The 120,284-nt window shown below is 52.9% G+C and overlaps 3 protein-coding genes and 1 pseudogene across 4 annotated transcripts; 3 read left to right on the plus strand and 1 right to left on the minus strand.

The window, feature by feature from the left end:
* Positions 1–4,319: 4,319 nt before the first annotated feature.
* On the plus strand, positions 4,320–9,695 carry RHO (rhodopsin). Its single transcript, XM_080675595.1, has 5 exons — positions 4,320–4,695; positions 6,573–6,741; positions 8,095–8,260; positions 8,367–8,606; positions 9,437–9,695. Exons 1-5 carry the CDS (start codon positions 4,335–4,337, stop codon positions 9,545–9,547), a joined length of 1,047 nt encoding a protein of 348 aa, XP_080531721.1. The 5' UTR covers positions 4,320–4,334; the 3' UTR covers positions 9,548–9,695.
* A 7,922-nt stretch (positions 9,696–17,617) lies between these two features.
* Positions 17,618–25,795, plus strand: H1-8 (H1.8 linker histone; the record flags this gene model as incomplete). The annotated part of the gene is made up of 5 exons (XM_080675521.1): positions 17,618–17,717; positions 22,148–22,407; positions 24,095–24,335; positions 25,151–25,215; positions 25,544–25,795. The coding sequence occupies 5 exons, from the start codon at positions 17,618–17,620 to the stop codon at positions 25,793–25,795; spliced, it is 918 nt and encodes a 305-aa protein (XP_080531647.1).
* A 13,708-nt stretch (positions 25,796–39,503) lies between these two features.
* PLXND1 (plexin D1) lies at positions 39,504–91,128 on the minus strand (the record flags this gene model as incomplete). Its single annotated transcript, XM_080675578.1, has 36 exons — positions 39,504–41,725; positions 41,939–42,013; positions 42,147–42,287; positions 43,348–43,495; positions 44,606–44,769; positions 45,279–45,383; positions 45,643–45,677; positions 46,451–46,514; positions 46,595–46,698; positions 47,204–47,360; positions 47,563–47,709; positions 49,669–49,867; positions 50,159–50,289; positions 50,815–50,919; positions 51,691–51,803; positions 51,898–52,005; positions 53,431–53,545; positions 54,322–54,471; positions 54,559–54,822; positions 55,026–55,116; positions 55,196–55,363; positions 56,106–56,245; positions 56,341–56,440; positions 57,308–57,459; positions 58,276–58,430; positions 59,613–59,706; positions 59,907–59,996; positions 62,492–62,596; positions 68,369–68,471; positions 68,899–69,007; positions 69,188–69,365; positions 70,606–70,735; positions 70,834–70,934; positions 71,214–71,345; positions 73,968–74,144; positions 89,809–91,128. The coding sequence occupies 36 exons, from the start codon at positions 91,126–91,128 to the stop codon at positions 41,609–41,611; spliced, it is 5,787 nt and encodes a 1,928-aa protein (XP_080531704.1). The 3' UTR covers positions 39,504–41,608.
* Positions 91,129–108,102: 16,974 nt separating this feature from the next.
* Positions 108,103–108,621, plus strand: LOC308251932 (translationally-controlled tumor protein-like; annotated as a pseudogene). The gene has a single exon. The product of its transcript is annotated as a translationally-controlled tumor protein-like (transcript).
* The last annotated feature ends 11,663 nt before the right edge of the window (positions 108,622–120,284 follow it).

Genomic DNA, 120,284 nt, shown 5'->3' on the forward strand with positions numbered 1-120,284 from the left:
GGAAAAAAAGCATGGATGGAGTGTTTGTATGAACTAATATAAATTCAAAGTAAAGGAGCGGAGGGGAGAGCAAGAGAACCCTCCGCTCTTTCGGCTCCGCGGGCTGGATAGAACAGCCGAACGGGCCGGATCCGGCCCGCGGGCCGTAGTTTGCCCACGGCTGGTCTAAGGCCTCGCCCAGCCTGGTGACACAGTCAGGTGGGACTAAGCCAGTGAGGGGAAGCAGGAAGGAGGAGGAAGCTGCTGCTGATAAAGCAGCACCTCCATGCAGAGGCTCAAGAGCTATTTGTGCCCCTCCAGCTAAACCCTAATCCATGCCCCAGTCAGAGCTCTGCTCCTGGGCTCCCAGAGGGGCTGAGCTGGGAAGCCCTGAGGTGGCTGTGTCTGCCTTCTGAGACAGCCAACCCCAGGCCCCCGTTTCCACCACTTACAGCTCCTCACAGCTTGTTCTCAGCCTGGCTGAGAGAGAGACCAAAGGGGCAGTGGCTCAGAAAGTCACCCACATTCAGGCTTGGCCACTGGTGTGCTCTGTGACCCTCTCTGGACTGCCTGGCACAGAGACGAAGAGCTCTGGCTGAGGGGTTAGATCAGCTGTCTCCAACCTTTCGGACCTCACAGACCACCAGTGGCCTGCGGACCACTGGTTGGCGACCGCTGGGCTAGATGGCCCAGGTTCAATTCCAGCTCTGCTGAGGAACCTCAACTCTCAGCCTATTTCCTCAGTGTTCAGAGGGCATTGAGGCCTTCCCACAGGGGCCAGGGGTAGTTGTTCATTTATTCAACAAATATTTTTATTGAGCACGTACTTTGGACTGTCATCTCAGAATGCAGCAACCCTGTGTTCTAGAGAGAGTCAGAAGAAAATAGGACTGTTGCTGATAGTGATAAGGAGTGAATAGAAAACGAATGGGGGGTGGGGTGGGGTGGGACCTGGTTTGTAGACTTGGGGTGTGGGGCTCTCCAAGGATGTGAGCTATGAGCTGAGACCTAAGTGAGATTCAGGAGAGAATCACACTTTTTCCAACACTTGCTGATTACTGACAGGCACCAGAGTAGGAAATAGGCACAGGGAAGGAAGGAGATGGGGCTGCACCCTGGCTGTGTGGCTGCAGAGCCTCAGTCTGGATGAAAAGGTAGGTATAAAGGGGCCGTGCCCAACGAGGGAGGATCATGAAGCCTAAGTTGTGAGGTCCAAGGGTCCATGAGGCAGTCGCTGGTGGGAAAGAAAGCAGCTCAGGCTTATCCTGTAGTCAGGTGTGGATCCCTGAGGTTTCCACGCCTTATGGAATACAGCAAACTGAGGGGAGGAAGTGAACTTCCCAGGCTCCCCTGATGACACAGAGCCAGTGACATCCCCTGCCCTCAGGGCTACCACTGCTGCCCCCTTTTCACTACTCAGTACAACCTTTTTTTGGTAATTTATACCATGGTGTAAAGGACTGGCAGATCTTTCCTGTGAATCTGTCTTTGTGCTGGAGGAGGCACAGCCAGGCAGGTTATAGCTGGGGTTGTCACTGCTTTGTCACATGACCTGGGCAACTCACTGCTGGGTCAGGGTAAGTGACTTCTAGTGACCTTTCAGCTCACCCCCTGAGCCCGTGGCTCTGAACGAAGAGCATTTTTTGTGTTGTTGTTGTTTTTTAATTCTTTGCCATGCCTTATGGAATACAGAGCACCATCACCTCAGCGATGGCCTTTAATTCCCCTTCACCTCGCCCTGTGAGGGTGGGATTGTTAAACTCTTCCAGAGGAGGAACTTGAGACTTAGAGAGGGCAAGTACTTCCTGAGGTAACTAGATACATTCACTCTTTCCACAAATGGTTGTTGAGCACCTACTCTGTGCCAGACCCTGGGGACACATCAGTGAACAACACAGACAGGAACCCCAGCTCTTTCTAGTTTCAGGAAAATGATTCTGCTCCTGCCACATGCTGGGCACCAGTCTGGGCTCTGAGGTCCCTGTGGTGAGGAGACAGACCCCGCCCACATGACAGCCTGGGAGATGGACCAAAAGCACATGAACAGAACATGAATTAGAAGCTTCCAGGCTGTCATAAGCATAGGAAGGTGCTGAGGTCGAGGGCTCAGCCTAGCCAGGGTGGGGCTGTATGGGGGCTGGTTTTGACTCAGGGAATCCAGGGCTCCTCCTACCAGGGGCCAGGCTGTGTCAGAATCAAACCCTCCACCTTGACCTCATTAGCACTGGGCCTAATCACTGGGCCAAGCGCCTTAAACTACAAGAGGTGACACCCCACCCACCCTGCCATGCCACCCTCTGTGTTCATTCCACCAACACACATTTCATCAGCCCTTCGTGTGCAGGCCCTGACACTGCCTGGTTAGGCAGGGGTCTGGAGCCCCAGGTGGGCTTGAGGGAAGGGGGAACTTTTTTTTAGCAGACAGGTCTAGGAAGCCCAGGTAGGAAGAGAGACTGGATGTCAGAAAGCTCAAGGGATAGAAGTCTCGAAGACAGGGACACTTCCCCACTGGCCTTGAATTTCCAGCCACAGGGCCTTTGCACTTGCTGTTTCCTCTGCCTAAACATCCCCAGCCCCCAGATCTTGGCAGGGTTGGCTCCTTCCATCACTGGGTTCTCAGCTCAAACTTCACCTTCTCCGAGACTTTCCCTGGGCTGCTCTAGATAACAGTGTCTTGGGAGTGGATCATGATCTGAACTTTTCCTATATATTTTTTGCTTCATTACTTGTTTGTAATGAAATGCTTCCTGCAGGCAGGGGCTTGGTCCTCCTTGTCCACTGTGTCTTCCAGAACCAAGCAACTTGGTCAAGCACATTTGTGGCTGGACTAGCACCCTGCATGCCAGGCACTCCCAGCTACCCCCTTTATTCCTAGGAAGTGTCATCGCATTCCTGTCACAGGTGAGGGGAGCCTGTCAGTATCAGGCCTCCATTTGGCCCCAAAACTCATCCTGCTATTTTAGGACCCACCCTTGTGGGGTTTCATGGTATCCGAAGCCCACTGTCCTAGCCCAGGCTGACCAGAATCCCCAGACATGCCCGTGTGCCACAGTATCCAACCAGTCCTGTTTCCAGGGTCTGCCTCCCCTTCACACTGGAGTCCCCAGGAGGCCAGGACTGCACCTGCCTCGCTCATGGCAATGATCTGGTGCCCAGCACAGGGCTTGGTACACGGTCTGCCTCCTGGATGCAAGGCCTTGCTTCAGCATCCCTGAGAGCCTTTGTCCCTCCCTGCTTCAACCCCTTCCCTCTCCCCTTCTCCATCTTGACTCCCTCCGGTCTTTCTATCGGGGCCTTCGTGTCATCTTTCTGTCCCTGAGATCTGCCCAAGCCACTGCCCACTGCCCTCCAGATAAAGACAGGTTCCTCAGCTTGGTATCAGAACTGGCCCCAGCCCACGTGCAGCCATAGCCCAGATGTGCCTCAGGCCTCTCTCTGCCTAGCCTTTGTCTTCAGTGTGTGCTATCTTCCCAAGTTGGCAACTTGGCAAAGTGCTCCCCTCCCTCAAAGACCCAAACATCACCTCCCTGGACGCCTCTGCCAAGCAGGCACCTCCCCTCTCTGGGCTGGGGTCTGTTCTTCCCACATCAGAGTCCTCCTCAGCCTGTAAGCTCCTTCTTTCTCAATTTTATTTCCCCAGTGACCTGCACACAAATAAACGAGTGAGTGAATTCCCATTCAACTGAGCTATGCCAGGCTGCACATCGGGCAGGATGTGACCTCTGCCCTCATGAAGCTCAAAATCTGGCGAGATGGGCTAGTGTGTGTCCAGCACCTGGATGGGCCAGGAGGTCATTGGGTGGGGAAGGAGTACAGGGGCTGAGTGAGGGGATGAGAGACCGGGAGAGTAACCAGAGCCTCTGCCCACTGGGAGCTCATGGTCCAGGCGGTGGAAGACCAAGTCAGCTCACACCAAGCCAGAGAGCAATGGGCTGGGAGTCTGAGGTCCCAATGTCAGGTCAAGGCCACCAGGCTGAGATGGGCAGAGATTCCTGGGGACAGAAGAGTGGGGACAGGCATCCTGTGCTTCCCCAGGGTCCCCAGCACCTCCCCTCTCCAACCCCAGGATTCTACCTGGAGTCACCTTGGCTCCTCTTGGGAAGCCAATTAGGCCCCCAGTTGCCCTTCCACAAATAGTTAGTGAGCACCTACTCTGGGATTAATATGATTAATAACGCCCTCAATCTCCCAGGTGCTGATTCAGCCAGGAGCTTAGGGAGGGGAGGTCACTTTATAAGGGCCTGGGGGGGTCAGGACCTGGAGTTGTCCAGCCAGAGCCCTGTGTGGCCAAGCTCAGGCCCCAGCAGCATTCTTGGGTCAGAGCTGCCCACGGGGCAGCCACAGGGACCTCAGCCATGAACGGCACAGAGGGCCCCAACTTCTATGTGCCCTTCTCCAACAAGACGGGCGTGGTGCGCAGCCCCTTCGAGTACCCGCAGTACTACCTGGCCGAGCCCTGGCAGTTCTCCATGCTGGCTGCCTACATGTTTCTGCTGATCATGCTCGGATTCCCCATCAACTTCCTCACGCTCTATGTCACCGTCCAGCACAAGAAGCTGCGCACGCCTCTCAACTACATCCTGCTCAATCTGGCTGTGGCCAACCTCTTCATGGTCTTTGGAGGCTTCACCACCACCCTCTACACCTCTATGCATGGATACTTTGTCTTCGGGGCCACAGGATGCAATATGGAGGGCTTCTTTGCCACGCTGGGCGGTATGAGTTGTGGTGTGGATGGGCAGGGGGTACAGGAGCCAGGGGCATGGAGGTGACTGGGGACAGTTCCAGGCTTAGAGATGGGGGTTAAGAGGCCTTCTGCCCTCTGCAATCATTGGCATCATCTAAAGTTCTCACTTAATCAACAAACACTTTGGTGATGATGAGCTAGGCCAGTGGTCGGCAAACTGCGGCTCGCGAGCCACATGCGGCTCTTTGGCCCCTTGAGTGTGGCTCTTCCACAAAATACCACGGCCTGGGCAAGTCTATTTTGAAGAAGTGGCGTTAGAAGAAGTTTAAGTTTAAAAAATTTGGCTCTCAAAAGAAATTTCAATCGTTGTACTGTTGATATTTGGCTCTGTTAACTAATGCGTTTGCTGACCACTGAGCTAGGCTGCTGAATGGGAAGGGCAAGCATTGAGCATTGTTTAATCTCACTTGGAGTGGTGCCATTGTCTTGCTTTACAGCGAGGAAACAGTGTGAGAAGTCAAGGGCCTTGCAGGGGTCACGTCTCGGCAGCAGTCACTTTGCAGCAGGGGCAAAGCTGTGCTCCAAGCCCACTTCTGTGGGCCCCGCAAGCACGTTCAGTTCCCCTCAGAACAGATGCCCTGGATCAGACCCATGCCAGGCATTGGGGAGAGAGATGGATAAGATAGGTTCCTGTGCTCAGGGCTCCCAGCTCAGGGTGGGACACAGATTCTCAGTCCTCCAGCCATTAGACTTTACCTGCACTGAGCCATGGGCTGAGTCCCTCCCCAACCCACCTCCAGCCTCTCTGCCACGCACGAATGCTTTTTGTGCTGAGGAGCTCATCTGCTTCCGAAAAACCCTCCCATAGGAGGCATGAGACCTGTGTGGTCTGTAGTTTTGGAAGATGCTTTTAAATGTTTCTTTGATTGGAAAACTGACAGGAGTGCTGCAGAGACAATAGATCCCATTTAGCAGATGAGAAAACTGAGGCATGGAGAGGGGAAGAGGAAGACTCATTTAAGGATGTGCAGGGCAGTGACCAGAGACCCTACGTCTCCTGGCTCAGATCCAGGAACATCCCCCGCCCTGCCCCTGCCCCTGCCCCTGGGACATAACATCAACCACAAGGACTGCTCTGCTGCCTGTCTTCTCTCGCCCCATTGTGTCCAGGTTGCTGCCTCAGCCCTATATCCCCGAATCTCTGGCTATCACTGGGTGTCAACTTCAGTGACCACAGATCATTCGGTCTCAGGCCAGAAGGCAGGGGCAAGACAGGCAGACACTTCTCTGCAGGGTCAGTCCCAATTTACAGCTATTGTCCTGGAATAATTACTAGTGTTCCCTTTCACTCTCAGAAATGGCCCAGTTTGGTTGATAAATTCTATGACACTCCTTCCTGAATTTCTGTGGTGGTGTGCAGCATGATGTCTGAACTCCATCATTATTTCCTCCTTAGTCCTCTGAGCCAAACATTATTCATCTTCCTGGCTCCTGAGAGAGGGTCACACATGCCCAGGTTATTTTGTTTTCCTAGAGGGGAGGGGCCGCTGCTCTGGAGGGAGGAAGGTTCCCCTGCCTCTGCGATGCCTCTCAACAGGGACTCGGCCTGTTGCCCCATGAAGGACACATTCTCCTGTAAAAACTCCCTGCAGGGCTTCCAGTCCACCCCTGATCCCTAATCTGATTTCTGTGTCCCTCATGAGCCCAGAGCTCTAACTGAACTAAACTAAGAGTTACTCCACTCCCCCGGCGTACCAGTCCCTCTGCCCTGCACCCCTCCCAGTTCTTGATGTCTGACCCCGCTCCACCCTGAGGCCTCACGCTAGGCCTACCCCAGGTTGCCTTCCTAACTACCTCCTTAGACAGTGGAGTCCAGCATGCTGACCAACAGCTGACTGCCTTGCAGGTGAAGTTGCCCTGTGGTCCTTGGTGGTCCTGGCCATCGAGCGGTACGTGGTAGTATGCAAGCCTATGAGCAACTTCCGCTTTGGGGAGAACCATGCCATCATGGGCCTCGCCTTCACGTGGGTCATGGCACTGGCCTGCGCTGCACCCCCACTAGCCGGCTGGTCCAGGTAATGGCACTGGGCAGGAGGGACGGGTCTCCAGGGGTCTTCTTAGGGTCCCCCAGACACACTCAACCCTGGGGCTGTCAGGTTCCAGGCACTGAGCTGGTAACTTTTCTGGGATTGGGGTTTAGGGCAGAGGAAAAAAGGATCAGACCCTAATGTTGCTATGGGGCTGGTCCCACCTCCTGAGTCCCCATCTTAAGGAGAATCCAAAAAGTCCAACCCTTCACCTTGGCTGTGCCCCTAATCCTCAACTAAGCCAGGGCCAGGTTCCAATCCTCTTTGGTCCAGTGCCCTGTGGGCAGCTTCCTTTGACCTTGGGCCTCAGCACCTGGGGAGGCTGAGCCTTCCTAGTGCAGGTGGTGACCCTGTAGCCCCTGGGACCCGGGTCCTGTGCAGTCTGCAGGTCATTGTCTCCAAATGGGGCTGAGATGAGAGATATGGAAAAGGGGAGGCAGTTTGGGAAACTTGACTGGTGACTTGGCGTGTCCAGAGGCTTCATGTTCCCCTGCTTCCAGGAAATCCCCTCTCTTCCATTTCCTCCTCAGTCTCTATAAAAGCTCCCTGCAGGGCTCCCAGTCCAATCATGACCCCTAATCTGAGGTCATTTTCTGCCCATTGCTGAATTCAAGCCCACCCCCGCTCCAGCCTCTTTCTCTGTCTGGTCCAGTTACATCCTCGTGAGCACAGCCAACAGACACACCATGTTTTCTGAGGTCGGTGCAATATCACCGTTGAAAAAAATTGAAAAAAATCAATATCACCATAGAATCATTGAAAAAAATTCTAACCACAAGCCCCAGAGGCCTCTCATTTCCCCTCTCCTCTTTTGTGCAAGTATCTCTTAGTTACCCTGTATGCCCATCTTTGGGCTAGCAAATACTCTCATCCTGTTATTCAGTAAGACCCCGGGTTGTACAAACTATCTCAGATACAGAGGTGAGGAGTATTTCCCTTTTCCCCACCAACCTCCGCCTTGCATAGCCTGAGGCCTGGCTCTGGCCACTATGGGGCGGCAGGTCCGGGGAGAAACCCTGCACAGGCCAGTGGTATGTACAAGCCAGGGGAGAGAAGGGCAGGAGACTGGGTTGTGTTCCAATACCACAGCCACCAAACAAACAGTGAAACAACACTGTTTTCACACGGTGCATTTGAGTCCCTTCTCTCAATGGATTTGATTCTCATAGTCTCACAGCCAAGCAGACATTTTATTATCTCCATTTTACAGAGAGGGAAAGTGAGGCCCAGAGCAAGGCCAGCCACGGCAGGTCACTCCGGTCAGCGGGCACCTGTTCCCAAGTTCCTCATATGTGGGTCTCCATTATGCCCCCTCCTGTCCCGTTCTCCACCGGCCATCAGGTACATCCCAGAGGGCATGCAGTGCTCGTGTGGGATTGACTACTACACGCTCAAACCGGAGGTCAACAACGAGTCCTTCGTCATCTACATGTTCGTGGTCCACTTCACCATCCCCATGATTGTCATCTTCTTCTGCTACGGACAGCTGGTCTTCACAGTGAAGGAGGTATGGTCCTGTGCTGAGTGCTGGGGACACACGCACTGAATGGGTGGAGCCCGGCTCCTGGCCCAGAGTTGCTGCAGTCTTCACACCAGGCCCTGTGTCCCTGCAGGCCGCTGCCCAGCAGCAGGAGTCAGCCACCACCCAGAAGGCCGAGAAGGAAGTCACGCGCATGGTCATCATCATGGTCGTTGCGTTCCTGATCTGTTGGCTGCCCTATGCCAGCGTGGCATTCTACATCTTTACCCACCAGGGCTCTAACTTTGGCCCTATCTTCATGACCATCCCGGCATTCTTTGCCAAGTCATCCTCCATCTACAACCCGGTCATCTATATCATGATGAACAAGCAGGTGCCAGGTGGCGGGGCAGGAGGGTCCAGGTCCCCAAGCCGCAGGCACTGCCTGTGGAAGACAAGCCACATCCTTGACTGTGTCTCAGTCTTCCCATCTGCAAAACTGGACTGGGGATGGGTCTCCCTCAGGGCATCAGAGTCATCTAGGAGAAATGCAGATTCCTGGGCCCCACCCAGACCTGCATTTCTAACAAGTCCTCTGGGTGATTCTGGGGCTGGCTCAAGTCAGATGGTTCTGAAGGCCCGCTTTAACAGTAAAGTGGTCAAAATCCCAAGCCTGAGAATGGGATGGTACCAGTCTCCATCAAGGAGAAAAAAAGAGCTAAAAAATCTATTCTGAGGGATAAAAGGATAAAGTAGTCCTTTAACATAGACCAGTGGTTTCTCTGCAGAATACATGATCCAGTGGGGAAAACGTGCTCTTGAGTCAGGCATATTGGATCCAAATCCCAGCTCTGCTATTTTCTAGCTGTGTGACCTTGGGCAATGCAGCACTTCCATTCTCTGGGCTTCAGGTTTTTTATCTATAGAAGGGGCAAAATTCCAAACTCTTGAGTTAAATGAGATAATTTACAGATAGCCCTTGGCACACAGAGGGCATCACAGAATGTCATTAGTGACAAAGCCCCCTTGCGTTTAGTCCCTGGCATCTCTGGTGGGGTCACATATGTTTAGTAAATTCCCTTCAGAGAGCCAGATCTGACCCGGGAGTGAAGGCTGTGAGGGGCAGAGCGGGAAGGGTTTATAGGCAAATCTTGCCAACCACACCAGTTTGCTACACACACTTTGAGTGGACCCTGACTCTGACTCATGCCCCTTGCCTTCCAGTTCCGGAACTGCATGCTCACCACCCTCTGCTGTGGCAAGAACCCACTGGGTGATGACGAAGCATCCACCACTGCCTCCAAGACGGAGACCAGCCAGGTGGCACCAGCCTAAGCCCTGCCAAGGACTCTGCTGCCGACTGTAGGAGTCTCCCGCCCCCCACCCACCCCCAGCAACAGCTGCCCCACCAGGATCTGTGCCTGTTAGACCAGGTCTCACAGGCTCTATGAGTTAAAAAATAAATTAACGAGGCTCTCCACTCATCACGAGGACGGCTTGATCTGGAGTCCTGAGTTCCCAGGGGCCAGTGGGATCTTACCCGTCCTCCCCGCAACTCATCTCTCAGGAACAGAAGAACTCTTGCTGTCTGGAAACGTGTCCCAGCTTAGGGATAAGTATCTAGCACAGAGTGGGGCACACAGTAGGTGCTAAATAAACACTAGATGGAGGGAGGAAGGAATGAATGGGGGAATGAATGCAGAGATGGACGGGCAGGGAGAGTATATCTATCCTCGGAAAACCACCTCAGCAGCAGCAGTTCCATGGCTGACGACCTTGAGCAGTTGTTTTCCTCCCTGGGCCTCACCCTCTTTCCCTGTAAAATGGGAATCCTGAGTCCCTGGTTCTGCCACTCATGGCTGCTGTGAAGATCAAATGAGGTGTGTGTGTGTGTGTGTGTGTGTGTGTGTGTGTGTGTGTGTATTAAAGCACTTTGTAAAGGAGCTGTACAGATTGTAGTTAACATTATGAGTGGCATCAATTAATGTAATTAATTAATTGCTATTATCATTTCCTCTTCATAGTGACCATTTTGAGATTGGACAGACCCCCAGTATCCAGCCTCAGCAGGTTTTTAAAAAATTAGCCAGGCGTCAAGGCCAGACCACATTTGGGGGTTGGGCTGGAGGTAGGGACAGTTGAGTGAATGTAGAATGCAGTCATCAGACCTGACGAAACAACATTGGACTGGAGTCTGGGACCAAGGTCCAGAGTCTAACCTCTGGCCTGGAGCACCAGCCCCAGTGCCTCCCCTCCCCAGTGCAGCCTGTGAAGAGACAGGCCTTTCTCTCAGCTCTGGAAACCACGTGCTCTCCTACCCAGCACTCGGGCCACGGCATATCTGGGCCAGGATGGAGCTTCTAGAAGCCATGCTCACCTGCCCACATTTAATAAAGAGCTGAGTCTCCAATGTCACCCTTGTCTTGAAGAGCTTAGAAACAGAGTGGGAAATTTGTTTGGGCCCACCTTCCCTGGGGACGTTGACAGGTCCCAGATTCCAACTCCCTTGCTGATGAGCCCATCTTTGGCAGCTCCAGTCCATTCTCCATTCTGGAGAGTCCTTGCTGTTGAAGCTGGGGCATCAGAATTGAGCTGCCTCAGGAACTGACCCCTCCTTCTTCACATAACCAAAGCTGGAAGCTCTATCTCTCCCCAACCCTGCCTGGAGACTAAGGCAAATTGGGGCATTAAAAGCTCAGCTCCTGTACTTGGTGTTAATGGTGGTGGTTTTTTTTTCTGCAGGATGGATTGAAACTGGGCAGCATCCCCCTGGTCCCTGACCCTGGATGCCTGGATTGGGCAATCAGAAGAGCCTCCTGGGGGTGTGGGGGCTGGGAGAGGAGGGAGGGAGCCAGCCCACGAATGGGAAAAGTCCCAACTTTGGAGTCACAGAGACCCAGGTGACCTGTGAAACTGCAAGCAAGTTTTGTCACCTCTCTGAGCCTTTTTGTCTGCAAAAGAGAATGTTAAAACAGACCTTGAGGGGATTAGATGAGATGATAGACTACAGTGGCCAGTCTGCACTGTGGGAGACTATTGTCATTATTGGGGACTCAGCTCAGAGTTCACTTTGCTGGGCACTCCATCTGCAAGGGAAACAGGATGGAGATATAGCTCCCAAGAGTTAGTTACCCTCATCCTCCAAGGTGGGAAAGGGTGGCAGGACCCTGAGATGGAGAGAGCCTTAGTGCCATGGTGGGGCTGGGGCAGGTAATAGTTGGGACCTCTATCCTTGTCCCTCTTTACTCTGTCTCCTTGGGTGATGTCAGTCGGGATTCTTTTGGCTGCAAGTGACCAGAAATTCCTGTTAGGGCTGAAAGTAAAGGGAAAAATTATTGGTTGCCATACACAAAAAGCCCAGGGCTTTAGGAACAGCTGCAGACAGTTGCTCAGATTATGTTATCGGGCTTCTGAGTCTCTTCTGGCTACGCTTTTCTCTGTGTTGGCTTCATGCGTAGGCTGACTGTTCCAAGAGGTGGGCAGAGATGGCAGCCAGTTGTTTCAGGCCCAGCAAGCCCTGCAGAAAGTGGGCTTCTCTTTCCCATCAGTTCCAGCAAATTTCCCAGGTAAGGCCCTCATTGGCCAAACCTAGGTCACCTGATTGCCCCTGCAGCCCAATAGTAATCCCACATAAACCAGATGGTCTGAGAGAGGGGCAGAAAGGTGCCCAAAGGAAACCTGGGGGTCTGGTGCCAGAAGGAAGAGGGTGGGAGGCAGGGTGGGCAGAGAGACAGAGGCCCAAAGAGGATGGACTCGAACTCACTGATATTTGGCTAGATCAGGCCCCCGGCCCACATTGGGACACAAGAAAGAAGGTTCCCATGGTTGGTCCTGCAGGTTACTCTCCATGTCAGGTGCTGTGTTGGGCCACGCATGGCAGTGGGAGGGACAGTGGCATTTCAGCTGCCCTGTCCTGTAGGCTGCCCTGTCCCCTTACTCCCCCACCCCACTTCACTTATTCTGAAGAGTGGTATGTTTGTCTCAGCCTCACATCCAGAGGAAAAAATTACTCTAAAACCAGAACATTCTGTGGTTTTTCCTGGTAGAGAGGAAAGCCTCTTTACTTCTTTAATTTACAACTGATTTGACAGCTATGTTTGGGGCACTTGCATAGGAAGGCAAAGAGCTGCTGACTTAGCTTTAGAGGAGGGTATTATCCACCTCATCTCTAGGCTCCTTGCAGCCCACAGGTTTATGGAATGCCTGTTGTATACAATCACGTCTCCATTCAACCCAATCTAAGGAGGCGGATCCTAGGCCAGGACGTGCCAGGGGCTCCAGAGATGGATTGGAGGGACCAAGTCCCTGGGCTGTGACCTGGCCAGCCTCAGGGCCACAGAGCCCTTTCATCCCTCATCCTGCCTCCGGGAGGAGAGTGTATGAACCCCACCCCAGCCCCCGAGGCAGCAGGGCCTAATGGCAGCCGGTCCCCCTGTCCCCAGTAGAGATGTGCATTCCTGACACCCCAAGGTTCTCCCAGGGAGATGGTGGGTGTCCTTTCCAGCAGTGTGACTTTGGACCAAGTCTCTGAACCTCACTAGGCCTCAGGCCCCTCAGCTTTAAAGGGGAGAATTGTCCCAGTTGGTAGATTTGTCTAAAGGGACAAATGAGATTATTGATATAAAAGATGCAGCAGTGCATACTAGACATTCGATAAATGTGAGGTCTCTTCCCAGAGATGTAAACCAGGGTCAAAGGAGCAGCCCCTGCGGTGGTTGAGATAGGCATTGAAGAGATTAAAATAATGGAGGGGTCTCAGGAAAAGGGGAAGCAAGAGCTAGCGGCTTCAATATTCATTCCCTTTCTTTCTTCTAGAAATATCACCCAAGTTCTAGCTGGCACCTTGCCACCCAGCACCAGGCTGCATCTCCCAGCTTCCCTTGCACCTGCAGTGGCATGACATCAAGGTCTGGCCAATAGAGTACAATCAGAAGTTATGTTTGCAATCTCTGGGTCTTACATTTCAGAGAATTGAAGCGTCCCCCACTTCCTTCCTTCCTTTCCTGTCTGAAGGCAGGAGTGAGGTCATGATGACCAGAGTGGCAGCAGCTCTCTCGGATCTGTTCAGCCACATGGCTTAAAACAACACACCATGTATTGCTGCTTGCAACTCTGTGGGTCAGCTGGGCAGTTCTGCTTGCCCAGACCAAGCTTAGTTGATCTCCACTAGGCAGATTCAAGTATGTGTGATTAACTGGGGGGTTGATTAGTTGGCTGGGTGATAGGTGTATGAGGTAGAATCTGTGGGCAGAGACCAACAGAGCCTCAAGACAAGGTCTCCCAGCTGCCCTACCAGCCCCGCATATTCTCCAAGAGTTTTGTGAGAAATGGTCTCATGGCTTCTTGTCTGAGCCACTGTTACTTTGGAGTCACAGCTGGTTTCTTAACGGACACAGAGCTTCCAGGTTGCAGCTCAGGGTCTGGACTCGGGGAGATCTGGCACAGGTCCTCTCTGAACTTCTGCTTCTTCATGTGTAAATAAAGTAGTGGCTATAAAATATTAACATAGATATTGAACTTGGCAGCTACTTCTCTTTCTACCCTGCCCTCTGTGCATTTATTGACCTAAAGTCACAGATATCCTGACGCTACAGAATCTAGAGTTACACAAAACAGACACCCTATCACTACTTCAGAAAGTTGAGAGCTGTAACCTTCAGAACTATCAGAAGCTCTTGTGCAGGTGGACCCTGTTCAATGCTCCAAGATGCTAAAAATATTTTCGGCAAAACTTAAACTCCGTACAAGCCTCAGTAAAAGAGTCACATCAGTACACCAAGCCCCGGTCCTCTCCGGCAGGCTGATCCTCACAGTGATCATTTCCTGTAAAAGGCAATCCTCTAGGACAGTGGTTGGCAAACTCATTAATCAACAGAGCCAAATATCAACAGTACAATGATTGAAATTTCTTTTGAGAGCCAAATTTTTTTAACTTAAACTATATAGGTAGGTACATTGTTATTAACTTAATTAGGGTACTCCTAAGCTGGCCTTTGCTAAAAACTCAAGGGGCCAAAGAGCCGCATGTGGCTCGCGAGCCGCAGTTTGCCAGCCACTGCTCTAGGAGAATTTTTAGATCACGCAGCACATTTTAGAACTTCTTCCCTCCAAATGCAAACCTCTATCCTGGCACAGCCGGGAGCAGGGTTTCAGATTAAGCTTGTGGGAATGTTTGTATTGCTGAGTCTTTTTCTATTTCTCAATTCTTGGAAATTCCCCACAATGTGATCAAAACTGCTGCCCCCGTTTTTGCCAGCTTCCACATGCTTCTTTGCCTCATACTAGTATCTTCTCCTGGTCTAGCATGCTTCCCACACCTGGTTTTCAGGCCTTCTTGCACTGAGCCAAACTGGGCTCTGACACCGGGGCTTCTACAACAATGGGTGCTGAGCACCTACTGTGTGCCAGGCGCTGTGCTGGGTACCAAGGATACCACCAGGAGCAAGAGAGACATAGCCCTGTTCCCTCCCCTTCAATACCCGCCCCCCCACCACCACCAAGCTCAAGGGCTAGTGCAGGAGACAGGTAAGGCAGAGTTGTAACTCAGGATGCTGGAGGCTCCCAGACAGCAAGTTCAGGGACTGCTAGGCAACCAGAGGAGGGGCCCATAACCTCCTAGGGAGTCGGGGAGGGCTTTTCTGAGGAAGTGGCATCTACACTGAGGCCAAAAAGATGAGTAGAAATCAGCCCAGAGAAGGTAGGTGGGGGTAAGGAAGATTCTTCTAGGCCGATTGTATCAGCTTATGCTGCATGACAAACAGCTCCTAAGCCACATGGCTTAAAACAACACACCATGTATTGCTGCTTGCAACTCTGTGGGTCAGCTAGGCAGTTCTGCTTGCCCAGACCAAGCTTAGTTGATCTCCACTAGGCAGATTCAAGTATGTGTGATTAACTGGGGGGTTGATTAGTTGGCTGGGTGATAGGTGTATGAGCTTCTCTGCATCCATCAAGCTGGCCAGGGCTTGTTCATATGCCAATGGGATTAGCATAACATCACTTCCACCACATTCTATTGGTCAAAGAAAGTCACAAAGGCTAGCACAGATTTAAGGAGTACAGGAGGACCTGCAAAGTTACATTGCAAATTATATGGGCAGGGGTGAAAAATTGGGGTCATTTCTACATCAATCTAACACATACGGAGGAAACAGAGCAAAACCCAGATCTCAGCACCTAGCCCATTTCAAGAGCAACTGTGCGGCAGGTCTGTGGGGCAAGAAGGCTCCAAAAGCCAGACTGAAGAGGTCAAACTTCAACCCGGGCAATGGGGAGCCATGAAGAGTGCTAGACAGGGGAGTGACATCTATAGGGCACGTTAGGGCACTTTGATGACCACTGCTGCGTCCTGGCAATGGAGAGTCCCCTGGGGAAATTCCAAAAATAGACTACATATAGAGAGAAAATTTTAAATCTGTTTTAAACCCATCCCCTCCAAATCCTATGCCCTCCTCAGAGGTAATCCCTGCTATTACCTTGGTATAAATTCTTTCAAACCTTTTGTGCCTTTAACACACACACACACACACACACACACACACACACACACAGTTCTGTCTTCTTAGAAGAGTATATTCCTCAGATATATTCTGGCGCCTTCATTTTCACTGCTCTGTACTGTTCCACCGTCCTCCTGATGGGCATTTAGGCTGCTTTGAAGTTTTGCTAAGATTGCAGTAAGCACCCTTGTGTATAACATAAGAATTTCTCCGATTTATACCTAGAGTGACACGGTGGATGTGGCAGGAGTCCATCTTTAGTTATGTTAAATGCTACTAAATTGTTTTCTAAAGCGGCTCCAACTTACCCTCCTAATGGTTACACCTTTCTTCGTGTGCAGGGCACTCAGCATTCATAGCCATTTAAATATTTGTTATTCTACTGGGTGAGAAATACAACCTCATCTTTGTTGTAACCCAGCTCATCACTTTAAGTGGCTGCAGAGTATTCTACAGTAAGGGAGTAATTTAGCCAGGCCCCAAGTGATTCACTTGGAAATTAGTTCCATTTTACTTTTTTTTTCCCTAACTAATGCACTTCTAGGACAGAGAAGGGGAGTTGCTGGGCTTAAGGGAAAACCTTTTCAAAGTTGGCTGCACCCCAATTTACACCCCTGGCAGGGGCAGCGAGAGCCTCTGCATCCAGCTCCCTGCCTCTTTGCCAACACTTTGTCTTCAATTTTTGTCATTTTTATGGGAAAATAATAGCTCATCATTGTTTCAATTTGAATTTTCCAGAACGCCACGGAGGTTGAAGATATTTTCCTGTGTTTATAAACTGTTTTGTGAATTGCCTATTTATATTTTTTATATTTTTGTCCACTTTCCCAATGGCCATTGTTAATTTTTATAGACTTTTGCTAAGCAATTTTATTTTTAAATTACAAGTTGATTAGAAAGCAACTTTATTTTAAAATTGCTCTTTAATTCCATAAAGATTTCCTTCTATTTTTAAAAAATGTCTTTATTGATTTTAGAGACAGGAAGGGAGAGGGGTAGAGAGATAGAAACATCGATGAGAGTGAAATATCAATCGGCTGCCTCCTGCACCACCACCCCTCCCCCATCACCGCCGGGGATAGAGCCCATAACTCAGACATGTGCCCTGACTGGGAATCAAACTGGTGACTTCTTGGTTCATGGGTGGGCTACCAACCACTGAGCAACACCAGCTGAGGAAAGATTTCTTTCTTAAAATTAAATAAATAAAGGCCCTCACCGTTTGCTCAGTGGTTAGAGCGTCGGCCCATGGACTGAAGGGTCTTGGGTTCAATTCTATACTTTGGTCCTTGCCCCGTCTGGATGTATGCAGGAGGCAACCAATTGCTGTGTCTCTTTCACATCGATATTTCTCTCTTTGTCTCCTCCTCCCTTACACTCTCTCAAAAAATAAAATAAAATAAAATTTAAAAATAAGAGTGGCCACAGGTTGACCTAGGTGTGTCTGCTTCGGGCAAACCCCATTCGTTGGCCTCCAACTGCTATTTCTTGAGAAACCGAGGCAAGCAGCAGCCAGGGAACAGGGTCGGACAGCTGGGCGGTAGGATTGGAGGGCCTCACCTACACAACCCAGCTGTGCTCAATTCCCCATCAGCATCTCCATCCCCTGGTCGGCAGAGGGTGCAGGAGGGAACAAGGGTCTCAGCCCCCATCATTTCACCAGGGGGGCTGACACTCAGAGAAGCCAATAACTCCTCCAACTTCACACAGGGGTGGATGACTAAGCTGGGGTGTCAGTGCCCTAGGAAGGGTTACAGTGCCCCATCCTAGCCCTCCTGCCCCAATCAGGATCTCAGAGCCTCCCAGCCCAATCAGGGGCTAATTGGAGTCACGGGGCCAGGCCACTGGTGTATAAGACAAGCAGGCGGGGTGGCAGCCTCATCTCTGCGTCTGTGTCAGCCTCGCAATGGCTCCCGGGAGCTTGGCCTCCAGTGACACCTTGATCTCCTCCGCCTCGCTAACCTCCATGACCTCCACCTCCGGGTGGTCTGGGACTCTAAAGCCAGGTGAGCAAAGGGAGGCAGCTCCTCCCTCTTTCCAGCAAGACCATTCCCTGGGTGTCCCGACCGTCCTCCCCCCACCCTCCTCCTCCTCCAGCCTGGCCCCAGCACCCATCATAGATGCTGCTGAGTTCAACTGCCCCTTTGTCAGATGCCAGCGGTGGCAGGGGCCAGGCAGGACCTGGGAGCTGAGGCTGCCCGGCTCAGGGGAAGCGGGCAGAGCAGGCCTCCCCAGCTGCAGCCCATTTCTTTCCAGGGGAGCGCTGGGAGCCCTCTGCAGTTAGTTAAGGGACTAGAGAAGCGAGTGTTTGATGCAGGGCTGGGCTTTGGGTTTAGGGCTGCATCTCAATTTTCAATAAACAACGCTTCGGGGTTTCTCACATACAGGGTCCGCTGAGACAGACCTAGTTCATTCCCTACAGTAGCTCCAGTCTGATGGGCAAACCTGCCTCATTAATAGATGCCATTTGATGATGTGGCATGCATATTAATTGTGGAAACCCAGGGGGCTGTGGGAGCCCAGGGAGGTCACCTAACTCACACTGGGAGGGCAGGGAAGGTTTCCTGGAGGTGACCCCGGAAGGGAGGATCAGTCTCACCCAGAGGAGAGAGGGTGAGGCAGGGGAATCCTCCTGAGTTTTTGCAAAGACTCCTTTGGAGGAGAGGGGGTTCCAGGTGCCCCGAGAGCACAGGGAAGAGCTGCTCACTCTGGCTGGGAAGCCAGGGCAGGCGTTCAAATCATTTGAGCCTTAAAGGATGAGCGAAAGCTGCCTGGGTGACTAACGAGGAAGGCCGTCCACACTGAAGGAACAGCATAGGCAAAGGCCCGGAGGTGGGAGTGCTGGTGGAGCATCTGGGGAGTTGCAAGTTTTCCCTCTGGCTAGGGGCAGAGTTGGGGAGAACACCTGTGAGGGTGGGTGGGGCCAATCAGACCCGGCTGTGGTCAGGTGCGTCAGCCCTAGACTGAAGGTAATGTGCAGGTGAGGGATGTGAGATGCAGTGAGGAGAATGGGTTGGAAGGGAAATAAGGCAGCAGGAAGGAGGCAAGGGCCCAAAGGGGGGCGGGGTGAGTGAGCGGAGAGGCCAGAATGGAGGGGGAGAAGCCTAGGGAGAGGGGTGAAGTGGGAATGGTGGTGAAGGGGAGGGGAGGTCCAGGGTGTCCCTGGGTTCTTGTTGGGAGTCTGGGAGGGATGGGGGAGGTCCCGTTCCTGGAGGGAAAAGTCGAGGGCAGGTGTGGGGGAGGTGTGATTGTGGACATTGCAGTATTGAATAGCTGCCCGATGAGGAGCTGAATCCTGCTGGGGGTCTGGGGAGGGAGGAGACTTCCACGTGGCTCCTGGGCCGGGCATGGTTTGGGAGAGGCAGGAGAGGGGACTCTAAGGCATGTGGCAGCCCAGGCCCGGCTGAGGGCCCCCTTGGAAACTCGAACACTGCAGCGGGGTGAGCTTTGGCCTCCTTAAAGGCCCCCATTCCCGCTGTCCAGATGGGAAGACTGCAGCCCAGAGAGGAGGGTGAAACTCGCAACGCCTGGGGGGACTGACCCAGGACTCCACCAATTCACAGGCTTTGGCCCCAGAATGAATATTCCCAAACACTGGGCTCTTCCTGGCCAGGAGACAGCAGTAGTCCAAATGGATTAGGTCTCTACAATTTTGCTCAGGATCTAGAGTTTTTTGGGTGGTTTTTTTTTTTTTTTCCTACTTTAAAATGTGTTTTTAAAATATACTTTAGCCAATGGATTCCTTTCTGAGGTCTTTAATTTTTGCAAGTTGATTAGAAAGTAACATTTCTAATCACCTAATATTTAAATCCGATTTTCTATTTAGACCACTTTTTAAAATTATTGTTTAAAGTATTACATGTCTCCTTGCCCCCCAATTGACCCCCCCATTTAAACCACTTTTATGTACCTTATAGTGACCGACAACTTCTCACACTTTCTCCCTGCTCAGCCCTTGATCCTACTCTTTTTGCACCTTTTCTTTATAAAAGCTTACTGAGACATGTCAACGATTCACACACCATCCAGTCCACCCATTTAAAGTGTACGGTGGCTTTTAGTGTATGCACAGCTGTGGGTCTAGTTCCACAGTCGATTTTAGGATATTTCATCACCTCGAAAGAAAACCTGCACCCACTAGCAGTCGCTCCCATCCACCCCCACCCCCCAGCCCCTGGCAATCACTAATTACTTTCTGTTCCTGTGATTTGCCCATTCAGAACAGCTCATATGCATGAAGTGCTACACGGTGGTTTTTGTGTGACTGACTTCTTTCACTCAGCATAGTGTTTTCACGGAAGCACTTCACTCCTTCTTTTGGCTGGGTGATATTCCATTTTATTGCTATCCATTTTGTTTATCCACCCATTAGTTTATGGACATATGCGTGGTTTCTACTTTTGTGTGATTATAAATACCGCTGCTATGAACATTGTGTGTAAAAATGTTTGTGTGGACATATGTTTTCATTTCTCTCGGGTATATATTTAGCAGTGGAATTCTTTTGTAACTTTTTTATTATGAAAACTTTCAAATGAACATAAAAGTAGACAGAGTGGTACAGGGACCTCCCCACCCCAATCCCACCTCCAGCACCCATCATCCAACCTCAACAGTCATTAGTGGATGGCTACTCTTGTTTCATGTATGGGGCTATTTTGAGGCAAATGCCAGAGCTACCATTTCATCTGCAAACACCAGTATCTTTAAAAAATAAGACCCTCTTACAAAATAATTCCAATACCATTAGCATACCTGAAACAATATCATCTTGAACGTCATCAAATATTCCCGGTATTCACGTTTAGCTAGTTGCCTTGCCTTTTCCCCTGTGGCTCGTCCGAATCATGTCCCGAGTCCGAGCAAGGACCCCACCTGGCATTTGGTTGAAAAGTTTCTCCAGAATCTCATCTCTGGGGACCACTCCCCTTTTTTGTCTTCGTCCTTGTGGATGTGCAGATGAAGGGGGGCTTTGTGTCCTACAGAGGTCCTCACAGCCTGGGTTCTGCTGATCTCATCCCTGTATCCCTTTCAGAGAGCCCCTGGGTGCCTTGACTGCAGTTAGATCTAGACACTTAAACCGGTTTCGGATTGTTTATCCTATCTAATAAAGAGGGAATATGCTAATTGACCATCACTCCATCACAAAGATGGCTGTACCCACAGCTGAGGCCAAGTTCCCATAAGGAGCCTTAACGAGCAGTCAGCAGGGATCTGAGGCTATGCCCTTCCCTGCCCCCCATGGGCCTTGACAGGGGACCTCAGGCTGCGCCCCCAACCCTAGTGTCAGGCTGGGGGACCTCAGGCTGCACCCCCTGCCCCAGTGCCAGGCCAGGGGACTTCAGGCCGCGCCCCCCACCATGTGGGGCTTGACAGGGGACCTCAGGCTGTGCCCCTGCCCCAGCACCAGGCCAGGGGACCTGAGGCTGGACCCCCCTGTCTGGCTGGGCTTGACAGGGGACCTCAGGCTGTGTCCCCACCTGGCGGGGCTTGATGGAGGACCTCAAGGTACACCCCCTGCCCCAGTTTGGGCTGGGGGACCTCAGGCCACACCCCCCATCCTGGTGCCGGGCCAGGGGACCTGAGGCTACGCCCCCTGCCCAGCAGGGCTTGACAAGGGTGGGACTGGCAGGGTCTGGATCTATCCCAATGGGGCAGGGCGGGGGGGGTTGGCCGGGTCTGGGTCTCACGCGATTTTGAGGTGCATGTGGGTGGGCGGGGATTTGACTCTGGGTCCCGTGGTGAGCCCCAGACTCTGACAGGAGGAAGGTTTTCATATACATTACTAATTTTCTTTCATCTCTGACACTTCTATTATAGAGAAAGGGCAAATAGCAATATTAAATTATTTCCTCTAATTAATCCTCTTTTAATGTGCACGAATTTCGTGCACCGGGTCACTAGTTTGTTTATAAAATTATCTCTGTTGTTGGAAGTATTACAGACGTCCCCTATTTTTCCCCCACTGACACCCCTCATCCCCACTCTCAGCCCCTCCCAGGCCTTCACTACACTGTTGTCTGTGTCCATGGGTTACGCATATATGCATATAAATCCTTGGGTTAATCTCTTCCCCCTTCCCCTGCCTCCCCACTTTTTTCTGAGATTCATTAGTCTATTGCATGTTTCCTGTCTCTGGACCCATTTTGTTTGTTGGGTTGTTTTTTAAAAAGAAACATTTCATGCTTTCCATGAGCCTCCATGGTGTGTGCCCAGTCCCATGACGGGCCTAGGAGACAGCACTGGCCAAGCAGTGTGTCCTGTCTGTGGGGTGCTCACAGGCAATCACTGGGGGTATATTGGACCCCCCAGGCCCTTTACCCACCCACCGTGGGGCCTGGCTGGTGCCTGGTGTGTGCTTCACCAGGCATGCTTATGGTCCATTGGGCCTGAAGGTGGTTTTGGCTCTGGGTGATGTCCTGCTGTCCATCTGCAGGCCCGCGCCAACATGCCGTCCCACCACCACGCCGCAACCCCCCCATGCTGCGCATGGTGCTAGAGGCACTGCAGGCGGGCGAGCAGCGCCAGGGCACCTCGGTGATGGCCATCAAGGTGTACATCCTGCAGAAGTACCCAACGGTGGACGCCATCCGGCTCAAGTACCTGCTGAAGCGGGCCCTGGACACTGGCATGCAGCGCGGCCTCCTCATCAGGCCCATCAACTCCAGGGCCAGGGGGGCCACTGGCAGCTTCAAAGTGAGCCTGCTGGGGGCGGGGGGGGCACAGGGTGATGGAGGCTCGGCCAGGGTTTAAGCTTCAGCTCCAGCTCTCTCTTCCTGACCTCTGTGTGCTGTTCCCCTGCCAGTTCCCCTGTCTCCCTGTCTCTCTCCTTTTTCCTGTGTGTTCTCGGAGACCACCCTCTTCTCCAGGAGGGCTGGTGTGTGAGCCCTGTCGGAGCCCCTACACAGCTCTGGTCACCCTGCTGTGTCCACCTTCATCCCTGTCAGGTGTGTTCAGTGACCAGGGACCATCTCCGCTGTGGTCCCTTCTGCCCACGACCCTTTCCTGGAACTCCCTCACCACCAACGAGGCAGCCCAACCTTGGGCCCCAGGTCGCAGGGTCAGGTTTACTGCCTCCCCCCCCCACCCCATGCTCTCTGGCTCCAAACTAAGGCTGGCACCTGCCTGAGCACCACATGCGCCTCTTTCAAAGGGCAGGGTTCCGGGGGGGTCAGATTTGTCACAAAATTGAACCCCAGCACCATGACTGCCAGCTGCCACCAGGGAAATCTCAGGGACCCAGGCATGGGTCTGCCTGGTCCTTGCTGCGCCCTAGCAGGTAGCAGTTGCTCTGACAGTTGCCATGGAACATTCTCAGCCTGCTGCGTTCCAGTCCCTGTGGTAATGGTGGGTGAGCACAGGAAGTCCCATCCCTGTAGAACACCTGGACGTGGGCCAGAGCTTGGACAAACATGGCAAGACCCGGTGCCAGTGTGGGATGAGGGAGAAGAGAGGGATGCCGGGGTACTCGTGGCTGGGTTAGGCTACAAGGCCTAGGAGCTAATCAGGAAAGTGGGCTGAGGGAGTGGGAGGCAGGGAAGGGCCTAGGGCACTCAGAGTTAGGGATGTGTCGTGTGCTGGGAGTGGGGGTTGTTACTGGTCTGGGTGGGAACTGGGGAGCCAGGAGGGCTGGGGGTTAGGGGGCAACATTGTCACAAGTAGACTCTAGAAGGCAAGGACCACATTTTTGCCAGGGGCCCTTGCATCCCCTGATGCGCACACCTTCTCCGATGGCTCCCTTGTAAAGATGGGAAGGCTGAAGTTAGTTGGGGCCGAGAAGACTCTGCCAAGATGCACAGCTGGGAGGGCTGGGGAGTTGTAAACGCTGGGCTGTGTGGCCGTGAAGTCCCTGTTCCACTGGCGGGCATAGCGGGCGAGGTGGGGAGTTTGGAGACCTGGCAGTGTGCGATGGGGCAGGCTTTGTTGGGGAGAGGGAGGGCGAGTCGGAGCCAAGGTCCATGGACCATGTGGGCAGGGAGGATGCCAAAGGAGGTTCACAGCTTAGCCTCTCAGAGGATGGAGTCGGGGCTCACAGTGTGCATCACTTGCTCCCAGTAGCCTGGCTTTGACGCTTCCAGATTGGGGGAGGGGGCGCCCGTGGCCTCAGGAAGCAGGAAGGGCAGCTTGGGTGAGAATGGGAGACTCGGGCCCCCAGCTCCTAAATGGCAGCAGCCCTGCCTTGCAGGGCAAAGAGAGGTCTGAACGCGCTCCTGGCGGCAGGCATTTGGCAGGTGCTTGTGTGTCTTCTCCCCGTGCCCTGACCACCTTCTTCGTCTTCCCTCTTTTTGAATGGGGCCTTCTTCCCTGAGCTTTACGTCGGGAGTAGGGACATGAGCCCCCAGAACCTCAGCTCTCAACCCCACCCCATTCTCTCCTCTGCCAGTTAGTTCCCAAGCAAAAAAAAAAAATCCAGCCCAGGAAGACAGCCACTGTGTCGGCCCCCCGGAGACCTAGCGAGGCCAAGGAGGAGGCCCCCAAGAAAGATGGCCAGACCAAGGGCGAAGAGGCAAGAGGGGGCAAGGCCAAGAAGGCCCCCCAACAGCCAGACAAGGTCACAAAGGTCCCTCCTGGTGCCAGCGGGTCCCATGGGAAGTTAAAGATCAAAGGCAAAAGGGACAGCTCAGGTAGGTGTGTAAGAGGCGAGAGGAGGGTGTGGGCAGCCACTGGATGTAAGGATGGAGGGGCTGGTTCTGGGGAGGCGATTTCCTATCTGGTACATGCACCCTGAGCATCAGGCTCGACCCGGACACACGGAAGTCATGGAAGCTGATTGGGGGGTGGGGGAGGAGCCTGGCTCATCCCTAAGAGGAGTCAGGGAAGGCTTCCTGGAGCAGGTGTCCTAGGCAGAGAGCTGCCTATGCAAAGGCCTGGAGAAATGAAGAAGGTAAAGCATTTGAAGAAGGAAAATGGTTCTGTGTGCAATTGGGGGAGGGGCGGGATAGATGGGCAGCAGCAGGGGGAGGCTGGGAAGGGCAGCCTGGAGTCTGGACTTTATCTGGAGAACAATGAGGAGCTCTGGAAAGACTCTGAACAGGGAGCAGCTAGGGTCTGAGGTATTTTAAATGTATCTCGGCCGCCATGTGGGAGATGGACTAAAGACTAGAGGCTGATAAGCCTGTTAGGCCCTTTGTTGTGGGTGGGCGCAGAGCATTGGGGTCAGAGCAAGGGTGCAGAGGCACGAGGGGGCAAGGCTGAGAGTGAGGGATGGTCACCCACGGTCCAGTTCATTCTCCGACGATGCCTTAGGGAGATACTGTCATTCCCAGTTTGCAGACTAGGGCAACCAGGCTCTGAGGCTAAACCACTTGCCCCAAGTCAGTCAGTGGCAGAGTGAGAAGTGGGGCCCAGGCAGGACCAGGGCTCTGGCCCCTGAGCCTTCCTGCCCACCAGCAGCTCCTCCTGAGAGGGCGCCTTTCTACATACTCTCCCCACTTTCCAGCAGATGCCAAGGCCCACAGGAAAACCAAAGCTGGGACTCGGAGTTCAAAACCCACAGTCCCCAAGGTAGGTGCCTGTGTGGCTCCCCTGGTCTGGGTCTGCTCCCCGCACAGGCCAGAGTTCGGGCCCCCTCCCCAGCCCCTGGAAGTCAGCTGGGGAAGGGGGTCACTTGTTTTCCTACAAAACACAGTGCAGTCTCTCCTCCTGCCGGGCCCTCCAGCGCCCCGCAGACCACCATCCCTATTTCACAGGAAAGAGACGGAGTCTTAGAGAGGTGAGGTCTCTTGGCCACAGCCACCCAGAGCTGGGATTTCAACCGCACGCTGGCGGCTCCGAGCTGTGTGTCCCACCCCACCAGCCTGGTTGCCTTGCCCCTTGGTTTGCTCTCTTACAGAGTGAAAATGGTGTGACTTCCCCAGCAAAAAAGAAGACGGGGAACAAGGTCCTTAAAGAGGCCACTGCCCAGGGTGCCAGGAAAGGGTCGAAAGCCAAAGCTGCTGCTGCTCCTAAGGACAGCGAGTCCAAGGTGGTACCTGGACCACTGAAGAGGAAGGCAGAAGTCCCCAGGGGCCCCAGAAGGCCTGGCATGCCTACCACAGCCTCATCATCCAAAGAGACCAGTGTGAAGGCAGAAGCCAAGAGCTAGAGGCGGGGTGGAGAGACACTAAGACTCAGAGTTTTTATTCCCCCCAAAAAACATCACTTTATTTTACTGTAACCTATTTATCAATAAAGATTTTTTTCTCCCTCACAAATTGGTGTGGAAGAAGGCTGAGGCCTAAGGATCTGGCCATTCAGGGCCAGGGCCCAGGTAGAAGCTCCCGCCCTGGGGGAGACAGACTGTACAATGGAAAGGGCTGGTGCAGGGATCTGAGAGCACAGCAGAGGTGTTGAACGCAGCCTGAGATCTGGGACTGCTGCCTGGAGGAGGCAGCTTTTGGTCTTAAAGGATGAGCAGGAGTAGCCGGACAGATGAGAGGAAGGGCATTGCAGGGAGAGGCCCCAGCGTGTGGTGTGGTGGGAAGAGGGGGATTTGTGGCTTTGAGAGCAGCATGGGGAGGGATGGGCATGCAGACTGGGGAAGGTAGACCTTCTCTCAGGGGTCGTGGGGAGCCAGGGAGGTTCTAGGCAGGGGAAACGATGGTATGTATGTTTAGAAAAAGCCCTCTGGCTGTGAAGAGGAAAGAGGCTGAGAGGAGTTAGAGACCATTCAACAACTGGTTACTGAGCACCACCACTCTAATCAACAGAAGGAAGAGAGAGTGTGAGGCCCTGAGGTGGGAACGTGCTGAGCAGGCTTAAGGAGCTTCGTTCGGGGAGGCCGGTGTGGCTGCAGCCCACGGAGGAAGAGCAGCAATGGGACGTGAGGCCTGGGGTGCTTTAAGAGTGGCTGTGGCACTCTTCCCAATGAGAGGTGGAGTCCGTGTCCTGGCCCTTGACTCTGGGCTCTCCGATTGCTTGACCGATATGGCACCGTGGACGTGACAGTAAGGGCCCAGACCTTAAGAAACTGGAAGCTTCTACTTCCTGTGTGTTTCTTAAATTCCCATTCCCTCACCCCATTCCCCTTTGGCACCCATCAGCTTGTCCTCTGTATCTATGGGTCGGTTTCTGTTTTGTTTAGTCATTTGTGTGGGTTTTTTTTTTAGATTCCACATGTAAGTGAAATCATACAGTATTTGTCTTTGTCTGACTTATTTCACTGAGCATAATACCCTCTAGGCCAGGGGTGGGCAAACTTTTTAACTCGAGGGCCACAATGGGTTCTTAAACTGGACCGGAGGGCCGGAACAAAAGCATGGATGGAGTGTTTGTGTGAACTAATATAAATTCAAAGTAAAGGAGCGGAGGGGAGAGCAAGAGAACCGGATAGAACAGCCGGATCCGGCCCGCGGGCCGTAGTTTGCCCAAGGCTGCTCTAGGCCCATCCATGTTGTCATAAATGGTAAGATTTCATTCTATTTTATGGCTAAGAATATTCCATGTGTTTATGTACCACATCTTCTTTATCCTTTCGTCTTATCAATGGACCCTAGGCTGCTTCCATATCTTGGCTACTGTATTTATGTTGGCAATGAACATAGGATAGGGGTGCATATATCTTTTTGAATTAGTGTTGTTGTTTTTCCTTTGGATAAATACCCACAAGTGGAATTGCTGGATCACATGGCACCTGTATTTTTAACTTTTTTGAGGAATCACCATACTGTTTTCTTCATAGTGGTTGCATCAATATACAATCCCATCAGCAGTGTACTAGGGTTCCCTGTTCTCCTCACCATCACTTATTTGTTGACTTATTGATGATAGCCATTCTGACAGGTGTGAGGTGATGGATATCTCATTGTGGTTTGAATGTGCATTTCCCTGATAATTAGTGATGGTGCCAAACTTTTTGTATGTCTATTGGCTATCTCTCTGTCCTCTTTGGAGAAATGTCTATTCAGGTCCTCTGCCCAGTTTTTAATTGGGTTGTTTGGGGTTTTTGGCGTTAAGTTGTATGAGTTCTTTATCTATTTTGGATACGAACCCTTTATTGGATGTACTGTATTACTTGCAAGTATCTTCTCCAGTTTAGTAGGTTGTCTTTTCGCTGTGTTGATGCTTTCCTTTTTTGTTCAAAAGCTTTTAGTTGATATAAAGCTATTTGTTTATTTTTTCTGTTGTTGTTGCCCTTGCCCAAGGGGACATCTCCACAAAGATATTGCTAAAGGAGACGCCAGAGCTTACTGCCTGTGTTTTCTTCTAGGAGTTTCATAGTTTCAGGTCTTACCTTTAAGTCTTTAACCCATTTTTAGTTTATTTTTGTACATAGTGTAAGAAAGTGGTTCACTTTCACTTTTTGCATGTATTTGCTGTTTTCCCAGCACCCCTTATCGAAGAGACTGTCTTTACTCCATTGTATATCCTTGCCTCCTTTGTCATAGATTAATTGACCACATAAACAAGGATTTATTTCTGGGCTCTCTATTCTATTTCATAATATATCTGTTTTTATGCAAGTTCCATGCTAGGTTTTTTGTTGTTGTTGTTTTAAATATATTTTTATTGATTTCTGAGAGGAAGGGAGAGGGAGAGAGAGAGAGAAACATCAATGATGAGAGTCATTGATCGGCTGCCTCCTGCACGCCCCCTACCAGGGACCTAGCCTGCAACCCAGGCATGTGCCCTTGACCGGAATCAAACCTGGGACCCCTCAGTCCACAGGCCAATGCTCTATCCACTGAGCCAAACCAGCTAGAGCCCATGCTTTTTTTTATTATTCAATTAATTGTGGTGACATTGGTTAATAAAATTATACAGGTTTTAGGTATACAAGTCTGCAATACATCATCTGTATGTTGTATTGTGTGTGTATCACCCCAAGGTACCATGCTGTTTTGGTTATTGTAGCTATGTAACATAGTTTGATATCAGGGCATGTGATACCTTTTATTTTGTTCTTTTTCAAGATTTCTTTAGCTATTTGGGGTCTTTTGTGGTTTCATATGAATTTTAGGATTAATTCTAATTCTGAGAAGAATGCCATTGATATTTTAATAGGATGGCAATGAATCTGTATATTGATTGCTTTTCAGTGGTCGGCAAACTGTGGCTCGTGAGCCGCGTTTGCTGCTCTGTTGACTAATGAGTTTGCCGACCACTGGGATAGGGGCTTAATCACAAGGAACAACAACAGCCTGTAATTATTGGAATCGAGAGTCTAGGTCAGTGGTCGGCAAACTCATTAGTCAACAGAGCGGCAAACCGCGGCTCACAAGCCGCATGTGGCTCGCGAGCCGCAGTTTGCCGACCACTGCTTTAGGTAATGAGGACATTTAAACAATAATAATCATTCTAAACCATGAACAAAATAGATCCTTCCATTTATTTGTATCTTCTTTAGTTTCTTTTTTCAATGTCTTATTGTTTTCAGAGTATAGGTCTTTCACCTCTCTGGTTAAATTTATTCCTAGGTATTTTGTGCTTTCTGATACAATTGTATTGGTAAATGGGATGGTTTTCTTAATTTCTCCTTTTGATAATTTATTATTGGTGTATAGAAATGTAACAAATACTGATCTGCATATTGATTTGGTATCCTGCAACTTTACTGAATTCATTTATTAGTTCTAACAGTTTTTTGGTGGCCTTTAGGGTTTTTATATGTGGTAATCATGTTATCTGCAAATAATTAGTGTTTTACTTCTTCCTTTCTGATTTAAATGCCTTTTATTTCTTTTTCTTGTTCGATTGCTGTGGCTGGGACTTCCAATACCATGTTGAACAGAGAGGAGATAGTAGGCACCCTTGTCTTGTTCCTGATCTTAGAGGAAGAGCTTTCAGCTTTTCACCGTTGAGTGTGATATTAGTGAGTTTGTCATATATAGCATTTATTAAGTTGAGACATATTCCTCCTATACCCACTTTGTTGAGAGTTTTTATCATAAAAGAATGTTGAGCTTTGTCCAATGCTTTTTCTGCACCTGTGATCATATGATTGTTTTATTTTGTTAACGTGATGTATCATGTTGATTGACTGATTGATTTACTGGTGTTGAACCATCCTCGCATCCCACTTGGCCATGGTGTACAATCCTTTTTACTTTATTTTAAATTATTTACTTATTTGTACTAATCCTCACCCAAGGATATTTTTTTCCCATTGATTGAAAAGGAGAGTGAAAGGGAGGGTAGGAGGGAGGAGAGGGGAGCCATTGATGAGAGAGAGAAATATCGATGTGAGAGAGGAAAATTGATGGGTTGTCTCCCACATGCACCCAAACCAGGGTTGAGGATTGATCCCAGGCATGCGCCCTTTGGTGCATGGGTGAATGCTCTAACCCAGTGGTTGGCAAACTCATTAGTCAACAGAGCCAAATATCAACAGTACAACGATTGAAATTTCTTTTGAGAGCCAAATTTTTTAAACTTAAACTTCTTCTAACGCCACTTCTTCAAAATAGACTCGCCCAGGCCGTGGTATTTTGTGGAAGAACCACACTCAAGGGGCCAAAGAGCCGCATGTGGCTCGCAAGCCGCAGTTTGCCGACCACTGCTCTAACCACTGAACTCACCAGCTAGGGCTATAATCCTTTTTTATTTTTAAATTAAATTTTTATTGTTGAATGTATTACATATGTCCCCTTCCCCCCACCACTGACCCCTTCTAGCTCACCCCCTCCCCCACCCAGGCCTTCACCACCCTATTGTCTGTGTCTATGGCAGTGGTTGGCAAACTGTGTCTATGGCAGTTTGCCGACCACAGGTCTATGGGTTATGCATACATACATACAAGTAATTTGGTTGATCTCTTCCCACCCACCCTCCTCCACCTTCCCTCTGAGATTCCGCATTCTGTCCTATCCTTCTATGTCTCTGGGTGTACTTTGTTAATCAGTTTACTTTGTTCATTAGATTCCACATATAAGTGAGATATGTGCTACTTGTCTTTCTCTGACTGGCTTATTTCACTTAGCATAATACTCTCCAGGTCCTTGCATGCTTTCTCAAGGGTAAGAGATCCTTCTTTTTTACTGCTGCATAGTATTCCATGGTGTAAATGTACCACAGCTTTTTAATCTACTCTACTGATGGGCACTTGGGCTGTTTCCAGATCTTGGCTATTGTAAATTGTGCTGCTATGAACATTAGGGGTGCATACATTCTTTCTGATTGGTGTTTAGGGTTTCATATTCCTAGAAGTGGGATCACTGGGTCAAATGGCAGTTCCATATTTAATTTTTTGAGGAAACTCCATACTCTTTTCTATAATGGCTGCACCAGTCTGCATTCCCGCCAGCAGTGTACTAGGGTTCCTTTTTCTCCACATCCTCGCCAGCACTTGTCATTTGTTGATTTGTTGACGATAGCCATTCTGACAGGTGTGAGGTGATACCTCATTGACATTTTAATTTGCATCTCTCTGATGATTAGAGACTTTGAGCATTTTTTCATATGTCTCTTGGCCATCTGTATGTCTGCTTTGGAGAACTGTCTATTTAGGTCCTTTGCCCATTTTTTAATTGAATTGTTTGTCTTCCTTTTGTTAAGTTGTATGAATTCCTTATATATTTTGGATATTAAACCTTTATCAGATGTCTCATTGCCACATACACTGAGTGGCCAGATTATTATGATCTCTGAACACATAATAATCTGGCCACTCAGTGTGTGTGTGTGTGTGTGTGTGTGTGTGTGTGTGTGTGTGTGTGTATATGTGTGTGTGTGTATATATATATATATATATATATATATATATATTAGAGGCCCAGTGCATGAATTCGTGCATGGGTGGGGTCTGGCCAGCCTGGCCAGGGGGAGGGGACATGGGCGGTTGGCCAGCCTGCCTGCTGGTCGAACTCCTGGTCAAGGGGATAATTTGCATATTAGCCTTTTATTATTATATATACACTGAGTGGCCAGATTATTATGCATTCAGAGATCATCGTAATCTGGCCACTCAGTGTATGTTCTCCCATAGAGTGGGCTCCCTTTTCATTTTCTTGATGGTTTCTTTTGCTGTGCAGAAGCTTTTTATTTTGATGTAGTCCCATTTGATTATTCTCTTAGTTTCCTTTGCCTTAGGAGATGTATCTGTAAACATATTGCTAGGAGAGATGTCTGAGATTTTTGCTGCCTATGGTTTCTTATAGGATTTTTATGGTTTCATGATTTACATTTAAGTCTTTTATCCATTTTTAGTTTATTCTTGTGTATGTTATAAGTTGGTGGTCTAGTTTCATTTTTTTGCATGTAGATGTCCAATTTCCCTAATATCATTTATTGAAGAGACTATCTTAACTCCATTGTATATTCTCGCCTCCTTTGTCAGATATTAATAGAGTATGATGGCTTGGGTCAATTTCTGAGGTCTCTGTTCTATTCCACTGATCTATAGACCTGTTCTAGTGCCAGTACCAGGCTGTTTTGATTACAGTGGCTTTGTAGTATAGTTTGATATCTGGTACTATGATTCCTCCACCTTTATTCTTCTTTCTCAAGATTGCTGCGACGATTCATGGTCTTTTTTTTTTTATTCCATATACATTTTTGGAGTATTTGTTCTAGATCCGTGAAATATGTTGTTGGTATTTTAATAGGGATTGCATTGAATTTGTAGATTGCTTTAGGTAGTATGGACATATTAATGAGTAGTATGAACACTTATGTTAATTCTACCAATCCATGAACATGGTATATTCTTCCACTTGTTTATATCTTCCCCTCCCCCCCCCTTCCCCATGTACCCTAACCAGGGTCTTGATGTAATCCTCTGATTGTTATCAGCCTTGATTGGCCTCAGGCTTCAACCATAGAGTGAGGCAAGAGTTCTTCCAACCAGGTAGCAACTGGCTTTCCCCCAGGCTCAAACCACCTGGACAGCCAAGGTGCACAGGAGAAAGAAGTCCTCTGCAGCGTGTGGGAATGACTCAGCACGGGAAAGCGGAACGTGTGGTGGCTGCCCTCCAAGCTCCAACCCCAGAGCTCCCAGCCATGAACTGTCCTCATGCAGATCCGGTCCACTCTGCCCTCCCCCTGCCGGAGCCCAAGGTGAGTGGCTGCGCACAAATTTTGTGTGTTCGTCCTTTCAGAGGGTGCCTGCATTTCCAGCCCTCTCTGGGTGGCAGGCAGCAACCCTGCTGCTTTTCTCAGCCAGATGTTATGCGGGCACCTTTCTCAGTTCTGGTGCTCTGGGCTGGGGAGACCAGCTTAGGGTTTAGACCCCAGAGTTCTCGGTAGGAACCTCACACAGCTGAGATATCCCTCCAGACCTTCAGCTGCTGTCTGTGGGGACCCGGCCACCCCTTTCGTGTCTTCGCAGTTCCTACTAGTCTCTATGTGATCTCCACTTTCCGTCCTTGATTATCAGAGTTCTCTCCAGCTAGTCTTCAGTTGATTTTTCTGGGTAGTTTTTCCTGTATTTTAGTTATATTTCCAGTTTGGTCCTGGGAAAGTGTCGGTGTAGCTTACTAGTACACTTACTCCGCCACCATTTTTAATCCCCCTGTAATCCTTTTAATGTATTGTTGAATCTGGTTTGCTAGTATTTTGTTGAGAATTTTTGCATCTATGTTCACCAAGGATATTGGCCTATAATTTTGTATGTAATATTTTTGTCTACTTTTGTTATAAGGGTAATGCTGTCTTGGAGCTTTCCTTTCTCTTTAGTTTTTTTAAATAGCTTAAGGTTTTAGAAGAATATATATTAACTAGAGGCCCACTGCACGAATTCATGCATGGGTGGAGTCCAGCCGGCCTGCCCTGATGGGGGCCCGATCGGGCCAGGCCAGTAGGGGGAGGGGCCCCAGGCGGTTGGCTGGCTGGCCCTGCCCCTGATCAGGGTGTTGGGGGCAACCAGGGGCTGGGCCGATCAGGGGCCCAGATCAGGCCGGTTGGCTGCTGCAGTGCACATCATAGCCACCGGTCGTTCCAGTTGTTCCACCGTTCCAGTCGCTGGGCTTTTATATATATAGATTGTTCTTTGAATGTTCAGTAGAGTTCACATGTGAAACCATCTGGTCCTGAACTTTCATTTATTGGGAGGTTTTTGGTGTTTTTTTTCTCTGCTTCAATTTCATTGGTAGTAATTGGTTTGTTTAGATTTTGTATTTCTTCCAGGTTCAGTCTTAGAAAGTTATATACTTTTAGAAATTTATTTATTTATTCTAGATTGTCAGATTTGTTGGCATATAATTGTAGTATTCTTTAATGATTCTTTGTACTTCTATGGTGTTGGTTGTCACTTCTCTTTTATTTATGATTTTATTTATTTGGGTTCTCTCTTTTTTTTCTTGATGAGTTTGACCAAGGATTTGTCAATTTTATTCATCTTTTTAAAGAAATAGCTCTTAGTTTTATAGATCTTCCCTATTGTTTTCTTAATTTCTCTTTCGTTTATTTCTGCTCTGATCTCCACTATTTCTTCCTTTTATTTACTTTGTTCTTGTTTTTTTCTAGTTCCTTTAGGTATAAAATTATAGTATTTATTTGGAAATTTTTCTTGTTTCTTGAGGTAGACCAGTAAAGAGTTCCCTCTTAGAACTCTTTTTGCTACGTCCCATAAATCTTGAAAAAGTTGTGCATTCATTTTTATTTCAAGATATTTTTAAAAATTTCTTTTTTGATCCATTGGTTGTTTAGTAGTATGTTGTTTAGCCTCCACACATTTGTGGGGTTTTTTCCCAGTTTGTTTATTTTTTTCTTTTCTGTAGTTGATTTCTAGTTTCATGTCATGGTAGTTGGAAAAGATGCTTGATATGATTTCAATCTTTCTTGATTTTATTGAGGCTTGTTTTGTGACCTAATATGGAGAATGTTCTATGTGCACTTGGAGAGAAATATGTATTCTGCAGTTTGGGGATGAAATGTTCTAGGGATGTTTATTAAGTGGATCTGATCTAATGTGACATTTAAGGTAATTATTTCCTTATTAATTTTCTGTTCATTGTGGATATCTGTCTATATATTCATTGATGTGACTGGGGTATTAAAATTCCTTGCTCTTACTGTGTTATTGTGGGTTTCTCCCTTTGTGTCTATTAATAATATTACTTTATATATTTAGATGCTCCTGTGTTGGGTGCATAGATATCTATGATTGTTATATCCCCTTCTTGAACTGACCCCTTAATAATTATGTGATAACCTTCTTTGTCTTTTTTAAAACATTTTTGTTTTAAAGTCTATTTTATATGATATGAGTATTACTACCTCAGCTTTCTTTTTTTTTCAGCTTTCTTTTCATTTCTATTTGCATGAAATATCTTTTTCCATCCCTTTACTTTCAGTCTGTATGTGTCTTTTGTGAGTCTCTTGTAAGCAGCGTATTTGAAGTGAGTCTCTTGTAAGCAGCGTATAGATGGGTTATGGGTTTTAATCCATTCAGCACCCTGTGTCTTTTTATTGGGTAATTTAATTCATTCACATTTAAAGTAATTATTAATAACTGTGTACTTATTGCCATTTTGTTAATTGCTTTTTGTTCTCCTCTGCTCCTTTCTTCTTTTCTCTTCCCTTGTGGTTTGCTGGTTTTCTTTAGTGTTTCATTTGGCTTTTTCTTTATTTTTTTGTATACCTTTTGTAGATTTTTGGTTTTTGATATATATATATATATATTCAGTCTATTTAAGCTGATAGGTGTTTAAATTTGACTATAGTCTATAATGACTACATTTTTACTCCCCCCTCTACGCTTTATGTTAGTGATGGCATGTTTTAGATATTTTTGTGTTGTATATCTCCTACCTACTTACTGTAGTTTGAATTGAGTTTGAAACTTTTTTCTTTCTTTTTTTTAAAGCCCACTCTTTCTTCTTTTTCTTCAAAGTATTTCTCAGTAGTGTAGTATCTTTCTTTTTTTAATATATTTTATTGATTTTTTTACAGAGAGGAAGGGAGAGGGATAGAGAGTTAGAAACATCAATGAGAGAGAAACATCGATCAGCTGCCTCCTGAACACCCCCTACTGGGGATATGCCCGCAACCAAGGTACATGCCATTGACCGGAATCGAACCTGGGACTCTTCAGTCTGCAGGCCGACGCTCTATCCACTGAGCCAAACCAGTTAGGGCGAAACTTTTTTCTTTTTACCTTGTAGTAGCTTTTAAAATGTCTGATTTGCTGTATTTATTAAATATTTGGCTTTTTCTGTGAGATTTTTATCTTTCCCCTATTATTGTATTTCTGTTTATGGCCTTTCCTCTTCTGCATAAAGAAAATTCTTTCACATTTCTTATCAAACTGGCTTAATGGTGATAAATTCTTTAGTTTTGCTTATCTGGGAAACTCTTTATGATAATCTTGGCTGGGTAAATTATTCTAGGTTGTAGGGTTGTTTCTTTTAGTATTTTAAAGATGTCCTACCACTCCCTCTGGCCTATGAAGTTGCTGCTGAGAATTCTCCTGATATCCTTGTGGGATTTCCTTTGTATGTAATTTGTTATCAAGATTATCTCTTTTGGCACTTTAATTACAATGCGTATTCAAGTGGGTCATTTTGGGTATTTGTTTGGAACTCTCTGTGCTTCCTAACCTGGTCCAGGTTAGGAAAGTTTTCAGTCATTATTGCCTTAAATAAAGTTTCTGTTCCTTTCTTCTCCTTCTGGGATCCCTATAATGCAAATATTTGAACACTTTGTTATCCCAGAGGGATCTTACTCTATCCTCATCTTTTAATTATTTTTCCTTTTGCTGTTCTGATTGGTTTCTTTCCACTAGTCTTTTTCCAGGTCACTGATTCATTCTTCTATGTTAGCTAATCTGCTATTGATTCCTTCTAATGTATTTTTTTTTCATTTCAGTTATTATATTCTTCAGGTCTGCTTGGTTCTTTTTTTAATGTAAATTTTATTGATTTTTTAACAGAGAGGAAGGGAGAGGGATAGAGAGTTAGAAACATCAATGAGAGAGAAACATCGATCAGCTGCCTCCTACACACCCCCCACTGGGGATGTGCCTGCAGCCAAGGTACATGCCCTTGATTGGAATCGAACCTGGGACCCTTCAATCGGCAGGCCGACGCTCTATCCACTGAGACAAACTGGTTAGAGCTCTGCTTGGTTCTTTACTATACTTTCTAAATCTTTGTTGAAGCTTTCCCTAAGTTCCTCTGTTCTTCTGTCAAGTTTGGTGAGCATCCTTATGATCATTTCTTTGAATTTTTTATCAGGCAAATTACTTGTCTTTATTTCCTTAAGGGATTTTCCCCTGGAATTTTTCCTGTTCCTTCATTTGTGAGCTATTCTTCAGGCTTTAAATTTTGTTTGACTTTCTATGTTTGTTTATATAAATTTAGACAGAATCTCTCTCCTAGTCTGCACAAAGTGGCCTTATGTAGAAGTGGCCTCGGTGTAGTTTGTCTGTGACAGGTGATTTTGGCAGGCTGGAAGGAGCTGAGCAGGTCACAAAGTCATCTGGGCACTGGCCTACTGAGCTGGGGCAGCTTTAGTTGGGGAGGCCAGATGTGTATAGTAATACTCTACTGACCCTGTTTGCTTTCTTTGTTTGGCACCATAATTGTCTTGGGCAATGTGTCTGGAACATGCTGTAGTGACCTTGCAGGTAGGCCAGAGCACCTGGCTAGAGCCCCGGCCAGCCTGAGGTGGAATGAGATATAAACAAGGGCACTCACTGGCACCTCCAACCCCAGAGAAACCCTGCAGCCCCCAGGGAGCTCCCACGACTCCCAGCCTTCTAGTGGTCTTGCTTAGAAGCGACCCCTGTGTGGGCTTTATGTGTCAGGTAGTTTAAGAAGCTGGGTGGAGCCAGGCAGGTGCTGGCAGTGCCTGGGGCACTGGCTGAAGCAGCTCCTGGAAAGGAGACCAGAGGTGTGTGGTAACACCTTATTGTTCCTGCTGGCTCCCTTTGTTCAGACACAAACGGCTCCAGGCATTGTAGATCCTGAAGGTAGGAGGCAGCACCAGGCAGCACCAGAGTAGAGCTCCCACCACCTTATCTGTGGAAATGGCACGAGCAGCTCCTGCCGTCCTGGCCCTGCCCGAGAGTTCCCGCAGCTCTGCAGGGCTCTTGCAGCTTCCCAGCCTTCTCTCTCTCCTCTGTCTCCTCTGTCTCCTCCCTCTCTCTCTCTCTCTCTCTCTCTCTCTCTCTCTCTCTCTCTCCATATATATATATATATATATATATATATATATATATATATATATATATATTAGCGTTTTCAGGGAAGGGGCAAATGTAGCATTCTCCTATGTTGCCGCTGTCTTGGACCTCCTCAAATTGATACTTGCTCTTAAAACTGAGCCACCATGCTGTAGGGAAGCATAAGCAGCTGATGGAGAGGAACCAAGGCACCCCAACTTTTAGCCCCTGCTGAACTCCCTGACCAGCTAGCTCCAATTTGCCAGCCACAGGAGTGTGCTGTTTTGGATTTCAATCTTCTAGCCCTAGCTGAGCTGCTCCAACCAACACCACATAGAACAGGGACAAGGCTCCCAGCTAAGCCCTCCCCAATCACACACGCATGAGCAACATACATGATTGCTGCTGTTTTAAGCCATTGAGTATTGGGGTGGTTTGTTACTTAGCTGGAGATGACCATAGCAAGGGCTGCAGGGCAAATAAGGGCTCGATCCTCAAAGGCCCTGTCAGCCAGGGTAAGAATTTGGGTTTTGTTTACACGTGGTAAGGGACCATTAGAGGACAGTGAGCGGCAGAGTGACCTCAGAGGGACATGGGCAGCAGCAGGAAGTCGTGAGGAGGCCCCTGCAGTGGTCCTTCTCATGGTGAACGGTGGCTGTGGAGGGAGGGTGAGGAGTGGTGGAATATAGGTCGTGTTGAAGCAAGATGGATGGGATTTGCTGAGGGATTGGATGTAGAATGGGGCCAATGATGAATCCACAGTTTGAATCACAGTTTGAGTTAGGTGACTGCATGGCAGCCTTCCCCTGGTGTGAGGACTCAGCTTGGCCAGGAGACTGCTGAGAGATGGTCCAGATGTGGGGTGACAGCTAAGCCAGGCTGGGGGCAGAGAAGAAAAGATGAATTTGAAGGGAGTCAGGGGTAAACTGGACGGGACTTAAGAAGGGAGCAGGTGGCACACAAAGGGAAACTGAGGCAGCCCAGCATGGGCTTGCCCTGCTCTCTATCCCACCCTCTCCTCCCCAAACCTCACACAAGACGTTGTCTAGATGTGCCAACAGCTTCCTTGGAGTGTCTGCCAGTAGGGCCCCAAGGGGCACCGTGAGCTGACGCAGGGGATTAGGCTAGCACTTCACAAGGTGGTGTGTGTTTTCATCTCTGCTCTTCATGGCTTGGCCAGGGGCTGCGGGAGGTACCCAGGCAGGGTCTTAGGGGGCATCACTGGGCATCTCGCCTCCATGAGCTGCGGGCAGGGCAGTACCCTGGCCTGGCAGAGGCCGGACATCATTTGGCACCCAGGAAATTCGGGCAAGTCTTCTCCTCTGCATGACGACACTGCGCCAAAGCCCACCGCTGGTGACCCTCGGAGCAAAGGGATGCCTGTAGCTGCAAGGCAAGTCTTCAGGGGCCCCAGACAAGGACTACGGGTGGGGGATTCAGTGACGTTGGCCACCGTCTGTGCTGAGAAATGACCCTGGAATCTAGAGATTTCCTCCATTTGCAAATACATTTCTAAATGTCAAGAAGGAATTGCATGTTAATTAGGCATTAAAACAGGCTGTGGAATATTTAATGACATAGAAAGATGTTACTGACATATTGTTGCATGGGGAAAATACAGGTTTCAAAATGGTGTGTATACCCTGGTCCCGATTTTTTACTCCTCTGCCCCCAACCCAGGCAAATATGTGATTTGGCATTCTCTGAGATATTAACCGTGGGTGGGTTGAGGTAGCTTTTTTTTTTTTCTTCTTTTTTTTTTTTTTTTCTTCCTGATGTTTCTGTAGGAAGTGTATTTAATTCTAGCATCACACCAAAAAAAAATGTTTTTTTCTATCAAATGTGTTAATAACTTAAATTAGAAATCTGCTGCTTAATAAGCAGGAATCAGTGCTCAGAATAGAAAATTTGAAAAGATAACGAATCTCTCTACCCAGAAGATACCACAGGAAAAGGCTATTTTTAAAGCTAAAAATTGTTTACTTTTCTCTTTTCACTTTTCTGTTCTCATTAATTTAAAAACTGGCATTTGTAGGATTTTGTTTAAATGGTATGAATTTTTCTGTCCTAGTTCTTACCTTTGGTAAATGTGTGTGCTTATTTATTTTTTTTCATGAAGGAAAAAAATGAGCTGCTATGCTTTCTAGTGACCTCTCCAGGAGGTCAGGAGTGAACCTCACCCCCAGCTCAGGCCCAGCTGGGTGGGCTGGGGGGTTCTGGTATTTGCTGGCCTCCAGTCAGGTTAACCGTCCTCATGGGCCACGGTGAGGAACAGCCTGCCCTACTGGCCTGGGGGAAACGGTTTCCTCATCTGAAAAATGGGGTTAGTGATACGTTTTTTAAGAGGGACGAAAAATTCGGGGTGTGTAAATGTCAGCTCTCTTTCCAGTGTGGACCACCCCTCCCATTGGGAGGCTGCTGGGAGACTGGTCTGGCAGAAGCATGGCACGGAGGAGTGAGGGCCCAGACAACCTGGCTTGTCTCCCCTCTCCCCCCGCGGCTCCCTGGCTGCGACCTGGGGGCAGTCCTCCTCTGTGCTGTTCCTACACCTGTAAACGGAGGACACTGTTCCCTTCCTCGTGGACTCGTTAACTACAGGTGAGTTGGGAGCAGGGCCCACCAGGGGTGGGTGGCACACAGCAGCCATGACATCTTCCTGCAGGTCCCATGGTGCCCTCGGAGCCTAGGGAACGCCTGGGCCAGGCCCAGGGCAAGCAGGCAGCCACACTGTCCTATCGCCATTACTCCTCCAAAGGCTGAGGCAGGTCTGAGCCAGGGTCCCCTGCCTCTGGGGACAAGCACTGCTTTCCCGCCTCGGCCATCTCAGGATACAGGCTGGAGCCCGCAGCAGGTTTTCCCATCAGGCTTTTATTATAAAGAAGGTTCCATTTAGAGCATCCTGGTCACCCTTCCGGCCCAGGCCCTGTGCTGGCGGGGTCTGCTGCGGGGGCTCTGGTCAGCCAGAGGGCCACTTGGGACAGGAACAGAAGACGTGATTTTCTCAGGGTGGCGGGGGGTGTGTGCCAGAGCTGCCCATCCTCTGGAACAGTCATTTCCAGTGTTGCGTTGGGAGCCCCTCGGTCCCCTCCCAGGTCCTCTGCACAAGCGGCAGCTGTTCACAGTTGGTGCATGATGAGTTTAATATAGAAAAGCTTTCTTAAAAAAACAAAGTGGTGCTCTCTTTAGAAATACTTCCAGCAAGATCAAGTAGCCCAGCTACATCCTTGGTGCAACTTAGCCCCGCGCCCCCCAGACCCAATCGCCCAGCACCGGTCCCCTTGTCTTCCGCCCCCCTGGCTCAGGGAAATCCCCAGGAGCCTCCCCACGGGCCGTGGGCGCTGCCCACTCCACCAGTAGCCACTTAAGCAACGAAAATCTGACACTGCTCGGAACTGTGTGTGGCCCGGGTCCTCTCTGGGTGAGGGGAGACTGAGACGACGTTTTGGTGGTTAAATCGGAAACCAATCACGGGCTGGTTCGAGGAGGCCTCCCCTCCATCAGAAAGGCTGAGGTAGTGTTTCTGGCTGCGGCCTCTGGGCCAGGCGGTCTCTTATGTTTGTTCATTTGCGGGACCGAGTCGGGCGGGGCTCTTAGCAGCTGGCTGTGACAGAACGTGCGGGGCACCGTCCAGGCTGTCCTGGTGGGTGGTGGGAACCTTACCAGAGACTGGCTGTGTCATCCAAGTCCCCATCCCAAAGGCTGGGCCTGGGGACAAGTAGGAGGGGACAGAGGTGCCCAAGGGGCCAGGGCGGGGGGCTCCTCATTCCCCCTCTCCAGTGACTCTGCTCAGTCATGGCCCAGCCGGAGTCAGAGGCACTGGGGACCAAATGAAGTCGAGGGCCAGGTGCCTGCTTCCTTCCCCACACGGTCTCCGCCGGCTCAGGCCTCGCTGTAGCACTCGTAGATGTTGTCCTCCATCAGAGCCACCACCTGCTCAAACTTGTGCTGCAGCTGGGTCCTCCGGGCCGTGGGGTTTGCCTCCAGGGCCGTCATGATCTGAGGAGAAGCAGAGGGGCCATGGGGCTACAGGCCTGGGTCCCCTGGCAGTCTTTGGGGAGCACACCCTGCCTGGATTTCCACAGCTGCTAACCTGCCCTAAAGCACAAATGTCCTGGGATGTAAATGCTAGAGTGGGGATCTCTCTGTGGGTGAGATGGGGAGGGGGTGCCATGGCTGCAAAGGTCAGTGCCACACACCAGGGGTACCCACCTGCGGGCGATACCTCTTGGCATATTTGTAAATCTCTGCCATGGCCACATTGGTGTTGAACTCGTTCTGGTACTTCTACAAGCAAAGAGAAGGCGGGAGTTGGGAAGGGTGGGTAACCTGTCAAGCCTGGGCCCAGCCCACCCTGCTGCTTGTACACAAACCCCTCACTGGACAGGCAAATGCCAGACCCCCCACAGCCCAGCCGCACCCTCGACTCCTCGGCCAGGTGCGCGTTCATCTCCTGCTCGCTGAGGGGTGTCATGTCGTGGATCTGCTTGTAGTAGCGCTGCACGATTTTGCGGTACTCGGGGATCTCCTTGGCGTAGAGGAGCTTGTTGGTGGGTGAATCCTGGGTAGAGAGAGTGAGGGAATGAGGAGGAAAGGATTTGTCTTTTTCTGGACGAGCCAGCTCTCTGCTGCCACACGAAGGCCCCGTCACTGAGTGTCCCCACTCCGCCAGCTTCAGACCAGGGGCTCCTCACCCCCTCCCTCTGCTGTCCTTCTACACTGAACCCCTGCCCTGTCTTCTATGGGACTGTCAGGGTGATGACCTGACAGGGGATCTACTTCTTTTAGGGGGAAAGTACATGGGCTTGGTGCCAGCTCTTGGTCGCACAGAGGCTGTTTTGTTTACATCCTTGCTTCGGGTTATAGGTCTTGGTGGCTAAGATTTCTGGAAGCCTGATTGCTGGCTCAGTGGAATATTTCCCACCACATGTTTTCAACGCCCGAAAGCGAAATGTGCCAAGTACACTCCCAGTTCTTTGTCACAGGCATCCTGCCTTCCGAGATAGTAAACGCATCACTTCTCCACACTATCTCTCGTGGCCTGTCTCTGAAAGTCACGGGCAAAATGCAGGGCCACGAACCCTCCATCCTGCCCGGCCAGGTCTGCTTACACCATCTCCTTAATGCTCACAGCAGCGAGCACTCTTTTATGCCTCCCTGCTCGCCCATGCTGTTCCCCCTGCCAGGAACACCATTCTCTCTCCTCTCCCCGCAGAGATGCCTCAGGGGGCTCCCTCCTGCGTGTATCTCAGAGGTCTTGGTCCTCTGTTGCCTCTGCCCACCCCTTCTCTGTGCCCACTCAGAGGGCTCTTGACCATCGGGACTGCTGCCTGTAGCCTGCCTGGTTCCCAGATGACTCTGTGCCTGACCAAGCAGGTTTTCTACATTCGCTCTGGCTCTATGGCCTACATGTTGGGAGCTGATGCTGGGCCCACCTGAGGCAGGTGCAACCGGTCTTTAGTGATGCAGTTTGTGACTGTAGTTGTGTCTGGGCGTCTCCTCTGGTCCGAATGTCCCTGTTCATCTCCCACATCCCCCAGACCTGAGCTCCTATAGTTCCCCTCCCAGAAAAATCTCTGTCCCATCATTAGCACCCAGGCTGCCCCCCGGGAGCAGCTGACCTTGCCCAGCTGAAGGTCAGAGATGGAGCAGGCGTCAATGAAGGCCTGTGCGATGACTGAGAGGCAGGCGTCGATATGGTCCGTCTTGTCGATGTCGAAGACAAACTGTGGGTTTTTCAGGATGTTTACCCAGAACCGGAGAGGAAGGCTGTGGGATGGGGGAACAGAGGCAGTGTGAGCCCACCCCAAGGGTAGGGCAGCCGGGCCCAGAGGACAGGCTGGCTTTACCCCTCAAGGCTGGTGTAGCCTACTCACAAGGTGGAGCCTCTAGAGACCTTGGTCTGCTCACCCACAAATGGGGTTGGTGGCCATCCCTGCTGGCTGGGCTACGAGCAGCTAAGGCCACGTTTCCTGCATGGAGCAGGGCAGGAGGCTGAGTCAGGAGCTGCAGGCCTGGCTGGGTGGAGGGGCCTGAGTCCACCCTCACTGCCCACCCCATCCCCCACAGAGTCTCCAGCAGGAGCCTCAAGCCAGGTCCTGGTTCTCATTAGAAGCACCCCCACCCCGCCTGGCAGCCCATGGCTCCTCCCTTAGCCTCTCACGGCAGCAGGAAGTCCACCATTAGCAGCAGGCAAGGGCTGAAGGAGGGTGGGGCCTGGATCCTAGGCCTTGGCCTCAGGAGCCAGAGGGTTGGTAAAACCCCCACTCCCACTGCAGCGCCTCCCAGTGACTCAGCAGCCAGGGCTTATGCACCCCCAGAGCTCTGAGAAGCCCCTGCAACTGCACAGAAACTTCTGGGCCTGTGGCATTTTTTTCTGAGGGTCAGCTTTTTTTAAACAACTTCTTGTTGGGATCTGTGACCCCAAAAAGCAAAGACATGCCTCAAAAGAAGGCTGCAAACTGGGTATGGGAGTCAAGATTATGCTGCTTTGAGCCATCCAAGGGCTGCGTGATCTTGGGCAGTCATATCTCTGTGAGCCTCACTGTTCTCATCTGTCACATGGAGCTGACAGGGCCTGCCCAAGAAGGATGGAGGGAGGATGATGGTAAGGGCGACACTTACATAATGCTTGCTTCTCCCTCATTCTTATAATTAAGGCGAATTACTTTTATTGACTTTGTTTTACAGCTGGGGTGGGAGGAACTTAAAGCACAGAGCGGTTAAGTCATTTACCCAAGATCACACAGCCGGGATGTGGCATAGTAGCGACTGAACCCAAGCAGGTGGACTGAGAAACCGGGCTCTGAACCCCCGCACTGTTGCTGCCCCCAGGGATACATGGAGCTGCACAGCCCTCCCCACATACCCACCACCCACCTGTTGGTTTTCCAGATGTGCAGGGTGTCGGGATCTGAGATTCCCCTCTTCTCGGCCTGCTCCTCCAAGAAGTCAAAGAAGTACTTGACGGCCAGAGGGGGCTTGTCCTCACGAATGCTCAGAATGGCCTTGAACAGGTCATCCAGAAACTTCTGCAGCGTGCCCTGCAGGAGAGCAGCGTGCCCGCCATCAGCCCAGGACCACATGTCGAGGGTAAGTGGGACCCTAATGGCTCTGGGGAGACTGTGGTACTGGAACTGGTGAATGTGGAAGCCATGTTGCATCAAGCCGGCCACCTAACCTCTCTGGGTCTCAGTTTTCTCACCTGTGAAATGGGTTAGTGAAACCTACCTCACAGGGGTGCTGAAAAGTCTGGGGCATAGAGTGGGAAATCAGTGGAGCCAGGATGTGGTATGTAGGGTGCAGACTGCCACCTAAGCCGGGTGACCTTGGGGACATGGTTGACCCCTCTGCGCCTCCTCTGCCCTCTGTTACGTTGGCTCACTTAGAAGTTGTCTGTCGGACACCTTTCACGGCTCTAAGCAAAGGCAGGACCCTAAGCCCTAGCCTCTCGCCCTGGGAGCCCCGCTGGCTCCACGGAGGAGCTCTCGCCCCACCCAGGCATGAGGACAGCTGACCTTCCTTCCAGGCGAGGAGAGGAGGCCGGGCCTACCTTGGTAGACAGCAGGCGGGTCAGGTAGATCTCTGGTAGCACCTTCTTGCGGTGGCTCTGCCGGTGGGACTTCTTGGGCTCTGCCAGCTCGTCCGTGGGCAGCACCTGGGAGGCCGGAGCGGTGGTCAGTGCCGGTGCCAGGCACCATCCTCCGCCTCCCAGGGGAGGTCCCATCCTTCTCCCAGAGGCATTTGGTCGGCACAAATGACCAGGTTCCCTGCTGATTCCAGAGCCCATCTCCGCTCCCCACCCCCAGCCTTTCCCAGAGCCTGGGAGCATTCTCCCCAGAGGACCAAGGTGGCAGGAAGCCAAGTCCACACCCAGTGAGGGGCGGGAGCCCCAGGGCCAGAGGCCGGGCACTCACCAAATGGAAATACTTCTCTGTGTCCAAGTCTTTCACTGCGAGAGGAAAAACACACAATAAATAAACAAGTGAGGGGAGGGAGAGCGCGAGAGAATAGATAGGGAGCGGAAACCAGGAGAAAGGGTGAGTTCCAAAGAGACACATGGAGAGAAGGAGACAGAGTCAAGGAGAAAAATGTAAAGACAGAGATGAGTGAGATCCAGGAAGACACAGAGAGAGAGACAGAGAAAGATAAAGGCATTAAGAGAAAGGCACATGCAGGTGAGAGGAGACGCAGGGAGGGAGCGAAGGCGAGGAACAGAGACAGGGTCACGCAGGGAGAGAGGCGAGGCCCCAGGCAGGAGGGAGGCTGCCCTCACTCACTCCCCCACCCGACCCCAGAGCTCCCACCAGACCTCACAGGCTGCGGGGAGAGAACCAAGATCCTGCTCCTGACCTCAGAGGGAACCCCGAGACCCAGAAGCATGAAGCCTGGGGCATCTGAGGGTGTGGACAGTGGGATTTGAGGCAGAAACACAACCCAAAGCCTCGATGGGCATGCCAGCCACCCCTCTGGCCTGGCAGCTGCCCAGACCCATGGTAACCATGCCCCGCCCTCCTGAGACTTCTCTCTGGCTGCCCGCAGGAAGTCAGCCTGAGAGGCCTGGTCACAGGCCCTGCCAAGCAGTCCTGGGTCAGAAGGGCCTGGCTTGGCCCCTGCCCCAACCAAGGAGGCCACAGCCCGGCCCAGCCTCGTGAAGCCTCAGCCTCCCCACTGGGGCTGCTCAGAAGGGGTCCTGGCCACCCTCCCCATGTCCAGCGGCGCTACCTCGGCCCAGTGTGTTGTCCTTCTTGTCTGTGAGGCTCATGGCCAGCGAGGCACCTTCGGGGATCTGACAGGAGGGGAGAGGCTGAGGTCAGAGGTCAGGTCAGGGAGGCTGCAAGTGCGGGCTGGGTGGGGCTGGGAGCCCACCTTGTAGTGTGCCAGTGTGTTGAGCTTCTTGCGGCCATCCTCCACCACTGAGGTGTCGTCCAGGTCCCGGAGGATGTAGCTCTGAGTGCTCGAGGCGAACCACTCTGGAGACGGGGAGCAGGGGGTCAGGGGCAGGGCCAGCCGAGGGGATAGCACCAGCCTGGCCACACGGGGAGAGGCTGCTTGCTCTCTGTGAAACCTGGGGCATGCCACGTTTCTCTCTGCGCCTCCTTTCCCCCTCTGTAAACAGCGTGGGGAGAAAACTGGGGAACAGGGTGCTGGGAGGCCAGAGCCGTGCTCCATCCCCGGGAGGAGCTCTGGAAATGTCCTCATCCTCGGGGTTGATACTGTTGTCATTGCTGATGAAATAAGAAAAGGTGCCACCAGCCCTGGCTGGTGTGGCTCAATTGGGCATTGTCCGTGCATCCGGAGCTTGCCAGTTTGATTCTCGGTCAAGGGCCCATGCCCGGGGCTGTGGGCTCGATCCCCAGTAGGGGCGCACTTCATCTGCCCATTTGCTGAGTGAAAGGAGTGTACTAGTCTGACTAAGGCAGGGCTGGCTCCACCAAAACAGTCTAACACCAAGGGATGCTGCCCACCCCTGCCCACCGAGGTCGACGTCCTCGGCGCGAGGCCACTGGGAGTAGGGCACATTCTTGCAGAAGGCCTCCAGGATCTTCTCCTTCACCTGCGTCAGCGTGTCGGTGTCCATGGCTCGCACGCTCAGCGAGTCCATGCCGCAGCCCTGGAAGGACACGTTCAGGTTCTGCAGGAGAGGAGGAAGGAAAGGTCAGTCGGTCCTCACCGTCACTACCCTGGGCCCAGGCAGGTGACAGCCTACCAGAGGAGGCCGGGCCAGATCATAGCCTCCAGGCATGTGGGGACCCCTCCCAGCCAGTTCAGGAGACGGCGCCCCCTTGCTTCCCAGTTGTCCTCCCCCTCCCTCCCCCCTCCCCACACTGGCTCACCCGGGGCTTGGCCTCAATGTTCTCCCGTAGCAGCCACTCCTCATTGAGCGTGTAGCGGGCCTTGCCTGTGATGGCATCAATGGAGCCCTTGTTGATCTGCTGCTTGATGGCACACAGGAGCAGAAAGAACGGCTCCCCGACCGTCTCCTGGGGTGGACAGGGGCTGTTGTCAGGGGCTGAGGCCCAGCCTGCCTGGCCCCCACTGCCTCCCTGCCCGCCCTCCATATCCCAGCTCCCAAGCCTCCGGAACACCTTCACCACCCACTTCCACCAACAGCTTCATGGCTGCCTGTTTAATATCCTTCTTTTGGGTCCTGGTGCTGTCCCCCCAGCCCCCTAAAATCTCCATGGACTCTACGGTCGAACACCACTGGCTGCGGGCAGGCTCATTCATTTCATCCTCACTGCTGAGGCTGAGAGCAAGTAACCAGCCCAGGGTCACCAGCAGGAAGAGGCACAGCTGGACTTGGACGCTGGATTGGCTGACTCCCAAGCCTGTGACTTTTTCTGCTAAGCCTCCCAAGGTGAGTTTGGGTGGAAGCAGAACACAGATGTGGCCCCCACCTAAATCACAGCGCAGTGAGTGTGGAGAGTCCTGGGCTTAACCGGACTCTCCTGCCCTCGCCCCCTCCCCCCACCTTGCCAGTCTCCCTTTCATAAAGTTCACAGCCATGAGCTGATTTTCATGGTCATTTTATAGCAAGTGATCAGGAATTACACTGATGGTAGATATTTAGGTAAAATGGTAAGCTGATTTAAGGAAAAAAATTAAGTACATAATAGTGTTAGGCAGATTTGGCAAGATGATGAAGACAGCATGCCAACTCCTTTTTTTTTTTTCTTTTTTGTTAATCCTCACCCGAGGATATTTCTTCCACTGATGTTTAGAGAAAGTGAAAGGGACAGAGAGGGGAGAGAGAGAAACAATGATGTCGTATCAATTGGTTGCCTCGGGAACTGAACCCGAGACCCTTTGATGCATGGGCCGACACTCTAACCACTGAGCCCACCAGCCCAGGCAAGCATGCCAACTCTTATTCCTGACCTAGTTCTCCAGGTCTGGCGGTGGGAGCCACTGAGGCCCCACTTTCTGGAGCAGGAAACAAAGGCTCAGAAGGGAAGCCACACAGAGGCCTTAGGAGCTGGGTCCAGAGTCCACTGCAGCCCCTACGGGCCCTGCTGCAGCCAGTGCAGGCAAAGACCAGTAACACCGGGAGAGCCTCAGGGCTGTGTGAGGGCCCCGTCCTAGGCCCAACCGCCTCTGCTCTATCCCCACCCCCCTTCCCCACCACAGGGCTCCTCCAGGCTGCCTGCCCTCACGAGCCCCACACCCAGGGGCATGGCCCACATGACAGACAGAGGGCAATGCCTTTTCCAAGTCGCACAGCTGGTTTGTGCCAAAGAATGGACTCAAACCCAGGAGATCTGAGGCCCTGGTTCTGGGCTTCAGTCAGGCCTCTGCCTTTCTCCTGGGGTCCCCAGATGACTTCCTGGCCTCTGCAGAAAAGCCCTAATGGGGTCCCTTTGGCAGAAGGCAGATGGCCCTGACCACCTGGCCTCCCTGGACTTCCCAGCCTTATCTCATCAGAAAGACTCGCCCGACTTCCTTTCAGAAACAGTCCCTCCTCCTGGCTTTGCCCATGCTGTCACCAAAACCTGGGACACCCTCCCCACCCAATTCTTTAGCTGGCTCGTTCCTACTCTAACCTTTACTCAGGCCGCCACCTGGAACCCTCCAGCCCGGTCAGAAGCCTCAGCGGTTGAGCTTTGCTGTATTTTAATCTGTTTCCACATCTCTCTCCCCTAATGTTGGGAGAGCTTCAGTGGCTGAGAGGGTTTGATGACTGAGGACAAGCTCCCTGACGTGGCCTCTATTCTGCCCCAGTGGGCTCTGAGCCTCACAGGAAGCCAGGCCTCCGCTGAGCCTCCGTCCCCGTCTGTATAATGGACCCTCGGGGCCTGTCCCTGCCCTCCTCTGAGTCCCTCTCCCATCTGCACACAGGGATAACTCTCCTGGAAGAGTTGGCAGAAGGACGAACCAAGTCCAATCTATCACTGGGAGACGGTGGTCCCTGCCATATGGTGGCGCCTTCACGCCTGCCTCACCCTCAGACAGCTGTACATGCAGATGGACATCCAGTTGGTGAGCATCTTCTCAACCACGGACTCCGTGCGCCGCAGCATGAGCTTGGGGTTCTTGGCGGCGGAGGCGTCGATGAGGTCCACCAGCAGCTCCTTCATGATGCTGGTGTAGTACTCAAGCTTACCATGGAGCGCGATGGTCAGGAGGGAGGCCAAGCTGCACCTGTGGGTGGGCATGGGGCGTCAGTGGGATCCGGGGGCGGGGGGGAGGCCCACAGTGGTGGCTACAGGTGGCCTTATCACTGACGTGCCTGTGCGGGTGGAATCCAGGCCCAGGAAGGGGCGGAATGTGGGGTCTCAGAACCCCCAGTACCCTGACTTGATGTTGGAGGCCAGCTAGCTGCCCAGAGGACATGGTGATTTGCAAACTTCCCGAGCCCAGGGTCCAGCCAGGCTGACCCAGGACCAGTGGGACCGCAGTCAGAGCCCCACCCCCCGAGCCTCGCAGCCCGACCTGTCCCGCACTGCGAAGTCCTTCTGCTGCTCCAGGGCGTGGACAAAGACGATGAGGAAGTGCTTGTTGTTGAGCAGCGAGGAGAACAGGCCGATCCCCTCTTCCATGTTGGGCCTGCAGCTCTCGGGGATCTGCAGAAGCAATCGGTGAGGGGACCTGTGTCTCTGCCTGGCCAAGGGGTCAGCACTTAGGACTCTCCGAATGGCTCCTTGAATGCCTCCTGGGATGGGGAATTCACTACCTTTTCATGGTGGAGCGTCCTAACTCCCCGTGACTGGGAACAATGGCTCAGCTGAATTGAAAGTGGGGCACAAAGAAGGGCAGGAGTGCCTGGGGTAACCCAGCATCCCCATGAGGGACCCTCTCAACTATCCTCTAAGGCACAGGCAGAGTGGGATGTCTAGGGAGGACCAGTCCTCTCCCCTCTCTACCTGGCCTGGGGGCAGCACTTCTAACACCCTGAGGGGCTGCTTCAATGCCTCTGGGGATGAAGTGCTAACTACCTTCCAATGGCAGATTCTCCTCCCGACCCCCAGCCCTGTGACTGGGATCAATGGACCCGATGAACTGGAAAGTGGAGCCTGACAGGGACTGGGTGGCCGAGGCGGCCCCAGTGTGTGTGTGGGGTGGGGGTCGAGGGTACTGAGGATACTCACCTTCCACTCTCCCAGCAGTGGGTGTGTCTCTTGCACGGAGGAGCTGCCCTGGGAGTTGAGGGTCTGGGAGGGCAGTATGTAACGCTCTTCATAGAGGGAGGAACACTGTGGAGGCAGACCCAGCACCTCAGCAGGGCTACACCTTGACTGGCATGCAAGGACACTCAACCAAGGCAAAGGGACACTTTATAGAGAAAGACAAGGCAATGGGCCACGACCACGGCGTCCCAGGGTTCCAGAGGAGTGGGGAGGGGCGTCCCCGGGGGCTTCCTGGAGGAAGGAGAGTGGAACCAGCATGCGCCAAGCTGTAGCAACGCAAGAGGGCACAAGGCTTTAAAGAAAACAAAAGCAGCTGAGTGTGGAATAAGGGAAACTGAGGCAGAGAGGCTGCTGCATGGTGTGAGGAGGGCGTTGGCCATCAGCACCAATGCTCTGGGCAGGCCAGGGAAAGTGGGGACAGGGCAGCAGCCAGGAACAGAAAGAGGCGTGGAAGGGGTGGGCAGAGTCCAGGGGGCAGGAAGAGGTATGTGGAGATCAAGAGAAGCCTGGCTGGGAAGGGGCCCGATGTAAGAGAGACTAGCAGGACACACGAAGCTTGGGCCACTTCTGCTCACCCCCTCAGTGAGGGGAGAGGTAGGCCTGGCACCCTGGGAGCAGAGGGGCTGGCAGCCAGCTTCTCTATGGACAGTTAAACATTGAGTGAATAATGAAGGAAAGTGGGGGTAGAACCTGGGCCCCCTCCCGGCAGGCCCTTTGGATTTGCACTGCTCACGGGGCCCACACTACACTAGCCAAGTTTCCCCACAAGCATAAAAGTGCCCTCTAGAGCGGCACAGCCTAGAGCCCCTGAGGTGGCAGACGAGGGCACCGGCTGACCTTAGGGAAGAAAGTGCGGGTCACAAAGTGCTTATACTCGAGGAAAGGGATGCCCTGGCTGCGGTTCAGCTCCTTGGTCAGATCCGTCATGTCCGTCTGCAGCTCAGCAAAGCCTGGTGACAGGAAGGTAGAGGTGAGCGTATCTCGAACCCATTCCCCAGTTGGGAAAGCCGAGGCCCATGGTCCTGCATGGTCCCCGCCCACTACCTTTACGGATTTCCTCTCGGATCTGAGATTCCATCTCCTCCATCTGCAGCAGGGTCTTCTGCCAGTAGCGCTCAGCGCGGCGGCTCTTGGTGCAGAAGACAAATAGGGCTGCGGGCAGTGGAGAGGGGATCAGGCCTTGAAGCCCTTTGGAAAGCTTCTGTTGGCACCTGCTGTGCGCAGGGCCTGGAGGGAGAGGTCGGGCCTCAGCTCCACCTCCTCGGGGACAGGTGTGGCAAGGTGGCCCAGGCCTCCCCTCCCCAGTGGGCTAACTCCTACAGGGCAAAGGGTTTGGAGAAACCAGTAAAATAAGGCTCAGTGTCCCATTCTTATAAAAAGAAGTATGTGTGTATGTAAAACAGTGGTAAGCAGTGGCTTTCCCTATGGCTGGATTACATGAGAGAGAATTATAGGTGATTTGTGTGTTTTTTTTCGTTTTAGCGAGAAAGAATTTTAAATTCTTTCTACAATGACCTAGTGTTACTTGTGAATTGAGAAACTTTTAAAAGCAGATTACAAATCAGTATTATATAATCCCTTTCTGAATTGGGAGAAGGGATACATATGTGTAATATATGTAATATTAAAATATATTCTTATATGTAATATATATTTGTACATATTATAAATATTATATAAAACTTTAAGGAAACATACCAAAATATACAGGGTGTTAATGATGGGTGTGTTTTTTTGGTTCACTGATTCCCTAAAATTTTCTACACTGAGTATTTTTTTAAAACAGCTTTGTTAAGATATAATGCACACGTCATGTAATCCATCCATACATTTAAAGAAGACAATTCTAATGGCTTTTAGTTGTACATCCATTACCTGGGATCCTACATGTGGTCTTTTGTGAGTGGCTTTTCATTTAGCATAATGTTGTCAAGGCTCAGCCATGATGCAGCACGAGTCAGTACTTCATTCCTTTTTATGACTGAACAGTATTCCCTTGTGTGTATGTATACATTACATTTTACTTATTCACCAGTTGATGGACATTAAGTTGTTTCTCTTTTTGGCTGTTATGAACAATGCTGCCATGAATTTTCATGCACAAGTTTTGTGTGAACATGTTTTCATGTCTGTTGGGTAGACACCCAGGAGTGGGATTGCTGGGTCACATGGTAGCGTTTTGTTTAACATTTGGAGGAAGTGCCAAAGTATTTTCCAACCCCACCAGCAGTGTATGAGGGTTTCAATTTCTCTGCCACATTGAATATATTACCTTTATAACCACTGCTTTAATAGTGGTATAACAACCCTCTCTTAAGTACCTTCAACAGCTCCCTAATGATTAGATAGAAAGGTTCCAAATCCCTCTGCGTGCCCTCCCAACATCTATCCTCCCATTCGTGCTGTAGCCAGGCACCCCTCTCACCCCACCTCTGGGTGCAGGACCTGTTCCTACCTCCACGCGTCTGTTCAAGCTGTGCCCCCAGCCCGCTATGCCTTCTATCTGCCCATCTTCAGGGCGGCAAGGGAGGTAGGCCTGCCCTCCAAGGTGTCACAAGGGTGGTGGGGGCTCCTTACCAACCACAGAGAGCAGCAGCAGGACGCTGCAGATGACGATGGACACAATGATGGCGGTCTCACTGCCGCCCAGCTGCAGCGTGGCAATGGTCTGGTTGAAGTTCCCTACCTGGATCTGCACAAGAGAGGGGAGGGGGTTGTAGCTTCCCTGGACTTATGCCTCGGCTCTTCTCCTAACTAGCAAGGTGGCCTGCGGCAAGTCACCTAACACACAGACAACCACGCCCACCTCCAGGGGATGCTTGAGGACTAAATGAGATAACGCTTGTCATGCTTTTAGTCCTGGGCCTGGCACAGAGGAAAAACTCAGTAGCAGGAGGTGGGGGGCGGGGGGGGCGGGAGAGGGGGCTGTCATTATTACTAAAGCCTGGGAGGCGTGGCAGAGGAGCCAAGGCTGTTCACGGGGTGTGGCTGCTGTCCCCAGGTATCTGTAGGGTCGTCCTGGGAACAGGCGGTGTCTGAGGACTCCAAGGGCAGAATTGGGACCGAGGTGCAGACGAAAGGGAGCTTTCCCAGTCAGAGCTGCCTGTAAGGAAATGAGCTCCCCAGCCCAGGAGGCATGCAAGCAGGTACGGTGCAGAAAAGATCCCACTTTCTGGGCCTCTCTCTACTCCTCTTGCTCCCTGCCCTCCATGATCCTGTGTGATGACTGGCAGCCCAGACTCTGGGGAGAGCACCTAGAACGGGGCAATCTCTTATGGCCTTTCAGAGTCCAGCCCCATCAGGCCTATCACTGACCTTGAGCAGGTCCCTACGTTCTTGGCCCTGTTTCCTCATCTGTCAAGTGGGGATGTCAAGCTCTGCCTGCCTGAACTACTGAGCATGAAAATGCTCAGTTCCAGGGTGCTGAGCCAGGGACAGGCCTCTGCCTCCAGTGCCCCATCCACTCACCGTGATGGGCAGCTGGCCCTCAGCTGTGCCCAGGGACTCATTGACCGAGCAGTGGATGACTCTCTCCGAGACAATCTGGATGTCGCAGGCCACCTGGCCTATCTTGACCCGGTACTCATGGCTCTCCAGGCCCAGGCTGTCCTGCTCTTTCTGTGGGAGAGGAGGGGAGTGCTCACCAAGGCCCATGGCTGAGCTCAGCCCATTCACTGCCTTCACCCGGCACCCGCTGGCACTCACATGGATGACTAGGGTGAGGGGCTCCCCAGGGTGGTGTTTGATCCACTTCTCCCTCTTGGCCGTGGAGAACTGAGGGTCAGGGAGGTAGTCCAGGCGGAACCTGCTGCCCCGCTGTGCCTCCTCGGAGTCCAGCAGCTCCTCGGCCACTGCTACCTCGTCGGTGTAGGCCCGCCCGTTGATGAAGAAATCCACTGGCGCCGACGCGTTGCTCAGGGCCCCCGGGGAAGGGCAGGTGATGAGGGTGGAGTTGAGAACCTTGCAGAGCTGGTGGGAGAGGGCCACGGGCCAAGGTTGGGGTGGGGGGTGAACAAACAGACATGGAGAAATGGGGAGAGTTTGAGGTTTAGGGAGACAGAGAAGGAGAGAGAGACAAGAAGACATGGGGAGACAGGAGAGACAGATGGAGAGATGCAGCAGAGCAAGGGCTGCCAGCCACCCCCACCACCTCAGTCCCCTGCCCCGCTCACTGTGGGCTGTCGGCCGATGTGGTGCACAGCCATGGACACGTTCTGCACCATATGGAAACGCTCACCAGCCACTGTGATGGTCCTGCCACCGCTGTGGGGACAGCAAGCCCATCAGCCCACCTGCAGCCCGAGAGAGCTAGACCCGCTGGGGGTCGGGGCCAGGGTCTCACCTGACGGGGCTGCGGCGGGGACTGATGGCTATGATGACCGGGTTCCGCATGTACCAGAAGGTGAGGTTGCCACGCACACAGCCACGGTGCTCGAAGCGCACACACACGGGCACGGGGGCTGGCAGGGTGCCCCCGGGCACTGTGCAGGTGATGCTAGTTTCTGTGCGCCTGTGGGAGGGCAGCGAGTTTTGTCAGCAGGGCCCCCACCTCCCATTGCTTGCCTCTACCCAACACCCCCTGCCCCACTGACCAGGGGCACAGGCCTTTTCACTTGGCCCCAACCTGCTCTTCTGCCCTCTTGTACATAAATCTGTTTCTATATTCCCACTGCCACACGTTGCTCGGGCTGTCCTCTCCAGCAGAATATCTTCCCTTCTCTCTGACCCTGCCTGCACTTCCCAATTGCCCAGTCCCACCTCCGCCGAGAAGCCTTCCCAGAGCTCCTCTCCCAACTCCTGCCCCTGGCGAGGGCCCTGTCCCGTGGCTCTGAAAGCCCACTTTTCTCCCAATCCAACCCCACTGGACATTTCTATTTCCGGTGGGAGCGTCTGCTTTTCCCCGAGGGCTGAGACTGTGTTGGGCTCATCTTTTTGTCCCCATCAATGAAGCCTGGTACACATTAAGTGCATAATAAAGACAGAGCTATTTCACCAAGAGCTAAGGATCTCAGAGTGTATGCCATCACCACCATTTTACTGCAGCTGTCACTTATGAAGCACCTACTGTATGCTGGGCACAGAGTACTTCCCATAACTCCCTGTTCCTACCAGATGAGGAAGCTGAGGCTCGGAGGGGAAAGGGCTTGGCCAAGGGGTGATGCTTGATCCCAGGGTAGCACCCCCACCCCTCCAGCCCCCTAGCCCCATGGTTTCTATGGGCCGGACGGGGCAGCTGGGGCCAAGGGGCTTACATGAGCTCCGTGCAGGGCTCTGTGTTGTTCAGCAGGACCTGGATCTCGGAGCCCACGTGGAGGTCGCTCCCGTGGATGGTGATCCTGGTGCCCCCTGCCTTGGGGCCCATGGCAGGTTCCAGGGAGTGGACCAGGGGCAGCTGTGGGGTGGGAGGCAGGTGGTCAGGCCTCGAGCCAGCCCAGGGTGAGCCTGGTTGGGTGGGTGGGCAGGACAGTGGGCGGCGGCCTCCCTTACCACATAGGAGAAGCGCTCCCGTGACTTGCCCTCCTTAGAGACGTTGACTGTCACCACATCTGAGAACGCCCCTAGGGCTGGCCCCGTGGAACACACAATCCTGGGGGAGGCAGCTTTGGTCAGGACAGCAGCTAGCGGAGCATGGGGTCTATCGGGCACTGCCCCATTTCTCCCTTGAACAATGTCCGCACTTGCACCCCAGGATGTGTGCGCTCCCCATCCTTGCACTCAACCACCTGTCCCTTCCACTCACAGCTGGGGCTGGCATTCAACTGGGACATGCCTGAGGGCATTACCTCGAGTTCCCTATCAGCTGGAAAACAACCACTGAGCCCCCCAAATGTCATCCTGGCTGTTCCCAGGGACCACCGCCCCCCTACTCTACAATTTTCCCACAATTCTGTAACTATATGACAGGGGTTAGACAAGATAGTCTCTTAGGACACTTGAAAGTTCTGTGACCACAGAACACTTGCTGGGCTGGTGGCCTTATCTGCAAGCCTGACATATGGGCCGAAACAACATCCAGTTCATTCATTCCCTGCTCCCAAAGGTGTCCTAGAGCCCCTCAGGACAGGCCGATAGCTATAGGCCCGGATCTTTGCACCTCACCAGCAGCCCACACACTCTCTTAACTGCACTTTTTTTCTTTTCATCAGAGCAAGGCTTCTGTGGAAGTTGGACTGGTCTAGGGGAACATGGGAGGGCTTCCCAGAGGAGTGGGTACTTGAAGGTTGAGTGGTGTCCCGAGCAGCAAAGGGCATGATGTGTGGTGGGAATGATGGGAGCAAAGCCCAGGAGACCTGGGAGTGAGCAACTTCGGGGGGCGGGGGACAGAAGGGTGTCTGCTGAGGAGGGTGGGATGGCCAAGGGGAGAAGGGAGGGCAGAGATGAGGTTGACACTGCCAGGTCGGGGAGGGGAGGCCAGAGGTCACTCAAACTGCCCCAGGGGCTGCCTGCTACTTACTCTTCTGACACGGTGTATCTGTCAGCCAGTGGCTCACAGGCCACACCGCCAATCCACACGCCATGGGCCACATCGCTGAGCCGCCGGCCCAGGTTCCTGCCATGGATGGTCAACAGGGTCCCACCGTCCAAGGGGCCACTCAGGGGCTCAATCTGCCAGGTGACCAGAGAATAGGGTTCTGAGGCTGGGATGCTGGCAGGGATCCCCGCCACTGTCTCAGGCACCCAGGGGGAGGTGGGGCCACACAGACCGGCCATTGAGGGGAGGCTCTGAGAATGCTGGGATTGCTAGTCACTTCACAGGTCACTGGGGCTGCCAGTGAGGATGTGTGTGTGTGTGATTAAGCCCACTAGGGTCTGGGGCCAGGGTGGTGTATGTACACACTCAATGCTATTTGTTGCGGGGGGGGGGGGGGGGCGTGTCCTGAGGATACCGAGGTCCACTCATGGTAGACACGTCTGACCACATGATCCTGCATCCCAGCCAGGGCTGACTGGGCCTGGGATGGGCCCCTGACTCAGGCTAAGACAATCAGACTCCTCCCCTGACCCACCCCAGGCTAAGCAATCGGAATCATTCCCTGAGACGTTTTTCTTAATTAAAACAGAGGCTTGGGAGTAACTGGCATCCTCCGTTGTCACCATGTCCCCTGCCGCTGCTATAACACTGGAGACAGTCCGTCCGGCATCTCCGCCACCCGACTCCCAAGGCCCCTGCCCTGCGACTTTTCTCCGCAGTACTTGCCGCCTCCTGTATGTAACCTATTTCCTCACTCACCCCTATCTAAACCATGAGCTCCGTGAGGGCAGGCACTTTGTTTTGTTCACGGCGATGTCTCCAGCCCTGCAGAGGCCTAGCACCCAGGTGTTCAACAGGTAACAGCGCATGAGCGTGCTGGGCGTGTGCAAGCACTTGTGCTGTGCAGGAGCACGGGAAGGGGCTTCCATGGGGGCGGGGGGTGTGCTTACCGCCCGGATCTCAGGGGCAGGGCAGGTTCCAGGCAGGGGCTGCAGGGGCCCCCGAAGGCGGCAGCTGTCACTCCACACACACAGGTGGCCTAGGTCCTCCCGGCCCAGGCACTGAGAACAGTCGGGGCTGCCCATGGCGCAGTTATAGACCTCCACTGGGAAAGACATGGAGGCACAGGGGTCAGCCCCCCATTACTGCTGTCCCCTCCACACTCACCCACTCACTGTGGTGTCCCACCCAGAGGCAGGTCCTGTTTCTGAGGGTCAGGACCCCAGAAGGTTCTTAGCACTTTCTCCAAACCTTCTGGGGCCTGTGCTAAGCCCAGTACAGCCACAGCCTCATTAATAGCCTTCATCCCCACCTCAATTCTATCAGATGGGAACTGTTTATTAGCCCCATTTGACATACAAGAGACAAGGCTCTGAGAAGTAGAGTGACTGGTCAAGGTCACACAGCCTATGAGTGACAGAGCTGGGATTCACACTCAGGTCTGAGTGGGTCTTTTTGCCCCACAGCGGAGCTCCGGGATGTTGGGAAACACTGAGCAACGTGGGTTCTGCAGGCCACAGGCCCTGGGAGTGGCCCAAGAAGTCCTTCAGGGAGGATTCTCCAGGGCCTCGGTGTGCAGGCTGGGTCTGAGGCCTCCGTGGTGGGGATATGGGGAGCCCATGTCCACTAGGGATGTCTGAGACTCCCCATGAACAGACAGGCCTTTGGAGAGTTGATTCAAACATATGAGAGCACATATGAGACTGTGGCCTGTGGGGGAGGGGCTCCCCCATTCATTGTTGATTCAAACCACCGTTTGGGGCTGATGGTGCCCCAGGCACCCGCTAGCTTTGTGTGCGTCATCCCAGCCTTTGCAGAAGGTCCTGTGCCCTCATTTCACCTGGGGACACTGCGGCCTGGAAAGGGAAGGGTAAGGACATGCCCGAGGTTACACGGCCATTGGCATGGAGATGACCCGGGGGCATGGTAGCTGGCCCAGAGTAGCTGCTCAATACATACGTACTACAATGTCACCACAATAAATGCAATAAAAAATAATTTTTTAAAAAATTAATGGCACAGAGTGGAGTCCCAAGCCAACCTATGAGTATGTAAATTGAGTAAAAAATAAATCTTTGGGTTGCTGTTTTTCTTAAATAAGCAAATACTAAATGACCAGGTACTGGCTGGCAGGGCTGGCATCCGAGAGCCTGTGTGTATTAGGGAATGGCGAGGTGGGGCAGCTGTGACTGTACAGTGAGCGCTGGAATGAGACCCCGCCCACGGCTGAGCCCACCCATTGTGGCTGAGTCCCCTGTAGCCATGCCGGGTGGATGGGGGCTCCAACCTGTCATGGGGTCAGGGCTGTCCAGGAACCGAGCTGGCCGTCCCTTTAGCTGGAGGCTGAGTGGAAACACCTGGCTCTTCTGGGTCGTGTGCAGCTGCAAAAGGATGGGAAAGCATGAGGGGTGTAGGCGACGTTCGGGTCTCTGCTGGGGGAGAGGATGCATGGAGACAGATGGGGGCAGAGCTGCTGGGAATGGGGGGACCAACAGGAGCAGGAGGCTAGGTGGGAAGAAGACAGCGCAGCACGTGGACTTGTGCAGCCTCCCCCTGCCCCCGCTGGAGCCACACCACTCACCACCACTTGGTTACAGAGTACAGCTGAGTCATTCACCCACACGGCCTCAAAGATCTCCTCCTGCCCAAAATTACACTCAAGGGCTGCGCTCTGTGGGAAACGGGGGGTGGGGGAGAAGAGTGGTCAGCACCCCCTGCCCTCCAACTCCATCAGGACCTCATGGACCACTGCCCTGGAGAGTGGGCTTGGTCCTGCTCTCAGCCTTTGCCTGGGCTGTACCCTCCTCCAGAATGTCCTTTCTTGCCTCCATGCCCAGTGCTCGAGGGAGGCAAGGAGCACGTGAACTCCTAGAACTCTGGCCTGTGCGCTCCATGTCCCCAAAAGCCTCTCCAACACCCCCTTATGGCCAAACGAGAGCGTTTTACTCAGCACGCTTAACACCCCACACCTTAACACCCCACACCCCACGCCTCTGCCCCACAAGCCCATGCCCCAGGCAGACAGGACACTCTTGGACATAGCACAGACTGTCCTACCCTCAGGCCTTTGACCAAGCCCATTCTTCCACCCCGAAAGGCTTATCTCTCCTCCTATCACCTAGCAAAACTCCACAGTCTTCAAAATCCAGCTCAAATATCCCACATTCCAAGCCTTCCCAGACCCCCTCAAATCAGCGGGCATCCTCATATGATCACTCACTCAGCAGTAAGCATTTGGGTGCATGTAGAGGTTCTATTAAGCCCCTAAAGCCTACTCCCCACCCTATATGTCAAGGACTGCCCTTATCCCGGTGCCCAGGCTCTGTTCCCACCTGTCCCCTCACCCACTAGCGAGGGTTGGGGCTGGGTCTTGATCCCTCTGACACCTGGGAAGCTGACAGCAGTTGAAAGAGCTCAGGTTCTACCTCACACAGGCCTGGGTTTGAGTCCCATCTCTGCTACTTCCTAGCTGTGCAACCCTCTGCATGCAGTCCTCCTCTCTGAGCTTCGGTTTTCTAAACTCTGCAATGAAACAAGCCTCCCTATTCTGCAGGGTTGCTGAGAAAAGCGGAGATTGTGTGTCTTTAGTAGGTTGTACACTGTGGGTGCCTAATATGTGCTGGCTGTTATTAGTATGCAGAAGGCGCTCGATAAATGATGAATAAACAGGGACCGATTCCCCAGTCTCATCTTGCCCTTGGCCCAGCACGGGGCTTCTGGGGAGCAGCATCAGCAAATATTTGCTGAGTGAACAAACTCGGGTTTCATGAGTGTTAGGCCAGCCACGTGGCAGGACTTCCTGTTTATGTACCTATCAATGGCAGATGTGACACCCTGAGGAGAAAGCAGGTCAGCAACCTTTCCCCTACCCTGCCCCCATGCCCCCTTCGCTCTGAAGCTAGCACAGGAAAGTGGTTGTTGACAGGACTGAAAGCTCATTTGTCCCCTGCGATGCTAAGCTGAGAGGTGGGTCTGTCCTTGAGTCCCTGAGCTCCGCCTTGGCCACCTGGGGGACGGCAGGTCCAGCCTGTCCTGGGGGTCCCCAGGGTGTAGGCTCAGCAAACAGGGCTGCTGCAGACCCCAGGCAGGGGGCTCTGCCCACTCCCATCCTCAGTGCTCTAGAAGCAGGCCTGAGGAAAGGAGGGCGGTCACTGAGGTCGGTGAAGGAAGACATGTGTCCCCGAATAGCCGGAAAGCAGCCGCCAGGACCAAACCCAGGGCACGGGCCTCCCGATGGCAGGTTCCTGCAGCCCCGGGAAGCAGCTCGGTGCTCCACATGGACCCAGGCCCCTGGAAGTTCTGGGAGGCTCAGCCCCAACCGCTGCAGGTGGAGTTTGAGGGCCAAGGGCAGGGTCCCGCCTGCCCCACACAGAGCTCCAGCCCAGCCACATCCCGGATGCCCAGCACGTGGCCCCCACGAGTGACGACAGGCCCCAGCTTCCCTGTGAAAGTGACAGATGGCGAGTACCCAGGAGCTGGGGAAGGGGGTGGCTGGCATGCTTCCAGGACTCATCAACGCTTCCCACCCAGAAGGGACCCAGAAAGGGGCGATATCCCCTCCCCCAGCCCAGATGGGAAGTGGGGGAAGGGAAGGCTGGTTGTGGGGAAGAGCACTCGATCGGGAGTCCAGGGCTAGGGTACCAGTCTAGGCTGACGCGCTAGAGGCATCAACTTCCCCTTTCCGAACCTCATCTTCCCCATCTGGACAACGGGGCATGGGGCGGCAGGGGGTTCTCCGGCCATTCTCTAGGGAGGACTGGCAGCCACCCCTGGGGAGATGTGTCCAGGGTCGCATTTCAGCCTGGGGGTGAGGCAGGGCGGGGTACACATGGGCAATGCCCACCATGGGCTGTGGCCCAGCTCTGCTGGGGACCTTGAGAGGGCAGGGGAGTCTGGGGGTCCTGGACAAAGCATTCTGACACCCAGTGGGTCCTGGCCAGGCTTCCCCTTCGGCTGCTGGTGGCCTGCTGTCCCCTTGGCCTAGGCCTCTCCACCCACTTTCCTTTCCCTTTTCTGTGCAACCAGAGCGGGGCTTTCTCTAGCAGAACCTGGAAACTCAGAGCAAGGAAACCAAAACATGGGCGGTGGGCCCACAGCTCGGGGCCCCACTGGGACTTAGCTCTCCTAGCCTCCCGCCCCCTCCCACCTGGCCTGGCCTCCACTCACCTGGAAGAAGGCGGCGTTAGCCAGACGCACTGGGATGGTCTGGGAGCTGCCTGTGGGCATGGGCACCAGGGGTGAAGGCAGGATCTGGGGGCAGTCCTGAGAGCTCTGCAGGCAAAACACAGGAGGTGGAGTTGACCGAGGAGGCATTTCAGAAGAGACGGCTTCGTGGCCACCCAGCCTGCCCATGCAGTCACACCTCCCCAAGGAGACACCAGTCAGCTGGTGTGAGAAAACACTAGCAACAAAACCGTAAGATCTACAGCACGGAGGGCAATGTGCCAGTGAGTCCCAACCATCTCATTTGATCCTCGTGGCAACTGCATGGGCAGGAAGTTATACTGGCCCCATTTTACAGATGAGGAAACTGAGGCAGAGAGAGAAAATAACCTGTCAAGTGGTAGAACTGGATCCCTCCCAGGCCTCTTAGAGGAGGCCAGGAGGCTGAGGTTGAGGATCAGCCCCTGTAAAATGGGGGCTGTGCCCACACTCCAAGACCCCACCCAGCTCTGAAATGCCAGTTTTCAGATGATACACATTAATGATTCAGAGAAAAGAAACCCGACTTCTGAATGGCCCATGAGAAACAGGCGCTGTGAAGGTCCTGGTGCCACCAGGCTCCAGTGGACAGCCTTTCCTGCTGCCTGGGTCCGAGTCACAGCCCTGGGCAGAGGCGCTGGCTCCCAGAATCCCAGGGAGGGCCTGGGCATCATCATCCCTATGGCAGAGGTGGAGCCACTAAGGCCATTTCAAAAAAGGAAGGGAGGGAGGGAAGATGGGCAGGCAAGAACCCGAGGTTTCTGCCTGTCCAGTGTGGCTCAGTGGTTGAGCGTTGACCCATGAACCAGGAGGTCACGGTTCGATTCCTGGTCAGGGCACATGTCCGGGTTTCGTGCAGGAGAGAGCCGATCAATGATTCTCTCTCAGCATTGATGTTTCTATCTCTCCCTCTCCCTTCCTCTCTGAAATTGATAAGAATATATTTTTTAAAAATACATATATAAAATAAAAAGAATCTGAGGTTCAGAGAGGTGGGGGTGGCCTGAGGTCAGAGGGCAGAACTGGTCTTTGAACTCCCATCTGTCACTCTCAGGCCAGAAACTGAGGCCCAGGCTGCCTGACTGCTGGGACCTGAGAGAGGGGAGCGTAGGGGACCCTGGAGCAACCACAGCCATACAAAGGGGCCAGCCACCCCTCAGCCCAGGGGCTGCCTGCTCTGCTCTCCTGCCCAAGTCTGGTTGGGGAGGGTCTGGAAACATGATGATCCATCTGTCACCTTGAGGTCACCAGCCAGGGTCAAAGGCGTCCAGGGATGGAAGTTGGAGGCCTTCTCAGGGTCTTTTCTCCTTGTTGCTAATCAGGGAAACCTCAGGGGTCTAGCATCAAACCAGACCTTGAGGGGATGCCAAGGCCAATAATAACTAATGGTCACACTCATGACAATGGCAGCCACTACTCACACAGACCTCACTGTGCACATGGACAGTTCTCAGCACCTGGCCCTGTATTTTTGTAACAAATCTTCCCTCCCCCAACCCTAGGAAGTAGGTGCTATCATCACACCCATTTGACAGACAGGAAATCGAGGCACAGAGAAGTGAAATGGTTTGCCCGAGATGGAATGTGCAGCACCGAGGGCTCTAGTTGTCCAGACGTCGCCCAAACGTCGCCCAAATGGGTGGGTTTCCTTGGGAGCTGTGCGTGGTGCAGAGCACGGGGCCTTGGCTGAAGAAGCGACACAATCAGGCTGTGGTGAGGCCTCCTGAGCTGACAGTGCATGGCTGGGAGGTAGGAGCTGGTGTCCGGCCCCCTGTGTGAGCTCACACAAGTCGCTGTCCCTCTCGGAGTCGTTGTCCTGTGCTGTCTCATGTGAACGCCATGGAATTCCAGGGAATGGAACCCACATGTCTTCAATTAGGTTTCCCAGCTGCCGCCAGTTCTGCTTTGCAGCTGGCTGGAGACCAGCAGCTCTGTCCCCCCAGCTCCTCCCTACCCATGGGTAGGTGGCTGACAGAGGAGTCTAGGGGTGAAGGTCAACAGAGGGGGGCTCCCATAAGAGGCCCTCCAGAGGGAATGATGTGGGACCATTTCTGAGGGGCCCCTGACTCCCTTTGACCCTTATAACCCTGGGCCACTTGGATGTTTGAACTCATTCTACTGAGTAGACCAAGGCTGAGAGCGCTGGCTCAGTTTTGCCCTCCTCCAATGCCTCCCCCAGGGTCAGCAAAGCCTCCATGGGGCATCAGGTGTGTCTGCTGCTGGCCTCCAGCCACGACCATCTGCCTCTAACTTTGGCTTGGCCTTTGCGGAACTTCCCCCAAACCCAGCCCTCTGGTTTGGGAAAACTGACTCTAAACTCCAGCCTCAGGGATGGGCAGGTGCCCAGACCACCCTGGCCCCAGCCATTGGCTCAGAGAATGAATGTAGAGAACTCTTGTTCAGCCAGTGCGACTCAACTATGGGACTTCTGCAGAACCAAAGAAAGCTCTTCTTTTTTTTTAAATCCTCACCTGAAGACAGCTTAGAGCAAAAAAGGGAGAGACAGGGAGGAGGAGGGAGGGGGAGGGGAGGAGAGGAGGGTTGGAGGGATGGGGAGAGAAACATCGATGGGTTGCCTTCTGTACATGTTCCGACTGGGGATCAAACCTACAACCCAGGCAAGTGCCCTGACTGGGAATCAAACCGGCAGCCTTTCAGTGCACAGGATGGTGCTCATCCAACAGAGCCACTCCAGCCAGAACCAATGAAATTCGCTCTTCCTGTTTCCGGGCTAACGGGACGGGGAGCAGCCTGAAGTAGCCGGGCCCATCTTGCTGCCAGGAGGGATGACCTGCCTGAGCATGGAGCCCACCCAGAGGGGTGGGGAGGACCCCGACCACCTTGCTGGGACCCCTGGATCCAGTTGTGCCTGAAGGTGAGGCCACCCTTCCAGACTTTTCACTCACGTGGGTCAGTTAATTCTGTTGGGGCTGAGGCCAGTTTGAACTAGGGCTACCCTATTTGCAACCAAACCAAGTCAAGTGGCTTCTCCCTTTGCCGGAGGAAGTTCAGGGCACGGCCTGCAGGCTCAGGAGGGAGATGGGAGTGGGGACAGATGCTGGGCAGCAATGCGGGAGCCACGACAAACCACCGTGAGCCCAGCATGTGCTGCTTCACAGAGGGCATGATCTGTCCCTATGCTGGAGCTCACAGACGCTCCCATGTTCTCTACCAAGTTCAAGGGCAGAGAACTGGTATCCCGGTGAAGGGAGCACTGACCGGCCCAGGGGCCCTGAACCCACTGGCCTGTTCCCTTTCCCTCCCTTTCCTCAGCCCCATCCTCCCCCTAACCTGCCCCACATTCCTACCAAACCACTCTTTCCACTGGCTCCTCAGGAAGGCGTCCCTCCAGGCTCCCCACCAAGGAGCTGCCCTCCCATCTGCCGAACCTCCTTGCTTCGAAGGCCTGAAGCACACCTCCTTGGGGGAGCCACCCTCAGGGAGGCCACGCCATCCTCGGAAAAGCGGAAACCCTGCTCCCAGCATCCTCCACGTCCCCACTTCCTTCCTCTGGGGCCTGGGAGGAAATAGGGAAGTGACCCAAGTCTCAGCCCCAGTACCTGCTTCCCAGGGACACCGCCCAGGCCTTGCTCAAAGCCACCGCCTCCTCCCAGTTCCTGAGGGGTCCAGAAGGATGTTCCGACCCCGCTGCCTGCCGCCGACCACAGGCATGGCGCCTCCACAGCTAACTGGCACGCAATTAGATGGCAAATTAAGCACTGGTCAGAACCTCCTGCAGGCCCAGGGAGGCGGCTGCCTCTTCTCCTGCTGGATTACCATAATCCTTTAAGACAGGCCCTCTCTGTGCCCCCACCCCACCTCCTGACCCACGGAGCACAGATCTGGGGGAGAGTGGGTCATAAGGGCACCGCCAGAGAAACACCTCCAGGCTGGTGAGCTCCTGGCACCAAGGTCCCCTTCGCAAAGAGGTCCTCCTGTCCCACCTCGCCTTTTACTGAGCACCTACTATGTGCCAAGTATGAAACCGGTACCTTACAGGTGCAGCCTCTGAAGTAGGTCCCATTTTACAGATGGGGAAGCAGGCACAGAGAGGATTGGTGGCTGGCACAGATCCATACAGCCACAACTCACAACTCAGGTCGTGGCTCACGATGGGGAGGGCAGAACTACGTCTAACTGGGTTCGTTCCCAGTGCCCAGACTCAGGCATACAATAGATATTTAATAAATGCTAAACACACTGGGTTGAGCCTGGGTTCCCCTCACCCCACCACCCTTCTAGGGGCAGGCTGCCAGCTCAAATGCTTCCCGCTGACATTCACCGAGTCCCTACTGTGTGCACAGCCCTGGATTGGGGGTTGGAAGATGTGGACCCCAAACAAGAGCAGGAGTCCTGGTCAGTCCAGGCTGGAAATGCCAACGTCCAGTGCAGAGGCTTGGGGCCTCCCCTATGGTTTAGCCACACAGCCTCCACTGGTGTCTCCCAGCACAGAACTCCACATCACTGCCTCACTGCTCTCAGTTAAGCACTGCTCCTGGTGGACTCGCCTTCCTCAAAGCCCTTCTGAGGCTCAGGCCAGAGGGGCTGAAACTGGAAGAGTGTGGGCAGACAAGGCTTCAAGGATTCCTGACGAGTTTGTCTGAGTCCAGTGCCAAGAGGCTGGGGCTGCTTCCTAGGATCCATGTCTAGACTGGATCCCCAGTGACCTCCTTCTGCTGGGAGCCAGGGCCCCTGGTTCATATTGACTGCCTCAGCTGTGCCATCTGGAAAATGGGCAGAAACATCCCTTTCCTGGAGAGATGAACTGCAGGAAGGTACTCAGGACCTCACCCTGGTCCCTTGCAGCCCTCATACAAAACAGAGGGCCAGCAGCCAGGTCTGACAGGAGATGAGCTGTGGTCTCAGGACCCCGCGGTCCCCCAACCCCAGTCCAGTCATCCTACCGCAGCCAAAGTCTCAGGAATCCCATTTGGTCATTCCTGGCATACGGCTTGGAATAGCCTCGGAGGCTCTTTGGGTAAACGTAAGAGGTCACCCTGCAAGTGAACTCACCCCAGAAACAACCAACAAAAGGTATGTCGCATTTCCATTTGTATTCTTCCTCCCGTTTCCCACTCTACCAGCACACCTGGCCCTGGTACAATTAATTAAGTCTAGCCATCCCGTAGCACCGGGGAGGGCCCGGCCCATAGCCAGTGCAGAATCAGCCCGTGGAGCCCAAGGGACCAAATGAGCAAAAGAGCCTGGGGACATGTGGTTCCTGAGGCAGCGTGCCCTCTCCACCCAGGAAGAGCCTGGCATCCCCTACTCCGGTGTCCAGGGCCCATGGGGAGACCAAGACATGGGCCTTTCAGCCCAGCTCATTTGGGGAAACGGGAAGAACACGGTCTTAAAAAAGAGGGGTTTGGATTCAAATTACAAGTCTGCTACTCCCTGACCCCCTAGGGTTGCTGAAAGTATTAAAGATGAAATTAAACCCTAGTCAGTCCTGGCACGATGTGCGGAAAGGGGCCCTCCTCCTGCAGGTGCGAGTACAAATTGGCGCAGGCTTTCTGGAGGGCAGCTGAGCTAAAGGTGTAAAAAATATAGCCACATTTTCACCCCAAAATGCCACTTCTAAGGACTGGTCTGCAGGAAATAATCAAGGATGCGTACAGTGCCCTGGCTGCATTAGCACGCAAACAGTAATCAGCGTGTCCAACATCAGGGGATTGGTTAAATGCGCTGCTATGTGACCGGCCAGCACAGCTGTGCAATGTGGTGCCAAAGAAGAAAATTTAATGACGTGGAAATGTTTTCAACATATTAAATGAAAGAGAGAGAGAGAAAAAAGAGGTGATGAATTAGTGGAGGCAGAGGGCAGCCCCAGGCCTGGCTTACCGTAGGATTTGGTGAGGCCTCGCACCGAGACTGGTTGGAGACACAGGTGTGCTGCTGGGTGCACCAGAAACAGGGCCACTGTGTTGACAGGCAGCTGGTGCAGCTGGAAGACAAGCGGATACTCAGCTCTCTACCCTCACTTCACCCCTGCCCCTCACAACTGCAACCCAGGAGGCAGGTCCTAGCACAAGGGAAGGTCTTTCTCATCATCAGAGCGGCCAGGAACGGCTGTGCACTTGGTAGCGTAGTGAGTTCCCCACTGCAAGAAGTATGCAAGAAGGAAATGGGCAAGCAGAACCTTTAGGAGACTAAATGAAGAGTAATCAAAGCCCTTTTCTCTACCCCTACCAGCCTAGGTGCTCACAGAACCCAGGCACTTAGGTGACAATAGCTTGCTGTCTAAATGAGTTGGCGAGTGAACAGCTGAGGGACCTATCTGCCTCTAGGACACTATCATTTTTCTTCCAAAGGCTTCCTTCCCCAAGAGTGAAACCTCCCACTACCTGGAAACTAGCCCCCAGCCCACTCACGCTGTGTGGGGGTACACTTGTCCAACGCGACTGCAGTCGTAGATGGTGAAGTTGGCCCTGACGATGTTCCGCCCGTTGACCCTCACGGACATCTCCACGGTCACATGGTCTGGAATGGATCAGGGGATCCAGGGAGAGAAGGACAAGGGGGTAGAGGGGTCTCCACTGACATCAGAGTCTGTGACATAAAGACCCCCATGCCTGAGATCCACCATGACACCCCTTCGGGGCTGGGCATCTGAGGAACCCCAGATGGCTGTCTCCACAGTCCAGCGAATGGAGAGCTTACCTTGGTGTGGCGGGAAGGGCGGGAACTGGTCCTTGGGTAAGAGGTTGCAGTAGGCGATCTGGTGGCCGAAGGCAGGGCCTGGGACCCGGGCCACAGTGCGGATATTGTTCCCATAGTCACAGGCCATCTCCATGCCACTGAGGCTGGGCAGGCTGCCAGAGATCTGGAGGATCATGCCCTGGAGGTGAAGGACCCTTAGCTGGGGGGCAGGCCCTCCCCTTATAGCTCCGCCCCCAACCTAGCAACCCCGGGAAAACCAATGGCGGTGGCGGGTGGCTAGGACTGTAGGTTGCAGCCTACATGTGACCCACTAGGCTTCAGTTTCCCTATCTGCAAAATGAAACTCATCTTACAGTAGCCAAGGAGGTGCTGCACGATCTGGCCCGTGACCTCTCTGAGCCCACCCCCGAACACTCTCAAATCCTCCAATCTTGTTCTCATCTCAGTGCCCTTGCGCTGGCAGTTCCCTCTACCCAGAACACTCTTCCCAGACACGCGACTTGGCTCACCTGCTTCATATCTTTGCTCAGATGTCACCTTTGCGGTGAGGGCCCCCATGCTGATCTGGTCTAAAATGTCAACACCCCTGACTCCATCTCCACCCCTCTCTCTGTTCTGCTTTCTTCTCCATAGCACTTATCACCATTTTAACAATCTGTCTTGCTTATTTTCTCTCACCCCATGAGCATGTCAGTCCCTCAAGGGCCAGGGTTTTGTCTGAAACAGGTGACAGATGAGGACACCCAATGCCAGAGAAGCCACTGAGGGCAGGGCTGGGTGGGCCTCAGGCCTGTCTGTCCCTCTGCCCCAGCTCTCTGCCAGGGTCTGGAAGGACTCCTGCCCCAATGCTGCCTGCTATGGGTGGGGAGGGGCTGAGGTAGCTCTAGGCCCTCCGGGGCACAGTAAGGAGGGAGCCACTTGCCCCCACGCTACAGTCACCTGATTCTGAGAACGAGAAATAGCAGCCTGGCACTTGGTGGTCCCTCCACCCCCTCCCTTGTTCTGGGCTGGAAAAAGACAAAAAGGTGAGGGAGGGCTCATTCTCCTCCCATCCTACAACTCGCCCCTCCTTCCTGGGACTCTGGAGCCTGCCCACTTGAGTTCAACTCCCAGCTCAGCTACTTGCTGGCTCTATAGCCTGTACCTCTCTGTGCCTGTTTCCTCATCTGTAAAATAAGGATGTAAAGAGCACCCACCGCATAGAGTTCTGTGGGGCCGACCGGAGGTGACCCTCATGCACACAGCATGTTCTGACACCTGGTCAGGGCTCAGGAGGGCCCAGTCCTTCTCACTGTATTATTGTCTCCGGGTCCCAGGGGCACTATGGGCAGGAGTCCCCACCTCTCAGGGCTTAGGTGCCAGGTGAAGGGCAGCTCCCCACCCTGTATCCTTCACAGTGGGTCCTGCCCCCAACTCACTGGGTACTCCTGGCGCACATCAATCTCGGCAGGTAGGACTGTCATGGTAGGACAGCGGCCGGGGCCCTCGCTGGCACTGGTCCAGAAATGCTGCTGGCTGGAGTTGGCACAGTCCTGCTGCAGGGTGCACCTGGAGCGGCAGGACACACGTCAGGACCCACGTGGGCTCCTTTCCTGCTGCAGCCTCCCAGGCCCAGCCCCTGCCCCTGCCCCTGCCCGGGGCCTCACCGTGTCTCCAGGGCACACCAGCCGCAGTAGGCATCGGCCGCACCCACGCAGTCCCCACAGGTGGCGTGCACGGCACACGCAGCGACTTTCACTCTAACCATCTGGAGGCAGAGGCAGGGGCCCAGCTCAGTGAGGCTGCCAGCCCCTCCCAGGGGACTCAGCCTGTGAGGGCCATGAGAGGTGGGGGAAACTGAGGCTCAACACTATAACGGGGGTAACATGGGAATAAGGCTTCCCTGCACTGGGAGGTGAAGGGTGAGCAGGCAAAGGACGTGGGGAATTGGGTGCTCCTGGCTGGAGGAACAGTGTGTGCAAAGGCCAGGCAAGCAAGACAGCTCAGCTCATCCTGGGACCTTGTCAGGCTGGGGCGCTGGCCTTACCTGGTGGGACGTCATGAGGTAAAGGTAGCCAGGGTCTGCTGGGTCAAACTGCATGACGTGGTGCACAGGCTCCCCATAGGCCACCGTCACTACCCGCCTGCTGACCACCTGCATGCTCTCGTTCAGGTTGATCTGTGGAGGTGGGGGTGGTCAGGGTGATGGTGTGTGGCGGGGTGCCCACAGCAGGGGGAGCTGTCACCTGGCGGAGGGGACCTGATCCAGGCTTGGGGCTCAGCCTCCCCATCCTCTCGGGCCCACCAGGACTGGTGGGAAGTCACAGACATGGAAGGCAATGGGTTCAGCCGCCACACATTTGCCTCTGCTGTGTTCCTATCAGGAACTCCCTCTCTGCTCCTCACCAACACATCCCACCCTGTGAATACGTGCGGGCTTTACAGCTATAAACATGTTCTGGGAGGCTGTTTGGCGTCACGCCTAAGAGCAGGAACTTGGGTTTGGATTCTGCCTTTGACATTTACAAGCTGTAAAACGGACAAGTTGTCCAAGGCACTCCCCGTCTATGGGCCTTAGTTTCCTGAGCTAATGGGGCTGACAGTACCTGCCCCACAGGACTGTGGGGAGCACTGATGAAAAGATGCATGCAAAGTGCTAATGGGGCCATACTGCTCATTCCTCCCCCCTCATACCCATTTTGCAGATGAGGAAACTGAGGCCCAAGGAGGCCGAGGGACTTGGCAGGCATCATAAAATGAAGACTCCTCAGGGTCATGATACAAGCCTCGGCCTGTCTAACCCTAGACTCCAAGGCTGGAGCTGGGTCATGGGGTCCAATGTCCAGGCAGGAGGACAACCAGGACTAGCTGGGGCCTGGAAGCTTCTCTAGCTGAGGGCCCCTCTGTGTGTCCCTCAGAGCCACAGCAAACTGCTCTTTTTCAGCTGGCCTTACTCACTCCCAGCATGCTGCCCCAGGCCTGGGCTCGTACCAGTGCTCAGGGCCTTCCTCCTCTGTGGGCTCTAAAACCTTTAGGGAGTCCTTCCTGATTATGGAATAAACTTGTGCAAGCCCTGATGATCTGACCCAACTTACTGCCAGCCTCATCTCTACTCACTCAACCAAATCACAAATTCCACTTCCAGGCCTTTGCCCCAGTTGTGCTCCCTTCTGGAATATCTCTCCCCCTCCCACCCACGTGCAAATGAGGCCAATCTCTGTTCTCCCAATGTCTCCTCCAGAAAAGCTGCCCGCATGCCCTCCACACACCAAAATGAAATTACTCTCTCCCCAGGTTCCCACAGGCCTTTTTCCAGCCCCTGAGACATCGCCAGTCCCAGGTGGCCTGCTGGCAGTCTGTCCAAGGCAGCTTGGCCCAGGTTCAGGATGCTGCCCCCAGCCCCACCCCCACGCATCCAGCAGACACTCAATTCATTCCTACTCCTTCAGATGTTTATTGAGCACCTACTGTGCTCCAGGGCCTGGGCTGGGTGTTACGATCTAAACCCCAGGCTGGCAGGAGACAGAGTCTTCACAGAGCAGGACGGTGGGTGAAGAGGTGGGTTGAGGGGTAGTGTGTGCTCTGGGCCAGCTAGACCTGAATTCAAGCCCAGCTCTTGCTGTGTGACTTGGGGGCAACTGTTTTCCCTCTCGGAGCCTCAGTGTCCCCATCTGTGAAATGGGAATCATGGCCCTTGCAGGGGTGTGAAAATTAAAAGAGGTAGTGCCCATGATGTGCCCTTTAAGGCTGGGTAGACAGTGGGTGCCTAATAAGTGCAGCTTCATGGGCAGGGAGTAGGGGAGACTCCTTGTTTCCCACACACAGAGGCATCATCGCAGGAGACTCTGACCACAGTCCTGGATGGCCCAGTTCATTTTCCACACGACAGACAGGAAACTGAGGCTCACTCAGGACACACAGCTGGGAGTGGCAGAGCCAGAATCCAAATCCAAGTATCTGACCCCAAAACACGAGCCCCACTGTGTAAGGACCTTCAATGGGGGGCTTCAAAGGCTGAGGACAACCCCCCACACCTGGCATCTCCCCCATATTGTTAGTGGTCTAGCAAGGGTCCCAGGGCCAGGTGGGCTGGGCTCCGAACCCCCCTCCACCCCAGCCCCAACCTGTGGCGTCTGCCTGGGCAGCTGAGGGAACTGGATTATCGGATCTGAGTCAATTAGGCCAGGGCCTGGTGCACACTGAAGCTGTGTCAGGCAGCTGACTTCCTGGACAGGCAGGGAATGGGAGGTGGTTGAGGGGGGCAGGTCCAGGCCCTCCCCTAGGAGCCCCATCATGGGAATCAGATCCCTCTCACCTTCCCAGCTCCAGAAACCTCAGGCCAGGTATTATTACCTCTGGAAACCAGTCACCTTGGTGGTGGGGGGGAGGGGAATTGGGATGAGAGCCCCCACTTGCCAGGCGGTGGCCTTCTCCCATCAAAGCCCCAAACCGTCTCAAGAGGCAGGGCTCACGGCCCTTCACAGATGGGGGCACTGAGGCCCAGAAAAAGGGAATATGTGCCCGAGTCAAACAGCCTGAAAGTGGCAGAGCCCAGAGACTTGGATGCAGCTCCATGTGCCTCGAAGCCCAGGCGCAGACACGGAGAGAGGGCTGGCCCTTGGCAACTGGCTCCTTCCTCTGCACGACAGGGCACTTACTGTCATGAGCAGGAGGGGAAGAAACAGATGTGAAAATGCTTTGTAAACTGTGAAGGGCGAGGCAAATCGGGGGACACGAAGGCTAATATTGGACCTCGGCCTCCTGCTCCCCCGTCCCTCCCGGCCTCCTTCCCCAGCCCCACCTTGAGCAGCCGCCCACTGGCTGTGCCCAGGAAGACCACGGTGTAGTTGCCGACACTGGCCACGGCCACGGAGGAGAGGCCCGGGGCTCGGAACACGGGCGTGGCCTTCAGGGGCTGCAGGATGGACAGCGGGTGCTGTAGGTGGGCAGCTCCACAGTCCAGCTGCTCTGGCTGCAGCTGGAAGAGAAACAGCACATCAGACCTCGGCTCCAGAACCTTCTCCCGCTCCCTCCCGCACGGTGTGTGTCTCAGGGCTCAGCATCAGAGCCTTAAAGTCTTGTTTCTGCTTTATAGGCCCAGCTCTGGGCTGAGACCCAAATACAAGCAGGGTCCCGTCCCCAACCCCAGACTGATCCCTGACCTTGGCTTTAGTCACAAAATTTACCCAAGATGATGTTTCAGGTACATAGGAGCCATACAGGAGGAGTTGTGGGTGGGGGTAAGAAGGACTGCCAAGGTGACAGGTCAGTGTGCAGGGGGCTAGGGAGGTTGGGAAAGGGTGAGGCTTACATACCCTCATGCCCTTGTATGAACAGGCTGCTCCTCCTGGCTGGTCACAGCCTGGCAGAGCAGAGGAGCCCACACCAGACCCATCCTCTGCCTCAACTTACCCTCTTACCTCGGCTATGTCCCCACAGAAACCATGGGGTACCCTCCTCCCAGGCCCCCTGCTCTGACCCCAGTACCACCTCAAATTCCCAGCAGCTCACAGGACTCCAGGTTGAGGCCTCCCCTCAAGCACACATCCCCTCATCTACCCACATTACAGATGGGCAAATCAAGGCTAGATGTCTCCAAACCCCCAGTCCCACCATCCAGATCAGTCCCGTGCCACCGGGATAGCAAATTAGCCCCATCTCCCAGGAGCATGACAGCTGCAGCTTCTGATCCCAGTCCCCCGCCATTTCCCAGACTTGCCCCCACCTTTCCCACCCTTCTCCAGGTCCAGGTGGTCCTTTCGAAGTTGCCAAAAATACAAAGCAGACCCCCTCCCCCCAGGAAACGCCTCTGAGAAGATGACTGTGCACGTCCACAAGGATGCAGATACAAGCACAGTTCAGAAGACCAGATGGGGGACACAACCTCATATCTGACAGGATGACAGGACTGAGCATGTAAACTACATAAATTACGGCACATAGTCCAGAAGAGCCACTCCCACCCCTTAGTGCCACACACACCTGTATTGATTATGACAGAGGACACCCGGTTGAAGAATTCACGGGATGGCAGAGCCATTTTGGTAAAACAGATGCATAAACAACGAAGTAAAACATGCCAGGTTTACTGGGAACAGACAGCGGACCAGGCCTGGGCATCAATTCCCTGAATCCTGGAGGCCCTCTGAGGCCCCACGTCACAGGTGGGGAAACTGAGGCTCAAGATCCCCAGCTGCAATGCCACAGACTGAAACTGCCAGCAGACTTGAACTCACACTGGCCCCCAGGTGCCAGGATGTGGGCGTCAGAGGCTCTGAACAGGGACACAGAAGGTCATAGCATTGAAACTGGCTTTAAGGTACAGCTTAGTGAGGCTTTTTTTTTTTTTTTTTTTTTTTTTTTTTTTTTTGCTTATCTGTGCTTTTTGCAAACCTAAGCCATTGACTGTGTGCCTGTGTGGTGTTTGCACAAAAGCTCAGCTAGTTTTCAAAAGAAAACAATAAATACTGGGTCCTTCTGTCCTTGAGCAAATAAACATAGTTGTGGCCTCATGGGCTTCTAGGCAAGGGCTGTTTCTCAGCACAACCCTGAGAGGTTGAGCCTGGAGTCTAGAGATGCGGGTGGGGCTGGGGTGCCCTGGGTAAGAACCCATGAGTGGGGGTAGTCCTCCATGGGATGGCTGGAGGTGACCTGAGCAAGTCACTTCTCCGAGCCTCAGTATACTCAGCTATAAAATGGGTGCATCTCTAGCACCTCCCTCCTAGGGGCTGGGATGAGATAACTCATTGAAAAGCACACCCAGCAGGTTTGGCCTATGGTCCAGGCTCAGCGTGTTAGCTGACACTATTGCTGTTTCTGACATGATCGTCACTACAATTATTATCAAGTAGAATCGGGCAAGTCATGCCTACCTCAAAAGCTTTTGAACCTGACTCCCTCTGACCACCTTAAGGCGGCCATCCTCTCATGTAGGAGGCCCCCTGGTCCCCCACATTTCCCCAGAACATAGCAGCCAAGTGAGCCCTTTAAAATGCAAAGCAGGTCTTCCCCGTTTAAAACTCTCTATTGGTGACTTACAGAATAAACCCTGAATCCTAAATCCTCCCTCCCATCAGGCCCCTGGGACTTTCAAGCCCATTCCATACCCTCTTCCCCTCACTCCTCCACTTCAGCCACACTGGCCTCATTTATTTCTCAAACATTCCAAGCTGGGTCCTGCCCAGGGCCTTTGCCCTTGCTGTTCCCTCTGCCCGAAGTGCCATTCCCCGGTTTGTCATACACAATTGACCCTTGAACAACACAGGGGTTAGGGGCACTGACTCCCTGTGCAGATGAAAGTCTGCGTATAACTTTTGACTCCCCGAGTCGTCCCTAGGTATCCAAAATCTGAGGATGCTCAAGTCCCTTATAAAATGTCACAGAATAATGCATACAGTCTGCCCTCCACATCCACGCACTCCCAAACACATGCAAAATAGTGTTTTTGATCTGTGCTTGGTTGAATCTGTGGATGCAAAACATGAGGATACAGAGGGCCAACTGTATATTTTTTAAAAGCTGCCTGTAAGTGGACCCATGTGGTTCAAGCCCGCATTGTTCAGGGGTCAGCTGTAATTGGCTCCCTCTCGTCCTGCTCTGCCCTACTCTATCCTGTGCGCGTGCCCGAGCTGGGGCAGCCCTGGAAAGAGGGCCCTGCACCGCCTCCCCAGCTGCCTCTCCCAGCCAGGCCCCCCTGAGCCATCCTGCAGCTGCAGGGAGGAGGTGAGGCGGGCTCTGTCTGCACTCAGGCTCTGGAGGGACACTTTCCCTAGGGGTTACATAACTTCTCTTCTCTGAATATGGATTACTTGCATCATTAAACAAGTTGTTTTAAAATTAAAATGGTAAACCTTTGCCCAGAGGACGTGACTTTCCTCCCTGAGCTCTGGGAGGCGTGGGAAGGAAGGGAGACCAGGGAGGCCCCGATGTCACCTTTGAGGTTTTCTGCCCTGGGCCCTGCGATGGGGGGCCCCAGCCAGCCCGGGTGGGGGGTCCTGGGAAAAGCCGGACAGGCGCCCAGCTCTGGGTGATTTGTGGGCCAGGGCAACAGAGACGATGAGGGGGGAGCATGCTGGGAATTCGGCTCTCGCCTGCCTGCCCTGACGTTCACAAGCCATTAATTCTGTGCCGAAGGAATTTTCTAAAAAGCCTTTGCTCCAACTTTTTTTTCTCATCCTAAAAATAAAATTTAAAAAAAAAATTTTTTTAAAGGAGAAGTAACCCGTCGGCTGCTCCGGATGATCTGTGCTCTGAGGGGTAAGCTGACTCCCTAACCGCCAGGGGAAATCACAAAGCTTTGAACTGGCTCACGAATGGACGCTGGGCCAGCGGGGAAATGCCTCCCCTGTTGGGGGAGGGGCTGCAGGCCCGGAAAACGGGGGACAGAAGGCTTGGGGACCAGGCAGCTGTCCCAAGAGTGGCCTCAGGCGAACTTGGTCTCCTGGGACAGTCAGCTCCACAGGCCCAAAATACCCCTCTGACCAAATGACACTGCTTGGAATTCCTTCATTAGCACCCGCCTTCCTTCAAGTCTCACTCAGCGTGGGCCTGTCAGAAACAATCATTCCCCTGGGAGTGGGGGGAGCGCTGGACTGTCACAGCAGCTCCCTGCAATCCACAGGGTCACCTTTTCAAGAGCAAAACTGGCCAGCCCTCCCCGGCCTCGAACCTTGGGCTCCCAGCTGTCCTCAGTATCAAGCCTGGCACTGAAGGCCTTTGTGACCTGGGTCTTGCCAAGCAGCCAGGCCTCAGTCTCACTTCTTCTCTGTGCCCCACCCTCGGCGGGAGAAACCAATCTCTGCAGTTCCTCAAATGTGGCCACATTTCCCCTCCAGGGCTCCTGCACCTTCGCTCGCAGTGTTGTTTCCTCAGCGGCCAGTGCCCTTTGCACACCTCTGAGCCGCTCAGTCCCCTTGTCTTAAGCCCGCGGTTCCCCTTGCCAGGCAAGCCCAGCCAGTAAGTCTTTAGCCAGCCTTCAAAGTGTGACTCAAAATGATCCCCCTTCCTCGGGGAAGGCTCTGTGCCCGTCACCCCCTTCATTCATCACGGTAGCCTGTGCGTGAGCTTCTCCAGGGCAGAGACTGAGCTCTGGGGTGAGCATTTACTAAAGAAAGAAAACTAATTCTGACTAAAGTGTGAACAACTGCATTGGCCCGCTCCCTTTCCAAGCAGAGAGACTGAGAGCAGCCCGGCCATGCTGAGTGCTGGAGAACGAAGGGAAAACTATGAGTCAATCGTATGCCTACTCTACGTGTGGCCACACAGGGGCAGCAGGTGTGCAGGCCCAGACAATACCTGGCGGCTGGTGTTGATTCCTCCAAGAACTTCCGTCTATCCCTCTCTATAATGGGATGAGCAGCAGCCCCTGGTCTCACCTTTTTTCTGAGAGCAGGATGCTCCCTGACCCCTCCGGCGAGCTGCCTCCTGGTGCCAAAGCTCAGCTCTGCCCACTCTCCCATTAAAACTCTGACATATTGATTTCACTACCAGCTGTAATTGTGTTGACTTTCTCTCCCCAGGAAGCCAGTTGGAGTAAGAGCTTCAAGAGCCTAGCTTCTTAGGCCTCCCACATCCTGCCCGCAGACCCCGCCAAACCTCAGTCCCACCGCAGGTGGCACTCTGAGGAGGATGAGGCAGCGATGGTGGGCACCATGGCAGGCTGCAAGACCCAGTGGTTCCGTCCCAGGTAGAGACTACACCGGCTGTTGGGACTTTGTATATCTTCCTGCCTCATGTTTTTTATTGTGATTGAACTGTGAGGTTTCACTGCCAGGAGTGGAAAGCACACTTCGGGTATTAAGTGGCAGAGTACAGACGGCCCTCCGCTCACCTCTCCTGGGCTGGGGGCTATGTGGGCACCCTCCCACTCACCCTCCACAGCAGCCAAAAGGAACCTTTCAAACTACGAAGCACTAAATGCAAAGGGGGGTCCTGGAAAAGTAAAAGGACATTCGTGGAGTAAAATCTGGAGTTTAGCTGAGAGCAAATTACCTGTGTGGGTTTCTTAGTTTAGACAAATGTCCTCTGGTAATGGAAGACCTTAGCAATCGGGAAAACTGAGGGAAGGGTATGTAGGAACTATCTTTGTAACTTTCCTGTAAATCTAAAATTATTCCAAAATAAAAAGTTTATTTTAAAAAATAAAACCCAAAACAGGTTGTACCTCCACCACAGCTCAACAGCCTTCAATGGCTCCCCAATGCCCTCGACATAAACCCAAACTTTGCTCCTGGACCCTCAAGGTCCTACTGGGTCTGGCCAGCCCCTTTGCTTCCCTCAACCTCCTGTCCCAGCCACTCCTTCTCCCTCAGCTTAGACAGCTGAGGAGCAGCCAGGAGATGCCCCAGAGACAAGGAGTAGAGGAGAGGGAACCAACAGGGACCAGGCAGGTACAATGTAATGGGGGCCTCAAAAGCCGGGCCTCCACAACAGGGCCTGGATTGTTGCTTCCTGCAAAGCCCAATGGAGTAACTCCTCCCCCATACTTCAGAAGCGCTGAGGTTAAAGGGGAAAGTGTTCTCAAGGTCACCCAAGGACACATGGTCAGGTCAGGATTTGAAGGCACACCTATGATTCTCAAACCCAAACTCCTCCCCCCCACATCAGTCGGAGGGGTCTTTCTGGACACTGTACCTACTGGGCTGTGAGTCCACTGAGCTGACACCTGCACTGAGGGTAAACTGAGGCATGGAAAGAGCTATGGGCCTACTGTCTGCTGGCCCTGGGAGAGGTCAGAACGGACTCCATCCTGGGGGGCCTCTCACAATGGGTCCCAGGCCAAGGAGGAAGCTGCCTGCTGCCCAGAGAGGAAATACCAGCACCTCCCTGTGGGTGATCAAGACACCCGCTTCCTGGACGGGCCAGGGCTAGAGAGGATGGCCAACAGGCCAGAGAACAATAGGAGGCCCGGCCCTGAGCTGGAGAGCCAGAGCAATGGATTGGGGGAAGCACGGCACAAAGAGGGGCAGAGGCTGCCGCAGAACTCGCAGCGCAGTCATTCCCCACCTTGCCCCCGGCTGCCTGAATCAGGAGGGTGAACTGGCGAAGGACAATGGCCACAGCAGTTCATGCAGACCCTTCCGGAGCTTCAGAGAAGCCTGCCGTGGTTGCCCCAACCCCCTCTCTGGAGGAGGCAGGTCACCCAGTCCCAGGGCACTGAGGTCATCCAGGCCAACTGGGTACCATCAAGAAGGGCTGCGTGAACCAGCTGGCCAGGCTGCCCTGAACACAAGTGTCCACCCACCCGCAAAGCACTCCGGGCCCTGCAGAGAGGCTGGACACAGTCTGGAGGGACAGCCCCCAGGCTGAGGTCAGAGGTTTGGCTGTACTGGGATGGGGATGGGGGCAGGGGGCCCACACACTCTGGCTGTGTCCCCAGACAGACAGAAGCTGAGGCCCCTAATGTGCCAAGCTTCACGGCTCTTAACACGATGGGGTGCCCCACTCTCTCTGAGCCTCAGTCTCCTCATCTGTAAAGTGGGGACAGTAACAGCAACACCGTAACAAATGTTCCCAGTTAGCTCTGCAGGCCACTGGGCAGAAGCTCAGGGATGCCTTAGGACTGGGGAGCCCCCAGGACGAGCCATCTACCACTTCCCAAAGTGAAGCATGTGAGGCTGGGTCAGCAGTGCTGCCGGATGTTGGGAGCTAGGCCGGGCCTGCTCCGCGCAGGGCCTGCCTGGGAACTAAGGCCACAGCCGCTGACTCAAGCAGCCATTGTTTTGTTAGCTGGACGTGCCCCCCCCCCCCCGCCCCCAGACACCCCGCTCCCCCTTCTTGAAGCTGTTTCTCATTCCAGCCCAGCCTGGCCCCACTTCCAGCCCTCCCCCCAGGGTCCCAGAGGAGCACAGTGTGGGATGGGCAGCCAGCGACTCTTCTCTGGCCCCAGTGAAAAGTCACTCCCTCCCAGCTCGAATGGGGGGCGGGGTGGCAGTGCAGTGGCGCTGGCCCTTCCTTACCCAGAACAGTTTTGTCCCAGCTCCTTCCCTGAAGAGGATGCAGGCCAGGAGACGCGGAGAGCCGCAGCTGCCTCTCTGGCACAGGCTGCCTTCCTCCTCCTGGGGGTCCAGGGCCCTCGAGACTGGAACTCACACCCTCCTCCCCAGAGGGTGCTGGCCTTGGTCCCAGAGTCGCTTTACAACCGCTTGTGGCACAGCTGAGGGGACAGGGCTGGCTTGGGGCTGCCAGCAAACATCTCTGGGCCAAGTCCCATGTGCTGGAGACATGAAGGTGATACATGGGTCCCTCTCTCTAGGTGACCAGATCCCAGTTCAGGGACCAACCCCTAGCTGGGAAGTGACAGCTTATAATAATAACAATACAGTAGTATCAACAACATGACAATAATAATCAGCTACTGTTTACTTTCTGCACAGATCTCTGCCTGCATAACCTCATTTAACCCTCACCACACCCTAACGAGTTAATGCTCCTTTACTGCAAAGGTAACTGGGGCACAGAGAGGTGGAGTGATTTGCCCAAAGTCACACAGCCATTATGTCTAGATGGGAGCTTCAAACTAGGCAGGCAAGCTCCAGAGTCCTGGCCCTTCACCATAGCCTCTCATCAGCTGCTCTGTCAGGCGTTGCCAACAGCTGCGGGGAGTGTGGCTACTTGGAGCTGGAAATGCCCTGCGTTGCAAGCTGGGGAAACTGAGGCCCATCAAGGAAATGTCCACTTCTGGAGGGCTCAAACACAGATGGTGGACGCATCCTGAGTGGGGCTTAGGGGGCGGGGATGGGTGCTAATCCCCCTTTAGCTCCTTTCCCGGGCCTGGCTTCCACTTCAAGGCTTCTGCCCACTGCCCCCCCATTATTTACCGATCAGAGCAGAAAGTGCTATATGATTAATGCCCCACTGGGGCCTCACTGAACCTCGTAATGGAGCTTACAGCTTCCTCCCTCCTCCAGCACGTGATTTATTATATTTCAGGGTAAAGGACAGTGGAGTGGGCGGGGTGAGCCACACGGACCCAGAGATGGGCAGATCCAGGTGGCATCGAGTATTAGCAGGAGAGTGGGCAGAGCAAGGCCCGTCCTGGTGGCCTGTATGGTTCACCCTGGCCCAAACACGGGTTTAGAAGGAAGAAAACAGTCTCGCTCTAGGGGTAGTAGCCAGGATCCAAATACACGTGGCTGGCACCAGGGGACTTTCCGAGCCTGTCCCCATGTGGAGACCTGCTGGTTTCCATGGCAATCCCCACACCGTTGTCAGAGCTGGAGAGGCCCTGGGGAGTCACCTGGTCCAGTGGGGTGGGGGGGGGCTCTGAGAGAGAGCTTCCAGCTTCTGCCAGCACCTGGCAGGACTAATTCGGGGCTTGCACCCACAGTCCCTTCTAGAAACAGATTAACTGTCTCGCTCTTCCCAAACCCTTGCTGGCTCTCCACAGCCCACAGGACAGTGTCCAAATCCTTGGCCTACACCCCAGACCCCACACACTCTCAGTTTCATCGCTGCCTGTTACCCAAGCCATGTTCTACCACATCTCTGGGCCTCTGCCCCTGCTGTGTCCTCTGCCTGGAATGCCTTCCCCAGCCCCATCTGTCAAAGTCCTGCTCCAACGTCACCTTCTTCCAGGAAGCCTTCCCTGACTTCCTCAGATGAGGCTGGTCAGTGTGTGGCTTTGGCATGTCTTTTGTCATGCTCTCCTTCCTGACCATCTGGGGGTTCCTGGAGAGTAGGGACAGGGTCTGATTCACCCTTTTAGGGGGCTGCCATGTAACAAAGCTGAGCCTCCCCGCCCCCCATACTGCCACACTTCAGAGCACCCTCCACCAGGAGGACAGACAAGTAGGAGATGTTGCCCAGGAGGTGCTGGGCTGTGATAGGTGAACGTAGCTGCAGTCCTGGGGAACAGGGGCCCCACACCCGGGGTGGGGTGGGGGGCCTGACCCCTTCTTGGGACCATGCTGGGTACTGGGGCTTGGCAGTTCCACAGGCCCCACTAGAAAGCTCTCACTACTCCCAGAGCAGCCCCAGGGGGAGCAGAACTTCCCTGGGTCTCAGTTTCTCCACCTTTAAAATGGACCCACTCACCCCTTCCCACTGTGACGTCAGGGTCCTTGGCGCACACACACCTTTGGCCAGTGTTTTCAGAGGACCCAGAGATTAAAGGAGATGAACACAGACTCTGCGGCCAGGCACCGGCTCCACCTCTCACCCACGGTGTGGCCTCAGCCAAGTCACTGTTCCCCCTTTTTGTAGACTGGGGATAACAATTCATTCTGCTTTGGAGCGGGGGTGGGTATTAAAGATATACTACACGTAAAGTGCTTTGCAGAGTGCCCCACACAGAATAAGTTCCTAAGAAACAGCAATAGGAATGATAATGATGCTGATGGGAGCAGTTCTGGTGACGGAGTGAGGGCTTCCTTGCCACCCCATGTCCCAACTCAGAGCAGGAAACGGAGGTCCAGAAAGGGGAAGGGGCCCCTCATTCCCAGGGGCCCAGGCCCTCGTGCTCCTTCCATACACACCACCTCTTCCTCCCTGCAGCAACCAGAACTTGGAACCAGCCTATTTCCTTAATCTCCATGAGGACCAGCAGCTGTGGACGGGCAAAATGAACTCGTGTCGAGGCTGTTCTGCAGGGACTGACACCGACGCACACAGGGCCTCCGCCAAACGCCTTCTTCCCTCGGCTGAACCCTCTTTACCGACGGGGAAATCCAGGGTCCAGCACTCACCCACCTCTCTGGGCCTGCCTGGGTACATGGCAGGTCTTACTGTGGTCATGGCCAGGGCCATGACAGATCCTCCAGCCACCTCCTAGCAAACGCCAGACAGTGAGGGGCTGCCCGCAGGGAAGCCCAGTGCCCAGCACAGTCTGTACCGGGTCGGGCTGGGTCAGTGTTGGAAGGGGTGTGTCAAGTCATCGTTCAAATTGACCACGTCCCTCATTCACACACCCAAAGGCCAGGGGCACTCTCCTTCCAGAATCTAGGCAATCCTATTTCCAGAGCTGAAGGCAACCAGGTGTCCGCCTGCCTCCCTCACTTCCGCAGGAGGCCCCATCAGCTATAGTCCCCAACTTATGGCCCGGCCTCTACCGATGCCCCAGCCGACCGCACCCCACTCTGGATCTGAGTCACTGTAGCATCAGTCCTAGCTCCATCCGGAGTCTGCGTGGAGGTGCTATCACAGAAGGGGGTTTTGTACGAAGGGCAACACCCAGATCTCCATGGGGGGCGGGGGGAGGGGTGTAATTGTACAACTTGCCACAGAGCTCACAACTAACAGCAGCCATCACCCAGCTGCAGTCAGCAGTCACACTGCTGATCAGCTGTGTGACCCTGGGCCTCAGTTTCCCCATGTGTAAACTGGGGATAACAACACTTCCTGCCTTGGGGGCGGGGGGGGGGGGGATGTGAGATCAAAGGCATTGGTCCCTGCTCAGAACTCAGAGCTCAGCCCCAGAGAGCCGAGAGGGCGCCTACCCTCTGCACACCCCTCAGAAGCTCAGCATCTAACCCCACCAACCATCTGGCTCAGTCTTCCCATCTCAATCTATGCCCACCTGCCTGAGCTCGCTGGGACCCCCACAGCTCTAGACCCGCCCTTGCCTCACCCTTCTGTCTTGCCCATGCCTGCTCACCTTTAGGGCCTGTGTGATCCTAAAGCATCCTCCCTCCTCTGAGCACAACCTGCCCAGTTGGCTGTTCCACACACCGAGCACACTTTCCTCTGATGTATGCTTTTCCTCTGCCTGCCAATTTTGGGCACTGCACGTGAGATTTGCCCACATCCTCAGAAGAAGACACTGGACACTGGCCGGTTTTACAATGAGAAAGCATGAGACCCAGAGGTCACACAGCATACAGGGAGGAGAACAGAACTCAAGATCAGCTTTACCCTCACCTACTTGGGAATCCAAATGGATGACTTTCCCAGCGTGGGGAGGGATATTAGCAGTCTTCTGGCCCAAGCCCTGTCTATCTCTCTAGGTTAGAAGGTCATCCTGGCCAACCCCACGGGAACCCCTTCTCCTAAGTCCTACCAAATGTCTCTGCGTATACCCTTGGCCACGGGGAACTCACTCCCAGCCCCGTTCCAATTCCATATATAAAGCCCATCTTGGGAGCTGTCTCCCTCCACCTCCACCCAGCATTTCAACCCCTAAATTGGTTCAGAAAAACGCCTTCTTGACAATGAGCACCCACCCACCACATGCCAGTTTAAAACCGCCTGAGGGTTTTTTTTCCACCTTTACTATAAAAAGACACCTTGAAAATGCAGCACTGACATTTCCCTGTCAGTTTTCTTTTTGATTTAAAAACACAAATACTCTGGTCATTCAAAGGTGACAGTGAGCTCAGTGGTTGAGCATCCACCTATGAACCAGGAGGTCACAGTTTGATTCTTGGTCAGGGCACATGCTGGGTTGCAGGCTCGACTAGTGTGGGGCGTGCAGGAGGCAGCCGATCAATGATTCAATTTCATCCTTGATGTTTCATCTCTCTCTCCCTCTCCCTTCCTCTCTGAAATCAATAAAAAATATTTTTTTTAAATATATTTTATTGATTTATTACAGAGAGGAACGGAGAGGGATAGAGAGTTAGAAACATCGATGAGAGAGAAACATCGATCAGCTGCCTCCTGCACACCTCCTACTGGGGATGTGCCCGCAACCAAGGTACATGCCCTTGACCGGAATCGAACCCGGGACCCTTCAGTCCGCAGGCCGATGCTCTATCCACTGAGCCAAACCGGTTTCGGCAATAAAAAATATTTTTTAAAAGACTTAGCCTGCCCGTGCCTTGCTGGGTGACCCTGTACCTCAGTTTCCCCCCTTGATAGCTGTGGCAACTTCCCAAACTTGCTTTCACCTCAAACATGAGGTGATGGAAGGAATCCACGCTATACGCAAGGAAGGCTAATTTCCTCACTCCCACTTTATCAAAACAGCCCAACAGCCCCAAATATGCCAAAAACAATCAGAGATAAAGCTGGGGCCTCTGAGGTTCCCTGCCTCCCACCTCACACCTCAGTACCTCCTCCCTTCATTGTCTTAAAGGTGGAGAGCAGAGGAAAAAGCCTGCCCAAAATTACCCTGACTGAGGCTGTGGGGTTGAGAGACCCCAAAAACAACTGTGGGCCCTGGCAAGGTGGCTCAGTTGGTTGGAGCATCGTCCGGTAGGCCAAGAGGTTGCAGGTTTGATTCCCCGTCAGGGCACATACCTACGTTTCAGGCAACCCTGGTCTCTCCCTTCCTCCCTCTCTCTAAAAATCAATAAAAAGTGAAGGGGGGGGCGGGGAAAGTGGGAGACATCTGTAAACTGTCAACAATAAAAAAATTAAAAAATATACATATCAATAAAAACATATCCTCTGGTGAGGATTAAAACAAAACAAAACAAAACCAAAAAAAACCCCACAACTGCAGGAAGCCGAGTTTCCAGAGGCCTGGCCAAGCCTCCTCCCTTGCCTGGAGGTCAGATGTCCTTGGAGAACAGATGGAAGAACAAGGTGCTGTCCCCTAGCCCAACTTCCATCTGATGTCGGGCCAGACTGGGCAGCTTCCTTCCCCTCCATCCTGTCGGTCCCCACCTCTGGGGCTACATCCTGGAGGCCAAATCCGTCCCAAGCCCACTGCTTCCTTCTATGGCCCCAATGGCCCATCACATCCCCAAGAACAAGGCCTGGCCCACTACCTGCACTGCTGCGCGCAGGGCCCACCACAGCAAGGGTTTGAGGAATATTTGCGAACGAGTGAGTGAATCTCCTGCCTGGGAGATGGCACCAGCCTCCCAACTACTCTCTCCCTGTCTCTCCTCTTGCCTTCTCACCAATCACCCAGGGACTTTCCAAAATAATTATGTTAAAAATAATCATAGTAAGCACTGGCCGGGGAGCTTAGTTAGTTACAGCATCGTCCCGATATGCCAAGGTTGCTGGTTTGATCCCCAGTCAAGGCACATATAAGACTCAACCAATGAATGCATAAATAAGTGGAACAACAAATCAATGTTTCTCTCCTCTCTCCCTCTCATCAATAAACAAAAAACATATGTAAAATAAAAATATTTCATTAATAAAAGATTTTAAAAATAAAATAAAAATAATCATAGTAATTGCAAGGACATGTGCCAGCCACTCTACTAAGAGCTTCCCAAGTATTATCTCATGGAATTCCCACCATGGTCCTGCGAGGTAGGTACTTTTATCACCATTCCCATTCCTCAGAGGAAGACATGCAGATGCTCATTCAAGTCATATCACTCCTCTGGCTAAAACCCTTCATGGCTCCCGATGTCCCCGGGATACAGTCCCAATTCCATCATACGGCCAACCTGCACCCTGCAGGCCCCACCCGCCTCCCCACTCGGTTCAGTTGCTAGCCCATTTGCTATATCCTTCCTCCAGGTAGGTGTTTGCAAAGGCTGTCCCCTCAGCCTGGACCCTTCCCTCCCCTCCTGCTCATCCCCCTCTGCTTTGATATCACTCCCCCAAGAAGCCTTGATGCCCCTCTCCTGCTCCCTCATCCCTCCGGCTGTAAGAGCCTGCCACATGTCAGTCCTCTGCTCGCCTGCATGATCCATAAGAGCAGAAACTGAGTCACCATTGTCCCCCAGTGCACAGGGCTGGGCACCCAGTAGAGGTTTAGAAATGTTTACTGAGGCTTCTAGAGGTGGGAGGGGGTGGAGTCGTCTCTGCTGCAAGAAGAAGCCAAAATAGGTCACTCTTTGCTGTTCAGGATCAAGCCCAGACTTATGCTAATACTGTCCCCTGGGGTAATAATAATAACAGCATACCTCTACCAGGTGCTTATTATGTGCCAGATAAGTGCTTACATTAATTAGTTCATTTAGTCCTTAGAGATTTGGTTTTATCATTCCCACTTTACAGATGAGGAAGGTTAAGTCCTTTGCCAACGTCACATAGCTGGGAAGTGGCAGAGTAGGGATTGAACCCAGCATGCGAAGTCCAGATTCTTAACCTATAACTGAGGAGCTGGCAACAGCCTGGAGCAAGAATAATAACCACCCTCCCCACCCCCACCCCGGGGCCTTGATTTTACACATCCGGAAGAACCTGCCCAGTGGCACTGGCCTGTGCCTATAGCTGGGTATGGGGAAAGGGAGTGGGATGGGGAGGACACAAGGAGAGTGACTGAGGGCTGAGAATCTGCCTCACCTTGGGGTCAGGAGGAGGCCCTTGGCCACTCTGTCCCTGGGGCTGTGTCCTTGTAGAGGCCCTGCCCCCTAAAAAGAAGGAAGCCCCAGCCCCCTCCAGCAGAATGAGTCATTGCACGAGGCCAGGCTGAAAATAATGGACCTTAGGAACTGAGAAGGCTCCTGCCAGAGGGGGAGGAGGAGACTAGAGGCCCAAGGGCACAGACTCACCAGGGCCTGGATGGACACACCGGGCCTGGAAAGGTTGAGGAAGGCCTGGGTCCCCCAACAGGGTCTTCCTTCCATAGAGTAGGGTCGACTCCCCACTCACTCCTAGCCCTGAGACCTCCTTAAATAAAACTCACCCCAAACACAGCCCATGGGGTATGTAGCTCTGGGAAGAGAAATGGTGGATGTCTCAACCACAGCGCTGGGCGGCCAGCCCTCATCTGGTTGGCCCCTGCTCCCTGGGACAGTCTGCCCTGCTCACCCACTGTGACCTTTATTTTCAGGGCAGCCAGCCAGCCGGGTGGTGGGCAGTCGTGGGAGCCTGACTGTAAGAGAAGGAATCTGAGTTTTCTGTAAGCCCCAGTGTTGGGCACACCCACGAATAATTAAGCTCATGAGATTCTTGCCGCAGCCTGAGGACCACAGAGGAGGAATGGGGCAGGGCAATCGGGGGCCTGGCCCCAAGGAGGGCTCTGTAACCACCAGAAGTCTGAGTTTGGCATTTGCGGAAGGAGAAACGGAGGCTTCCTAGGGCAGTGGCAAAGCCTGGGGTTCAAATGGATTCCCCAGACTCTGACACAGATGCAGAGTGTGGAAAAGGTGAGGGGTTCCACTTCCCAGGGCCCCCTAAAGAAGTGACCCCTGGCTGGTGCGCTTACTTGAAGAGAACTGCACAAAGTTCCCTCCGGCACCCTTAGGTCACGTCCCCACAACTTCAACACACACACTGATCCCCGAACCTGGCCCCCCTGTTACTCCCCAACCCAGCCCCAGACACTTGGGTCCCCTTCCCACCAGCTGGTGTGTCCTCACACCTGGCCACTCCTCATTCCCTCCTGAGCCTCAGGGCCAGTCCTGCCCCCTGCATACCCTCCTGACTCTGGCACCTCCCCACCAAGCCCTTTGGTCAGACACACACTCGCTGTGTGCTCACCGCCTATGACCCACCTCCAGGCGCACACCTGAGCTATATATACACCGTTAGCTCTCTTCAGCACGTACCTATCCACAACCTGAACCCCTCCCACACACCTAGGAATGCGCACCTGTAAGCCAGCACTCAATTGAATGACCTCACACGCACACCTGGGCCATATTCGCGCTAGTTGTCCCCATCTCAGCTGACACCTGCACCCTCGAGAGTACACCTAAGTCCCCGCAAATGCACCTGTGGGTCCAGAGTACACACTTGTGTCTCCGTACGCTCACACCAGTGACCGCAAAGCGCGCAACCCGCCTAGTTACCGGCCCGCTCTTCCTCGGCGACCTGAGCTGGGTCCCCCGCACCGCCATTCCTGGACTTACCTGGATGTTGCGCTTGCGCTCGCAGGCTGGCCCGGTGCCCTGCACCACGCTGTCGAGCACCGCCACTACGTCGGGTGCAGGCTCTACGAAGCAGGCGGTGCGCGCGGCGCGGATGGCAGCTTGCACGTCGGCGAAGCTGAAGGCGCAGAGCGCGGCAGGAGCTGCACGGGGCGCGGGGGCCCCGTGGGGCCGCTCGAAGACCGCAAAGAGCAGCTCGCGTGCGGGAAAGACCGACACCAGGCGGCTGTATTGGTCGCCGCGGCCCGCGCCGCCCGCGCACTGCAAGCCCAGCTGGATGTAGGACTCGGTGAGCTTCTTGGCGTCGCCGCCAGCGCCCCGAGGCAGGCAGATGCGCGCCAGTAGGCTCCGCGCCTGGCTCTCCTTGTCGCCCGCACGCGCCTCGCTGGTGAGTGCCAGGTACGCGTAGGACGGGGCGCCCGGCGGCGGGTCCGGCGGGTGCAGGAAGGCACGCACGAAGCCCAGCTTGTGCTGCTCCTTGGCCCCCTGCTTGATCTTGAGAATGTTGTCGTCGGAAGGGTTGAGGTCGAAGGTGAAGAGCTTGGCCAGGTCGCCGCGCGCATCCAGGGAACGGATGGCAATCTCAGGCGTGTTCTCAAAGCGGTGGTCCTCCAGGCTGCGGTTGCGCGGGAAGAAGGCGCTGCCGTAGCCGGTGTACGTGGCGCCCACGAGCAGGCGGCTGCCCCCCGAGCCGGCGGCGGGCGGCAGCACCAGCCCGACGGTGGACGCGTTCGGGTGGTTGGCCGCCACGTTCAGCATGCTGGGGAACACCGTGACGGGCTCGGCGGGCGGCGCGGCGGGCGGGAAGTGCACGGCCACAGCCGAGATGTTGCCCCGGCGCCGCAGCTGACAGAAGCCCTGGTAGATGGAACCGCACACGACCACCAGGCCCTGGCCGGGGTCCAGTTGCAGAATCTTGTTGTAGTTGTCGGTGAGACGCCGCGGGTGCTCACAAGAGGCCTGCGGCAGCTGCGGGGCGTGACACAGCGGGCTGTCGGCCACGGGACCCACGGCCGCCTCGGCCTCCAGGCTCAGGTTGGCACTGGACAGCTGGTAGAGGCGGTTGACGGCCGCCAGGTACACCGTCCCAGCCGCGCCGTCCAGGGCGAAGTTGTTGGTGGGCGTGGGCGAGGGGAAGCGGCGCTGGATCTCCAGGGCGCCGGCCCGCGCCGCCCCCAGCAGCAGCAGCAGCAGCGGCAGCGGGCACGGCAGCGGGGCCCGGAATGGCGGGCGCGGCGGCCAGGGGCTGGTCGCGGCGGCCCGGGCGCTATGGGGTGCGCCGCCCGCGGCGCGACGAGCCATCCGGGCGTGCGCGGGCTGCGCGGCACGGCGAGTGCATGGGGTGCGGCGCGGCCGGGAGCCGGGAGCCCGGAGGAGGCAGGAGGCGGGGGGCGGGCCCGGGCCGCGAGGCGCTTCCTGCCCGCGCCAGCCGCCCCCGGCCCCGGCGCCCCGGCCGGGCTCAGCGGCGCAGAGCAAGCCGGGGGCGGGGCGGGGGCGGCTCCGTTGCAGACACGCCCTCGCGCCGCGCCCCGCCCGGCCGCGCCCCGCCCTCGAACCCCTTCCCGCCCCCCGCCCACCTTCCCGAGCGCCCAGGCGGGCTCTCCGGGCTGCCCCTTGGCCCCGCCCCGCCCTCTGGCTGCTCGGCCCTGGCTTGGCTGTCGGTGGGTCCGGCCGCCCCGCGCCCTCCAGGACCCTCCTGCGGGCGCGGCGTCCACGGCCCAAGGCTCCCTTTCCCGGCGTCGCCTCCGCCTCCGTCGCTTATTCTTCTTTCCTTCCTTCCTCCTGGCTGCTCGGGCCGTCTCGCTCGGGCTGGTTTTTTGCTTTCTTTCCTCTCTTTCTCCACCCCCCTGTCTCTCAATATCTCCCTGTCTCTGTCTCTGTTTAAGCCCCCTCCATGTATGTTGTCTCTCTTTCCTTTTCTGTTTTTCTGTCCTTCGCTCCCTCTCCCTCTCTCCGTCGCTCCCTCCGCTCCCTCCCCCTGGAACTCGCGGTCTCTCATCCCTCAGACCTCCCTCTTCTCCATCTCTGTCTGCCCCCTTCTCTCCCTCTCTGCCTTCTTGGTCCACAGCCCTCCCTTCTTCCCATCTCGAAGTCTCCGCCTTTTTACCCTCTTTCATAGGGCACTGTCCAGGCCGGGGCACCTCCAGGGCCAGCTGGGCAGGGGCACCACTCCCTTAGTCCCCAAGATCTGTCCCCCAAACCCCGGCCCCATAAAAGGGGTTTTATAAGTGGTGGGACATAGGGACAGAACTCAAGGGTCAGACTCATCAATCAGGAAAATGGAGAGGAACTATTTCAGCATGTGCCAGGTTGTGGGGCAGTCTGGTCTGCACTGGCCACACCCATGAGGCCTTGGTCCTGAGTGAGTGGCCCCCAGAGGCCTCCTGTGGAGACCCAGCCCTGTGGGCTGCTGCTTTCCTGCCCACTGCAGTTCACCAGGAGGCACTCCCCCTTTGTGGGGGACTCTAGAAGGACCTAAAATCCTCCGATTTAGTGGGAGGTCAGCCACGTGAGCTGGCACGGGGCCACTTCTCCTTTCACCTGGAAGGAATGGGTAGACACTGAGGTGGGAGGCAGGCAGCCACGATTCCAAGGTCACAGAGCCCGTGTCAAGAGCCTCTATGGCACCTGGCAAGGGTGGGTGCTCAAACAGGGCTCGTCTAGAGCTTTCCATGAATTGATTCGCTTCCTCCTCCTCACAGCTGCCCTCTGAAGCTGGCACTCTTACAATCCCACTTTACAGATGCAGCACCCGAAGCCCCAGAGAGAAGGGACTGGCCGGAGGCACAGCTCATAAGGAGCAGAATTGCAATGTTTGAAAGCCAACATCTGCTGGCTTTGAAACCACCCCAATCCACCCCCAGTCCCAGGCCAGCTCTGGCCTCTCAGAACTAGAAGAGGGGCTCCTATCAGACCCCTGGCTGCCACGTGGTTCCCTGTGGCCCTTGCTCGAAGGGTGGCCTGGCCTCAGCTGACTTGTTCTCACCACGCCAGGAAGGAAGGACAGGGGATTTCTCCGTCCCCCCAGGGTAGGCAGGAAAAGCCGGGCCTACAGCAGCCCCCTGCTTCCTTAGCCCAACACCCTGGCCTTCCTGCTTCCTGCCGTCAGTGTTTGCCCACCACCCCTGCCTTTTCCAATCCCCGCTTTCCCCTCCCCCACCCCCAGGTCCTGCCACTGCTTTGAGAGCTGGGAGTGTTCAGCTGTAAGAAATGAGAGGCTCTGCCTCTGGCACCATCCTCCTGGGCTCAAGGCCACTCAGGAGACGGCCAGGTAGGACCCATGTCCCCACCTCCAGGACTCATGTTGTACAACCGGTGGAAGCCCACTGGCGAGCCCAGCAGGGGTGCAGGAGGCTGCCTGCCCCAATACACCTCACCCCACTCCCTCCTCTGTGTCCTCCCCCATCAGTCCATCTGTCTGTCTCCCTTCAGCCTTATCTTTCTCTGGCCTTCCCACCCCATCTCTATTTATGTCTTTTTGCTCCACCCGTTTTTTTCTCTCTTTGTCTCTCCCCAACCCCCTCTCTTTTCACTCTGTCTTTTGTGTGTATCTCTCTATCTCTCTGTGTGTCTGTCTCTCTCTTTCTGTCTCCCTCCCTATCCCCCACTCCTCTCTCCTTCTTTCGCCCCCTCCTAGCTTCTTTCCTGTCTCCAGCTCATCTTGCTGAATCCTGCAGCTCCCCCCACTGAGCCCTGAGGATAATGCTCTGTGTCCTCGAAGCTCAGCCTGGCACACAGTGAAAGATGGTTCTGGGCACACAGAACTACCTGCCAAGCTGAGCTCTAGGACTGGAGCCACCCTGGCTGGGGGAATGCAGGGCCAGTTTAGACTGCAAAGAGCTCAGCCAGGGTCCAAGTGTCCTGGCATAAGCTGGAAGTCGAAGTACAGTATGGCCTAGGTCAGTGGTCAGCAAACTCATTAGTCAGCAGAGCCAAATACCAACAGTACAAGGATTGAAATTTCTTTGAGAGCCAAATTTTTTAAACTTAAACTTCTTCTAACCACTTCTTCAAAATAGACTCACCCAAGCCGTGGTATTTTGTGGAAGAGCCACACTCAAGGGCCCAAAGAGCCGCATGTGGCTCGTGAGCCGCGGTTTGCCGACCTGGTCTAGGACAAGGCTCTTGAGCCTCAGTTTCCTCATCTGCAAAATAAGGACAATCATAACAGCACACTGGCCCCTGGGAGACTGTGAGATGTGAAGAATATAACGTTTCAGAAAGCACAGTGCCAGGCGCATCACAGGCACTGGGCAAATGCCAATTGCTCTCCCCTTGCATTGAGCAATGGTGCACCAGGGCCATGAGTCCCATGGTAGCTAGTGGAGTCCAGTACTGCCCTGAACAACCTCCTGCCATCCTCACAGTCAGCTGACAAATCGGATCATTGAACCCATTTCAGAGATGGAGAAACTGAGGGACATTAGCAAGGTGAGGGTTTAAACTCAGATCTATCTCCAGATCCTGTGCTTTCTTCTCTCTGCCCATTAGCTGGGAGCTTCTCCAGGTTAGAATGGGTCATGGTGGCAGCTACCCCACACCCCTGGGTGGGCAGAGGGGGTGCTGATAACTCTTGGCCGAAGGAAGGAAGATGCAGTGGGGTGTCTTCTCAGAAAAGGTTTAAGAGGAAACCAATGAGAGATGGAGGGTACCCAGGAGGGGAGGTTAGGTGGCATCCAGCATTAACTAACGCTGAATTAACTAACTCAGATTAACCAACCCTGGATTAACTACTAGCTAACCTTGACTCACACTGTGATTCAGGCCATTTTCAGTTTTTGTTCAAGCCTTCTGATTATATCAAGGAGAAGGTCTCTGTTGGAGCTAATGTATCTTTAATGCCTCTAACATTTGTCATTGTCCAGTTTTAATAGAAGGTCTCAAGCTCATTGGTGTTGACACCAGCATTCTAGAAGTCACTGGTAGAGCCTTGTTTTCCTTATAATATTTGCAGTTATTTTCTGATTTTGGCAAGTGATACTGGTTTTCCAGGTACAATAATGATGTAAAGTTTGCTTAATAAATGCAATTACTGAAGTTTTTAAAATGTGAGTTAATTTTTTAAAAATATGTTTTTATTGATTTGAGAGAGTGAGAGAGAGGTAGGGAGAGGGAAAGAAAGAAACATCAATCTGCTGCCTCCTGCTGGGGATTGAGCCCACAACCTGGCCATGTGTCCTGCCCAGAATTGAACGAACGACCCTTAGTGCATGGGACAGCACTCAACCAACTGAGCCACACCAGCCAGGCAAAAAAAATGTGAGTTAATTTAAAGATAAATGTGAAGTAGGTCATAACCCAGGTGTAGAAACGCCTGGAAGTTGGGAAACGTTGACCCAGTGTAGTGCCTTTGTAGGTGAGGACATGGTGGCTCAGAGGGGCAGGTCCTTGCCTGGGCACTGCGGGCCAGTGGTCAGTCTGGCCCTGAGAAGACAGGCCTGGGCCTTTCCCCCTGCCTGGCGGGGGCTCCCCACCCTGCCCTGTCCATCCGTGGCTCCCTGCTGCCCAGGGCAGAGCTGTGAGGAGAAGGAGGAAATGTTTTTCTTCTACAATTGGAAAAAATAACAGTGGGGCCAGGCTGTGCTGGGAGCAGGGGGCTCCTGCTGTTGGGCCTGGGCTCAGAGAATGCTTTTCCTGCAGGAAACGCTCCTGATACCTCCTGATACGCTGACTGCTCTGAGCACTGCCTTGGTGACAGGAAGGTGGTAGAAACAGAATCGTCTGGGACAGCTCAGCACCCCGCTCCTGGGCCTCAACAGAGAGAGGGAGAGGGAGAGGGAGAGGGAGAGGGAGGGGGGCGGGGGAGGGGGAGGGCCAGGAGCGGAGGCTTCTTCAGGGCTTTACCCCTATTGTTTCTCCCTGGGAGCGGCCTGAGAGGTGGGGTTTGTCAGCCATTTTACAGATGGGGACATTGAGGCTCAGGGAGGTGCCAAGGTTTGCCTGTGGGGGCACAGCTCACTGGCCTCCAGACCCTGCTCTTGACCACGGCATCTCTCTACCCCTTGCCTGGGAGTTGAGACCTGAGTTCCCACAGCGCTGCCCCTAGCCACCTGTGTGGCCTTGGTGACCCCACCTCTCTTTGAGCCTCAGTTTCCTTATCTGGAAAAAGGGGAGTATAATCCACCTTACAAGGCTGCTGTGAGGATGGAAAAACATACACATGTCATATGGCCCAGCATATCAGAAAGTGTGGCATCCATGGTCTTTCCAGCTCTGAAACTCTGTGGCATCCACGGTCTTTCCAGCTCTGAAACCCCCAGGCTCCTCACATCGATCATCTGTACCCCACTCAGGAGAGCCCCCAGACCCAGATAATGACATCACCCTCACGGCAGCTGCCACTGAGGCCAGTTGTCAGTGCCGAGCCAATTAAGGCCGCAGATGCATAAGATCACCTGTTTAATTAACCCTCCACCGGGTCTCCCTCCTCTCTTCTCAGAAACATGGACACCAAGGTTCAGAGAGGCCTAGAGGCCTGAACGAGGTCACACAGCAAATAGGTGGCCCAAAGGGACTCCTGCTCCCTCTCTAGTCCACCTTGCCCCTTCATATCAGATCTCCTGTCATTACCACCACATTCCACTGAGTGGCCCCGGAGGAGCTGGGGGGACCCTCAAGTGGTTGCACTGACAGGAGACCCAGCACCCATCACGCTAATGCGTTTAAATGACAGACTGTGGTGCTGCTGGCGTGGCTGTGTTGGCATTTCCCCACTGCAGATGCCACAGGAAACTAGGAGGTTTCCCCACCTTTGGAGTTCTGGAGTGTTCTCTGCCCTGCCTCTGTTGGATGCCCCCCAGGGGTGAGGAGGGGGGAGTGGCCTTTTAGGCCTGGTTCACAGCTCAGGAGGTGTGGCCTGCTCTCGCCTGAGGAGGCAAGTCCCTGGTCATTTCTCTCTGTCTTTGTCTCCCCGAAGGCTGGAGGAAATGGTTCTCATTCCTGCGTGAGAGCTGCCCTCTCGACTCTGGGCACATCCTTGCCCTCTGCAGTGGGGAACCAGACCCCCGTGCACCCATCCCGGGCGCCTGGCCTGCCAAGCCCCGTGTGGCCCCTTTGTGCTCTGTGAGTTGGATAATGGGAGGCATTCTCAGACGTGCAGTCATGGGTCTGGGCCCCGGGAAAGGACCCCAGCAGCTCCACACTGAGGCCTCTGTCCAGCAGCCTACGCCCCGGGGGTCCCCACCCACATTCCCAGGCTGCCGCCATCTCCGGGGGACAACACCAGGGCGGGCTGGGGGGCAGGCGACCCGTGAGCAGACAGTAGGTGCTCCATGAATGCGTCCCTGACGATGGAAGCCACAGGGAGGCAGGAAAGCCCAGAGTTGAGGAGGATGGGGAGTCATGTGGGGTGAGCACCCACTGTACCCTGGATGCTCCCCAGCCAAAACCTTGCAAAAGCCTCCACTCTATGTCCCAGTAAACTTCTGAGGACATTTCCCCCACTTCTGATGCTCCCTGGGAGGCCGTGCGGGGATGGAACCATTCCTGGAAGCATCAGAGCTGTTGACGGACAGGCAGCTGTGGGCAGAAAGCCAGGCCTTCCAGCTGCTTCTAGCCCTCACCACGTGGCTGGCTGGGACACTGCCAGGTCTGAGAGGTGAAAAGGCTTTCCTGCAAGGGAGTGAGTGCCCGTCGCTGGAGGTATGCAAGCAGGAGGCCCCAAAGAGGGAGATGGCCTGAAACGGAATCAATTCTGAGATTTCCCCAACTCTGGCTGAGCACCTGCTCTGTGCTGAGCACACACGTGAACTGGGTCAGTCTTCACCACTCCAGGACAAGGCATCTGAGACACTCTGTCTCATTCAGTCACACACAGGGCACATGGGGGAGGCTGGCATGGATGAGCAGGGCCTGGTCTTACTTGTCCTGTGGCCTACACACGGCCCTAAAGATAACCCAGCATCCAGAGATGGTTCCTCTCTTGTTTTCTTGGGCAACTTGTATGCATCCCTCAAGACCCAGACCAAATGTCACCTCCTCTGGAAAGTCTCTCCTAGTGAACTTCTAGGCATTCCTCAAAGCCCAGGCTAAAGGGCTCTTCTCCTAAGAAGTCTTCTTTGAGCCCTGAAGCAGGATTAGAAGCTCCTTCCATGAAACTGCTTACCACACGTATGAGGGTGTATGTATGGGTGGGACACATAGTCACTACCAATAAATGTTGGGATGGATGGATGTATCACCACCCAGGATATCTGCCAAGCAGACAGCATGGTCATGTTGGCTGCCAGAGACCTCCTTCCTTGGACAATGCCAGACAACTCTGCCAAAGCTGCCTTCTTGACCCCCATTTGTCCATGGAGCTGCACTGACCGCCCACCTTCACAAGGCCAGGCCACATCAGGCAACCCTACTCTGTTTTGGCTTGGGAGACCCACTGACTCTCAAGGTGACCCCTCACACTTGATTCTTGGTGCAGTTCTGAGGGTCCTTCCCACTCCAGGAAAAACCTTGGGCAGAATAAAACACTAGAATGGAGTCCCTCCTTCCTTCCTTCCTTCCTTCCTTCCTTCCTTCCTTCCTTCCTTCCTTCCTTCCTTCCTTCCTTCTTTCCTCTCTTCCTCAATAACCATTGACCAACCACCTACTATGTGCCAGGAACTGGGGATGTTATGGGGACTCTACTGACATAGTCCCTGTCCTCAGCCCAGTCTCATGGGGGAGACAGTCTTTAATCAAATAACTCAAATAATTCCATAACTGCAAAGGGCCACCAGTTCTATGAAGGGGTGATGCCAGGTGATTTGAGGAGAGTTTCTCATAGGGGAACTTGAGCCCATCTTGTTGTCATCCCTCAAGGACTTCCCCAAGGCAGTGAGGGTGGGGCCAGGGAGAGCGTAGGACACCGAAAATGGCTTTCAGAGGGAAGGTACAGGATCACAATGGACTGAGGGGGGACAGGCAGGTGATGACTAGGGCCTGACAGGTGGCGGCAAAGGCAGAGCAGGAAGAAGACCGGCCAGAGGGCTATTTAGGAAGTGGGCTCACCAGGCCTGGGGTGATGGATGTGGGGTGGGGGTGAAGAGAGGGAGGCTCCAGGTGGGGAGTTCCCAGGTCTTGGGCTTTACCAACCTAGGGGGCCTCTTTCTGAGTCAGAGAGTACTGGGGTTGGGGGATCCAGAGCTCGTTTTGTAGGTGTTAAGTTCGAGGGGTCCCCACGGTCACTGGTTGCAGACTCCACCACAAAGCCTCCACACAGACTCTCCCCTGTTTGCACACTCTTAGAGGGTGGAGCCTACCCCAGGCCCAGGCTCTGAAGGAGGAGGGCCTTCTCACAGAGGCAGGGCCCAGCCGCATGGTCCAGCTCCCAGCAGCCAGAAAGAGGCATCGGGGCCCCATGGAGCTGCCCTGGTAATAAGTTTCTCCCAAAACACCAGCCTGCAGGTCCCTGTCTGGGGTGGTTCCCAGCGTGTGTGCGTGAGCGGCAGGGTCGGGGAGGTGGGAAGATGAGCATGGATGTGAGACGTGCCTGTAAGTAGGGGTGTGAATGTGTGTTTGTGTGCATGGAGGGCATGTCAGGGTCATGTGTACACAGATGGGGATCCAGGTACATGTGGGGGATGAGTGTACAAGCAAGTCTGCAGGTACAACAGGCTGATGTGAGAAGTTGTACACAAAGGCTGCCATGGACCAACAGTCTGCCATGGGTTCATGCTGGGATTCGGGCCATTAGAGGCCATCAAGACCTTCTCTGCCAAGGCCATTGGTCCTGGTCCTGCTGGCCCCAGGGCTGATAGAGGGTTTCCCCATGAAATCCCATGACTTGCATGATCAACCTTCAATAGCACGATCTCTGCTTTGTAGGGTGCAGCCTGGCCTTGGATAGCCAGCTTCTGACCTTGGATGGTCTGGCACTTAACCTTGGGCAGCCCAGCCTGCAAGTAATTACTCAGCCTAGCCAAAAGTCCCCTCTGTTGAGGAACTTGGAACCAGTTCTTTAGGGACTTTCGGGTGACGCCATCTCTCGTCTTACTCAAGAGCAGCCTTCACTGACCACAGGATGAACTGCAGTCCTTTGCTTGTACTTCTCAGGCTCGCCCACACTTAGTTAAAATCTGAGATCCAAAGGCCCAGCATGCAGAGTAAGTCCCACTACAACCCTGAACTTCCCCTCCCTGCCCTGTCCCCCTGGTTATGTCTCCAGGACTCGGCTCTGGCCTCTCTTCTTCTTTTATTCCCCCCATCTTTAAAATTTTTTTTATTTGATTTGAGAGAAGGAGGGAGGAATGGAGGAAGGGAGGGAGGGAAGAAGGGAAGGAGGGAGGGAGGGCGGGGTTTGTTGTCCACTTATTTATACATTCATTGGTTGCTTCTTGTATGTGCCCTGTCTGGGGATCAAACCCACAACCCTGGTGTATCAGGACAGCACTGTAACCAGCTGAGCTACCCAACCAGGGTTTATGGCCTCTCTTCTTACAGGCAGCCTTCCCAGACCTCCCAGGTTGGGTAAGACCCCCTCCTCTGGACTCCCATGGCACCCCATACTGCCACCATCAGAGCACCCATCAGGTGGCTATGTGTCTGTTGCTCTGGCTCCCTAAACAGCCAGAAGGTATCTCCGGAGCTGGGTCTTGCTGGGCCATTAGAGGCCATCAAGACCTTCTCTGTCAAGGCGATTGGTCCTGGTCCTGCACACCCTCCCTGCACAGTCCTCTGTGCACACTAGCTGTATTATTTGGTTAAAGTCCACACCACCAGGCAGAAGGTTGGACTCAAAGCAGGCTCACAAGAGTGAATGAATGAATGAATGAATGAATGAATGAATGGGAGAGGAGATGAATGAATGTTCTCCATTGTTTTCTTGGCCGGTACCCACTCTATACAGTGCCAGGGCAGCCTTGACCCTCTCCCCTGCCCAACCCGTTGAGGCTGTCCTCACCTTCCAGGGAAGGTCAACATCCCTGCCCTGGTCTGGGGAGGGTTTGTGTGTCTAAAATACAGGTTTTCCTAGGAGGCCGTGGCTTGGCTGTGTTGAAATTTACAGGGCCACCATGCCAGCCTCCCCTCTATTCCCTCAGCTAGGGCCAGGGCAGGGGAGGGGCACTTCGGGGCCCGGTGCAGCAAGGGAGGCTGTGGGGCCAGAAGGATTCCAGTTCACATCCTGCTTCACTACCTCCCAACTGTGGAACCTTGGACAGAGCCCTTCTCTCTCCCAGCCTGTTTCCCAGCTGCACCTCTCCAACTCACCGAAGCCTCGTCACTCCTGGCAGAAGGTCAAGACCTATAAGACCTGAGGTAGAAAATACTTTTGGAATAAAAGCAGCTAATGTTTATCGAGGCTGCCCAGGAACTTCTGAGAGCTTCGCATGGACCCTCTTCCTCACAGCAACCACCTAAGAGGGAGGTTTATTGTACCCATTTTACAGATGGGGGAAGCGAGGCATAACCAAGTTAAGTGACTTGTCCAAAGTCACAGAGCAAATGACAGGCACATCTTGGACTCATCCTCGGGCCCCCACTGCAATGTGCTCAAGGCAGAACCTGGGAGGCACCTGGATGCCCTGTCCCTTTTTCTCACCTGTCTAGAAGTCACCCCCTAGACTCCCCCCTCGGTTTGAGAGTACCGTATAGGTCTGAGCCCCACCCTTCTTACCTGGACGTGTCCTCCTGCTCCCTCTCTTGCTCTCCTCCTGCCCCTTCTGAATCATTTTTCCTTGAAGTAGCCTGAGGGATATTTTCAAATTGCAAATATGTTCATGCTATTTTTTTCCAACTTGAAACCCTACAAAAACTCCTGGGATAAAGCCATGTCCCTTTTTCCTCATCCACAATCTCTGTGTGGCCATGGCCACACTCCAGGTATGCATGCACTCCTGCTGGTCCCACCACCCAGCTGGCTGTCCCTCTTGCTTCCCAGCTCAGCTCTGTGGTCAGACTCCCTTGCACCCTCCCTGCACAGTCCTCTGTGCACACTAGCTGTATTATTTGGTTAATGCCCACAGATGCCTTGAGAGCAGGTCCCCCTTTCTCCTTGTCACTGCTGCCGCCCCAGGGCCAAACCCAGGAGGTGTTCCTACCTCCCTAAATGAGCAACCAGTGCATTCTCAGGCGGGTTTGATGTCCAACAGAACACAGACTTGGGAAGTCAGTGGTGAATGCACAGGCCTGGGGGAGGCATGCTGGTGGAGACTTTGAGCAGCTGTCTAGGGAGGTAGCCCCCCAGCATCTGCCCAGCATCTGCCCAGCATCCAGGGGAAGCTATTTCCAGCTCCTGGAAACAGGAAGTGAATCATGGCCTGAGAAGACAGGCCGGACGCTTGGCACCTCGGGTGCGATTGATGAGTGCCTGGACGGAAGGGCCCAGCCTCAGACCAGGGAAGCAGGAAGGAGGCCTGGAGGAAGAGGATAGGAGGGGAGATCTCCCCAGCAAAACAGGCAGCCCTGTGGGGCCCCAGAGGAAGGCGATGAGGTCAGCACAGATTCAGCCACCCAGCCCATTATCCGGCCACACCTGGGCCTGGCCAGGAGGGCAGGAGTGGCCACATTGGCACTCATCCTGGGCCCCTCCAAGCTGGGCCTGCACTTAGCTTATGTATTCTCCACATGAGCAGAGGGTCTATCTGAACCGTTTTACAGAAGGCTGAAAAGAAGCAGGGGCTTGCCAAGGCCATGTCGGCCTAGGGCAGCACAGGATTTGAACCCAGCTCTGTGTGACTGTGCAAATCTCTCAGGTGGCACAGGAGATGCAGGGGATGCCACGCTGCCCCCAGGGCAGCCACCAAGAAAGTCTGGGGCAGGTGTCTGAGGCTCTGGCTGAAACAGGCAAGGGCTCTAGTCCTAATTCAGGCTCTATCTGAAAACAGGGCTAATGTGGTGCCCCTCCCCTAGCCTCAATGTCCCGGAACCCGCTCAAGGGGTGTGGCGGGCCAGGCCAGGTCAAAGCCTGGGGTCTGAGGAAGCTGGGGCTTCCTGGGCAGGAAGCCAGGGGACCACTTCCTTCCTGCATCACAGCCTGGGGCTCCAGGAAACCCATGGATGGTGTGGGCTGAGTGGTGGGGGCACTACCCTGGCACCTCCATTCCAAACAAGGGGCTGTGCTGGCCCACTGTGGGCAGGTCTGTCAGAGGAGGGAGAACTGGGTTACTTTCACTTCTTCTACTGGACCCAGTTCACCCCATCCCTGCCCTCCATTCTCACTTCCCCCTTGGTACTCATGGGCAGCGTTGTCTTGAAGGGAACCAAGAGCTTTCATGGCCCGAGCTCCAGCCCCAGTCCTGGGCTTGGACAGGCCGTGCAGCTGCAGATGGGCCCTGAGGCCTAAGGCCCAGCCTCCCCGGTGTGCATCCTGGGTCACAAGGTCAAGGAGAGGCAGAATTGGGCAGCATGCACCCCCAATGCCTTGCCTTGCTAGGTTATGGCTTTTAGTTGGGGGCGGGTGGAATGAAGTTTTCCTTTCTTTGTCTCTGAATTTTCTGTTTCCACAAAGAATGTGTATTGTTCATGTTAAACATAAACATGGGACAAAAGCCATCGCGGGTTGAGGGAAGGCGGGTTCTGGTGGAGTTTTGCAGGGAATCAGAGGTCAAAGGGAATCCGCTTGCAGCTGCAGCTGCACCTGCGGGGGGAGTGGTGGGGCCCGAGGGGCTTGGATGGAGACACCCAGACGGCCGTCCAGATGGGAGATGGGGGCGCAGAGCAGCCAGCTACCTGTTGGAGGTCGTCCACTCAAGAAGAGCGGCCCACCCCAGCCTCTTCCCTCCACCACACCTTCTATGGCTGGACTCACCTGGGTGCTCTGCAGGCTCCCCTTTGGAAGCGTCGGTGGAACCCCAGCTCTACAACTACTGGGCAAGTCACAGCCCTACTCCGTGCCTCAGTTTCTCCCACTTGTTGTGGAGCATTAACTTGGGGCAGAGCCAGGCACACAACAAGCGCTGTGTAAACCTGAGGGGTGCTGGGCTTCATTCCATGCACTTGCGTAGGGGTGGGTGAGATACCCCGAGTGAGTGGTACTGACGGCAGGCCAGCCCTCCTATTCAGTACCTCGCCAGAAGGGTGCAGGTGTTTTCCCAGGAGGTGCCTCCCTCTGCTTCCTCCACCCCTATTCCTGTCCCTCTCTCCTCAGCGGCCCTCAAGGCCACCAAGTGGGTCCTGGGCCTGGGGAGCCTAAGTCAGAGCCCTGGCCCTCTGGACCCCCTCATGCCTACCCAATGCTGGTTCCCCCGTGATTGGCAAGGGGACAAAAGGTTAAGTGAGGAGCCTCAGAAAAGGCTCTTAAATGTTGCAGCCGCAGAGTGATTTACAGCAGGTTTGAGTACCCCCCTGCCTATAATTCACTTCCATTTGCAGGACCCTTGGCCCCCTCGCAGAGGATGCTGGGAGAAGGCAAAGGGGGGTGGTCGTACTAATTTTAGCTTTAGTAGCCCAGTGGCTAGAGGTGATTTATGGGTCCAGGGCTCTGCTTTTGCCTCCATCCACTGTACCCTTCCAGCCAAGAGACCCTGCCACCTCAGCACCAATCCCAGCTCCTGCCCTTGCTAAGCTGGTTAGAACACCTGCAGGAGACCTTGTGCTGGGGCCACTCAAGTTAATTCGCCAGGGGGGCTCTTAGCCCCATTTTACAAATAAGGAAACAAGCTGAGAGAACTCGCCGCCCAAAATCACACAGCCTTGGGCGCTGTCCCATCCGCACCCGCTCTGTGCCTATACCTGCTGCACCCCCCCACCCCCTGGACCTCCCATCTGAACCTGATTCTCCCCTTTTGCTTTCCCCGCGCCCCCCCCCCCCCCCCCGCCAGATCAAGACCCTTGAGCAATCAGTGAGGACCATGGTGCAGGGACTGCGTCCCCGTTTCCATGCTCTACTCAGCTGGTATCCACTGAGGGCCATCTTTGGGCCCTGTGCTGAGCTCAGAGTCTCATGCAGAGGAGACGACCCTACACCAACACAACCAGCCCACAGTGGAAGGTCGATTATAACTTAATAAGAGCAGGAAGGTGCTGCTGACACCAGTTCAGTCCTGGTGGGGGTGATCAGGGAGGGCTTCCTGGAGGAGGTGTTGCTTCAAGGAGGCACTGGAGCTACCAATGGGGCCAGGTGTGGGGTGGGAGGGGGACAGCACATACAATGATTCACAGGCAGAAAGGAGCACATGAGGTCTTTTCCTAATGTTTGCCCTGCCTAGACCACTTCCCCCTCCCACTCCACCTCCTACCCAGTCCCCCCCTGACCTCCCCCGCCCACACTCATCCTCTCCTGGCAGCTCCTCGGAATACCAACACCGGAAAGCAAAGTGGGAATCCAGCCCCGCAGCTCTCAGATGAGGAGAAACTGCTAGGAAGGAAAAAAAATTATTTCATTGTTTCTGCTCCCAGATCCTTCCTGGAAAACAAAAACAAAATCAAACCCCAGCTGGAAAGGCTTTATCTGGCAAAGTTCTCAAGGAGGGGGCTTGAATTGTGGGCCAGTCAGGAACCCCAGCGAGGTGGAGCAGGGAGACCTGTCTCCCTCAGCCACGGAGGGGGCAAGCACCTCCACGCACCTCCACGCAGGCAGCTGCGGGTGCTGGCGCTCTTCCCTAATAGAGTCACTTACTCCCCAAGCAGCTGAGCAGGTAGAGCAGCGCCCCTCAGAGAGCTGAGGGCCTGGTCACACAGCAGAGCAAGGATTTGTATCTGAGTCTTTCTGACCCCAGAACCCGCTAGCTTGCCCACTTCACAGGGCTCTCGAAACAAATAATGAGGAAATGTTGGTGAGGTCACCTCCTCCACATTCAGCTGTCTCTGCTCACGCCTCCAGGGACAGGGAGCTCACTCCTCAAAGTCCATTTTCACAGATTTTACCCTGTCCGGAATGTCCACTGCTGCCCCCACCCTTGGCTTGGTTCCCAATTTCCGACAGGAACACCAGGAGGCTCTGAAGTGACAGGAACAGGACTGGAGGGGCAGTCCCATGGGCCACTTCAGAATGGGAACAAGAATGGGGCGGTCACAGGAGGGAAGGTAAAATCTGGCCCGTCTAGCACTATGGTCCCTTGGAGACCTACTCCCCCAGGCCTCTCACAACTTTGTGGGGAGCGTCACCCCCTCAAGGTGCCAGGCCAGTGAGGTGCTTTCCATCGGCCTACAGTCCTCTCAGGTGGTTAGAATTAGGCCCATTTTACGGATGGGGAAGCTGAAGCCCAAGCACTCCGCTGGGGCTTCAGAAGCAGGAGGAGGCCCCCAGGGCAGGCCCCGCAGACCCAGGGGCCGGTGCCTCCTCCTTCCCACTCTCCCCAGGGTTGACCTGAACAGCCCCTGGCCGGGATTTTCCCAGAGCTGAGGCCAGGAGCACAGGTCCCGAGTGTTTGTTCAGGCCAGGCTGGGGCTCCGGGCAGGCGAGGCGGAAACGGCCACAAGATGTTTGTCCAAGAGGGGGTCAGGCTCCACAGCCAGGAGGAAGGAGGAAGGGCCGGAGGAGCAGAAGGCCCGAGTCAGCACCCTTTGTGGCCTGGATTCTGGCCCCCAGGCCTCTCCTTCCTCACCCACAGGGGCAAGCTGCATACAATAGGCACTTAGTAGATAAGGAATCAGGCTGGAAGCAAGGAGAAGCTGGCACCTCCTTCAGCCCAACCCTCATGCCCCTCATGTTCTCCTCCCTCTCCAGCCACATCCATTCTTCCCTCCTTTGGGAAACCTGCTGCTCCACCTCTCAAACATAACAAGAGTCTGATCCCTATCCCCACCGACCCTACCACCCAGGTCCAGCTACCGGCCTCCAGCCTATGGCAGTAGTCTCCTCACCATTCTCCCCATCACTCCCTGCAGACTGTTCTGGGCTTTGGCATCAGAGGGATCCTATTAACATGCAAACCACATCTCCTCTCTTCTAGCTCAACACTCACGAAGGCGCCCACCTCCCTGATAGCTAAAGCCATCTGTTATGAGCGAAACTGTACCCCCCGACACACACACCAAAAATATATGTTGAAGTACCTCAGAATGTGACAGTATTTGGAGACAGGGTCTCTGAAGAGGTGATGACGTTAACATGAGGGCATATGGATGCGCCCTCGTCTAATAGGGCTAGTGTCCTTATAAGGAGAGACGTGTTCAGACACGGGAAAGACCATGTGAGGACACAGCAAGAAGGTGGCTATCTCCAGACCAAAGAGAGACCTCAGAAGAAACCAAACCTGCTGACACCTTGATTTTGGACTTCGGGACTCCAGAACTGTGAGGAAAGAAATTTCTGTGGTTAAACCGGTGGTTCTTTGTTATGGCAGCTCAAGCAGACTAAGCACCATCTGACCCATGACCTCACCAACCTTCCTCTCTTCCCTTTTCTCTCTGCTCTGGGTGTTGCTCCCTGATTTAGTCCATAAAGTCTCTTGAGACGACTCCACACCCACCGAAGGAGCTGACATTTAAAAGACTCACAACACCAAGTGTTGGCAAGGATGTGGAGCCATGGGAGCTCTCATACACTGCTGGGGGGAGGGTGCAGTATTTGTGTGTGTGAAATGCTGTAGCCACTCTGGAAGACCATTTGGTGGTTTCTTTTAAAAGTCAAGTGTAGACTTATGCAACCCAGCAATCCTACCCCTAGGTATTGAAATAAAATGAAAACACACAACCACACAAAAACCTGTACACAAATGTTTAGGCCGATTAATAGTTGCCCTAAACTGGAAACAACCCAATGTCCCACAGCTAGTGAATAGATAAATAAATAAAGGTACATACAGTCATACAATGGGGTAATAAAAAATGGACTACTAATATACAAAGCAACATGGCCCTAGCTGGCTTGGCTCAGTGGATAGAGCGTTGGCCTGCAGACCAAAGGGTCCTTGGTTTGATTCCAGTCAAGGGCAGGTACCTAGGTTGCAGGCTCCTCCCTGGCCCAGGCCCTACTCAGGTGTGTGCAGGAGGCAACCAATCGATGTGTTTCTCTCACATTGATGTTTCTCTGTCTTTCCCTCTCTCTTCCACTCCCCTTAAAAATCAATGGAGGTGAGGATTAACAACAAAAAAAAAATCCAAAAGTATGGATCTCAAAGTCAGAATCTAAAGTCTTCATACTGTAGAGAAAAATCTGATCAGTGATGGTTAGGGGCTGGGATTGGGGTCAGGGATTGACTGGGAAAGGGCACCAGGAACTTCTTGGAGCTGGGAATGTTCTCCCTTGTTCTGAGAACTGGTTACAGGGTACAAACGTGTATAAACTCATCAGAGCTTCTCCGCCCTCCCCGCTTCCCACCCCCAAAACACGCACACAGCGCCGCTCCGGCGGCAGGGCACTCGCTCTGAGCTCCTGCTAAGGCAGTGCCACCCGTTTCCTTCCAGCCGCCATCCATCATGATCATCTACCAGGACCTCACCAGCCATGATGAGATGTTCTCTGATATCTACAAGACCCGGGAGATCGCAGACAGGGCTGTGCCTGGAGGAAGAGGGAAGATGGTCAGTAGGACAGAGGGTAACAGTGATGAATGGCTGATTGGTGGAAATGCCTCCAATCAGCTGAAGGCCCTGAGGGCCAAGGTACCCGAAAACACAGTCATCACTGGCGTGGATATTGTTGTCACAAACCATCATTTGCAGGGAACCAGAAGAAGCCTACAAGAAGTGCATCAAAGATGACATGAAATCAATCAAAGGGAAACGTGAAGAGCAGAGACCAGAAAGAGTAAAGCCTTTTATGACAGGGGCTGCAGAACAGATCAAGCACATCCTTGCCAATTCCAAAAACTACCAGTTCTTTACTGTGAAAACATGAATCCAGATGGCCGGGTGGCTCTGCTGGGCTACCGTGAGGATGGTATGACCCCATATATGGTTTTCTTTAAGAAGGGTGTAGAAGTGGAAACATGTTAACAAGTTTGGCAGTTTGGACCCATCACCTGTCATCATAACTGGCTGCTGCTTTTCATCCACACACCAGGACCAGGACACATGGGACTGATGATGGTATCGTGAGCTCTTCATTTATTGTGACCTTGATTTATTTGGAGTGGAGGCATTGTTCTTAAGAAAAAACATGTCCTGTAGGTTGTCTCAAAATACAATGCATTTAAACTCATTTGAGAGAATGCCTCTTAGTTTAATGCTTCTTAGCCTGGAGACGCTAGAGCAGGGGTGGGCAAACATTTTGACTCGAGGGCCACAATGGGTTCTTAAACTGGACTGGAGGGCCGGAACAAAAGCATGGATGGAGTGTTTGTGTGAACTAATATAAATTCAAAGTAAAGGAGCGGAGGGGAGAGCAAGAGAACCCTCCGCTCTTTCGGCTCCGCGGGCCGGATAGAACAGCCGAACGGGCCGGATCCGGCCCGCGGGCCGTAGTTTGCCCACGGCTGTGCTAGAGCCTGGTTGTGGACCACTATTATAAAGCATGCAGACTGTCTGCAATGGAAACTACTTCTGAGACTGGGGAGAAAAAACAAAAACAAAACCCAAAACAAGAATCAAAAGTCTTAATTCTGAGTTGAAGCAAAGGGAAAAGACCATGCTCACAGCAGCCAACATTGGACGTGGGTTCCTTAGACATTTTGTCACCTACAAACAGAAGTAGTTAACTGGAAGAGATTACCAAAAGAATAAAAAGGGACTAATACAGCCGGAAGCAAAGCATTGTCTGAGCTTATTTATCATGTCAAGTTAGAACCAAGTTCTATAGAAATCTAGGTCTCCTGGAATTGTGTTGCAAGCTCTTGTCAGATTTCATGAAATGAGGTTGGCAAATTTTGTATGACTTCAAGGTGGTTACGTTTTCAAATGGGAAAAGTCAGCAGCTTACAGGATAGGAGCTCTAACTTGGTGTTCAGCTTTATCGGGACGTTGGGACGATCGCTTGTTTTTAGATGGCTCTGGTGCTGCAAGAGCAGAGATGAGTGACAGACCTATGTGGCCTAAAATCAATGTGTGGACCTCTGAAAAGACAAACAAACAAATGCATCATAGTTCACAATGAGATTTGTCCATTTCCCTTTTTGTAAATATTACCTCAATTTTTTAAAAAAAAGTTTTAAAAAGCAACCATTCCCCTTGCCAGGCCACCTGGGGACAGGGTTGGGTCGGAGTGGACCCCTGGCCCCTAGGACAGCCGCTGTGGGCAGAGCTCGGTGGGCTCAGACTCCGGTCCCCTCCCCTCCAGCGCCTGGCTGCGGCTGAGAAAGGCCGGAAGCTGAGGGGTAGGGGTAAGGGGGTGACTATTGTTCCCATGTCCACTCCAGCCCCGCCTCTGCCATTGTCTCAGGGGTGGGATCCGCAGTGGAGCCAGGTCTGCCAGTAGGGCCGGGAGGGGAGGGGGCTGAGTGGGAGTGGGGGGTGGGGGTGTGGGTCTGTAGATTTCGCTCGGAGAATCTCCAGCCTGAGCTGTCCCTCCTCGCTTGGAAAGGCGAGGTCCCCACACTGGACGGGATGGGACCGCTCTCCTGGGATGTCTGAGCCTGGCATCCCGTTGTGAGTGCCCTGGAGCCCCTCAGCACCCCTCGCTCCGCAGTGTCGCACTCTTTTCTCCGACAGTGCACGCTGTCACCAGAGAGAAGGCCCACAAACACACCCATTTCCCCCTTGTAGCCTTCAGCCCCTCCAAAACCACAGATGCCCTGGGAGGGGACACTCCCTGGTGGATGGTCGCCCAGGAGCAAAGCTGGGGAATAAAGGAACCAGGGACAAACACTCCCGCCCTTGCCAGAGCCCCCGCTCTGCCAGGCACTGTGGACCTCAGGGAAACCAGACAGGCAGGTGCTGTCCACGGAGCCCCCATTCCCGCCAGGAAGCGGGTGCACAGCAAGACGTCAGCGACTTAGAAGTGCATGTACTTGGGAAAACGGGTAGACAGGGCTCACGAAGTTCAGTGGGCATCTAAGGCCTCCGGGTGGTGGGGAGCTGGGGCAAAGGAACCGCGAGGGCAAGGCGGGAAGATGGGAGAGTGTGTCTGGTGGGTGCAGCATATGGATAGTAGGAGGTGAGGAGAGAGAGAGAGAGAGAGAGAGAGAGAGAGAGAGAGAGAGAGAGAGAGAGAGAAAGAGAGAGAGAGGGGGAGAGTCCTGTTGGGAGCCCAGACTCTAGGGGAGGGCCGGGTTTGAGCGTCTGCAACCAGCTGCTTTTTGAGAAGAAAAGGAGGCAGGAAGACTTGGTTTTAGTCATGCTCAAGCACTGGCCCTCGCTGGGCCTCAGTTTCCCTCGTCGTAGAAAGCCTCTGGGTTGGAAGCCCTGAAATCCTGACTTCTCTCAAACCAAGATTAATGTGCCTTCACTTTGGTTGCACAAGAGATGTGCCTGCAGTGGCTCACAACGTCAGACGGACCTAACTACGAAGCGAAATCAACCCTGGCCAGCCAGGAACGCTCTGGACCAGGGGTCCTCAAACTATGGCCTGCGGGCCACATGCGGCCCACCGAGGACATTTATTGGCCCGCCCGGTGCCGCTGCCTGTCCTGTTTAGCAGCCGACTCGTCCCGGGCCCGCAGTGCGCATAGGAATTTGTTCATAGTTTTTTTTTTAAACTATAGTCTGGCCCTCCAACGGTCAGAGGGACAGTGAACTGGCCTGGCCCCCTGTTTAAAAAGTTTGAGGACCCCTGCTCTGGACAGAGGGAAGTTGGGAGCCGCTGCCTGAGGCGGGGAGTTTAAAGGTCTCCGGCCCTAGGATGCGCTCCCCGCAATAGCCACCAGGTGGTGACAGAGACCAGGCTTGCCGCGTCAGAGTTTGTTTTGAAATAATTTCCGTTACAAAGTTGTGAGAACAGTACCGAGAACGCTTGGACACTCTTAACCTAATTCACCAAGTTTTAGCATTTTGACCCCCCTCTCTGCATGTTCAAGTCCCCCTCCAAGCATCAAAGAGAAAGTTGCAGATGTGATGCACCTTGACCCCTAAACGATTCCGTGTGTATTTCCCAAGAACAAGGACATTCTATTACACAACCACAGCAGAGTTTTCAAAATCAGGTGATTCAATTATGGTGCAATACCATTACTTAATCTGCAAAACTGTATGCAAATATTTCCAGTTGTCCCAAGGAGGTCTTTTTTTTTGTGTTTTTTTGTTTGTTTGTTTAAAGTATTACAAATAGTAGTACATATGTCTCCTTTCTCCCCCCATTGACCTTGCCCCGGCCTCCGCTACCCCCCCCCCCCCCCGCCCCCGCATATGCCCTCACCCCACCTCCCCAGTGTCTTGTGTTCATTGGTTATGCTTATATACATGCATACAAGTCCTTCAGTTGATCTCTTACCAAACACTCCCCAAAGGCCTGGGGAAATGGGCTCCAACACTCCCCAGCTTTCCCGCTGTAATTTGACAGTGTGTTCAATGCTTCTCTGCCTCTGTATCTATCTTTTTGTTCATCAGGTTATAATGTTCTTTATCATCCATAAATGAGTGAGATCATGTGGTATTTTTCTTTCACTGCCTGGCTTATTTCACTTAGCATAATGCCCAAGGAGGTCTTTTATAGTGTTACCCCTACCCCTGCTCTACCCATCCCACTCCACTATCACATTTAATTGTTTGCTTTTGTTTTAATTGAAATGAATTTGCACTCTGGACTGGCGGTTCAGTTGGTTGACGCGCCCTCCTGGACTCCAAAAGGTTGCAGGTTCGATTCCAGGTCAGGGTACATACCTAGGTTGTGGATTCAACCCCCAGTTGGGGTGCCTACCGATCCACGTTTCTCTCTCCTTTCCTCTCTCTCTAAAGTCAATTAAAAACAAAACAAAAACACATTCTCGGAAGAGGATTTTTTTTTAAAAAAAGAAAGAAATTAATTCACTTCAATTAAGCTTTCCTGGGCGGAAATATCTCGCAGAAGATGGATGGAAATAGTTCCGGCCTCACCCTTCTTAACCACGTGCCCCTGGGCAGGCCCCTTGTTCTCTCGCTGAGAAGTGCCAGGTTCTGGGCAGGGTGCATGGGAGAGGCTGGAGGGGAGATAGAATGCACTTGTATTCTGAGATAGAATCTTTCTTTCCTTCTGGGCCTGACCCATTTCTCCAGGCCTTTGGGGAAATGGGTCACCCACCACAGTCTTCAAACGAACCCACTCCTAGAGAAAGCTTCTAGCTTAGGGAGAGAAAGGCAAACAGCCTGCCTGAGGCTGACAAAAGGCCAGTTGGAAGTCTTGTGCTGGATCTGGAGAGAAGAAAGGCTCCGAAGACTGGGAGATAAATCCTAGCCAGCCAAGTACATAGTTCCCATTTTTTCTTGCAACACAATTACAGGAGGGTCTAATTTTCTTGTCAACTAATAGAGATTAATCACAATTTCTTTAACTTTTACTATGTACAGTAAAATGGAAACAAAGAAAAAGCAGAGGAACTAGTATAATAAACCCTCATTTACCTGTCACCCAGTTGCAGCAAAAAATAATTCTTGTTGATATAATATTATTGATTTAAAATACTGGCATGACACGGCTCCATACTCCCTCCATTCTTTTTCGTTATTTATGTCACGGGACTGCTGAGTGCTTTGCCTGTAAGAATGAGAACTAGGACGAGATGAAGCTGCACACTGTCTTGAAAAAAGAAGTATTTATCCATTGGTACACAAAATGGGGGAAACCCAGTCAACTCATAAAATACATTCTAATATTTTGCTGAATAAATGTCAACATTTGTAATATATTTATGTTGTTTTGATCAACTGCATACTAATATTTGTAATTAAAACTTTACAGGATAACATTTTTAAACACTTAGTGGCTATGGTCACAGAAAAATTTTAATTTTTAAAATTTCAGTTTGTATTTCTAGTTTTTGCTACAGAGAAGTAGGACGATGTGATCAGTAGAATCTTTTAGGCATAAGGACATATTACATTAGGCTAAAACTGTGGGGACAGTAGAATTGAACACAAGTTCAAAGAGAAAAATAAGGTAAAACCTCATTAATATGGAAGAGCTTGTTCATGTACTTCCCATATGGGTGACAGTGAGTATTCAATCACTATCTTTAGAGTCACTGGCTGTATTACAGTGATGAAACAGTTTAACCTTACAATGTCAATATTTAAAATACCCTGGGCAGTACATCCTTTGCAACGGTTTAAACTTTTATATTGTAAATGTCAACTTTAAAACATTTAAGAGTGTTTGTTCCCAAATTCTTTGGGGGCAGGGAAGGTGCCCATCAGTAAAACAATTAGCAGTTCTCCAACAGGTGGCACCAGAGAGCTGGGTTTGAAGTGTGGGGAGGAACCCTTGGAATGCTGGCCTCGCTCCAAACTCAACTTCCTCTGAGTACTTGCCCCATAAACCAGGAGATTTCTACCTCAATCACTGATCGTTTCATACTTGGTATCTCCCTCTCCAGAGCTGGAAGCATCCGGAGGCGCCCTTGTCGGATAGGTGCCCCACAGCGCCTGCCATTGCCTATCTATTGAGACTGTGGGGTCCCTGAGAAGAGAAGCCTCGTCCTCCCCGAGCTCCCCTCACAGTCCAGCAGGTCTGCACCACCAACTCACCCTGTAGTTGTTACAAAGGCCCAGCACAGCTGAGAAGCAGCGTCACTGCTCTGTTTGGGGAAATAGTGAGGGGAGAAAGGTTGGTCCGGGAAGACTTCTGAGAAGAGAGGGTGACTGAAGGAAGAAGAGAAATCCGAAGTGGACAGAGGGACAGTGGGAACTTCACGTGCAGAAGTATGAAGGTGATAGCAAGCATGGCAATGGCAACGTTTTGTTACAGCCGCAGCATATATGCATATATATATATATATATATATATATATATATATATATATATATATATGGCAGCAGAGCTTCCAAGTAATTGCCACACCATTTATGTTAATTGAGCATTTATTATGCGTCAGGTACGGTTCTAGGTACTTCACATGGATTCCGTCATGAACCAAAGCTTTACCTTGCCCATCAACTTCACCATTTCTACCTGGCTTACCTCAGGGAAGACCCCATCTCTTTCGCTTCATCAGAAAAATCTCATTCATGTTAGGTTGGGCCATATGAAATTGCTGTTTTTATAGGAAAAAAATAGCTGAATATTGGAAATTTCAAATGGCATCTAATAGGGATACTGGGAGGCTTAAACAAGACAACATACATAATAACTTAGCACAGCTCCTACAATGCATGAACACTCCACCTAAAGTGCGCTGTGTGTCCATGCAGACACATGCAGCTTGTGTCTTAAGGAGCTTGGGGAGATACATGGAGAGAGGTGCCAGAAACACAGCCTGAATTAGATTGGGCCAAAAGGGGGGATTAGTAAGAAGTATATTGGTAGATGTTACATCATCAAACGACAGTGGGGATAGCGTGCAGCTGGCCCCAAGGGCAGCTGGGCGAGGGCCCTGGGTGCTGAGGTGTGTGTTATCTCGCCTCTCCTGGCCAGCCTAGGGTCTCTCACTTACAAACTTCATACTTTCCTGCCCCTATGATCCAAGAACTAGGACTGACCTCTCTCCGGTCCCAAGCCTGACAGTCCCAGATGGTGAGAATACGGCGACTCCCATGCAGACAGCATGCTGAAGTGAGGGGAGGCAGAAGGGAGGGTACTGGCAGACAATCCATTAGTGTCTACCATCACATGTGTCTCTTGGCTGCAAATGACAAAACCCCGTTCAGACTAGCTTCAGCAATAAAGGAACTTCACTGGCTCATGACGCTGGGTGGTTCAAGCATGGCTGCTGCATCCAAGGAGTTCAACTGGCTTTACCAGGAACTCTCTTCTCCATGTCTTGGCTTTGCCTCCCTCCCTCTCGACTTCATGCTTAGGCAGGCTGTGCTCCTGGCGGCTCAAGTGCAGATAGCAAACCTAGGGGGAACGTCCCTCTTCCCCAGCACAGCCAGCAAGAGCCTCAGGCTGACTCCAGCACGACTTGGGTCACTTGTCCATCTTTTAAGCCAGGAGTCATGTGGGGATTAGCTCCACTGGAACTATGGGATGCGCGAATGAGGGAGGGTGTTTTCTGAAAGAGAGCTTAGTTACCAGACAAAGGGTTATAGTGTGGTAAAACCACACATAATCCAGTAGAAGCCATGCAGTGAGGTAGGTGCTGTAACAGAGAGAGAGAGAGAGAGAGAGAGAGAGAGAGAGAGAGAGAGAGAGAGAGAGAGAGGCAAATGTGGGGTCACATGAATGTGTGTGAGGAAATCAGGGCAGGCTTCACAGAAGAGAGGCTGCTTATGGCCTCCAAAGTTACACATAGAATAACGCCTTCTCTCAGAATTACCACGTGACCCAACAATTTCCCTCCTAGGTGTATACCCCCCGAAGGATGGAAAACAGGTACTCAGACAAGTACATGCACACCCAGGTGCATAGCAGCATTATTCTCTATAGCCAAAGGTGGAAACAACCCACAGGGCCATCACTTGATGAACAGATAAGCAGAATGTGGTCTATTCATACAACTGAATGTTATTCAGCCACAAAAAGGAATGAAGTGATGATACATGCTACAATGTGGATGAGTTTTAAAAGCATTATGCTAAGGTCACATAGTAGATGTTCCTATTTATATGAAACATCCAGAATAGGTAAAGCCACAGAAACAGAGTCCAGAATGGTGGTTAGAGGGTGGGCTGAAGGGGAGAAACTGCTTAAGGGATATGGGGTTTTCTTTTGGGTGATGAAATTCCTTTCAAACTAGATAGAGCTACTGGTTGCACAATATTGTGAATGTATCAAATGATATGCAATCATTCACTTTTTAAATGATTTTTAAAAAATATATGTGTATATACTAGTATATATATACTATATATAAAATTTATATATATAAATATATATAAATATAAAATTGATTTCAGAGAGGAAGGGAGAGGGAGGGATAGAAACATCAATGATAAGAATCATCGATTGACTGCCTCCTGCACGCCCCCCCACTGGGGATCGAGCCTGCAACCCAGGCATGTGCCCCTGATTGGAATCAAACCTGGGACTCTTCAGTCCACAGGCCGACGCTCTATCCACTGAGCTAAACCAGCTAGGCTAAAATGATTAACTTTATGTTACATGATTTTCACCTTAATAAAAAGAACATCTGACCAAAAATAAATAAATAAAAGAATCAAAGTGGACAGATAATGTATGCTCTCTTGTATTTGCTTCAAAAGGATCCAGTTTGAGGGGAGTAGGGACTGGAGGGCAGGTATGGATGAAGAAAGATTGACCACATGTTGATAATTGTTGATTGGGGTTTATTATACTATTCATTTTTTTTGCCTATGGTTGAAACATTCCTTAATAAAGAGTTAAATAAAAGAATGAATAAGAGCTTGCCAGGCAAGAAGGAACAGCACATGCAAAGGTGCAGAGGAGTGAAGCGGTACCAGGCATGAAGCAAGGAGAGGTAGGGCATTAAGACTTGGGCCAAACAAGCCCGCTAGTGGAAAGCCACGCTTCCCTCTTCCTTCCTTCCCTCTTTCCCTTTTTCCTTCTTTTTCTCTTTCTCGCTCTCTCTCCCTCCCTCCCTTTATGCTTTCCTTCTTTTTCATAAAATCGTGGTTTTAAGCAGAATCATTGCAAAGCTACTCGATCAGCAGTCACAAAGTGCAAGCACATACCTTACTTCATGGCAGGGCCTCATTCAGAACCCATTTAATCTCACGTTGGACATAATCCTGACAAGCTGGGTTATATGGGATCCTGGCCCATAGCAGATGAAAAGCAGTTTTTAGAAGGGAATTGAAAGGCTTTTTAGGTACGGCAACCACATTGGCAATAATGAAATGTGACAGCCACAGCCTGGTTTGGGAGGATACAGACAGGAAAGCTGGTGAAAAGAGATATTAGAATAAAAACACACAGTCATCAAGGAAATGCAAATCAAAACCACAATGAGATATCATTTCACACCCACAGGGTGGGTACGAAGTCAGATAATGAAAAGTACCCGAGGATGTGGAGACTGCTGGTGGGAATATAAAGGGCTCAGCCACTTTGGAAACAGTCTGATAGTTTCTCAAAGGGTTAAACATAGTTACTATATGACCCAGCAATTCCACTCCTAGGTATATACCCACAAGAAATGAAACATGTTCATTCAAAAACTTGCACATGAATGTTCACAGTAGCATTATTCCAAACTAGAGGCCCAGTGCATGAAAATTCGTACACTGGAGGGGGTGGGGTCCCTCAGCCTGACCTGCACCCTCTTGCAGTCTAAGACCCCTAGGGGGATGTTCACCTGCCAGCTTAGGCCCACTCCCCGGGGGCTTGGGCCTAAGCGGGCAATCAGACATCCTTCTGGCAGCCCGGGAGCCCAAGGGAGCGGGCCCAAGTTGTCAGTCTGACATCCTTAGTGCTGCCAAGGAGGCGGGAGAGGCTCCCACCACTGCCTCTGTGCTCACAGCCGGCAGCCTGGCTTGTGGCTGAGTGGAGCTCCCTCTGTGGGAGTGCACTGACCACTGGGGGCAGCTCCTGCATTGGGCGTCTGCCCCCTGGTGGTCAGTGCGCATCATAGCAACCAGTCGTTCTGCCGTTCACTTTGCATATTACCCTTTTATTATATAGGATAGCCAAAAAAGTGAAAACAGCCCAAATATCCACCATCTGCTGAATGGATAAAAATGTGGTATATCCATTCAATGCCATCTTATTAAGCAACAAAAAGGAATGAAGTACTGAAACATGCTACCACATGAATGAAGCTTGAAAACACCCTAAGTAAAAGAAGCCAGTCACAAAGGATCACATGTTGCATGATTTCATTTATATGAATGTCCAGAACAGGCAACTCTACAGATAGAAAGATTAGTGGTTTCTTAGGGCTGGGAGGGATAGAAGAGCAGCAGGGTGGCAGCTAAGGGGTGCAGAGTTCCTTTTTGGGATGATGAAAATGTTCTGGAATTAGTGATGCTGGATGCACAGCTCTGTGAATATACGAAAAACCACTGAATAGAACACTTTAGATGGGTGAATTGCATGGTGTGTGAAAGCTGCCATTTTTTAAAAAGAACAAAAGTACAGTAGTCTAGGTCAGTGGTCGGCAAACTCATTAGTCAACAGAGCCAAATATCAACAGTACAACGATTGAAATTTCTTTTGAGAGCCAAATTTTTTAAACTTAAACTTCTTCTAATGCCACTTCTTCAAAATAGACTCGCCCAGGCTGTGGTATTTTGTGGAAGAGCCACATTCAAGGGGCCAAAGAGCCGCATGTGGCTCGCGAGCCACAGTTTGCTGACCACGGGTCTAGGTTGTTTTAGTGCAAGGGCAAAGAGCATCACACTCCAATCATCTGAGTCAGCTTCTCCAGGCTGACAACCAGGTCATAATGATTAAATCAATTTCAGCAGGAAGTGTGTCATGTTTTGGAAGACAACTGTTGGAAACGAGTAAGAGAAAAGAACAAGCTTACACCACTGCTTAAAACTGTGTGTGTTGCCCTAGCCGATTTGGCTCAGTGGATAAAGCATCGGCCTGGGGACTGAAGGGTCCCAGGTTCGATTCCGGTCAAGGGCATGTACCTTGGTTGCGGGCACATCACCAGTAGTGAGTGTGCAGGAGGCAGCTGATCGATGTTTCTCTCTCATCGATGTCTCTAACTCTCTATCCCTCTCCCTTCCTCTCTGTAAAAAAAATCAATAAAATATATAAAAAAATAAAATCAATAAAAAAAAAATATATATATATATATATTAAAAAAAAAAAAAAAAAAAAAAAAAAAAAAAACTGTGTGTGATTCAGGGTCTCTATTAAAAGGGGGCTATCAAGGACCGCCAGGGCAGGCAGCTGCCACCACTGAATGTTAACACTTGTGAAGTCAACTTTTCACATTCATGAATTACACATACTCTTTAAACTTAATTATCTAAGAAAAAGGTTCATTGATACATTAATATATATATATGTGTGTATATATATACATATGTATATATACATATGTATATATATATATGTGTGTGTGTGTATATATATATATATATATATATATATATATATATATATTTGGAACCAGATAAAGGGGTCTTAAAATGAAGAAAAATCAAACTATGTGATAGAGCATTTAAAATGGACAAAAACTTTGTGACATTATGCTTGAAATTTTTACTTTTTGTGCTTAAAAAATCAATTATGAAAATTAATACTTATTTCTTTTAAAGGACATGATGAGAAAATTTTAAGCTGCTTGCAACTACTTCTTTCAGATAACCCATGAGCCTTTAATCATTACAGTAAATGAGGAATTAAATGGGATAAAACTGATACTATATATGTTTTGGAACATTGAAGTACCACAGGTGTGTTGATGTGCTCTATAAGAATTCTGACCAGTTGAACACAACTTGCAGATTTCATGAAGAACATATTGAGAGGAATTGGCCCAATTATCTTCACTTTAATGCTTCCATTAATGTGCTATGTCACTGACATGATACCTTGTAATTTTTTTCTTTTAGCTTATGAAGTATTTCATATAGTATTCATGAAGTATTTCACACCCACGAACCCACTATTATGCAGACATTTTGTTACAGTTACATCCTCCTCCTCTGGCTTCCAGCTCCCTTGCTCCACAAATCCCATTTGGTCATACCTAGACCTCAGCTCCATACTCCCATTTTGT

This window comes from Plecotus auritus (assembly GCF_963455305.1).
Source record: "Plecotus auritus genome assembly, chromosome: 6".
NCBI classification, from domain to species: domain Eukaryota; kingdom Metazoa; phylum Chordata; class Mammalia; order Chiroptera; family Vespertilionidae; genus Plecotus; species Plecotus auritus.

Coding starts and splice junctions, on each gene's coding strand:
- RHO (XM_080675595.1), top strand. CDS start 4,335: ATGAACGGCACAGAGGGCCCCAACTTCTATGTGCCCTTCTCCAACAAG. Junction 6,742..8,094: donor CCACTAGCCGGCTGGTCCAG/GTAATGGCACTG, acceptor ACCGGCCATCAG/GTACATCCCAGAGGGCATGC. Junction 8,261..8,366: donor TGGTCTTCACAGTGAAGGAG/GTATGGTCCTGT, acceptor GTGTCCCTGCAG/GCCGCTGCCCAGCAGCAGGA.